Source organism: Canis lupus, chromosome X, assembly GCF_011100685.1.
Source record: "Canis lupus familiaris isolate Mischka breed German Shepherd chromosome X, alternate assembly UU_Cfam_GSD_1.0, whole genome shotgun sequence".
Lineage (NCBI taxonomy): Eukaryota > Metazoa > Chordata > Mammalia > Carnivora > Canidae > Canis > Canis lupus.
This window is the reverse complement of record NC_049260.1, coordinates 686,343-814,108: the sequence shown is the minus strand read 5'-3', so window position 1 is coordinate 814,108 and position 127,766 is coordinate 686,343. Positions and strand designations below refer to the sequence as shown.

At 49.9% G+C, this 127,766-nt stretch overlaps 3 protein-coding genes across 8 annotated transcripts; 1 reads left to right on the top strand and 2 right to left on the bottom strand.

Moving 5' to 3' along the window:
- Positions 1–8,277: 8,277 nt before the first annotated feature.
- On the bottom strand, positions 8,278–35,814 carry LOC100686341 (granulocyte-macrophage colony-stimulating factor receptor subunit alpha-like). 2 transcript variants are annotated; one of them, XM_038586463.1, is made up of 12 exons: positions 35,590–35,814; positions 31,548–31,641; positions 28,344–28,486; positions 19,985–20,111; positions 19,724–19,853; positions 17,775–17,959; positions 15,714–15,847; positions 12,973–12,996; positions 11,671–11,806; positions 10,278–10,374; positions 9,769–9,853; positions 8,278–8,830 (listed from the first exon to the last, which is right to left on the bottom strand). In XM_038586463.1, the coding sequence occupies exons 2-12, from the start codon at positions 31,618–31,620 to the stop codon at positions 8,753–8,755; spliced, it is 1,212 nt and encodes a 403-aa protein (XP_038442391.1). In that variant the 5' UTR covers positions 31,621–31,641; positions 35,590–35,814; the 3' UTR covers positions 8,278–8,752. The 2 variants fall into 2 exon arrangements, with proteins under 2 accessions (XP_038442391.1, XP_038442392.1); XM_038586464.1 differs by having other exon boundaries at positions 9,769–9,850.
- A 6,686-nt stretch (positions 35,815–42,500) lies between these two features.
- On the bottom strand, positions 42,501–65,917 carry CSF2RA (colony stimulating factor 2 receptor subunit alpha). 4 transcript variants are annotated; one of them, XM_038586705.1, is made up of 13 exons: positions 65,787–65,915; positions 60,326–60,427; positions 57,936–58,078; positions 56,669–56,792; positions 53,089–53,218; positions 52,818–52,990; positions 50,463–50,596; positions 49,160–49,189; positions 48,252–48,387; positions 46,478–46,574; positions 46,112–46,291; positions 44,443–44,524; positions 42,501–44,216 (listed from the first exon to the last, which is right to left on the bottom strand). In XM_038586705.1, the coding sequence occupies exons 1-13, from the start codon at positions 65,848–65,850 to the stop codon at positions 44,112–44,114; spliced, it is 1,500 nt and encodes a 499-aa protein (XP_038442633.1). In that variant the 5' UTR covers positions 65,851–65,915; the 3' UTR covers positions 42,501–44,111. The 4 variants fall into 4 exon arrangements, 3 of the variants coding, with proteins under 3 accessions (XP_038442633.1, XP_038442634.1, XP_038442635.1); XM_038586706.1 differs by lacking the exon at positions 60,326–60,427 and having other exon boundaries at positions 65,787–65,917; XM_038586707.1 differs by lacking the exon at positions 46,112–46,291.
- A 32,701-nt stretch (positions 65,918–98,618) lies between these two features.
- On the top strand, positions 98,619–119,663 carry CRLF2 (cytokine receptor like factor 2). 2 transcript variants are annotated; one of them, XM_038586703.1, is made up of 8 exons: positions 98,622–98,801; positions 107,063–107,165; positions 108,681–108,844; positions 110,437–110,570; positions 113,117–113,279; positions 114,156–114,261; positions 116,513–116,597; positions 118,684–119,663. In XM_038586703.1, exons 1-8 carry the CDS (start codon positions 98,720–98,722, stop codon positions 118,966–118,968), a joined length of 1,122 nt encoding a protein of 373 aa, XP_038442631.1. In that variant the 5' UTR covers positions 98,622–98,719; the 3' UTR covers positions 118,969–119,663. The 2 variants fall into 2 exon arrangements, with proteins under 2 accessions (XP_038442632.1, XP_038442631.1); XM_038586704.1 differs by lacking the exon at positions 107,063–107,165 and having other exon boundaries at positions 98,619–98,801.
- The last annotated feature ends 8,103 nt before the right edge of the window (positions 119,664–127,766 follow it).

Sequence of the window (127,766 nt, the reverse complement as noted above, 5' to 3'; positions counted from 1 at the left end):
CTACACACGTGTGCGTGTCTGCGTGTGCACACATACACCTAGCAAGTCTTGTGTGTGTGCACATATGCCTACATTGCACACATGCATGTAGTGTACACACTGCCGTGTGCATGTTTACATGCGTGCACGCGTGTGCAAGCCTGCATGTGCATACGTACATGTATGCACACATATGCCCACATTGCACACATGCATGTAGGGCACACACTGCTATGTGCGTGTTTACATGCGTGCACGTGCATGTGCATACATACACGTATGCATGTTTCGTGTGTGCTCGTGCGTGCATCCCTGTCCGTGTGTCCGCCCGCCTCTAGACTTCCACCCTGAGGTCTGCGCGTGCTCCCGGCCCCAGCCCCGTGCGGAAAGCAGGAGAGCCCACACGCGGCACGCGGGGCACCAGGAAACGGCGGCGTCACAAAGCCCTGGAAGGAAGTGTCATTAAAAATACGAAGTCAACCCAGATGCAGTTTCCTGTAAGTGGACGCGCGGGCTCCAGGGGCCCCGCCGGGAGCCTCCCAGGGCAGCCGCCTGCGCAGCTAGCTCTGGGCCCCCGCCCGGGCCCGTCTCCGGCACCCCCGGAACCATCAGCCGCGGGTCTCCCGTGGGACCCCCAATCCTCCCCACCCTGTCATCCTTGCACACACCACTCGCGGCCCGGGGCCAGCTCCGTCTGCCCCTCCGAATCGCCCTCAAAACGTGCCCCCTCCGGACCATCCCACCTGGAAAAATCTCAGCCGAGATCCAGGAGGGAGCGGGGACTCCCCGTACCTCGTCCTGAGCATTCACAGCCCCCAGCGCAGGACCCAACAGGGACCGCAGTTCAGCCTTGGGGCTCAGGGAGATTTCCGTGTGAGCAACGGGGCTGACGATGGTTTCCCGCAAGTGCCAGCTCTTACGCAATCAGATAGCAAAAGGGCTTCTTGTCAAACCGGGGAGCCCTCCCAGGGGCCCCTTCCCAGGAGAGGAGCCTGGCAGCATCCAGCACTGCCTGTGTGTGCGAGGTGCCCCGGGACAGGTGCCGTGTAGCGGGTGTGTAATCCAGGGGTTCGGGTGAGGCGCGACCCGCATTGGGCTCCGTTTCCGGGTGTGTGTGTGTGTGTGTGTGGTGCAAAGCTCACTTCACAATGATGAATCCATAACCATGAAGGGTCCGTGCAGGAGAATCACAATGACCGAAGATGAGAATGTGCAACAGAGGAGCCGCTTGAGGCGCGCCCTAGGTGCTGAAGTTGGGTGGCCCCGGGCGCCCGCGGCGGACACGGTGGGTGCCCACGTGCACCTGAGTGTGCAGGGGTGTGCACCCCCACTCACATGCAGCCTTCAGCCAGCCCAGAGGACGGGTCACGGGGTGCGCGCCCTAGGGCGGGTGGGGTGGGGGCTGCCCCAAACGCTGTCTGCGGCCTCTCTGGGGGGGCCCCACCCCATCACCTTTGGGACCTCGGTCCCCCCACGACCGGCTCAGGGCGAGTCCTGGAGTGACACCCGCCCTCTGCATTTTTCAAAACGTCTCTAGTCATCAACACGTTTATGAAAGTGAGACTCACACCCTGCAAACGTCACCCCTTCCAGATGTCACTCGGGGGACATCTGGTGCCTTCACCACGCCCGGTCCGGTTCCCGAACTTTCCATCCCGCTCAGAGACCCTCCGTGAGCATGAGCTCCCCTCCCCGTCCCCCTCCCCGGAGGCGGTACCGCTCACCCACTTTCCGCCACCCGGTGCATTTGACCGTTTCTGCACATTTTCCAAACAGCGGGATCCCGGAGCGGGGCGGAGCGTGCGCTCCGCTCCCTGCGCATCGCTCCCGAGGTGGGGCTGCGGGACTGCAGGTGCGGGGCTCGGTTTCCCTGGGGCCCTGGGGCCTCCTGGAGAGCTGGCGCGTTCTTCCAGGGAACACCCGGCCCAGGGCCGGCGAGGTGCAAGGGCGCGAGCATCCCTCCGTGCGCGGCTCAGCGCCTCGGCCGCTCACCTGGGGAGCCTGTGCCCCCGCCCCCTGCTGCTTGCGCCGACTCCCGCATCCTCCTCGTTTGCGGTGCGCGCTGCGATTCCCGGACGCAGTGCGCACGGGAGCGCGGGGGGCGCACCTTGGCTGCAATGGTCCCCACTGGAATGCGCGTCGTGGCTGCCCGGGGGTCAGGGGGGTCTTACCTGGGAGGCAGGGACAGCCCCGCGTGCGAACCGCAGCCGGCCTGCCCGGGGGGTGCAGGGGCGCACGGGGCGCGGAGGGCGCGGAGGGCGCGGGGCGGGACCCCAGACGCGTCCGCCTGTGCAGCCTTCGCAGCTGTGCCGGAGGAACCGTCCCCAAGGCGACAGCGAAGCCAGGTCCCCGTCCTCCGCCTTTTTATGGTCCCCGCGAGGGGCCCCACCCCGCAAACCGCGACCCAATGAGGCTCGGGCGCCGCCGTGACCCTGCGGGCGGGCGCCTCTCCCGGGTGACCGTCCCTGCCCGGCGAGCCCGGGTCAGCCGCGCCGCGAGTTCCCTGGAATGACTCCCCCTCTTTCTCTGAAAAGCCGTATTTTCCGGTTTTCATCCGGGCGGGTTCCTGTTTGCTGCGATCCTAATTGCTGCTCCCCATCCAGGGCCGCCTTGGGCAACTTCCTCCGGTGCCCAGCGCGGACTCTGCTTTGCAAAACGGCCTTCGCAGGTTGGTGAGGAAGCGCGAGGCTGCCGCGGGCGCGTCCTGCGGGGCTGGGGTCGCCGGGAGGGTTAGTGCCCGCGGGTCGCGCACCCGATGCTGCCGCCGCCCGGATGGCTGCTCCCGGCAGCAGCGCTCAGGTCGCCACCTGTCCCTGGAGGTGCCAGGCCTCTGCCCTAGGGGCCCCGGAACCCCTCCCTGGGCCCCGGAGCCGCTCCAGCCGGCTGCTCGCCCTGCGCTTCCCAACCGCCTGCAGGCCGCTCCCCTGGGGACACACAGCCCCGACCTTCGTTAGACCTGCGTGCGGGTCTCCCGGTGGGGAAGCGGGACCAGCCACTGGGTCCCGGGAGGGGTGCGGGCGCTTCCGGGCTGAGCACCCGGGGGTGGAGGGGGTCAGGCGGTGCACGGGGGGCGGGAGGGGAGCAGGCGATGCACCCGGTGCCCCGGGGTGGGTGGGTGGGGTGGGTGGGTCAGGCTGTGCACCCAGAGGTGGGGGGTGCAGGCGGTGCACCCTGGGGTGGGGGTGCAGGTGGTGCACTCAGAGGTGGGGGGTGCAGGTGGTGCACCCTGGGGTGGGGGTGCAGGTGGTGCACTCAGAGGCGGGACAGGGGGGTGCAGGCGGTGCATGGGGGTGGGGGGGAGGGGGGCACACGGGGGTGCAGAGAGGGGGCACCTGCTGCTGCACCCACGGACAGGGCCGGGTGCGGGCAGGCGGTGCACCCGGGGGATGGGGGGGCAGGCAGTGCACTCCGGGCGGAGGGGGTCAGACAGTGCACGGTGAGGGGCGGGTACTGAGGAGCAGAAGGGGAACCAGGAAGGGGTGACGCAGGACACACAGCTGCCAGGAGGGCAGGCCCCAGACACACCTCGCCCAGCCGGGGTGGGGCCGCCCTGCTCGCAGCCCCCCCACCCGGGGACAGACCTGCCCCAGGACAGACGTCGTCCCCCCGGGTGCTCTGAGCCCCACACCTGGACAGACCCCCAACCCCGCCGCCTGGAGCAGCCCCAGACCCTGATCCTAGGGACCCTGCGTGGGACTCCCTGGCAGTAGGAAGCATGTCCGGAGCCTGTTTTGGGGACACCGGACAGTTAGGTCCAGAGTTCCCTGCACATGAACCGCAGCCGCGGCCTCCTTTCTCTGCAACCCCTGCCTCCGAAGTAAGAAGTCCCGTGTCTTGGGGGCCGACAGCCTGGGCTGAGCAGGTGCGGGGTGCAGGACGGCACCGGGGGTCTCGGCCTCGTGGCTGCCGCCCCCTGCCCTGCACCCTCCGCATGCCCGCGTGGGTGACGCTCTGCAGGTCAGCATCCGGCACGTGCGGGCCGCCCTGGGGTGACGCAGCTGCAGCAGGCCTGCGGACCCGCATGAAGGAGTCCCTCCGTTACTGGGTGCCAGGTCAGGGCGCACCCCGGGGTGCTGCTGTGCCACAGCCCAGGGCGGGAGCAGAGGTGACAGGTGCGCCCGAGAGTGCCGGAGGGCTCTGCGGTCCAGCCCACATCCAGCCGCGTGGACCCATAGCCTTGCAGGGGGATCCGATGGGGCTGCTTGCACGACCCCAGTCCCCGTGTGCGGGATCCCCCGAGGTACGGGGCTTCCCTCGTGAACTTCCCCCCTCAAACACCACAACCGCCAAACTCTGTGCCCCTCGCCACGCAGGGGACGATGCTCCTTGCTCTGAGGTCACCAGCCGGTCGTCCCCCCATCACCGAGGGAGGCTTGTCCTCCGCTCCAGCCGGGGGCTCCCCCACAGACCCCGTTCTCCCCGAGACCTTCGGAGCATTTACTCACCAGCAGATGCTGTAGGGGGTGCACATCCCTCCTGCAATTATGTGCTTCCCAAGGAAAAGACACTCATTTAAAAAATTAATTGTTATTATTATTATTGTTATTATTATTATTTACAGGTGATGGAGCAAAGGGAGAGCGAGGGAGCGAGAGAGCGAGAGGGTCAGTGAGGCCCAGCGTGTGAGCCCGATGCGGGGCTCCATGTAAGGGTCCTGAGAGCGTGACCCGAGCTGAAACCCAGAGTGGGGTGCTTCACCGACCGAGCCACCCAGGCGCCCCGGGAAGTGACCAGCTCCGGTGACTGCGCCGCCTGAGTGGTGGGGACCCGAGCGTGTCCATGGCGCCTGCGCGGGGGCCTCCCGTGCACACAGGGTCTTAGCAGGTGACGTGGACGAGCTGGGACGAGCGCCCTGGATCCCGTGGCCCCAGATGCAATGACTGGGGTCCTTGTGAGAAGCCGGACCTCAGATCTCGGGTCCCCGGAGCTGGGGGATGGTGGATCCCTGCGGCCCTCACCCCGTAGCTGGTGGTTGCTTCTTAGGGCCGCCCCGGGATCCCCCCACATCATGTCATGCTTCCCTCCACACCCCAAGCACGGACACTGTGGCCCTCACTCTGGCTCCTGCAGGTCCAGGAACCCAGGCCTGGCCATCCCGTGGGCCCCGAGCCCACCGAGGTGCACCGGTGACCCGTCACCCTGAGCCTGCGGCCCCAAGGCCTAGGGCTGGGTTCCCAGGTCCCGGGTGTTAGGGGTGTCAGAGGCCCCGGGTCGTGCTCATCCCCTGATGGAGCAGGTGTTTGCAGCAGGACCTTCTCTCTTGGGGTCCCGAGCGCCCCCCACCCCGTGGTTGTGCGCTTATTGCACGCGGCACCTTGAGGGGGCGGCTCCCCCAGTGGTATCCGGGCCTCCTGACAGCTGGCCGCCGTGATAGCGGGGAGCCAGCGCGCGCTTCCTCCTCCGTGCGGCCCACCCGGTTTCCTCTTGAGGTGCACAGAAGTCTTTCGAAAGACGCCGACTCTCGGCTTCTGTGCATCTCCACGCCGCCCGACCCCGAACGTGGAAGTGGTTCGGCCCACGCCGTCCGTATCGGCCACCATCGCCTCTTGTGAAATGCGTTTCTTCACCGTGTAGACTGCTGAGCGCGCCGCCGGCCCGTGTCCTCGGAGCGGTCTACGTGAGCGCACACCCGGGCCGGCGTTTTCTTCCCTAGATGGTCACCGCCGAGCCCCAATGTTTTGTCTGTGGTCAGCGAGGAAGGTCCTGGAGGGGCACGGTCCCCAGAGCCCCTGTTGTGCGCCCACGAGCCCCGTGCCAACGTGTGTGTCACTCGTCCCACGTCCTGGGGGCCTGGCCTCAGCCTCCCCCGCAGGTGGGACACACGCGTGGCCCTCGTTCCCGATCCCTGTAGTCATCCAGAGAGCTCGGCAAGAGACGCAGACCGTGGGACGTCTGCACAGCACCCGTACCGCGTCCCCATCACTCTGGACACACATGTCCACCTCTCCCGCTGGAACCCCTGCCCTACCGGCATCGTGGGCCCATCTGCGCATCAGCCTCTGTTTCTTGGTTTTTGAGGTTTTTTTTTTATTTTTTGGTTATAGGTGCGTCACTATTTATGGGGTCGTCACTAAATATTGCTCCATCAATGCAGCTTGGTGGCTATTCGGTGGTCATGGTTCAAAAGACCCAGTTTGGGGACCAAGGTCCTCTCCAAATGCCCTCCCGGGTCGCGGTTGGGCTGTGGGTGTGAGTCCAGACCTTGCAGGGCAGTACGGGATTGGCCAAATCCTGTGTGCAGAGCCCGTGGGTCTGCAAACACAACGCTGGTGTAGACAGCCAGTGTAGACGGCGGATGGCCAGAGGGCTGGGGAGGAGGCCAGATGGGAAGCTTCTAGACAACAGATGGGAGAGGTGAGAGCCATGGGGGCAGCCCCCAGGGCCACCCTGTGACCCTGAGCCCTAATGAAGACGGGTCAAGAGGGGGGTCCCCTCACAACGCACGGTCCTCCCCGACCTGGCCACATGCCCTTCGCGAGATCTGAACAAAGCGCCCCACACTGCGGAACATCAGCATCCAGGAAACCCGGGGACAGAGACACCTGCTTGCTGGGGGCGGGGTCTCCCCTCCTCTGCCCAGAGGGACCCGCCGTGCACCTGCAAAGCTGTGCGGCGAGTGGGTACCTGGCACGCAGGCCCACCGCGCCATCCACGCCCTGGCGCCCACCCTGCACGGGTCCCCGTGTTCCGGGGACGCCCCCTCCCCCCCACTTTGCGTTTCCCAAAGTGACCTCCGCGCCCCTTTGCCGCCTGTGCAGACGGCGGACCGCGCAGGGCCCCTTTCAGGACCAAAATCCCCGTGAGTGACCTTTCTTCACCAGCCACGGGATTCCTCGCAAACCAGCCTTCCCGAGAGCAGAACGTGTTCATTCCTGGCAATTTGGAAAATCACGGGAGCCGCGAGAAGATGGTCATTTCACATCACAACGTGCTCCTAACACCTGACTTTTTTCTTCTTTACAGAAACGCACCCCGGCGTCACTATGAAATTAATTCCTGCCCATCCCCAGTCAGAAGTACAGATAAGCAGGAGATGAAAGTGCGTCCAGCCTGCAGATAACCACCCCTGCCGTGCGGCGCACAGGTCCCCGCGCGCACCCGCAGGGGCCTCGTCCCCGTCCCGCGCGCACCTGCAGGGGCCTCATCCCCGTCCCGCGCGCACCCGCAGGGGCCTCGTCCCCGTCCCGCGCGCACCCGCAGGGGCCTCGTCCCCGTCCCGCGCGCACCCGCAGGGGCCTCGTCCCCGTCCCGCGCGCACCCGCAGGGGCCTCGTCCCCGTCCCGCGCGCACCCGCAGGGGCCTCGTCCCCGTCCCGCGCGCACCCGCAGGGGCCTCGTCCCCGTCCCGCGCGCACCTGCAGGGGCCTCGTCCCCTCCCGCGCGCACCTGCAGGGGCCGCGTCCCCTCCCGCGCGCACCTGCAGGGGCCGCGTCCCCTCCCGCGCGCACCTGCAGGGGCCGCATCCCCTCCCGCCCGCACCTGCAACGGCCTCATCCCCTCCCGCGTGCACCTGCAGCGGCCTCATCCCCGTCCCGCGCGCACCTGCAGCGGCCGCATCCCCTCCCGCGCGCACCTGCAGCGGCCTCATCCCCTCCTGCGCGCACCTGCAGGGTCCTCATCCCCGTCCCGCGCGCACCTGCAGCGGCCTCATCCCCGGCCGCGCGCACCTGCAGCGGCCGCATCCCCTCCCGCGCGCACTTGCAGGGGCCGCATCCCCCTCCCGCCTGCATTTGGCTGCCGCGGGCGTGACCCGGGTTCTTGACCGCGAGCAATGCAAACCCGCGTCCGCGCTCGCGGGGCCTCCGCAGCCGGCACCATCATTTTTAGGGCAAATTTCTGGAAAACAGCTTTCAGCTGGCTTTCCACCCGCGTTAGAGATGACGAATCAGTTTCCACAGACACGTGAGCATCTCCACGGGCGCCGCGTGGGGGTGGCGGTGCGCAGCTCGGTCCGTGTCGGGCGTCAGGAAGCCGCGCGTGGGGAGGGGACATAGTTCACATCAGGCGGTGTGGTGAGGCGTCTCCCGCACTGACAGCTTTATTTCCTCTGTGTGTGTGTGTGTGTGTGTGTGTGTGTTTGCCTACGTGTTTTTTTGGGCTTTTGCAGGTGCTTTGGATGAATAGCCACGGGGCAGCAGTTCCGTGGGCGCGGGGGCGGCAGCTGGATTTGCGCCCTAACGCGCTTCACCTCCCGGGGGGACACAAGGTTAAGCGTCATCCAGACACGTGCAGATCCCCGAACGCGGAGGCACATCCGCAGAACACACGCACGCTCTTTCCTCCCAGGAGGTCCCCCGCCCCCCGCCACGTCCATCATTTGTCACATTGAAACATGTTAGCTGCATGTTGGGGACGGGCGGCCCTCCAAATCTCCGCGGGGATGGAGCAGCAGGTGCACAAACCGATGGGGACGCTCCCGCCCGCGTCCCGCTTGCTTCCCAGCCTGCGGGACCCACACGGGGGACCTGGGCGTGCGGACCGGCCTCTCTCTCCTTGTCCCCGAGTGGGCGCGTCGTGCGTCAGAGACACGGACACACAGACAGACAGCTAGCCTCCCTCCAGGGGGTGCCCCGCGGCGCACACCATCCCTCCCGGCCGGCCCGCGTGGACGCGCGCAGAAAGCCCAAAAGCCATGCTGCTGGGTGTCGGGGTGGCAGCGTTGCTGGTCAGCGAAGAAGACGACGCACACACGTGACATTTGCAGGGGTGGCGGGGAGGGCGGGGAGGGCGGGGGATGAGGCCAAAGCTGCGATGTCCGCTTGTCCCCGTGGTAGTCACCACGTTTCCTCCACCATGAGGACGTCCTCGGGTTCCTGGGAGCCCGGCGGCGGGTGGCCGTCATCCCAGGCGACCTGAGAAAGACAAGACGGGCAGCGTGGACACCACACACCTGCCACGCACCTGTGGTGCCACCAGGAAAGGATCCGTGAACAGAGTGGACGCAGCCCCCTCAGAGGCCGGATGCGCACACACGCATGTAGGGGACTAGGACACAGCGGGAGGCAGGAGCGCAGCTCTGACACCTGCTGCCCCAAGGGCGGACCCTAAACTTCGCTGGGAGGCCCTACTGGCCTCAAGGGCGCCCCAGGGAAAGGGGGAGGGGGGCTTCCCAGGGAAACAGCGTCAAGCCCAGAACCGGAGCCCCCCCATCCATGTTGGGGGAGATCCTCTGCTCATCACGGGGCAGCATCTGGGGCACATGCTCAGGGCAAGTCAGAAGAGTCATGGGTGCCCCCAGCTCCAGGGAGGGTCCCTCGCCACAGGGGACCGTGGTCAGGGGTCAAAGGGTCGCCCCCAAACCCCAGCTCCATCCACACCCAGTGGAGGCACCTCTATGTGCAAGTAGGGTCTGAACCCATGTAACGGACTCGGGGTGTCCTCATGAGGGTGCTGGTGTCCACGAGCCCCCCTAAGGGACAGAGACCAACCAACAGCTCCCTCCGCCCCCCCCAGGACCAGCGGGGGTTTCCAGCAGAGAAATAGGGTCACACCGCTTCCTGCGCTCCACAGCTGTTCCTCTGCCAGACCCCACATTTCCAGTTTTGTGGTGGGTGACCCCAGGACAGACTTTTGTGGTGAAGGCAGCTGGACGCTGCGGGGCCGGTGGGGGTGGGGGGGAGCGTCCACTTCCCTCTGTCCTCCATCTGTCCCCTGGGAAGTGCTCCTGGGTTGGGGAGCTCAGGACACCCCTCCTCTGTGACACCGTGCCCCAGGGCAGCGGTCACCTGCAAACACTGGGAGCCCCAGAGGGTCCGCGCCACCTCCCAGGGTGCGGGGGGCACGCGCTCACCTCCAGGGTCGGCATGAGGGCCCCCGTGATTTCCTTCTTGACCTGCGGGATGGGTGGAAACAGCTTGTGGCTCCTGTAGAACCTGCTGAGGACACGGCACCGTGGAGGGCGCCGCTCACGGTCAGCGCACCCCGGGCCGCGGGCTCCCTTCCCTCCCCAGAGAAAGCGCGCACCTCCGGAGCCAGGCCGCGGCTGCACGGACCCACCGCCCCTGCGCGGGGTGCGGAGGGCGTGTGGGCGCGCAGCAGGAGACCCTTACCCCATGGACAGTCCCTTCTCGACCCTCGCCAGCCCTCCTCGCCAGCCCTCCGCAGCCCGGGGTCCGCGCGCCCTGGACTCCGGATTCGCGCCCCCCTCCCCGCATTGCACACGCACGGGGTCCCACGCCCGGGGTCCTTGCCCCCTGGCCTCCGGATTCGCCCTCCCCGAGGCCATTCCGCACGCACCGGGTCCCGCGCCCCGCGCCCCGAGAAGCGTCCTGCGTGCTGGTGCCAGGACCCGGGCCTTACCGTTTGCAGAGGCACATGAGGAGCAGCGCGGGCACAGCCGCGGCCCACACCACCACGTCGAACATTGCGCCGCGGGGCTCGCGCTCCTCCGGGAGGCCTGGGCGGGGGTGGGGGTGGGGAGCCGGCGTCAGGAGCGCGGCGTCAGGGTGGCGCACACGGCGGCCCCCGCGCTGCTGTCCGACTCCCTCCCCGGGGCGGCGGGCGTGCGGGAGCGGAGCGGAGGAGCGGCGGAGGCGGGAGCGCTGGCCCTGCCGCGCGGACCCTCGCCGAGACCTATGCCCCCCCCTCGCCCCCGCCCCCCGTGTCCTCCACGCCCTGCTCCCTCCCGGCGGAGCTGCCCCGTAAGCGTTTGCGCACAGGCCCAACTAGAACCGCGCACGCATGTTCCTTCTCAGCCCACGTTCACTTTGAACACCCTGCGGCCCAGCCAAAGGAATGAACGCGTAATTGTGAAACTCCTGAGGGTGGGACACACTCGTGGTTTCTATCGCCCCGGACGCTCCCCTTTGGGTACCGCGGCTTGGCCTTGGGTGGTCTGCGCCGCTTCTGCGAGCGGAGACCCCGATCTCGGGACGGAAGGAGCCCACACGTGCACTGGGGGCTCCTCTGGGTGGGGGTGCGGGGCTCCAGCCTGCAGAGCTCTACGCATCCAGCTGGAGCATACTTGGAGCTCTAATCCCCAGAACGGAGGTGTGGGAGCCGCAGACGAGGCTGGGGGGGGACCCCGGCCTTGTGGGGTTTCGCCCCCCCCCCCCCCCCCCGCATAAAACGGTGCGTTTCCTGCCGCTTGCGCTTCTGCGTAATGGGAGCTGTCACCTTGCAGGCCACTGGCTTTGGGATAACCCTCCCTGCCCCCCTAAAGGACGGGGAGGTGATGGAGCGCCCAGGGGGATGGGCCGAGCACCCCTGAGCCCTGCGTGACCCCCACGGGAGGGGGACAGCGGCAACGAGGGCCTTGCAGACACCCCAGCGGGGCTGAGTGAACAGCAGCCCAGGGGGTTCCCTGTGCCCGTGCTGCTATCTGGGGGTGCGTCCTTGGAGGGTGACCCCAGGCCACGGGAGGGCGTGCGGGGCAGCAGGACACGCCCGCAGATGCTGCGTCGGGGCAGAGAGCGCGCTGGGAGCCGCTGCAGTGCACTCAACAGGCCCCCCGCCCCTCGTCTCCAAACAAAAGTTGCGTGCGCCCCAACCCCGACATCCCTGCGCGGGACCTGCTGGGAATAGGGTCATTCCAGGTGGGCGAGGTGAAGGGTCCCAGATGAGCTCCCCCCGGCCCCCGGGGCCAGCGGCAGGAGGCGGTGGAGGAAGGCGCGGGGAGGTGGGGGGAGCCCCGCGCGGATCCATCCATCCGTCCTCGTCCTCGGAGCGTGAGCGCGGGGCCTGGGGCGCTCACCGAATAGCACCGTCGGGCTCCACTCACTCCACAGGTCGTTATACACGTAGCGCACCCTCGCGCGGAACGTGCTTTCCACCCTGGCGGCGGAACTGGGCATCAGGTACACGTTCGGATCTTGTCCCCGCTGGAACACCTTCAGGAGAGGAGACAACCGGCTGTGACCGACGTGTGGCGGTCCCCTGGGGTCTGTGCTCCCCGCTTCGGAGCAGAGGCGACACCTGACACCCCGGCCAGGAGCATCCGTCCAGGCAGGAACCATCACTGGCTGTTCCATGGGACCCTGGACTCTGCACCTGTCCCCAGGGAAGGTGGACTCTGCACCTGTCCTCTGGGAAGGTGGACCATGCATCTGTCCCCTGGGATGTCCCCTGGGAAGCTGGACCTTGTGCCTGTCCCCTGGGAAGGGCTCCCTGAGCTGCGCCCACATCTTGGGCAGAGTCCCCAGACCCTCCAGGGTGGCTCCAGGTTATTCCGAATCTGCACACCGGTGGTGGTTGCAGGGGGTGGTTGGAGGGGCGGTCGGGGGGGCCCCCGTGGCCATCCGGTCCTGAGTCCGACATCACCAGCTGGGTGCCCGGGGACTGCTCCGCGCCCTCTTGCCCCTCCCCACGGCCAAAACGGAGGCCAGTTCTGGGGCAGGCCCCAGCGTCCCTGTGGACGGGGGCCACCACGTGTCCGGGGTCCACCGCACGGGACGGCGCACCCTGGTGTCCCGGGGCAGGCGGGTCTGGAGGGCCTGGCAGAGGGACACGGGACAGAAGACCTGGTGGTGAGCGGGGAAGCTAAGAAGGACCTGGAAGGGCCGTCAGGAGCAGGGCTGCGTTTCCTGAGACGGGGTGGCCCCTCCCGCTGCCCCCCCCCCCCCAATCTCATCCAAACATCCAAGCACGTCTGGGCCGGACCTGAGTGGGACACAGAGTCCCTGCCTGCCGGGTCATTCCGGAGGCCGTGGTGCTTCCCTGCAGCCTAGATATCAGGACGGACGCTGACCCCAGGTCGCACGACCCGGGACATGTCCCTGACGATCCCTGTGACCCCCAAGAACCCAGTTTCTTCTGCTCACATGTCCACGGCTGAGATATCTGGTCTTTACGAGCTCAAGTTGTTGTTTTAGACCCAGCAGACCCCACGCTACTGCCCCACCCCCTCAGCCGCAGTAGCCCGGGGGCAGGTAAGGGAGGGGCCGGCGTGGCCCCGGGCACCTGCCAGGTAGCCCACAGATGGACGGATCCCTTCCCCCGATCCCCTCGGGGACCCTCCTGGGCAGCAGGAATCGCTCAGAAAGGCAGAGAGACTTACGTGCTTTGTCTTGGAGGAGCTGCCCTGAAAAAAGGGAAAGATTGTTAAAATGTGTGTTTTCAGCATCACGTGCAAATGTGGGAACCCACGCAGAACCCCGGAGCGGGTAGGAAGAAGCCTCCTCAGAGCTTTTCCACCTGCCGGAGAGCAGAGGAGGGGGAAGGAGGGACTGCCGTGAACTCCCGGCTTGGGGACACCTCACTTCCGGGAGGGACCATGAATGTCTCCTCAATCGCACATCTGGGGGAGTTTCTCTTTTTTTTTTCTTTTTCTTTTTTTCTTTCTTTCTTTCTTTCTTTCTTTCTTTCTTTCTTTCTTTCTTTCTTTCTTCTTTTACTTTATTTATTTATTTATTTAATTTTAGTAATTTGCCAACATATGGTATGACACCCAGTGTTCATCCCATTTGGGGGAGTTTCGTGCCCACGCAAGAGACAAAAAAACGCCACTGACGTCTGCCTAAACAAACATCGTCACAGTCACAGTGGTTCTTATCTCCTATTTGTTCTACAAACCCATTTTTTTAAAACCCATTTTGTTCTTAAGGAAGCTTTTTCTAAAAAAAAAAAAAAAAAAAAAAAAAGGAAGCTTTTTCCTTCCCTTCCCTTCCTAACTTCACTTATTCAAGAGTCTCTTCTTCTGTGAGGTCCCATATGCATGTGAATAACATTTGCTCCCCCCTTCCCTTAACTGTCCTTTTATTTAATTTGCACCTCCCCGGCTCAGGACCTAAGAGGGTGGAGGAACAGCTTTCCCCCCTGGACACATAAAGGATCAATTTCCTTCTTGTGAATTTCTGTCTGGGTGGCGAGCATGCTCTGGGGATATTGATGAGGGGCGAGAAGGCAGCGTCTACAGGAGCGTTTTGTTCTGCGTCAGGGAATGTTCAAACGCCTCGTAAGGACTGACCACCTCCGAGACCCTCAGCGGGCTCCAGCATTTACTGGGTGAGTCCGTGAGGCTGTGTGGACGTCAGGTGGGACCTGATGATAAAAGGGTTGCTGCTGCTGGTGGTCCTGGCTCCTGGGGCGTGACATGCACAGGACACTCCAGGCTGCACAGCTGCCAGAGGTCACCTGAGTGGGACCACCTGTGTGAGGTCACCTGTGCATAGTTACCTGTGTAAGTTCACCTGTGTGAGGTCACATGCATGCGGTTACCTGTGACGTCACCAGTATGAGCTCACATGTGTGAGGTCATCGTGCCTAGTTGCCTCTGTAAGTTCACCTGTGTGAGGTCACCTGTGAGGTGACCACTGTATAGGTACCTGTGTGGGTGTCACTGTGTGACATCTTCTGTGTGAGGTCACGTGTGTGAGGTCACATGGATGCAGTCACCTGTGATGTCACCAGTGTGAGGTCACTTATGTGAGGTCACCTGTGCATAGTTACACCTGTGCACAAGCCCACCTGTTTGAGGTCACCTGTGTGACTTTGCCCACATGAGCACGGGGCAGGATGACACTGGAGGGCAGGGCCAGACACCGCAGACCCTGGGCACACACATCGGGGGCCTTGACTCTAATCCAAGATCCATACCCGACCTGGGGAGGGCTTTAGGGACGGAAGGGTCATGACCTCATTTCCATTCTGAACGGTGCCCGGGGCTGCGCGGTTCCACGGGGGCTGGGCCTGGGGGTCACCCCAGAACTCTCACGTGTGCCCCACACTGTGGTGTGCACAAGCTCTGTGGTCAGCGTAGGCACGATGACAGGGTCCCCGCACTCAGGGGACCTGCCTCCAGGAGGCAAGATGCACAAAGCAGAGGCACTAGAACATTTCAGGTCACGCCTGATTCCAGATCGCCCCTGGGAAGAAACCGGATCGGGGGCGTGGGGACGGCACAATGGAGAGAGACCAGTGGGACAGGAGGTGAGAACGGGCGTGGATATGGAGGACCCAGCACCTGAGGACGGAGGGAGGGCCTGCCAGCAGAAGCAGCAGGACGTGCAAAGGCCCTGGGGTCTCGGGTGCTCAGAACCGAATGCCCACAGCACGGCACCGGACTGTGTGTCTCCGATGAGGGCAAGAGAGGATGCATGAATTTGAGTTCCCCTCTGCCCCGGCTCCAGGCGTGGGGCCCAGGGTAAAGCCCCAGGCCACGGGGAAAACACAGATGCCGAGCGTCTGCCGGAAAGTCCCCAACTTCCAGGAGTCGGGGACAAGTCCAGATCTCAGGTGCAGAATCTCACTTACCAATGTGCAAACTGAAGATTCGGGGGGGGGGGCTCCCGTGTCTTTATCATGAGCCCCGCCATTCCCGACCCATTTTCACATTTTGTTTCCAAAAAACGTCCCAACAGGGGCTGCGTCCCATAAGGCCGCATTGTGAAAAATGTCGCTGATGGGACCAATGAAGACATCCAGAGTCATTACTTTATGAACCTAAAATGACTCTAAAAAATAAACACCATATTGGGATTCCTTGGCTGGCGATCGGTGGAGCATGCCACTCAGCTTGCAGGGTCCTGAGTTTGAGCCCCACACGGTGCATAGGGATTATTAAAAAAAATAAATGAGATTAGTGTTTTAAAATTTAAAAAAATTAAAATAAATAAGGGAATTTCATTAAAAAGTAATAAAGGAATCAATCACCCGTTTAGGGCAAAAACAGGGTACAGGAGTGCTCAGACATGTTTGGAGCAGAGGCGCGTGCTCATCAGCTGCCGGGATTGCGTTCCACGGGAAAATACCAGATTGCGGATGGTTCGTGGGTCGCGCACCAGGGTCGGGGCTTCTTACCGCTCTTTGGATGTCCAGCTCGTAGTACAGGACGTAACTCGAAAGGTCGTATCTGATCTCGGGATTGTCCCACTTGATAATGTGGTGCGATCTGTTGTAGGTGATCGTGATGTTCGTCGGCGGGTCATACTTCTCTGCGGAAAACGAAACAGAACCAAAATGACGACAAAACGCCCGCAAACGGCGCAGCGTGTTTTAAATGTGCAATGCGGGGGGGAAAAAGAAAGAAAAAAAATTAAATGTGCAATGTGGATGGGGTGAATTCAGGGTTGGGGGGTGTTAGGGGCTCCAGCTGGGTTGCTGTGTGATGTGCGCAAGGCGGATCGGAAGGCCACCCCCTGAACATGACACCTTGGCACATGAGTGACTTGGAACTGAAGGCAGCTGACAATCGCAGACCCAGAAAGAAGCTTTCCTGGAGCTTATGGGAGTGACTAAGACCGCACAGTTCTGAGAAACTATGACTGCCGTGAATCCCGACTCTGGGGAATTTTTATGTCCGCGAAGAGAATAGAAAGTCGGCAGCAAGCTGAGTCTGCACAAACAAACCTTACTAATATAGCCCTGTCTCCCATTACTTTCCCCGTACGTTTACCTTTCCTCAGTTTACCACCTCTAAAAGCACAAATCACTTTTTCTTTAACTCAGTAATCAGTTTTTTTTTAATTTTTATTTATTTATGATAGTCACAGAGAGAGAGAGAGAGAGAGAGGCAGAGACATAGGCAGAGGGAGAAGCAGGCTCCATGCACCAGGAGCCCAACGTGGGATTCGATCCCGGGTCTCCAGGATTTAGGTTTAGGCAGGCGCTAAACCGCTGCGCCACCCAGGGATTCCTAATCAGTTGTTTTTAATTAAAAGGACGTATGGATAAAAATATATAAAAGTAAATTTAAAAAATGAAGAATAGGGGGATCCCTGGGTGGCTCAGCGGTTTGGTGCCTGCCTTTGGCTCACGGCGCGATCCTGGAGTCCCCGGATCGAGTCCCACATCAGGCTCCCAGCATGGAGCCTGCTTCTCCCTCTGCCTGTGTCTCTGCCTCTCTCTCTCTCTCTATGTCTATCATAAAAAAATAAATAAATAAATAAATAAATAAATAAATAAATAAATAAATAATCTTTAAAAAAAATGAAAAATAAATGGTATGTAAGTTCCTGAGTCTAACCACTTCTTTGGGAGATGTTTGTTTCTTTTCTGTGAAGCTTTCCTCTGATGCATATAAAGCTTAAAAATTAAAATTGCATTTGTGTGCTTTTCTCCTGTTAATATAGCATTTGTCCATTTAATTTGCAAGGCCTGTGTACAGAACCTAAGAGGGTAGAGGAAGTTTTTTTTTTTTTTCTTCTTTTGCATTCGTATGCACAAGAAGGCCATGGTGTACGTCTTGGAGAAAGTACACATGTTAGATAAGCATTGTTCAGGGCTGTGGGTCTTGGATTCAACATTAATTTATCAACAATCTACACTATATGTCTTTTTTTTTAAAGATTTAATTATTCATTTATTTGTGATAGACTAGAGAGAGAGAGAGAGAGAGAGAGAGAGGCAGAGACACAGGAGGAGGGAGAAGCAGGCTCCATGCCGGGAGCCCGACATGGGACTCCATCCCAGGTCTCCAGGATCACACCCTGGGCCGAAGGCAGGGGTTAAACCACTGAGCCACCCAGGGATCCCTATAAGATGTCTTTAAACAGAAACAAACATAAAACAAGGCTATGTGCTGACCTATTGATGAACATGTGGTGACCAAAGACCAACCCCGTATTTCCACCCCATCAGCAATGATGAGACAGGATTCGTGAATTCAAGATTTGGGTAGAATTTACAAAAATCAACAAAAGTCTTATATGTGTCATGATCACAGGCCTCTCCTGCATCCCACCTACGGGGACCGTCCAGACCCCAAGTGCACAGCCCGGATCTTGCTCAGGCTGGTCGGGAGGGAACCCAGCAACGCGTCCCACGTGGCCCAGGTGTGAGCGGAGACGAGAGACGAGAGAAGCGAGAGAGAGATGGCTCACCCGGGCAGGGGTGTGGACCCAGGGCGAGGTCACCTCTTACCGATTTTGTAGGCTTGAAATGGAACGAAGTCCAAAAACGGAATTGCCGCCGTACGGCTGGTCCCGTTCACCAGGAAGAAGTAATTGTCCATGTTCTGGGGTTCGCCGAGTTGATCGAAATGGCAGCCCACGTGCATCCCCTCGGAGTTCATGATGTAGTGAGGGCACTCCACCTCGTCCTCGTGCCTGTCATTGGCAAAAGGGACCCAGGAAAAGCCCGATGACTGTGTGTCGTTCTGAGCAGATAGTATTAACAACAAAATATGCCCTCCCCCAGGTCAAAACCCAGAAAACCCTCTAAAAAAAATGATAAAATCCATCCCCGGATAAACGCAAAACCAGAACACGACATGCGTCCCACGCACTAGGCTGGGACGTGGCCCTCAGGGACAAATCCCGCCGTTTAGCGGGCGTAGGCGTTGCAACCCATTCCGTGCATGATAAAATCGCTAAACTGTGGATTTCCTCATCTCTTAAGGACGGGAGGGGAAGTTTGCATTTCGGAGCCAGGCCACGGCAAAGAGGAATGGTTGTCCTGCCCGGGTTCTGTGATGTTGTGACATTTCGGGGAGGCAACCCACCGTGGGGAGGAAGCCCTACAGCTCGCTCTACATTTTCTGTTAGCATCCACACAAAGATTCCCCCTTAGCATCCAAAGATCCCCCTGCTAGCATCCGCACAAAGATCCCCCCCCATTAGAATCCACACAAAGATCCTCCCGTTAGCATCTGCACAAAGATCCCCTGTTAGCATCTACACAAAGATCCCCCCGTTAGCATCTGCACAAAGATCCCCCATTAGCATCTGCACAAAGATCCCCCCTTAGCATCTGCACAAAGATCCCCCGTTAGCATCCACAGAAAGATCCCCCATTAGCATCCACAAAGATCCCCCATTAGCATCCACACAAAGTTCCCCCCCTTAGCATCGAACAAAGATCCCCCATTAGCATCTGCACAAAGATCCCCCATTAGTATCTGCACAAAGATCCCCTATTAGCATCCACACAAAGATCCCCCATTAGCATCTGCACAAAGATCCCCCATTAGCATCTGCACCAAGTTCCCCCCCTTAGCATCGAACAAAGATCCCCCATTAGCATCTGCACAAAGATCCCCCATTAGCATCTGCACCAAGATCCCCTATTAGCATCCACACAAAGATCCCCCATTAGCATCTGCACAAAGATCCCCCATTAGCATCCGCACAAAGTCCCCCCCCTTAGCATCGAACAAAGATCCCCCATTAGCATCCACACAAAGATCCCCCATTAGCTCTGCACAAAGATCCCCTATTAGCATCTGCACAAAGATCCCCTATTAGCATCCACACAAAGATCCCCTGTTAGCATCCACAAAGATCCCCCATTAGCATCCGCACAAAGTTTCCCCCCCTTAGCATCGAACAAAGATCCCCCATTAGCATCTGCACAAAGATCCCCCATTAGCATCCACACAAAGATCCCCCCTTTTAGCATCGAACAAAGATACCCCCTTAGCATCTGCACAAAGATCCCCTATTAGCATCTGCACAAAGTTACCCCCCTTAGCATCGAACAAAGATCCCCCATTAGCATCTGCACAAAGATCCCCCATTAGCATCTGCACAAAGATCCCCTATTAGCATCCACACAAAGATCCCCTGTTAGCATCCACACAAAGATCCCCATTAGCATCAACACAAAGATCACCCCCATTAGCATCGAACAAAGATCCCCCATTAGCATCCACACAAAGATCCCCCTCCATTAGCATCGAACAAAGATCCCCCTGCTAGCATCCACACAAAGATCCCCCATTAGCATCCACACAAAGATCCCCCATTAGCATCCACACAAAGATCCCTCATTAGCAACCCCACAGAGATCCCCCTGTTAGCATCCACACAATGATCCCCCATTAGGATCCGCACAAAGATCCCCGTTGCTTGGGAGACACGCGAGGCACTTACAAAGAAGCCCACCAGAAGAGCTGGTAGCAGACGTCGGCGGGGGCCCTGGAGCCAGGCGCCCAGCTGCAGTTCATGAAGCGGACATTGTAAATGAAGCAGGAGAAGTTCATGGCGCCGGAACCTTCCACGCCTGGCAAGACACCAACCGTCAAAACCCTCACCGGCTGCGCCGCCACCACCCACACCCAAGGGGTGGAGACCTCGGTGGCCCTCAGGTGGGTGAGGCGGGAGCTGGGAACTTCCCAGCACCGGGGACCTCACCTGGGTTAGCGAAAACCAGCAGCTCCTGGAACACATTACCGTCACACGTGACGTTCACGGTGAGGTTCGCCCCTCTGTGCAGCACATGGTTGCGGAAGATGCAGTAGTGCGTGTCGTCCTCTGTGACCTGGGAAGCGCACCATGGAAAACCTGTACATCACGTGCGCTTCGGGGCCCTTGGGGCCACTCAGTCCTCAGATCATTCCACGGTGGGATGTGCCCCCTTGGACCCCCCCTACTCAGTCACGTGACTGTAATAATAAGTGCACGCGTCCGGCCTCGTGAGGCCTGCGGGAGGCTGCTATCTGTGCAATAATCCCAGGAGCTCACAGCTGGCCCACCATGGCCAGGGCTTGAGTGACACTGACGACGTCCCTAACTCCGTTTCCCATGTCCAATGTGGCCTGAGCATTGTGCTGAGCTGGGAGCAACTGAGAACCCACAGATTCAGAAAGAAGCCGTCCTGTAATGATGTATTATGTGTTGGGCAGTTGAATTAAAGAAAAAAAAAAAAAAAAAAAAAAGAAGGGCAGCCAGGGCAGCACAGCGGTTTAGCACCTGCCTTCGGCCCAGGGCGTGATCCTGGAGACCCAGGATCGAGTGCCGCATCGGGCTCCCTGCATGGAACCTGCTTCTCCCTCGGCCTGGGTCTCTGCCTCTCTCCCTCTCTGTGCCTCTCATGAATAAATAAATAAAATCTTAAAAAAAAAAAAGAAAAAAGAAGAAAAGAAAAAAAGAAGTCAAAATGTAAAAACGACAAAGAAAGAGGGAAAAGAGAAAAAAGAAAGAAAGAAAGAAGAAAGAAAGAAAGAAAGAAAGAAAGAAAGAAAGAAAGAAAGAAAGAAAGAAAGAAAGAAAGAAAGAAAAAGAAAAAAAGACCTTCCTGGACTTTCCATTATCTAACTGCAGAAACTTCTAGAAACAAAGATGCTTCAGGTTCCCTCTCTCTGTGGGAACTTTTAGGACCACAAAAAAGGCAGAAATTTGGCACCAATATGGACCTGTACGAACAAATCTACCAAAATAAACCTTGTCTTCCCGCGGTGTCCTCCAAATATCGATCTTCCCGAGAGGCGCCGCCTTGAGCAGCCTCGCGCTCTTTTTCTGCCTCTTGTCACATCTGCACCCTGCATGGGATACAAGCTCTGGTCTAACTGCTTTTTGGGGGCATTTTTTTTTCTTTTTCATCAAGAAAACTCATGCCATGTAAAATTTTTAACAGCATATAGAGAGCGCATGCCTCTTCTCAGCTAACCTGTCTTTTTGTCACTCTAATTTGCAGAGCCCCGCACACAGAACTCAACAGTGTAGACAACCGTGGTTTTGCTCGCCTGCACCCCTAGAACGTTTTCTCACTCCTCTGCAGGACTCTGGGGGCTCTGACAAGGGTAAGATCTGGTGGCCGACACCCCGGGGAGAGTCTCACGTGTCCTCATTTGGGTGGTCCTGGTTTATGTGATTATTTACGAAATAATGTTATTCATGCTCATGTAGTAATTCAGCTGTTTTCTCTCTGTGGGGAGGCATGCTGCGTTGTGGGGGCGGATTTTGTGTTAAATAAATTTCGGGGATCCCCGGGTGGCTCAGCGGTGTGGCACCCACCTTCGGCCCAGAGTGTGATCCTGGGGTCCTGGGATCGAGTCCCGCATCGGGCTCCCCGCATGGAGCCTGCTTCTCCCTCTGCCTGTGTCTCTGCCTCTCTCCCTCTCTGTGCCTCTCATGAATAAATAAATAAAAAATCTTTAGAAGAGGGAGAAAGAAAGAAAAATAAAAAAATAAAATAAAATAAATTTCCCTAACAAGTGTCACCAGGGATGACGGAGTGAGCAGCCATAGAGCACTGTGGGAGGGGACAGTGGACTGACCTCGGGTGACCTCAGGGGGAAGGGAATCTGGAAACCGTGGGGTGGCCTAGGGGGAAACCACAGATCCACACACTCCATCTGTGGTACCTCTGAGGCCCGGGGTGGCTCCCCTTTTTTAAAGAAAAGCAAAGAGTCCCCAAAATTAGGAGTCTAGGGACTGATCCTGCCATAGGAGATAATTGGAGAATTTCTTTTTTTTTCTAGAGACGGAAACACCACATGTTCCATTTCTGAGTCTATAGAAACCCTTTTATCTGAAAAGGTTTTGCTCCAGACAAGAAAAAAAAAAAGTGTCTTGGGAATCCCAAAACCAAAGAAAATACGTATGTGGACGTGAGAATGATGGACAAAGACCTACAGGGAAGAGGGGTTGTTCTAGGAGGAGCAGCCTGGGCCTTACTGAGGTCACCAGAGTCCCTCGGAAGGAACGTCTGGGATTTACACAAAAGTCAGGTGATTGACAGCGTTAACACACCGCCCAGGATGCGGCCAGGGGGTGACTCATTCAGACGTTTTAGGGGAGAAAATGTTTGAATAGAAGTTTCCGTACAGCTGGGCCTGTCGGTGACCAGGATGAGGAGAAATGCACCTCCTACATCATCAGAGGCTCACAAACACGTCCCGGTTGTGCATCGTGAGGGTGCATCGAATCTCTAATAATAATAATGATAATGATAAAAATAATAATAATAATAAAATATAAAATAAGACGTGCTGTCTAGTTCCAAAACGACAGAGAGAGCCTCCTACCTCTTTGTCATGAGCATCCCCTTTAGAAAAGGTGCAGCAGCACCAGGGTCTCCCTGAGATGTGTGCAAAAGGGGGTCCTGCCTCCTGTGTTTGTGGGAACTTTGTTCCAAGAGACCATTTCTCGCTCATCTAAAAGATGGGATTTTTATGTTTCTTGGTGATTCAGGGAGCAGGGGCATCGGGGAGGGGGGAGGTCCCTCCCACGTGTGCCAGGTCCACACGGGCTGCCCGCCGGCACCTCGCGCCCGGGCTTCTCGCCCACTCTACCCGCGTCGGGCTTCCGAGTGCATAGGGCATTTCGTCTCATCCCTCGACGTAGTCATACCTTTATTTCTATTTTGCTCTGTGCTTTCCCTTTTTACACAATTGATTTTTTTTAATTATGATTTTTTTTTTTTTTTTATCGAGGTCACTTAGGCGTAAAGTGAACCACGCAATGGACCATGTGGATCCGTCTGAAGTGCGCACGTCAGGGGCATCGGGCAGCTTCGCTATGTTGTGCAAGCTCTACCTCTGGTTCCAGAACATTCTTCTTTTTTTATTTTTTAAGATTTATTTATTTATTTATTTATTTATTTATTTATTTATTTATTTATAATAGACAGAGAGAGAGAGAGGCAGAGAGAGAAGCAGGCTCCATGCCAGGAGCCCAATGCGGGCCTCGATCCCTGGACTCCAGGATCGCACCTTGAGCCAAAGGCAGGCACCAAACCGCTGAGCCGCCCAGGGATCCCCTGGTTCCAGAACATTCTTATCCTCCTCCCCGTAGGCCCCACCCCCATCCTCAGGCCCTGGCAAACACTAACCCACTTCTTTTAACAGGATTCATCTATTGTGGAAGCTTCCTATAAATCGGCTGACGCGCCGTGTAGCCTTTTCTATCTGCTTCTCCCTGAGCAACATAATTTGCAAAGTTCATGCACATCGTAGCAGGTGCACAGCTGATGCTCTTTCACAGCTGCAGGGAGAATTTAGTTTTCTTTTTTTTATTTTTTATTTTATTTTATTTTATTTTTTCAGAATTTAGTTTTAATCCTCCCCCCTGGCCCCCCCCAAAAAAAAGCATCGTCCATGGAGTGGGATGGAATGAGGGACTTGAAGACCATGCAGAGCAACGCTCGCTGGCAGGGGCAGCCACTGGCACCCAGCCCCACGCGGCGTCACGTGCTGAGCGTCAACACAGTGACCCACAGAGGACACGAGATTTAAGACAGTTTGGAAGGAAAAACATCACATGGAAAGAAAGGGGGAAAAGAAAGTCAGCACAGCAGCATCCTGTTTGTGAAACCACAGGCTTCCATGGGCACAGGGCGGCGGGGCAGGGGGTGGCTGGGGGGCAGTGGGAACAGAGGCACCGCCTCCCCTGACCGGTCAGCCCGAGTCCGACCCGACGGTAATTACATCCACTCAGATTCCCTCAAATTCAAAACAGAGGAAACTCAGAGCATCATTAACACCCGAGACACCTGTGCCAAACCTGTGCTCACAGTCGCAGGCAGGACCGGCTCCCTGGAGGTCCCCCAGCTGCAAAGAGCCCCTCCCCTCAATCCTGACCCCCCAGCCGGCTCTCGGGGGCGACGGGGCTGCTGCTAAAGACGGAATAAAACAGCATCCAGAGATGCCTTCAAGGTTCAAATCCCCCTCTTCTCTGCAGGCATCTCTGTTTGGCCTCACGGAAAATCCAAAACCCCAGTGAGAAATCCTGCAGCCCGTTTTTATTTTTATTTTTATTTTTATTTATTATTATCATTATATTATTTATTTGTTACTATTTTATTATTTATCAATTATTTTATTATTTATTTATTATTATTTTCTTATTATTATTTTATTAATTATTATTTCATTATTTATTCATCATTTTATTATTTATTATTTTATTATTAATCAATTATTTCATTATTTATTCATTATTTTATTATTTGTTTATTATTGTTTTATTATTTATTATTTTATTATTTATTTATTTATTTATTATTTTATTATTTTATTATTTATTTTTATTATTACTATTATTTACTTTTTATTTTATTTTTATTTATATTTTTATTTTTATTTTTGCGGCCTGTTTTCATTTAAAACACCAGGGCCTCTCTCTGCTAACCAGCTAGCAGTTCCCCCCTCCCCCTTTTTCCTGCAGGAGAAAACCCACAAAACAAATCTGTGCACAGCAGGCGGAAGGAAATGAACCAGAGATTTGCAACACATATAACACACACAGGCAAAAACGCATGGCCTTTGGGAACCTTGGGCGAGTAGACCTGATTTTACGTCGCTGGCCCCGCTCGGACCTATCCCGGGGATATTTTCAAAAGAACCTTTCATTTAAAAATATTTTTAAGAATTGAGGCACCTGGCTGGCTCCGTTCATGGAGTGTGCCAGTGTCGATTGTGGGGTTGTGAGTTCAAGCCTCACTTTGGATGTAGGGATTTACTCAAAAATCAATATTTTAGGGACACCTGGGGGGCTCAGTAGTTGAGCATCTGCCTTCAGTCCAGGGCATGATCCTGGAGTCCCGGGATCGAGTCCCACGTCGGGCTCCCTGCATCGAGCCTGCTTCTCCCTCTGCCTGTGTCTCTGCCTCTCTCTCTGTGTCTCTCATGAATAAATAAATAAAAACTTAAGAAAAAAGAAAAATAAAAAAATTTTTAAAGAAGAAAAAAATGAAAAAAAAAATTAAAAAAGAAGAAAAAAATGTAAAGCTATAAAAAATAGAAACCCCAAAATGTCATGCTCATGCACTGAATTCAACATTATTCAAAAAAACGTATCTATCATGATTGTGCACAATCTGTTTGAATAACATCAGTGGAGGTGGGACGGGAGGACTAAATAATCATAATCTCAGCAGAGGTTGGAACACAAGTTTTGCAGAGTATGCAAAAACCAGTTTTCGGAGACAAACAATGGTTAGATCAGCAGGAACCTAAATGAGTCTCTCTGACATGCGAAAAGAGGTTTTTGCTTTTGGGTTTTCTCTTTTACATCGACTGACACTACTGTAAGTCATATGGAAACACCACATTCATGAACGTTTTTCTGGAATTCGCAATGAAAAATGAGACGAAACAGAAAGCCGCCACGATGGCACGGAAGGAAGTCACGTTTGCCTTATTTCTGAACTAACAGGACAACATTCCGAGAACCAGATGCTCCCTGCAATGCATTGACTTTATAAAACAGATTAAGGAAACCCGTGGACAGGAAGGCCGTAAAATCAGTGACTTCCTTGCACCAACAGCAAACACTTAAAATCGAAAAAAAAAATTTTGTTTTTTTGAAGCAAGCGACAGAAAGCTATACCATGTGTAAACATGACCCACATGGAAAGGAAGGTCTGGGACCTGTTTATTTTTGTGTCATTAGCTTAAAATTTAATTTCAGTACTTTTAATTAATTTTTTTTAAAAAAATATTTTATTTATTTTACAGAGAGAGAGAGAGCATGATCAGGGGGAGGGGCAGAGGGAGAAGCAGACTCCTCTCTCCCTCCCGCTGAGCTGAGAGCCCGATCCTGGACTTGATCCCAAGACCCTGAGATCCCGACCTGATCTGACCTGAAGGCAGATGCATAAGCAGCTGAGCCACCGAGGTGCCCCTAATTTCACGACTTTTTAAAAGCACGGGTGCCTAAGGACACCTACTGCTGGATCTCCCGTGAGCCCCAATGTGCAACCTCCTCCCTGCCTCCTCCTCTCAGGGGCTCTGAAAACACAGTTCACCTAAGGTGTGACCAGTCGTAGAATATTTCACCCCAAAATAAGCCCACTTTGGCACAAGGATGATTTTTAAGACGATTGCAACAAGCAGATACAAGGAAACCCCGACGCAGGTCACTTGCCTAAAAGCCAGACATTTCTTTGCAAAGAATACCGCCTCCCCCCCACCCCAGGAGTTAATCTCTGGGGACACGGCAAGACCTTCATCAGCCTGGAGGTGGCGGCAGAGGAACCCACATAAGAAGTCCCTGTAACGGGCGCGAGGTGGTGCACTGGGTTAATCCTCAGACTGTTGGTTTCAGCTCAGGTCCTATCTCAGGGTCGTGAGATCCAGCCCAAAGTCGGGCTCCATGCTCAGCACAGAGTCTGCTTGGGCTTCTCCCTCTCCCTCTGTCTCTCTCCACCCCAGAATAAATAAATCTTCAAAAAAAAAATTGCTAAAACTAGCTATAAATGTGGGGAGGAGCCTCCCCCATCCCCAGCAATCGCAGAATTGGTATGAACATTATTATTATTTTTAAAGATTTTTAAAGATTTTTTTTTAATATATTTTTATTTATTTATTCACGAGAGACAGAGAGAGAGAGAGAGAGGCAGAGACACAGGCAGAGGGAGAAGCAGGCTCCATGCCGGGAGCCCAACGTGGGACTTGATCCCGGGACCCCAGGGTCACACTAAAACTGCTGAGCCACCCGGGCTGCCTGGTATGAACATTATTTTAAAGTGAAGACGTTTGGATTTAAGAGATGCACAAAGAAACGTTTTGGGGGGCGTTTCTCTTATCTAACTGAAGTCAGAAAGTCCTAGAAAATAAGGCTGCTATAAATTTTCTCTTTCAGGTGGATTTTAGGAAGGACAACGAGGGTAATGTTATCATAAATGCCCTCTCTGGGCCGTGACGAAGACTGAAAGACGTCTTACAGTTGTAGGAATTAGCTTCATCACAAACTTTCTTATCTCCCATTTTCTTCTGGAAAAATGCTTGTTCTTCCCATAAAGAGCTTTACTCTCTCCTTCCTTTTTCCTACTAGGTACATAAATCGTTAACTTTACCTATTTATTGGGCTATGTTTTAAAAGCCCCATATGAAAAATAATAATAATAAAAAAAATAAAAGCCCCATATGAGAAATAAAAAGAAGTTCCATACGCATGGGAATATACTTTTCTACCTCCTGTTCATCTATCTCTTGTTCATTCACGGGCCTCCAGACACAGCTTAAGAGGTTAGATGATAAGGTTTTTCCTCTCTAAGGTCCTTAGAATGCAACCAAGGGTGTGTGTGTACTAGGTGACGAGTGAGTGAAAGACACGGACTGAATCCGGGGGGCGCTGTTTCCATGGTGACATCCATTTAAGGGGCAAATCCACATCTTTCCCTGTAGTCCCTCATGGAAGGGGAGAGATCAAAATGAAAGCAGGTGCAGAAAAGACAGCTATTATAGATTCCTCCTCATACGTGAGACTCAGTGTGTAGATTTTACTCTCACTGTACAAAGCAGGGTGAAGGGCTCCTATAGTTGGGATTAATCCCAAATAGGCTATTTTGGAATAAGGATCATTTTGAGCATCTGGCACCTGAGAATGGACATGGGAATAACACATATGCTGATTCCATGGTCACGTCCCCGAAATTTATTGGCCTCAGAAGCTGAAATCCACATTTCTTTGTCGAGACGTCTCCTCAATTTTCCAGCCTTTTAGAAAAAATGGCACAAAAACTCCCTAGTCCATCCACTTCTTTGGGGGTTTACTTCTCTCCTGTGAATCTTCATTTAGGTAAAAAAAAAGTTGAACCGGGAACAAATCTGTAGATCTTTTCTTCTGAAAAATCTGACACTCGTCAGTTTAATTTGCACATCCCTACCCCTGAACCTGAGAGGGTAGAGGAAATGTTTTTTTTTTTCCCCGACAACAGCAATAGGAGTGGAACTCAAGAGGAGGCAGGAGACGTAAGAGTCATCTCACAGGACAATTCAAGGTTTGCAAGGAGCCAAGCCATAAGGCACGAGCCATGAACACTCACCTGTGGGGGTTGCGAGGTGGGAGAGCCGAGCGGGGTATATATTACGCATTCTTGCTCACTCACATTTCTTATGTAATTCCAGCTTAACATTTTCTTCCTTGAATCTAGCTGCATGTTTATAATAGGAGATACGTTTTCTTGTGCTGCAATTAAAAAAATATTAATAAACACTTAGTAGGAATTAGAACCTGCTCCCCTCCCCACCCCTTGCAAGTGATGTTATAGTTACAGGTGAGAGGGGAGACGTTCTGCAAACACCAGGTGGGGATTGTCATATCGGTTTACTGAGGCCAGATTCACATAACGTAAAATGAACGATTTCAAAGTGACATATACAAGCCCATGAAAGGATGCCCAGAAAAAAGAAAAAAAGGAAAAAAAGATGCTCAGAACCATCAGTTATCAGGGAAATGAACATCAAAACCACAACGAGATATCACTTCATACCCCTAAACTTAGCTTTAGTAATAATAATTTGAAAAATACAGAAAATAATCTGAAAAATACAAGTCAGCTATTGTAATCATGTGAAAAATACAGAAAATAATCTGAAAAATACAAGTTAGCTATTGTAATAATGTGAAAAATATAGAAAATAATTTTAAAAGTACACAAAAGAAAAAAGATAAAAAATAAAAATACACAAAAGTATAGCAAGAATCATTGCTTAGCTAAAGTGCAGGAAACTTAGCTATAGTAACAATAATTTGAAAAATACACAAAATTAAGTATAGTAATAGTTATTTGAAAAATACAAAAAATAATTTGAAAAACACAGACAACTTAGGTATAGCAATAATAATTAGAAAAATAGAAAAAATAATTTGAAAAGTACGGAAAAGTTAGCTATATTAACAGTAATTTTAAAAATGCAAAAAATAATTTGAAAAATACAGAAAAGTTAAGTATAATAATAATAGTTTGAAAAATACAGAAAAAGGGGCACCAGGGTGGGTCAGTCAGTTGAATGTCTACCTTCAGCTCAAGTCATGATGTCAGGGTCCTGGAATCCAGCTCCGTGTCAGGCTTCCTGCTCATAATAGAGTCTCATTCTCCCTCTCCCTCTTGTCCCTCCCCCTGCTTGTGCTTTCTCTCTTGCTCTCTCTCTCAAAATAAATAAATAAAAATCTTAAAAAAGGGAAAGGAAAGTACAGAAAATAATTAGAAAAATACAGACAAGTTAGGTATAGCAGTAATAATTTGAAAAATACACAAAATAATTTGAAAAAATACACAAAAGTTGAGTAATAATCATTTGGAAAACAGAAAAATACAGAAAAGTTAACTAGAGTAATAATAATTTGAAAAATATAGAAAATAATGTAAAAAATACAGACAAGTCAGATATAGGAATAATAACTTGAAAAATACAGAAAAGAAAGAAACTAATTTGAAAAATACAGAGAAGTTAGCTATAGTAATGATAATTTTAAAATTACAGAAACTGGGATCCCTGGGTGGCGCAGCGGTTTGGCGCCTGCCTTTGGCCCAGGGCACGGTCCTGGAGACCCAGGATCGAATCCCACGTCGGGCTCCCGGTGCATGGAGCCTGCTTCTCCCTCTGCCTGTGTCTCTGCCTCTCTCTCTCTCTGTGTGTGACTATCATAAATAAATAAAAATTAAAAAAAAATTACAGAAACTGATCCTTAAAATATAGAGAAATAAAAATATTTTAAAAATCTTAAAATACAGAGAAAAATTTAAATACAGGAAAAAATTTTAACATGGAAAAAATGTCTAGAAAAAATTTAAAATCACAAGGCAGGCTGTGCAGAAATTGGGGCCCTCTGTATCTTCCCAGAGGGAATGCAAAGTGGGGCTTCCCTCCCAGGCCTTCAGGATAGGTCAGGGGATGGGCTATGCCCTTTGGGGTGGGGCTGATGCAGCACCTTGACCAAGAAGAAAACTGCCATAGTGAGGACAAGTGCAAAATGACCATGAGGACTTTAATTTTCCCTATTAGGGGGAAAAAAAACAGAGAAGGACCAATTAATTTACAACAACAAAGCCAAGAATAGACAACAGGGGACAAACAGTCTCTCCAAAAAACGGTGTGGGAACAGCGGCAGCCACTTACAAAAAAGTGGAAGCAGACCACTAACCAGATCCGCAAAAAAATTAACTCCAACTGGATTAAAGACTCACAGGTACAACCCGAATCTACAAAACTCCTAGGCAAGAAAAAACCCCATAAAAACAAAAAGCCCAGGTTGCTGGGTACCTGGACATTGGTCTTGGCATGAAATTTTTTTTTTTTATTTGACACTGAAATCAAAGGCTACAAAAGTACAAAGAGATGCGTGGCTCTTCATAGAGGGGCTACATGAGCGTCAACAATGCGGAATAGCTAGCTGAGGGTCTGGGGCGTCTGTGAAATGTGATGATCAGAGAAGTGAACGCCCGTTTCCGGGGAGGAGAGGAGCCCAACTTCCCGGGCAGCTGGCTCCCAACACGGTGAGCTTTCTCTCCCTGTGTGTGCGCTCTCTTTGGTGGGTCGCCCTGCGGTAAGATTTCTATGTTCTCTAGCGTCTTTGGGGAGAGGTTTTGTGGGTTGGGAGGATATTTTTCTGTTTCTAAAATATTTTTTTAAAAGATTTTCTGTATTTATTTGAGAGAGAGGAAGAGAGAGAGAGCAGGGGTGGGGGACGGCGGGGGAGACTCCATGCTGAGGTCATGACCTGAGCCAAAATCAAGAGTCGGATGCTTAACCAACCGTGCCATCTCAGCAGGTCCGAGATTTTTGCTTTTTTTTAATTTTTTAAATTTATTTATGATAGTCACAGAGAGAGAGAGAGAGGCAGAGACACAGGCAGAGGGAGAAGCAGGCTCCATGCACCGGGAGCCTGACGTGGGATTCGATCCCGGGTCTCCAGGATCGCGCCCTGGGCCAAAGGCAGGCGCTAAACCGCTGCGCCACCCAGGGATCCCGAGATTTTTGCTTTTTAATAAGGTTTTCCCAGGACAGGCAGAAAAGCTGACACCCCAGCTGGGCTTGGGGTTTGGGGATAGGATTTTCTCCCTGATTGTGCCAGATGATGAACATCCGCTAACAGTTTGGTTTCCACAAGGACCCCTTCTCTTACCAGGGCAGGGGTAGAGGATGGGGAGATGCATAGATGCATCAGGTCTGGGGGAGGGCCTTTTGTCCTCTTCCAGCATTAGGGGGACCCTGCCCAGACGCCCCCACCACCTGCCAGCACCTACCCGGCTGTGGTTCTCTGCAGCACACTGAGCTCAGGAGGACCAGAAAGCTCACCAGATCCAGAGTAGTCACCATGGCCCAGCCCCAATGCTGCACCTGAAGAGGAGGAGACCTCAGGTCAGAGGGTCAGATTCCAGGTGGGGCAGGAACCCTCCATTCTCAGAACCCCTCCATGCCCCTGGGGCCGTCAGGTGTCAGGAGCAAGTTCTTGGGCGGGGGGGCATCCCGTGCCCTATGTGGTCAAACCACTGGGTGTGTCCACCATCCTATTTCCACATGCCTGGTCCCCCCTACAAAGTGACAGCCCCTCTGAAACCCTCCTGGAGCCCCCTTCAAGGCATCAGGACACTCAAGGTGCATTATCCACGATGACTACCAACGTGGGATCGAACCCACTTTTCCCACCAGACTGGACTTTTTCCTGCAACCCAGCATCACCATGGCCATTGCGGGTCTAGACCACATCCCCGCCCCTGGGCCGCTGTGTGGGGACCCACTCTGAACCCCGCCATGCATATTGGGGTTATTTGAGGTTGTGCCTCTTGCAGTAGGTGGTTCAGGGGCAGGGGAGGTGAGGCCTCCATGAAAAAGAAGGAATGTGTGATGAGGATACTGCTCCACGGCATCCACTTTGGGGTATGAGGCAGCTCTGTCTGGCTGAAGACAGAACACCTTTATTAATCATTATTATTATTATTACTATTATTATTGAGAAAGAAACAGAGATCAAAAGAGCCAGGAGTTAGGGGCGGAGAAAAAAGAATCTCAAGCAGACCCCACGCTGAGCACAGAGCAATGCAGGGCTCCATCTCATGACCTTGAGATCATGACCTGAGCTGAAACTGCGAGTCTAACTCTTAACCAACTGAGCCGCCCAAGTGCTCTCAGGATGGAATACGTTTGCAGAAAGAGCCAATAGGAGCCCAGAGGCCACCAGCGAGTCGGGGTGCACATCATTACAGTGTTTCCGGCCCTTTCCAGGGATGTGCGCCCACCTCCTGGGATGATGGAAGCCATTTATTTCCCTACCTGGGGGAAGCAGGTAAACTCCTTCCTGCTCTGTGTCTCATTACCAAGCGGGAGGTCTTCCTACATAAGACAGACCAAGGGAGGAGGCCGGGAAAAGAGAAAATCAGGGAGGAGAGGTTGAAGGGCAGGAAAAATCGTTTCCCTCTAACCTCTTAGATCTGCACCCGATGCCCACAAATTACGTGGATAAAAAGATTTAACAGAAAACCCAGCATTTACGCCATATATATATATACGCATGGGAGTCCAGCAAGGAAAATGCAGCTCAGGGAGGCAGCCAGATGGTCAGCGAGTTTAATAAACCTTTTTTTTTTTTTTTTTAAACCATTTTTGATTCAATGTCAGAAAATGGGTTTCTGGCTCCTGAATGGGGAAGGACAGTTATATGGAAAGGGGCAGCAGGAAACGTGTGGCACGTCCGGGGCGGTCTTGTTCATTAGCATCTCCGAGACCATAAGAAGTCTCTGAGCGTCATTGTCTTCTCAGTGTGGGGAGCATCTTTGTCCTTCTCTGTGTGTCTCGTGAACTCATAGATACAGTCTTAAAACAAAATATAAAATAAAATAAAATAAAATGATAAAATAAAATAAAATGATAAAATAAAATGAAATAATAAAATAAAATAAATGAAATGAAATAATAAAATAAAATAAAATAAATAAAATAATAAAATAAAATAAAATAAATAAAATAAATAAAATAAAATAAAATAAAATAAAATAAAATAAAATAAAATAAAATAAAATAAAATAAAGAAGGTCCGTGTATGGACGTACATTTCCTCCAGGAAGGGGAAATGAATCTCCTGTATTTTCTGGCAGCTAGGGAGGCATCCAGAACTATTTGTGCTCCTGCTGGTTCTCAGTGGCCTGTGGTCTGAAATCATCTGTATGGCCAAGAGGTACATTTTGGGGGGCCTGTGGTGATGCCCTTCAAGGCATGAAGTGTATATGAGCTCAGCGTGTGGAGGGGTGCTGTGCCCTGGCCCCCAGTGGAGGCCACTCCTTGTTCTTAGTGCACCTGCTATGGGTCAGGCCCTGGCGCCGGGGATGGTCTGCCTGACGGCGGTGGCTCTCAGACGCCTCCCTCCATCCCTTGCCATGCCCCCGATGGCCCTCACCTACTCTACAGTCGCCACCGAGACTTTTCCCCACGAGGAAGGAAGCACAGCGACACATGAGGGCTGCGGTGGGGACGTCTGAGGTCTGTCCCAGAGTCTCACACCCAGGGCAGGAAGAACCAACGTGCCGCGGCCCAGGGAAGTGAGCCCTTTGGGGCACAAGGTCTGCGCGGGGTCAGTCTCTGTGTCAATGTTGAGCACAGAACGGCCACGGAGAACCTCAGGGGCGGCTGCTCGAGAAGCTCTGAGGAGACAGACACGGGCAACCAGGCCCCGCCATTGTGTCCCAAAGGGGCATTATCACCCCCCGGAGCTGCCGTTGTGGCCGAGAGGCAGATGTGTCCCTTCTCCAAGAACGGGTGTCCTCGGGGGCTCTGTGGTGACCCACTGAAATGCACCTGTTGAAACCCTTACTCCATGACTTCAGGATGGGGCTGCATTGGGATATTCGGTCTTTAAAGAGGGGATTTAGGTGAGGTCTGTATGGTGCGCCCCGATCATAGGATCAGGGAACGATGTGCAGAGAGCGATGAACATGTGAGGACACAGGGAGAACACGGCGTCTACACGCCCGGGACAGAGGCCTCGGGGGGAACCAGCCTCGGCCTCCGTGGGGACCCACCCTGGGGACAGGTCAGCCTACAGACGCAGCCAGAGGAGCTGGGCACCCGGATGGGGCGTTTGCCTTTTAATGACTTTTTAAATTTTGCATTAAGTACAGCAGCTTTGCACATCGTCATCGCCCTTCTCATGGCGTTGACCCAACCACGTGCCCCGTCGTTCCTTCCGCGTGTCTTAGTAACCAACAGGCTTCCGACCCCAGTGTCCTCATCACATGGAACATATTAAAATGTAATTAGAAGGGATTCCTTTTATTTAGTCCTAAATGCAGCATTGGCCTCATTTCTCTCCCGCGTTCTCCAAGGATGTGTCCCCAGGCTTCAGGGCCCTAGGTCCGACCTCTGGCCACTGGCTGCAGGTGGCACCTTCTGCGAGCCTTCTGCGTTGGGAACAAGGGTGCTTGCCTCGGGGCATGACTCCCCCCACCCCGTTTCATACCAGGCTCATCTATGCCCTTTGGTTTGGGGTTCCAGCTCCCAGGTAGGAAGATCTGAGCTGTTGATCGGGGTGGCAGGGACACTCTGAGTGCTCACCCATCGCCGGGGGCTGCACATCACAGCCTCGTCCAGCTCAGGCTGGAGCTACTTGGCTTCTGCGCTATGCTTCTCAGGCCACAGCATTTCTGGGGACCCCCCCTCCCTCCACCACCCTGTCCCGCCTGCAGGTGCAAGGGGAAGGCAGGTTATGCACCCCGTGTAGACCCAGGGGCCAACTTAACCGTGCACCTGTCAGACCCGTCGGTATCAAAGACCAAGCCTTGGTCACTTGAATGCTTAAAAACCCCCAAAGTGGGCAGTCTGGGTGGCTCAGCGGTTTAGCGCTGCCTTCGGCCCAGGGCGTGACCCCGGGCCCACGTCGGGCTCCCGGCATGGAGCCTGCTTCTCCCTCTGCCTGTGTCTCTGCCTTTCTCTCTCTCTCTGTGCGTCTCATGAATGAGTAAATAAAATCTCTTAAAAAAATCCCAAAGGAATATTGGGTGCTTCCCCAGAAGGACGTACGCCCTGTAGACAGTGGGGAGACACCCCGAGCATTCGCTCGCAGACACCCACCAGACAGACCTCTTGTGAGTTTCGTAAAGTGATGCTCACACCGCTGGTTCTCATCTGGGCACCGTGGGGATGCTCATCCCCTCCACACGCCCTCCGTCTGCTCCATGAGTGATATACCCCCCTATACCCACCCACGGCGCTGGTTTCCCCTCCCATCCGGCGCCCATCCTGCTGTAGGATCTCACAAACCCCACAGCCCTAGAGATGCACAAAACATCAGCTTACTGGTCAGCGAGGTTTCTGGAACGTCCTCGGACCGCTCCGGCGCTTTCAGAAGGTGCTGTGGACAGGCGGCACCAGAAGGGGTGCTCGGGACGGCGGGACGGAACCGTGGTCCCCGCGGGGATGAGCTCAAGAAGCCTGGTCAAGAGCCTGCTCTCTATGGACTCCCACTCACAATTCATCCCCACGTCAGCGTTTGGAGAAGCGCCTTATCTGCCATCAGCCGTGTCCTCCTTCTCAATGAGTGGCTGGGCCGGGGTTATCTCCCCGGCGCGCAGGAAGTGCTCCAACCCCCAGCACCATCTTTCTCAAGCGCCAAGCTGGCCCTTTGCTTTTTTATCAGCATCTCGGGGTTCCTCTTTTTTGCAGCGGGGTGTCTCCAGCCGTCATCCCACCTGTTCCCTCTGGGATCATCAGGGGAACCAGGGTTTCCATGCTCTGTGTCACGTTCTGGAGTCTTCCAACCCCCGTGTCCATGGGCACATCCGCTCCCGTCCATTCACTGGGAGGGTGGCCCTATCCGTGGGCTGAGCTCTCCCAGACATTGTGCGTGATTCTGGTGCTGGTTTATGTCCTCGAGGCCCCTCCGGGAGGGGACGCCAGTGCTTCCATGCCTCCATGCCTGGAATATCTCCCCTTGGATGGGAGTAGTCCTTATCACTATGGGAGCATGAGTCCTTCTGTGACCACCCTACTTGCCGGTGCCTGGTTGGAGGGATCTGGCTGGAGAGCTTGGGAAATAGTTGTTTCTTCCTCATAGGATCACCATGACGCAAATGGGGATGACCGTTCCTTGTGTTTCTCCTCCTACAACTATGGTGCCCTTTGGATGTTATCTCATGAGATAGGCTCATCCCCTTCTTTGCTTTTGTCAAACACCATGTCATCCTGTGGTGTAGACGAGAGAGTTCCCAGACGCCACGTGAAGGGAATGCCTGGTTGCAAATACAGCTCTTGGGATGCAGAGGCTCTGGAACTGCTTGGCTTTGTTGCATCTCCCAGCTCCAAACGATGCCCGCCGTAGGCAATGGGTCACCATCGGATGGGCTACGTCTTCCCCACGAGTCAGACTCCTGCTGTTTATCTCAGGCGCAGGTGGCTCTTGCACACCCACATGCAAAAGTAGAAAAAAAAAGCAAAAGTAGGTTTCTAGAAAACCGACCATGCTGGTAGGAAGGCTCTGTCTCTGGTCCCATTTGGAAGAGGATGTGCTTCATGACTGTGGATTCTATGTGGCGCCTCCTGCAGCGAGCTCCACGCAGGGTGCTCCCTCTGCCTGTGTCTCTCACGCCGACAGCAGCGAAGGTGAACGGGCAGGCGGAAGGATGGGGCTCTGCTCATTTACAGCGAGTCCTCTGTTTTATAAATCACACCGATGTTGATCGCAGATCGACGCCTGTGCCGTATGTGGTGTCGTCCGAGTCACGGGCGATGGGGAGGGACAAAGGAATGAGAAAGTGCTTGCTGTCAGGGAGCTGATGCTCTAGGGCCAACGATGGGAACCTGGAGGAAAATTGTCAGGTGCGCTGGGGGTGCTGAGTGAACAGGAACAAGGCAGGAGCAGGGCACCCGCAGGAGCAGGGGTGTGAGGATGCTCCGACAAGGTCTGTTCCAGTGGGACATGGTCCAGGGCACACCTGGATGAATCAACGGAGCATGTGGAAGATTTTGGGGGGCAGAGGAGGCACAGGTGCAAAAGCCTTGAGGCAGTGGTGAGCTCGGGGTGGGTAGGCCCGTGAGGTTCTAGAACAGAGGGAGCCGTCAGGAGTGCAGAGCATGGCACACAGCGCAGGCTTGCGGGTCCTTCTGAGCTTCATGGCAGAGTCTGGGCAGCAGGTCACGTGGTCAAAGTTTCCCCACCCCCAACCCTGCAAATTCACCTGGTGGTGGGGCCTGCGGGGATGGGAGGAGCCATGCGCCCGCTGGGTGATTGATACGTGATCCCAGTTTGCAACCGTCTGGTCAGAGTGGATGCCAAGAGGTCGGACCCCTTGAACAACCCGTCTGATGCTCCCGACTGGAGTAGAGCTCACGAGACACCTTCCGTGGGGAGGTTTGCTGATCGATTTTCAGTATCTGCGTGTTTTCATCCTGAAAGGACACTTGTGATGGGGTCCACTTGTTAGGGCCACGCAGCTCTTGAGACTTTCTGATATTAAAAAAAAAAAAAAAAAAGATACAAAGGGAAATACACAGGGGTCTCCGGTGCCACGGCTGGGTGAGGAGGGGAAAACATGGTGGCTTGTCACCCAGCTTTCAGTGCATTTCGCTCCACTTTCTACAAAGAATGGGCAAACTAGAACATTATTCAAATTATCTAAGGATTCAGAATGACCCTAACCATTCTAGTAATCATTGGTCCCTCAAAGTCTGGGTGACGCCTTGCACCCCCTGGGTTCAAAATGTGTGCATCCAGCTACGCCCAGATTATTTTTCATGAACACACACGCGACAGTTCTGCTGGTGTATTTTGTTTTTAATTTGATGATCTCCATCCATTTGCTTTTCTCTGGCTTATTTAAAAAATTTTTTTTTTAAAGATTTTATTTATTTATTCATTCATGAGAGATACAGAGAGAAAGAGGCACAGACACAGGCAGAGGGAGAAGCAGGCTCCCTGAGGGGATCCTGATGTGGGACTCGATCCCAGGACCCTGGGGTCACAACCTGAGCTGAAGGCAGATGCTCACCTGCTGAGCCACCCAGGTGTCTCAGTTAATTAATTAATTAATTAATTAATTAATTAATTAATTAATTTTTTAAAGCAATCTCAACCTCTACTGTGGGGCTTGAACTCACAACTGTGACATTGAGCATCATGTGCCCTACTGACGGAGCCAGGCAGGTGCCCCCAAATCGGTCCCTTCATTAGAGATGGAGAAGCAGAGTTCCTAAGGTGGGGACCACCTGTTGTAGGTCTTAGACCTGATTTATGAAACTCAGGGGTGGGGACAGTCTAGGCCATCGTGGCGGTGACAGGTCTCCCTTGCAAGACTGTGAGTCCTGCCCCAGAAGAAGAACACGGGGTGGGGGGGCCAGGCTGGTTGAGTCACGGGGATGGTGAGTCACAGATTCCACATCCAGTGTCCCCTCTGCGTCTGTCCAGCCACCTCGGAGGGACCAGGGACCCCAGTGCGGCCCCCGAAGGCAGCAAATGTCACCAACTGTGGGGGGTTCTTGGTATCAGGAGGTCAGGGTAAGGGAGGGGCTCCCCAAGACCCTCATATTCAGGAGGTCAGGGTAAGGGAGGGGCTCCCCAAGACCCTCATATCCAACCGGTCAGCTGGCTCTGCCGCCCTCAAAGCAGCAGCAAGTGGTCTGTGGGTATCTAGAATCTTCCACTGTCTGCTGGGGACTCGTCACAGAGACATAGAGATACAAGAACCAGGAACATGTCTGTGCACGTTGGAAGTGACTCAATGTGTCCTGAGATCCACCCTCCAATGACACTTTCTGAGCTGACGTGTCTCTCCTACGTCCTCTGTGTCAAAACCTAAAAGAGAGAATCTTCACACAAACTTTCATTTCCAAAGACCGTAAGACCACACTTTATTTTCTGGTTTTTCACCTACCTTCTCCCTTGTTTTATTGTTATTATTATTGTTATTATTATTATTACTTATTATTAGACTCCTTTTTTTAGCAGTTTCAGGTTTACAGAAGCACAGAGCAGAAAATAGAGGGTTCCCATGACCTCCCCAGGCTTCCTTCCCAGATCTCTACAACCAACATCTCACTGGGTGGTACGGTGGTTACATTGGTTACATTTGTTTCATTTGTCACATTGGTTATATTCGTTACATTTGTCACATTGGTTACATTTGTCACATTGGCTACATTTGTTACATTTGTCACGTTGGTTACATTTGTTTCATTGGTTAAATTGGTTACATTTGTTGCAGGTAATGAGCTGACCTTGCTACAATGTCGTAAACTGAACCCTACCTTCCAGCCTATGATGCGCGGAGAACAAACCCACAAGGTCACGCACCCTCGCCCACAACGTCATGCAGAAACGCTTTCTCGTTCTCACTCATTGGCCTTTAAAGCAGTGCGTCCCAGTTTTCGATTTTTTTTTTAAATTTTTTTCTGAAGTTTGCAAACTATGAATCGGGAGGGAAAGGAGACCTCCCTCATCTCCGCAGCTCGTCATGTATGAAGACTCTGGATACAGCGTAAAAACAGTGCAAACCATGGCATCTTTCACGTGGAGGTTGTGCATGAGGGCAAGGGGGGTAGGTGCATCTGGAGACGGATTGGGGCCTCGAGGGCTCACGCAGAGGGGAAGAGCGTCTGCACTGGGAGGCTGTAGAGTGTGTAGGAGTTTGTCCCCCATGAAATATATGCTCATGTTGTGCTCTTGGTACCTGGGGAGGGGACCTAACAGATGGGATGACGTGAGGGACATGAGATGAGCTCATCCTGGACGAAGTGGCCCTACGTCCAATGGCAGGGGTCCTCGTAAGAGACAGAAGAGGAGACACAAACGCACGCAGAGGAGGTGAGGATGGAGGCGGAGACGGGAGGGACGAGGTCACCAGCCCGGGACGCCTGGGGCCCCAGACGCTGGAGGAGGCAGGAGGGACCGTCCCCAGAGCCTCTGGAGGGAGCGTGTCCCCTCCTGAACCTCACGTCATGTCCAGAGCTGGGACAGGATGCATGTGGGATGTTTTCTGTCCTCCCACCTCCTGCTTGGTGCTGCGTTGTCCTGCGCACCCTGGAAACTTCTCCTAACATCGCTGCCCCCACCCCACTCCCAGCTGCCCCGCCTGCCTATCTACACTCAGATTATCTTCCACAGCGTCTCCGTTTTTCCAACACGTGGCCAGCACTTCCCCTGCTCTGGTGGCCCGTCTCCCCCTGCCTGTGCAAGGGGAAGCACCCCGACTGGCCCCCCCAGCCTCCCGTGAACCCCGTGCATGCCCAGTTCTCAGGTTTCCTGCAGGAGAACGCTTCCCACCCCAGGCAGAGAGCTTGGTCTCGCATGCGGGACTTTTTCGTGCATCTGCAAGGACATGTCGTCTACCCAGGCTCAGTTCCCCTCACGGGGGTGGCTTCGCCTGACGATGTGAGCGCACGGAGGCTGAGGGTGACCTCAGACCGGTCGGATCAGGAGCACACACATGAGGAAGTGATCTTCTCATCAGAAGCGAGGGTCCTGACTGTCACCTCCGGTCTGCTCCACGTGACGCCCAGGCCACGGCTGGTCCTCACAGCCGACCCTGACCCTACAAGATGTGGGGCCTGAAGACGGTTGTCCTTGGCTCACCTGGTGGACACAATTCCTACCCAGGTGGTCCGCTGACCCTAGTCCTCTTGGGCACCCTTTGGGGTGAGATCAAGACGTGGGGTGAGACCCCATCACATCCAGAGAGCCATTTCCAGGACTCTAAATGCAGTGGGGTCTTGGGGTCCCTTTGTACCCAGAACTGCTTCTCCTGGGGGCATCATCCTCTCACCACACCTCACTCATCTCGTACTTGATGACCTCCTGGTGGGGGTTGGGGGAGAGTCTTTCCTATGGGGTCACACCATGGCCACTGATAATGTGCACTGAACAAAAGAAGTGTCTTTACCACCTCGTCCCTCTGAGTTTAGATCCCTTTAAACCCCATGAAACCATCAACCCTTACACCCTATGACGAAAAGCACCTGGCCTGGGAGGGAGGTGACAAATTCCTACTAATGTGTTGATAAGTGAGATCATCTGCTCACAAATGCAGGAAGTCGCTCTTTTGCAGAAGTTGAGGGTTAGCAGGGAAGGCGTCATGGAGGCCCAAGGGACGAGGAAAGGGGAACAGGGAGCCTGAAGGCAGACGCCTCTATTCCAGGGTGAGTCACATTCTCCGTACGCGCTGTCGGCCCCTGTCAGCCCCCGGGGAGTTGTTCCACGGGCCTCGTTTTGTGGTCGGTCTGTCTGGGTCTTTTTCCCTTTTACTTCTCTTTCTCTGGCTTAGGGAGGGGGGGAGGGAGGAGGAGGGAGGGAGGAGAGAGAGGGAGGGAGGGAGGGGGAGGAGGGAGGGAGGGAAGGGGGAGAGGGAGGGGGGGGAGGGGGGGGGAGGGAAGGGAGGGGGGAAGGAAGGAGGAAGAGGGCGGGAAGGAGGGAGGGAGAGGGAGGGAGGGAGGGAGGGAGGGGAGGGAGGGAGGGGAGGGAGAGGGAGGGGGAAGGGGGGGGGAGGGCGGGAAAAGGGAGGAGGGGAGGGAGGGGGAAAGGACGTGTGGGGCGGGAGGAGGGCGGGGGAGGGAGGGAACGAGAGAGGGGGGCGAGGAGGTAAGGAGTGAGTGCAGGGAGGGCAGAGGTAGGGATGGCGGCTTTTGTGCACTTTCTGTGGTGTTTCGTTGCTGCGGTGTTTGGTCTGGCTTCGATTATTTCGTGTTCGTTCTGTCCTTTTCTTATTTCTTCTTCTGTCTTTCTTCTTTCTGTTTTCTTTCTTTCTTTCTTTCTTTCTTTCTTTCTTTCTTTCTTCTTTCTATTTTATTTATTTATTCATGACAGACACAGAGAAAGAGGCAGAGACACAGGCAGAGAGAGAAGCAGGCTCCCTGAAGGGAGCCCAATGCGAGACTCGATCCCATGACCCCGAGATCACAACCTGAGCCAAAGGCAGATGTTCAATCACTGAGCCCCCCAGGAGTCCCCGATTTTTTGTTTTCTGTGCTTAGAATGTTTTGGTCCCATCTGGGCCTCTTGGGGGTAAAAGTTCAAAGTGCAAGGGGCACAGCTTTAGTGCTGTCCATGCTCACAGGAAGGGTCTATCAGAGCCTGCACGGTGGGGCCGAGCTAGAGCCCCCTAGTAAGCCCTTGGACGGCTGAACAACCAAGAATGTTCAGAGCTTCAGACCAGTCACCGGTAGCTCTAAGACGGCTGTGCTGGAGGATCTGCAGCACAGTAAACACAAAATGCTATAAATCGTGGCATTTTTGGCTTGTTTTTATTTTGTTTCACTTTTCATCTCCTGCTGAGCCGGTTGATGTGAGCCCCCGACACCTCTGAAGTCGGGATCAGCAGCTGTGGCATCACTTCAGGACCTGAGTGTACAATTTTGTTCCCTGGAACTCTGTTGGGAGCAAATTGCCGAGTAAAGATTGTAGGGTGCGTGCTAGGCATTCTTCCCACCAGGTGGACCCACCTGGGCACAGAGGAGCCCGTGGGAGGGGACAAGTGGGTGCAGGGGTGCAGGGTGTCACCTGGGACATGGACAGGGGACCCACGGCAAGGCTGGTCAACACGCATTCCCACTATAAGTGGTTCCATGATTGTCAGCTAGTGTGTCCACACGGACGTGTGACAGGCCCCCCTGTTATTCCATCAAACACTCCCCTAATTGTGTTTTCTAGGTAGCACACGAAAAACCCCACAAGCAAAAAAAAAAAATTTTTTTTCAAAAAAAATCGACAAGCAGCCAACGTTAAAAGATACGTCACATTGGGCGTGTGTCGCATCCAATCAGGTGATGATCTCAGGTGCAAACGGAGGTTTCCCAGAGAAACAGTTTGGGGTCAGGTGTGCACTGTCACCTTGTCACCTGTCACCTGCGTGTGCAGCTGGCCCACCTGCCCTGCAGGCTTCCTGCTGACCAGTCCCAGCACCTCATGAGCCAATTCCCTGAGCTCTCTCTGCAAATTGTCTTCATATGTATCTTTTTGCATATATTTCCTACATATTTTTCCAAATACGTACACATCTGTCTCCCTCTGTGTATGTATATTTTCCGCTCTCTTTTCTCCCTCTATTTCTATTTCTCTAACTACATATGGGTGGGGTGTCTGTATCTATGTGTATCTCAATTTCCAGATACATTTTATTCTCCCCGGGACCTGTGTCCTCATCCAGCCCTCTGAGGCCTAGATGCGCTGCGCTTCCTGTAGGACATGCTGTTGCTGGTGTCCAAGACTTTCTGTAGGTCTTGGTGGGACGCGCGCCCGCGGCTCCTCATGGCCGACTTCACTGCCCGCATGGGGCTTGCTTCCTGGCTCGAGAGGACCCGCCTTCAATGCTTCCCCGTTGGTTAACGTCATGGGGGTGGGCACGTGGCCTGCGGGGTTTCTGTAGTCGTTTGTCTCGAAGGTCAAGGTGCACAGAGGGTTTCAGGATCCCCGTGAGAAATCCCGTCCTGTCGTTGCTGGTGCCTGCGGATGGAGTTGTCCACATTCTGGTCCATGTGTCATGGTCTGGATAATATCCCCAAAGACATCTACATCCCGGTCCCCACGGGGTGCACAGAACAATGTCCACAAAGATGACAATACCCCATTCGGCCCCGCTTGAGCCACCGTAATGTAAGGAAGGGGTTCGTTGTTCTTTGGGGAGGGGGTGGCAGAGACGGCGAGAAGCGGGTGCATCCTGGGGTCAGGATCCACGGGCATCCCACGATCCCTCCCACGACAGGTATCTTTACAAAATATCACATTGTTCGAAAGTAAAAAAATAGAACACTATATAAATAAATGCTCAAAGCAATTAAAAAAAAAAGAACAACCACCCCGCAGGTTCTAGAATGTTCTGGGGAGGAAGCCTCTGTGTTCATACGCTGGCCGGGGCGGCTGTGACTGCTGTGACTTCTTCCACGGTCACGATCTCTTCGTTGTCAGCTTTTTGCGGGTCTGAGGCGAACTTCTCCCAGATGACCTGGGAAGGAGAAGGAGGATGGGGGTGTTGGGGTTTCAGGAACCCCGCGAGTGGGACCTGGCTGGCCACTGGGTATAGATGGGAACCGGGGCCCCGGTGGGCGCGGTATCTTAGTAGAGGGCATCTGCGGGCCTGCCCATGGGGACGCCCTCGGATGGACATGCAGGAGAGCCCAGGACGCCCCCTCCCCATCCCGGTCAGCTGCCCTGCCCCCACCCTTACCTACCTGGTGGTCAGACGGATGGTTGTCGTTCCATTTGTCTTTGACATGTGGAATCCGTGGGAAAAGCCTCCGAGATGCGAGGAACCTGGTAAGACAAGAAGCGTGTGAAGGAAAGACCCTGAGGACATGGGGATGCGGGACACGTCTCCCCCACCTCCCAGTGACACGCCTCTGGACCGCGTGCTGTAGGACAATTTCACGGAAGACTCACAGCAGGACAAACCAACTCTGGGATGAGTGAGCAAGTAGGAGAGGCTATAGGAGCACAGAGGGACGCCCGTGACAATCTTTCTAGAACCTTCACTTGGTCCCTCGGGTACAGAGACGGGGAAGGATGGGACTGGGGGTCGTGGCAGGTCATGGGCAGCCTCCAGAGTCCCTGAGGATCACAACGTGTGTGTCTCCTCCTGCGTCCATGCAACCACCGAGAGCATGCTTTCCGGTCTGGCAGGTTTTCTGTCAACATGCTGCATTTATCGTTTTTTTTCCTAACATTTTTACGTAAATACTAATTTTCACCTAGATTTTACTTAAAGCAGATGTCATGTTTGCCCAACATCAGAGTCTTCTTGCATTTTCAAAGGCACGTTTGCTTTTTTCTCTTATTTCAGGAGAAGCACCTCCCATTGCAGGACACCTGGAGTTACTTCTGCTCAGCTCAGTAGGGGCTTCCCGCCAAAAAATATAAATTCCAGTCCTGAGTCCCGGAATCTGGAAACAGGACCTCGTTTGGAAATAGGGTCTTTGCAGATGGAATCATGTTAACATGAGGTCGTCCTGGATGAGGGTGGCCCTACGTCCAATGACAGGGGTCCTTGGAAGAGACAGAAGAGGAGACGCAGACACAGAGGATGGAGGCAGAGACCAGAGGGATGCGGCCACCAGCCTGGGGACGCCTGGGGCCCCAGACGCTGGAAGAGGCAGGACGGACCCTCCCGGAGCCTCTGCCCTGGACCTTGATGGTCCTGCCCCTCTTGGAGCTCAGATGTCTGGGACAGATTGAATTTCTAATATTTCAAACCATTTGGTTTGTGGTCTTTTTTTTCCTGTGGCCGCAGGAAACTCAGACAGCTTCTCATTAAGATAACTGTCCCTGTGCAAGGCACGTGGTCTGTGCCCGTTCCGGCAGCAGGTCTCGAGGCTGCCCCTGTTCCCCTTTGGCCCCGCGGTTTCAGGGTCCCCTGAGAATGGGGTGGTGCCAAGCCGCCCGTGCATCCAGCAGCCTGGGCGCCATCCTCTCCTTGTGCTTATGCAGCATTCCCGTGCGGTTAGCCACACGCGTGTCCATCGTGAGGGAGATACACCCAGGATGCCCTACCAGGGTGCGAGGCCTCAGGGGTGAGCACAGGAGGACATCCAGGGGGTCCCCACATCATGCAGGAGGACCACCAGCTGCAAAAAGTGCTTTGCACAACATCATGCAATCTTCATGCAACGTGCATGCAAGTGGGAATTAATGATTTCATGGATGCACGTTCATTCAGAGGCATTTGCGAGACGCCCCGAGACCCTGCTTGGTGCAGAGATCACACATCGGAAACGACGTGGTAGCCGCCCAGGGAGGAGCCTGTGGAGAGGCTGGCGGTAAGCAGGTACACGGGAAGGTTCAGGCTGGGCTCCCTGGAGGCGTCCAGGAAGGGAGTGGGTCGGGAGCGGGGGGATCCCTGAGTACCTGGTGAGGCTTATCGGGTGGAAATGAACCGCCAGCAGAGGGGTTGGAGGGGAAAGCATTCCACAAAGAGGAAGCTCGCTGCCGTGAGGCTGAATGCAAGCCCTGTGTAAACACCGCTGAGCTCGGACGAAGTCCAGTGTGCAGCTGATGTGTGGGGGTCGGATGGGGTGGCTCGGGGGCCTGGAAGCATCCAAGAATGAGTGTCCAGGGCTGCCCATCATGGGTGAGGATGAGGCCCCCGTCGGCTGGCAGCTAGAACTCCCCAGACAGATGGCATGCCAGTGGGTGCCCTGAGCCCCATCCAGACATACACCCCGTCCGTCCTGCCCATTTGCAAGGAAGACCCCAACCCACCACGGGAGTTACCTTTTCAAAAGGCAACCGATGATCAGGGCGGAGACAAGGGTCCCCAGGACCACCAGCATGTAGATGTGCACGAGACTGGCCTCGGGGTCGTCGGAGCCTGTGGAGAGAGGGGGACACAACATGGACCCCTTCAGACGAGCCATCGAAGGACAGATGCTCAGAGCACGAGGGAAATCCTCAGGAAAGGGCTCATCCCGAAACCTTCCCCCAAAGCGCTCTCAGGAGCGCCCAAACCATAACGTGACAGCCTGCTTTAAAACTGGACCCTGAAAAAAAAATAATAAAAAAAATAAAATAATTAAAAAAAAAACTGGACCCTGAAAAATAAAAATAAAAAAGTAAAAAATAAAAATGGACCCTGCATACCCCAGGACACCTGGGTGGCTCAGTGGTTGAGCGTCTGCCTTTGGCCCAGGGCATGACCCCAGGATCCCGGATCGAGTCCCGCATCGGGCTCCCTGCATGGAGCCTGCTTCTCCCTCTGCCTGTGTCTCTGCCTCTCATGAATAAGTAAATAAAATACAAAATAAATAAAACCGGACCCCCCCCAAGTTTAATTAATTAATTTTTTAAGAGTTTAAAATTCATAAATGAATAAAAAAATGGACCCCTCCCTCAAAAACACACTTTTTCAGGCGCACAATTTGACCAAAGTTACCTCACAATTAGTGTTAGATCTTCAGTGTCATTTATCATCTGGATGAGCTCTTTTTACAATTCATTATTTTTGCAACACAGCACATTGTGGCTGTTACTATTAAAAAATCCAATTTTTAAAAAATCCAATTAAAAACTCCGGTTCCAGAAGGATGATCATAACCAAATTGAGAGTCCGGCGTTTTGAGAGTTTTCCATATTAACATATGAAATGTGCCCTCTTATAATAATAATTATAATAATAATACATTCACTGAAAAAGTGCTCTTTCCACGTGATACAGAAGTTGTTTTTAAATTTTTTTTAAAGATTTATTTTTATTTATTTATGATAGACACAGAGAGAGAGAGGCAGAGACACAGGCAGAGGGAGAAGCAGGCTCCATGCCGAGAGCCCGACGTGGGATTCGATCCCGGGACTCCAGGATCGCGCCCTGGGCCAAAGGCAGGCGCCAAACCGCTGCGCCACCCAGGGATCCCTTAATTTTTTTTAATTTTTATTTATTTATTTTTGATACAGAAGTTTTTAATTTCAATGAACACCAATTGACTTATTATTCAATTTTCTTGTTGCTCGCTTTGGATTCGTAGCTAAGAACCCGCTGTCCCATCCCAGTGGGTACATCGATTGCTTCTCCGTCTCTTTGAACTTATGTTTTACCTCTGGATAAACATTTCACGGGCATTTTATACCCGCCCTTATACAAGTCTTTGATTTAGGATCACGAAAAAGAAAATAGCATGCATCAAATGTTTGCTAAAACACTATGAAAATATCCAGGAGGGAGGAATAGTGCGGAAATGCAGATTTCATGAGCACCTGGTTGGCTTTTGGTCCAAACCATGCAATTCCTGCAAACTCATAAAGGTTTCAGGGAGGAAGCTGGTGAAAGGTGTAGGTCATTCAGTTCCTTGGAATGAATGGATTCCTCTTCATTAGGAGGAAAGACACCCAACTTTGATGCTTAGCAGGTGTTTCTTTGAAAAAAAAAAAAACAAAAACAAACAAAAACCCAGAGCATCGTGGAGACCCGTGCATGGAAACCCCTGTGAGCCTCTGGGGATGGGGCTGGGAAGAGGTCAGAGATGAATTCAGGGGATGCTCCGGGGACACGTACCAAACTCCACAGGCTGGCTCCAGGAACCCCACCTCTGGATCCGCGCGTCTGAGGTCCGTATTTTCACAGTATGCTTGGCTCTGGGCTCTGGACTCGGGAAGTTGTATTTATTTTCCCAATTACCAGACACCTCAATCTTTGGACAAAAGAGAAACTTTGAATGCGGGGTCCCCCGTGTTTGGAAAAGCGGGGATGGGGATGTCTCGTCAGAGGCGGCCGTCTCCCCACTCACCCGCCCCATCCCCACCCTGGGACGGACGATGGAAGCACGCTCTCGGAAAGCAGAACAGTGACCTCACGGCGTGGAACATCCTTGCCGTCTAGAAATACGTGGTTCATTAAATCAATGCATGTCCGGCATACGGAATAGTTTGCGGGAAAGCCTCAATGAATCAGCACATTGAGGGGGGCCTCTGATGACCATGGGACCCCGCGTGGGGTTCCCGTGCTCGTCAACATAGATGCAGAAATCATTCAGCAGGTACACGTGACACACGCAGAGCCGCCACCGGGAAATGTCCCAGCGAGGTCATTAATGGGGTAAAAGCTCACCATTGGACGGAGGAGGATACCCCATAAAGGACTTTGAGGATCGTCCTCTAGGAGGGTTGTGAAGGAAGACACAGTCTCCTTAAAGCTCAAACACGGTTACTCTTGACCAACATGGATGCATATGGCCGGAGTCACTTATTTGAACAAACGGGACCGAGCACGTGTGACCAGATGAGCCCTGTTCCCACAGCCGGACTGTTCCCACCCCTACCTCACTGACGGGGCGGTCCTCCCGGGAGCCGCCACCCTCTCATTCACAGCCCACCCCATCCTGGCCACCATGGCGGCCACGTGTGCATGGCAGTGTGTCCATGTTACCGTACGGGGTGATATTTTGGGTCAGAGTTCTAACTCACCAGTTGGTTCCCGCTGTGTTCCTTATTTTTCTGGAAAAAAAAAATAGAGTTAGGTTTACTTCTCTCTATTTCGAGAATTCTTACAGGATGCGTTCATCGTCCCCTCTGAGTGCAGTCAGGGGTAACCCACATCCCCCTTGTCCACACAGGGCCATGTGAAGGGCTGAGCTCCCTCTCTACTATTTTTGCCTCAAGTCTCCCAGACGGGGGTGGATGGACTCGAACACCAAGGGAGGATGTGCCCGGATCATGCCTTGTCCTGGAACACCACCTGCTGATGGGTCCAAATAAGAACAGACATGGAGCAGAGGATCTACAGTGGATCCAGGTGCAGTTGGAGCAGAGGACTCCCCCTTGTCTACACTGAGTCCATGTGGATGTGGAACAAAGTCCTCCTTGTCTACACTGGCTCCAGGTGAATATGGAGCAGAAGGTCTTCCTTGTCTATACTGGGTCCATGTGGATATGAATGACAGGGCTCCCCCTTGTCTACACTGAGTCCATGTGGATGTGGAACAGAGTCCTCCTTGTCTACACTGGCTCCAGGTGAATATGGAACAGAAGGTCTTCCTTATCTATACTGGATCCATGTGGATATGAATGACAGGGCTCCCCCTTGTCTACACTGAGTCCAGGTGGATGTGGAGGAGAGGGCTCCCCTTTGTCTATACTAGGTCTTGTAGAGGTGGAGCAGAGTGTCCTCCTTGCCTACACTGACTCCAGGTGATCATGAAGCAGAGAATCTCTCTTGTCTACACGGGGTCCATAGATGTAGAGAAGAGGATGCTCCTTGTGTACACCGAATCCGGGTAGAAGTGGAGGAGATGGCTCATCCTTGTCTACACTGGGTCTAAGCGGTCAAGGAACAAAGAGTACTCCTTGTCTACACTGGATCTAGGTGGATGTGGAGTTGAGAGTTCCCTTCTCTGTGCTGAATCCAGGTGGTCATGGTGCAGAGCGTTCTCCTTGTTTATACTGGGCCCAGGTGGGTGTGGAGGAGAGAATCCCTCTGGGATTCTTGGTGGGATCCAAGTGGACAAGTAGCAGAAGGTCCTATCTGTTCTGCATCTGCTTGTAGATCCTCTGAAGGCTTTCAGGATCCACCTGGGTGTGTGGCCACCTTTGTTGGGTTGGCCGTGGTGGTGACCCTCGCGCCCAGGGCATGTCCTGTCCAGCACAGCCGTCCCTGTGTTTGTCCCCGTGCATCACCCAGCCCCGCATGTCTCCACTGATCTGGGTCACAGGGAGGGCTCCCCATTCCTTGTGCGGCACAGTGTCCTGCCTGGGGGCAGAGTCTACTCACCAGTCTCTGGATGTCCAGCTGGTACTTGAACTCCCTGTTGGACAGGGTGTGTCGGGTCACAGGCTTTTCCCACTGGATCAGACAGTGCGACACGTTGCAGTGCACGCTGATATTGTTGGGCGGGCTGTATATTTCTGTAACGAGAACCCAGGATGCTCCCTGAGCCACCAGGCTGCCACCGGGCCTCAGAGGCCAGACCCAGTTCTGTGGGCTGCACATCGATGGTCAGCTCCCGGGGTCACCTGGAGGCACATGCCGTGGTTAGGAAGGAGTGTTGCGTCTTGAGGAAGGAAGAGGACCGCTGGCTTGTGTGCAGGTTCAGCGGTGTGCACACAGGACCATCTAGCAGGCTGCAGGGAGGGGCTGGCGAACCCAACATGTGGGAAGGATGGAAATATGCGGACTGGCCAGGGACAGGGCCACCATGGGGACAGCCGAGGCTGGTTTCCAATGGGGACAGAGGATGCATGTCTGAGAAGACCGGCGGAGCTCCAGGGTCCTTCAACAATGAACGGATATCCCATGTGACCCTCTACGGTGGGTTCCATCAATGGTCGGGATGGGCGTTATGGGCATCCTGTGTCTGATCCCACTTAACTAGCATGCATTCCGATCTCAACACCGAGAGTGGATCCCATTACCCAAACCCTTTGAGGGCAACTTGATTGTAAATCCACATCCCGTGTATCTGATCACAATGAACCTTGAAACTGAGTTGCATTTTCACTGGGAAGCACACTATGGATTTATTTTTTCCTCCCTTGCTCACAGTTGTGATGTGTATTTAGGATTCTGCACCTGGGTCTGATGGATAGATAGGGTCCCTCTTCCCACCACTATGCTATTCTCAGTCTACCTGTTGGGATGTCCTACACGTCAACTGAACCTATCTACCTGGACATGGTGTCAGATCCCACAGAGTAGAGGGTTCAACCCTACAAGGCTGCCCTTCAGGCCCTATATCAGACACCATTCAGAAATCCAGGTTTCTGACCCACCAGCTACAGATATGAGTACCCGACGACCTTCTCCTGGGATCTCATTAATCTTCCAGGGTGACTCACAGAGCCCAGGGAACAAGTCACTCGCTAGATCACGGGTTTATTGTCACAGGCTCTAACTCAGGAACAGCCTGGTGAATGGATGCGTGGGGCCAGTTGTAGGGATGGGCGTGGAGCTGCTTCTGTAGCTTCACCAGGTGAACCTCTCTGCCCAAACCTGCATGTTGTCTGCCAACCTATAAGATCTCCAAACCCTATCGTTTTGAGATTTTACAGAAACTTCATGATGTAAACCCAATTGATTAAATCATGGCCTGTTGGAGGTTGAGCTCAACCACCAGCCCCTTTTGGGTCACACACTGGACAGGAATGAAAGTTCCAATCCTCTAATCACAGGGTTTGTTCCCCTGGTAACCAGCCCCATCCTTAGGGGCTTTTCAGCGGTCACCTCCTCAACATAACAAAAGGCACATTTACTGCTCTCCACAGGGGAAATTCCCATTTTGGCGGCTGTGTGTCAGGAAGAAGAGACCAAATGTGCATTTGTAATTGCAAGTCACAACTGCAGAGGACTGAAGTTTGAAATAATATTGGGATTTCCTGGGTTAGATAAAAATGTTAGGAACATGGGGACGGAAAAAGAAAGGCAGGGATTCCCTCAGAAGGAGGGTGGTCGTGTCGGGGCCATGGGAGGTTTGTCCAGAAAGGTGGTGTCTCCTGAGCCTGCAGGAAATGCAGGCCCAGGGATGTGGGTGCCCCCCTGCCACCTAGCTGGGTACAGACACCTGGATCTCCCCCAACAGGTGAGCCTGGAGGTGGGAAATGAGGGTGGCCAATGGCCTGTGAAGCTTCACTGGAGAGTTGGCGTTTGTTTGTCAACAGGGTCTCCAAAACAGACAAGAGATGGCGATGCCTGCTACTACTTGGAGGTGCACAAATGGGCCAGAATTAACCTCCATCTCCTGGTCTGAACGTACTCTCTTTTGTCCCGAGAGGCTTCACTGCCCAGATGTGGGCAATACCCCTGCCCGTCTGGGCTGGGGTAGTGCCAGGGCCAGCGCTCGGGGACTATGGGCGCTTTGGAAGGGCCCTGGCTTCCTTGGTGGTGTGGAGGAGGATCCACCAACAGTGCAGGCACATCTTGTCACCCCGTTTAATTCAGAGTAAAAGGATGGGTTGCACCCTTTACTTGGCTTCCTTCCAAAAGGAAGCAACCATGCCAATACCTTGTCTCTGGGTCTCTGGCCTCCAGAACTTTGGGAGAATACATTTCTCTTCTTCCAAACCTACCGCAAATTCTGTTCAGTTCACCCGTTAAGCATCTCTTTACACCACAGGACGTCCTTGGTCTTACCTATTTTCTTCCAGTACAAAATCGAATCAAAGAACTGGATTCCTGTCCTTTGGCTGGTACCATTCACCAGGAAGTAATTGTAGTACGCTAATCCCGAGAGGTCTTCCAAGTGACATCCTACGTGGGTTCCTGAGTCTTCTAAGTAATGAGGACACTCTCTTTCCCTTCTGTATCTATAAAGTTCCAAAGTGTTTAGAGGATAACCAGGGCTCCCCCTCCACCGCCCAGTGTACTTCCCAGGGTTGTCTCCATGAGCGAGGTCAATACTTACTTCAAGTCTCGTATGTACAAAAAATATTGCACGTCATCAGGGGCAGCTTGACCCTTTGCCCAAGTGCAGTTCATGAAGTTTGCATTGTAGATAAAACAGGAGAAGTTTTGGGCAGCTGTGCCCTTCCCACCTGAGAAGCCACAAAAACAAAATAATTTGTGGAAGCGGATCATGTGGCTTCACGGTTGGAATCTCTACCAAACGTTCAGAGAATAATTAATTCCAATCCTTTTTTCTTTTATACGATGTTATTTATTTATTTGAGAAAAAGAGAGAGAGAGAGACAACGTGGGCAGAGGGAGATAGAGAAAGAGAGAATCCCAAGCAGACTCCCTACTGAGCAGGGAACCTGATTTGGGGCTTGAACCCAGGACCCTGAGATCAGGACCTGAGCAGAAACCAAGAGTTGGACATTCAACCAACTATGCTCCCCAGGTGCCCCACCAATCTTTCTTAAACTCTTCCAAAAAAATAGAAGAAGAGGGAATACTTTCAAATTCACTTTAGGAGGACAGGATCACCCCCATACCAAGCCCAGACAAAGACATGAGAAAAGAAAATCACATCCCAATATCCTAATAAACGTAGATGTGAAAATCATTAACAAAATTCTAGCAAGCAAATCCAACAGCATGTTAAAAGGATTGTGTGTCGTAACCAAGTGGAATTTATCCCCGGCATGCAAAGATGGTTCAACACACGCCAATCAATCAGTGTGCTTCATGACTTTAATAGAATGAAATAAAAAATCATGATTGTCTCAGTAGCTATAGAAAACATCTTTCACAAATTTCAGCATCCATTCATGATAAAAATTCTCAATAAAATAGGTATAGAAGGGCAGCCCGGGTGGCTCAGCAGTTTAGCACCTGCCTTCGGCCCCAGGCATGATCCTGGAGACCCAGGATCGAGTCCCACATTGGGCTCCCAGCATGGAGTCTGCTTCTCCCTCTGCCTCTGTCTCTCTCTCTCTGTCTCTGCCTCTCTCTCTCTCTCTCTCTCTCTGTGCGTCTTTCATGAATGGATGAATAAAATCTTTTAAAAAAATAGGTATAGAACAAATTTGTATCAACACAATAGTGGACAAATATGGAAAGGCCATAGCTAACATCACACTCAATGGAAAAAAACCTGAAAGCTTACCTTGTAGGGTAAGAAACAAGGCCAAGGTAGGCACTCTCACCGCTTCTATTTAACATATATGGGAAGTCCTAACCAGAGCAATTAGACAAGAAAAAGAAAGATATCCAAATTAAAAAAGAAGTAAGATTATCTTCGTTTGATGATAAAATGACCATACGTGTAGAAAAACCTAAAGACTAAACAAAGAAGAGACATTGTTACAGCTAATAAAGAATGTAATAAAGTTTCAGGATGCAAAATCAATGTACAGAAATCAGTGGTATTTGTCTACACTAACAATGACCTGTTCAAAAAAGGAATTAAAAAAATAATCCTGGGATACTTGCCTGACTCAGTCAGTAGAGCATGTGACTCTCGATCTTGGGGCTGTGAATTCAAGCCCCACATTAGGTGTACAGATTACTCAAAAATAAAAAATAGGGGGTCCCTGGGTGGCTCAGTGGCTTAGCACCTGCCTTCAGCCCAGGGCATGACCCTGGAGTCCCGGGATTGAGTCTCACATCGGGCTCCCTGCAAGGAGCCTACTTCTCTCTCTGCCTGTGTCTTTGCCTCTCTCTCTCTCTCTGTGTCTCTCATGAATAAATAAATAAAATATTAAAAATAAATAAAAATAATAAAATAAAATAAAATAAAATAAAATAAAAGAATAGTCTTTTTTTTTTATAGCACCAAAAATGAATAAAAAAGGAATAAACTTAAACCAAGGAGGTGAAAAACCTGTACACTGACTATTATAAAACATTGAGGAAGGAGATTTAAGAACATAAAGATAAATGGAAAGAGATCCCATGTTTGTGAACTGGAGTGATTAATAGCGTTAAAATATCCAACCTACCCAAAGTGATCTATAGATAAATGTAATCCCTATCAAAATCCCAATGGCATTCTTTACAGAAATAGGAAAAAGAATCTTAAAATCCATATGGAGCCATGAAAGACTCCAAATAGCCAAAGCAATCTTGAGCAAGAAGGACAAAGCTAGAACCATTACATTTCCTGATCCCAAAATACATTGTAAAGCCACAGTAACCAAAAGAGTATGGTCCTGGCATAAAGATAGACACCATAGATCAATGGGACATAAAAGAACCCAGAAATAAATCCACGGGCTTATGGTCAACAAGGTTGACCTTCCACAAGGATGCCAAGAACATACAATGGACAAAGGAGTCTCTCTTTTTGCTAAATGGTGATGGGAAAACTGGACAACCCTAAGCAGGAGAATGAAAGAGGATCCTTATCTCTCACTGGATATGGAAAGCAAGTCAAAATCGATTAAAGATCGAAACACAAAACCTGAAACTGCAAAACGAGTGGAAGAAAACATGGGGGAAAGACTTCTTGGCAATGCTTTTTTGGATATGACGCCAAAACCAGAGGCACCAAACCCAAAAATTGACAACTGGGATTACGTCAAACTATAAAGCCTCCACTGAGTGAAGGAAATAATCAACAGAGTGACAAGGTAGCCTATGGAATGGGAGAAAATATCTGCAATCCATATATATATATATATATATATATATATATATACCCAAAATATATAAGGACCTCAAAGAACTCAATAGCAAAAAAACCCAAAGGCCAAAAAAACTCCCCAAAACCCAAACCCAAAAAACTCCAAAGGGCTGAATAGTTTTGAATGTCTTCTAAAGAAGAAGTACAAATGGCCAACAGCTACAGGAAAAGTGGCTGGGCATCACTCATCGTCAAAGAGATGCAAATAGAAACCGCAGCAAGCTATTACCTCACACCTGTTAAATGACTGGTCGAAAAAAGTCAAGAGATAAATGCTGGTGAAGATGTGGATAAGAGGGAACTTGTGCGCTGTCTGTCATATAAGCTGGTGTGGCCACAGTGGAAAACAGGAGAAATTCCTTTAAATGTTCACATTAGAACCCCCGTGTCACCCGGCAATCCCATGTCTGGGCATATTTCCAAAGGAAATGGAATCTGGATCCCAAAAAGATATATGCACTCCCGCGGTCGTTGGAGTATTACTCACAATAGCTAACACGTGGCAAATGCAAAGACACAGAGAGTAAATCGTGGTTTCCAGGGGCTGGAAGGAGGGATAACAGCTTAATTGCAGTGATTATTTCTCAACATATATGTATATTAAGGCTTTAATTTAAATATCTTATAAATATACATTAATATTTTATATATAATAATTTTATATTCGTATATTAATACATTAATATATAACATCAGTATATATTAATACATTAATATATAATATCAGAATATATTAATACATTAATATATAATATCAGTATATATTAATACACTAATATATAATAATATATTTATATATTATAATTTAATATATTTAATACCTACATGCCAAGGAAATCTCAAAAAAGTTGAGAAAAACGGAAGGGATCTACCTTGGGGCTAGTGATGTGCAGAAGGATCACTGTGATATTTCCCCTACCTGAATTAGTGTAGACCAGTGTTTCTGGAATCGGTCTTTGGATGCTATTTACTTTAACCATGAACGTGACTCCCTCATGGAGAGAATAATCCGGAAACTTGCAGTGACATTCATTCTCCTTGAGCTAAAAAGACGCAACCGGCCAGGGCATTAGGAAACTTTTTTTTTTTCCTTTTCCTCTCCACACTGTTTGCTCTTCCACTGGTCCCGTGATGCCACCACCACCCACATACGTTGTCTGGGTGGATGTCGGCGTGCCCCCGTGAAGGTAGGACCTTGCCTCGGTGGTCTACAGCATTTAGGAGGCCAGAATAGAGGTCCCATTGCAGGGTGCCCTCAGTCTCCAGGGGTTTCGTTAAAATGCAGACTCCCGTGCAGCGAGTTCCAGGTGGGGCCAAGAAGATTCTACATTTGTAACAAAGCTCCCAGGTGATGCTGATGGATCACAACTCTGAGCAGCGAGACCTCTCAGCACTTGAGACATTACGGAGCTTACCGCACCCTCTTTTAGTTTATTCCGTTTTCTTGTCCTATTATTTTTCTCCCACAGAAATGTTTACATTGTATCCAGTCATTTGGTTACTTTGTTTCCGTCAAACACCTAGAACTCACACGATTTCTTTCTGGTGGGATTAAATCTGACCAGTGGCTGATTTTTGATGGATCAACCGATTTTTGATGGATCAACTGAGCAAAAGGCTACTGTTTCTGTTGGCAGGAGGGCGTTTTTCCTACGCAACATCCCCCGAAGGGACACAGAAGCTTGAAAGTCACAGAACAAGTTGCTCATCTTCCCCATGATGCCTGTTGTGGGAAATCCTGCCTCCCTGAAAGAGATCCCTGGAAATTCTGGGAGCATTCGGGTGCCAGATTGAAATCTACCTGTATTGCCCTGGATCCCCCGTCCCACCAGTCTACCCCATTTTTCCCTTCTTTAGGTGGTTGAGCATCCCCGAGGGTCCCACCCTACAATCTGTGCCGTGTCTGAACTCGTAGGAGCTTTGGGCTGTGGCTTCTTCCTCGGGAGCCCTGAACTCCTTTTCCTTTTGGGATAAGACATTTTCCTCAGTCCCCCAGAGAATCAGGCCATCAGGCATGTCTTGACCACGGGCCAGCGCTAACTTCCCTGGTTCACCCAGAAGCATGGCCTCTAGATGTGTCCCAGATGTCACACGCATGGTCTCCATTCCCGCCTACCGCTGCTTTGTTTCTACAGTGATGAAAGCTTTGTAAAGGATAACGATCGTCCGTATCAAATCCATCTTACCATTATTTCGATTGGCCCTTTCTCCTTGTGGATCATCACGCACTCGAGGTACGTAGTGTTTTCCTTGCAGTCCCAGCTCAATTCCATTCTCCTCGAGTCAAACTTCATGTTTAGACTGGGGAATCCTTCCACGGTTGTAAGATCTGAAGGACGGGACCACCAGATTAAAAGATTATCGCTTTCCCATCTCTACCCACTGCCTCTTGACCCATCCCATGTCTCATAAGCAAAATTCAAGGCTGGGACAGGCTTTCCCGTACCCCTGTCCCCCTAGGTGTTCCCTCTACGTGAGGATGTCTATCAGGCAAGTAATCCAAGACCGACCAAGTGAGAGCAAACGGAGGCTATTTATTCAGAGCTTGCTATGGTAAGGAAGTCGGCCATCACTGGCATTCGTCAGAGACTCAAGGGTGGACAAGGCAATGGGCAAGTCTCATAGTGGACAAAAGGTACCTTTTGGTTGTGCCCTGAGCAAAGGCTATGGGTGTGGGGACGATGCAGGATGGCTCACTACAAGTAGGGCATTCCATGGGATTGGTTAGGGGACCATGCCTGGCTCTCTGGTTGGTCCTATATAGGAAGTGGGGTCAAAACATAGGGAAGCCATTAGTTACTGATCAAGTCCAGTCCACTGGGGGCTGGTTGCTCCAGAAGTGATCTTTTAACTCCTTGGATTGTCATGGGGACGGACATCTGGCTCCTTGCATGACTGATTTGGAGACAGCAGGCTGGCTTTCTGGGCTGGTCCCCAAAGATGAGGCTGGTCCCCTGGGCAGCTCATGGGCTGGGTTCTGTTCTTAAAGATGCTCTGCCCATTGTCTATTTATATTTTAATTCTCTCAGCATGCACGGCCTTCTGTGCTGGGTGCCTCATACCCACATCCTCCTTTATTCCAGGTGCCACCCCACCTCCCCCAACACAGGGACCACCTCTCTCCAGGTCTCCAGGGCCTGCAAATAAGTCACTTATCTCCTGAGTTTCTTGACCCTCCTCCCTCCCTGGCATGTCCTTGGCTTCCTGCAGACTTCTACCTTCCCAGCCCAAGACAACAATGACTGTCCATCTACAACAGTTCTATGGATCTTGGTCTTAGCCTGTGGGTCCTACAAGAGTTTCATATGCCCCCAAGGTCATACCCAACCAAGGAAGTCTTCAAAGGTCAACAGAAATCTGATGACATTTATTCATCCAGGGCACATCCCCTCCCTGGACTGAGCCAGCTCTTGCACATCCCTGGACCCATGGACTCTTGAGTTAGGAGAGTCCATCAGTTCCATACACAACCCTCAGGAGAAAGGCCAAGCTGGACTGCATGGATTTTGTGAAAGTACATGAAGATTCCCACAGGCCTCCTGTGTGGAGGACAGAGAGACAGCCATCCCCACCGTTCCCTTATCTCCTTTCTTAGGGCAGCAAAGACGTTGTGTTGACACCATCCATACTTTAAAAACAGAGCCCCTTTTAGAAACACAGACGTGGGCCTGAGTCCCCGCTCTGTCTGTACCAGCGGTGTCACTTCCAGCATGTTGCCTAATGTCTCTGTTCCCTGGTTTCCATTCTCACCGAATTGAGCAATGACATCTCTGACCTCAAGAGGTTGGTTCAATGCAAAAGCAATTTGAGACTCAGCAGCTCTTGGGGCTCCTAGCCCTAGGGAATGGTCCCTGAGAACATCTCTTGGGGAAGAATGGGAGTTATAGGTGTCCTTACCCGGTCCCCCAGGAGCTCCCCTGACCTGTGTCTTCTGACACTGTACATTTCACCTGGAGAAGGGCAGCATTCTTTAACTTCTGACCATCCACCAGTGTCCCTATTCCTCAGCCCTCTGGCCAGCACCATTTTCTTACCGATGCCCCAGTGACCCCATATCCCTCCCAGTGATCCTCACCATATACACCTAAAACCTAAGTATGTTCACCTTTAATCCTTCCTAAAATGGTGATACGTGGCCTGATAATCAACATCCAGCTACCGCAGGCAGACAGCTACTAGTCAGTTGATGTTGATGTTGTCTTTGCCACCTGCTACGGCGGGGAGAGGGGGCTCACCTTGCTTCCTCTGTCCACCTGTTTAAGTCAGGATGTTACTACTCCCTGCAGAAAAGTCCCTGCCAGGGTGAGACCCCCCACAATGTCCCACTGTCCAGAATTAGGGTTGATGAGCCACATTTTGCAGCTCTGGTGTGTGACCATATCATAAGGCAGGATTAGGAAGGGCCTTTTAGAGCAGGGGCAAGAAAACACTTTAGCATCTGGCGTTGTGTCACTTGACTGACCAGCACATACGAGGGTGAGTTGAGGTTGGACTCGGCCATCAGGATGTATCCCAAGACACACAGGACGTAGAAATGAGACAGTCGGAGAAGGGTCAGACAGGTTCACACACTTACCCTGGTGCCCTAGAGTCTGGAGGATGACTGGGTCCAATAGCATGCAGAGCAGGACAGTTGTGGCCACTAGTCTCGTGGGACTGCCCGAGGGATGAGGAAGCCCTGTAGGTACAGTCACGTTTTAAAGAAATCAGCTCTCATGGGAGTTTTTGGGAGGGGGACTCAGCAAGGTTTCCTCGGGGAGATGCTCTGCAGGAAGACATAGGACCATCCCCAGCCTGATGGTCAGCCTGCTGGCCTGGCCAGCTCGGGGGTCACTGCTGGCTACAGAGGGTCTACAGGCTGCAACCAGCCTCGGGGCAGGGGGCAGGGACAGGACCAAGGGCACAAGCTCACCAAGCCCTTCCAATTCCAATTCCACCTGCAGAGAATGGCCGGGCCGTCCACCTCCTCCAGAGCCCACATAACACACAAAACAGGAACCCGCTCGCTGACTTCTCTTTTCTCCAGGATCAACTTCCTGAGAGAGGCGGTTGCAAAACCATCTCCCACATGTGTGGGGAAATACTACCACTGCCCCGTGAATCTACTCTACAGATCCACCCATCTGCTTTACATCAAGCTTGACTCATCATTCAGATGAGCCTCAAAGCCATGGCTGACATGTAATAGTGATTTTAAGATGCTTTTGGGGGAATATTACGCCCCCTTTCATAAGTTTCTCATTGTTCTGGCTTTCTCTTTTTTCTTGTTTGTATAATTTAAATTTTAAAATTCTTGTTTAAAATATTTTAATGTGAGGGGGACGCCTGGGTGGCTCAGCAGTTGAGCTTCTGCCTTTGGCTCAGGGCGTGATCCCGGAGTCCCGGGATCGAGTCTTACGTCGGGCTCCCTGCATGGAGCCTGCTTCTCCCTCTATGTCTCTGCCTCTCTCTGTGTGTCTCTCATGAATAAATAAATAAAATCTTTAAAAACATAAAAAAAATATTTTAATGTGAGGGATGCCCAGGCAGTTCAGCAGTTAAGCATCTGCCTTTGGCTCAGGGTGTGATTCTGGAGACCCAGGATCGAGTCCCACATCAGGCTCGCTGCGTGGACCCTGCTTCTCCCTCTGCCTGTGTCTCTGCCTCTTTCTGTGTGTGTCTCTCATGATTAAATAAATATAATATTTTACAAAATATATGAATAAATAAAATACTTTAATGTGAGTATAATTGACACATGCTCTGAGTGTTTTTAGAATGGATTTTTGGGTAGTAGAAAAAGAAATGATAGGTCAGGTTTCCATTATGACAATAACAGGGTTTTTTATTTTTTTTCGTTTTTTTCCTTTAATTAAAAGACTTGAGTTTCACAACAATCAAAAAGGGTATGTTTAAAAAAAAAAGAGGAAAAGGAAAAGGGGTAAGTGACAGAGGGACATGGAGGATGTTTAAATACGTTTACTAAATGAAAGAAGCTGGTCTGAAAATGCTACATCCTGTTTGATTCAAATATTACAACATTCTGACAGAGGGAAAACTATGGAGACAGAAAAAAATTCAGTAAAAAACCAGGGTTTGGGGAAGGGACAGGATGAGTAGGGAGGGCACAGGGGATTTTTAGGGCAGTGAAACTACTCTGTATCATACCATCATTCTGGATATATGTCATTATACATCTGTCCAAACCCATAGAATGTCCAACACCAAGAGTGACTGTAATGTAAACTGTGGGCTTTAATCAATAATAATGTATCAATATTGGTCCATCAATGATAATAGATGGCCCCACTGATGCCAAATATTCATAATAGTGTAGACTGGGTCAAAGGGGAAGTGCATACATAGGGATCCCCTGTACTTTCCACTTAAATTTGTCTGTAAATCTAAAACTGCTCTAAAAAAAAAACAAAGTCTATTAAAAACTTTTTAAACACATAAGTACAGAAGCGAAGGGCTGTGGTCCCACAAAGCTGCACTCAACAGAGAACACCTGATGCTCTGCTTGTGTTTGGGGTGGCATCCTGGGGGCTGCCCTCCACTGCCCTGGGGGCATTTTTGCTGGTGCTTGTTCTTTGGCTGATTGTAGTGGGGGTCCTACGTCTCTACGTAGTTCTCTCCCTCTCGGCCACTAACTACCTCTGCTGCTCTTCATCTCTGTGTTCCCTGTGACCTCATCCTTTTAGGGCCTTGTCTTTTCTTGGAGGTTCCTTTCTCTCTCTTTTACAGTGCACAATTGTACTTTCTGTAATTTTCTTGGGTTTATAGAGTCTGTCCGTCTAAACACTGCTTCTTTTTTTTTTAACAATTTTTTTAATTTTTATTTATTTATGATAGTCACACAGAGAGAGAGAGAGAGAGGCAGAGACATAGGCAGAGGGAGAAGCAGGCTCCATGCACCAGGAGCCTGACGTGGGATTCGATCCCGGGTCTCCAGGATCACGCCCTGGGCCAAAGGCAGGCGCTAAACCGCTGCGCCACCCAGGGATCCCTAAACACTGCTTCTTTTTTCTTGGTGTATTAGCTTCCTGGGGGCTGATGGAACAAATAACCACAAATTTCCTTCCTTCCTTCCTTCCTTCCTTCCTTCCTTCCTTCCTTCCTTCCTTCCTTCTTTCCTTCCTTCCCTCTTTCCTTTTTTCCTGTTTCTCTTCCCTCCTTCCTTCCCTCCTTCTACTTTCCTTCCCTTCTTCTCTCCTTCCTTCCCTTTCCCTCCTTCCTCCCCTCCTTCCTTCCTTCTCCTTTGTCTTCCCTCTCTCCTTCCCTACCTCCTCTCCTTCCTTCTTTTTTTCTTTCCTTTCTCTATTTTCCTTCCCTCCTTCTTTCCTTTTCAATTTCCTTCCTCCTTCTTCCTTCCTTCCTTCCTTCCTTCCTTCCTTCCTTCCTTCCTTCCTCCCTCCTCTCCTCCTCCCCTTCCTCTTCCTTCCCTCCTCCTTCTCAGACCTTTCTCTCACCAATTCCTCCCCTATTTCATCCTGTCCAGTGTCTGCTTCTTGGAGACCCAGTCATCACACTCCTGACATTACCCCCCTCAACCCCTGCCGCGACACCTGGACCTCCATGTCCTTGCCTCCCAGCTGGCACCTGTCTTCACAGACTGTCTTTTTCTCCCCTCAGACTCCTCTCCAGCCCAGCTCCTATCAGAGACACAGCATCTCCCTCCCACATGTGGCCAGTTCAGCACATTTGGGCTCCTCCTCTCCTTGAGGTGCAGCCCCACCCAGGGAGCTCCTCCGCCCTCTGTAGGATCCCTTACCTCACAGATCCCTGCCCCCACAGACATCTGAGCTGTGAGGCTCATTCTCTACATTCCCCAACCACCTGCCTCCTTTCCACCCACCCTGTGACGTTCATGGGTCACCTGTCTATTGATGGTCAACTGGCTTGTGTAGATGCCACAGCCTCTTTACCTCCTGCACCTGCACCAGCTTCTCAGCCTTCCCAACAATGCAGAGTCCAGCCAGCTCCCCAAGCCAGGTGTGCACATCTGTTTCTGAGTGCACCTGTAGAGCAGCTCCCAGCCTCAGGTCCTGTCTCCTAACCTCCTGGAGCGCACTCCCTCCTAGGGCACCACCCTTGCTATAAAAGAGGAAATAAGAACCTCAGACCAGACCTGTCCCAACTTCCCTGCCTACCACACACCTTTTACTCCAGCGCTATAGAGAAGTTCCCAGCTTCCTCTATCTACAAGCTGGACCCTGCTCAACCCAGCCCTTCTCTGTGTCGTGTCTGGGGTTCCTGGCCCTGGGGGGGGGGTGATGCTCTCCATAGTGAACCCAAGAGGCTCTCAGGGTGGACCCTTCCTTGGTCGTGGCTGACCCTACCATTGCCTTTTGCTATTCCTGCCTCATCTCTGCCCTGATTTTCACATCTGCAGTCTGTGTGAACACCCTGGCTTCGTTGAGCGGAGCTGTCCTTAATCAGGAAGGGGAGGTGCAGTGCAGCAGGGCATGGAGGGGTTTCATTCCACTCACCACCCCCACACCCCACCACAAGCTTCTTCAATCTGCTTTTCTCCTCATTTTTTCAAGCCTCCCATAGTACCTGCTTTGAGACTGTTACATGAAGCTGGTGCCTGTGCATGTACACCCCAACCCGCACCCCACAGGGAATCTGCATGGAAATACACCCTGAGCTGGACAGTTCCCCATTCCGCTTCCTCTAAACTGAACTCCTCTCTCTTCTCTTTGTTCTCTTTGCTCATCGTGATGGAGCAAAAGCAAACTTCTGTAAACTTGACTTTTTAAAAAACCCTCAAAAAACAAGCAACAACGTTATCACCTACCCAACGGTGATATGCAAGGTGATCTAGCAAGGGCTGCTGTTTTAATTAGCTGGTGAGTCATAACCTGGGGCTCTCGGCCAAGGGTGAGGACAAACCCTGCGGAGGATAATTCGGGGGCCGCGTGAAGTAACTGGCGCTGTGATTTCTCCATCGCCTGGGCATACCAAGCATAGGTATGTTCCACACGGCTCCTAGTTTCCCGCTCACACCCATCCTAGGGAGGATTTCCTAGTATCCTCATGCAAGTGGATGAGAAACTGAAGACCGTGGAGATCTCACACTTCATGTAATTAATTTCTGTGTTGATTTTTAAGACCGAGGGCAAAATCCACCCTTTTAAAGTGTACAACTCCCCAGCACTTAGCACTGGGGAGTGTTCAGCCATCACCTCTACCTGAGCCAGGACATTTTCATCCCTCCCAAAGGAGGACCCCAACCCCAAGAAACCAACACTCTGCAGTCTTCTCTCCTACTCTGCAGATTTGCTTGAGCCTCTTGTTTCATATGAATGAAAACTCAGACGTTACTTTGCTCTTTTTTTGTCCACTGACTACCCACTTTCCCTTCTTCTTTCGGTTTTCTCCAGACAGGGTTTTCTTCCCCTTTATCTCCTCCTAAGACCTCCACAGATACCGCCTCCATCTGTCAGATGGGGTCATATCAGAGACTGGGGCAGTGCATGTGCTCCCAGCCTGTGGCATCCCTGGGGTGAACCTGGATGTCTACTCCCTGTAGTCAGGGGCATGGGTGGTGGGTGGATGTAGCCCGTCACTGCGCGTGGGCAAGACAAGGAGTGAAATGCAGTGGTCCCCAAAGACACCTGTGGTCCAGGATGGCCAGCAGCTCTGCACTTGTTGCCGGGGGCTTTGACACAAGCCACTGCCAGCAAACTGCCTCCCCAGGATCCAGGGACCACCGCTTCCCCGTGTGGACGACCACCTGCATCCATGACTCTGGAGTAATCCATAGTGGCTTCTAACACTCACGCAGAGTTGCATGAGGGGCTTAGCCTGCTCCCAGTGCAAGTTGGTCGATCCCTGGCGCTAATTCAGACCTTCTAACACAGTGCCCATGTGCTGTTGGAGTTACCCCACCTCCCTGTTAGGCACCTTCATTTGGATATTCCCAGCTCCCACCCCTGGGTGCTCCCTGACTTCCCCAGGAGCTGCCAGCAGCAGCAACAGGAGGAGGAACAGGTACCCTAGTGACAGGTACGGTACGTTTGAGGGTCAGAGAAGAAAGGGAGCCACCTTACCCCACTGCACCAGGCTCCGCTCTGGCCACCTGTTTGCTTTCTCGGTTTCCTGGCGCTCCGACATCTGGTTGTTGTCTTGGACAGCTCTCTGCTGGGTCAGAAAGTGAGCACACTGATTGCATTGCAGAGACATTTCAACCCGAGACTTCCCCTTTCTCCTTAGCGCCCTCCCCCTTCCGGTGATGTTTTTTCGTTGTATATATATGATTAAGAAACCTGTGAACGGTGGGTAAGTTCATCAGTCTCTTAGGTCTCTGAAGACAGCTGATCAGGGGTGTGACGGCCACACAAGTGAGCAGGATATGCGTCCCTGGCTCCCCATTCCTCAAGGAGCCACGCCCCTTCAGCATTCATGTGCACAAGCATATCTTCCCAAGGTCAATCTGATGGGTCATTGACTCTGCCCAGGATGGCAGGAGTTGCTGGCTTTTGCCATGGACTGAGTTCTGTGCCATTCAATTCATCAGACGTTTATTGAGCGCCCTTATTGGTTAGAACCTAGGGGAGTGGGTAGGAAGCAGGTTTGCAGCTCGTGGCAGGACAAGGCTAAGCAGAAGGGCCATGGGGGCTGGTGACACAAAGACAGCATCGAATATCTCCAGTGTAGGGCCTTTGGGTGAGGAGATGAACAACAGTGGGATGAAGAGTGAGCAACGTTTCATCCGGACAAGGACACACTAACTCCTGGTGGGATGCAGATACAGGGCTGGTGATCATGGTCAGCTGAACGTCACAGGGAGTGGGTGACATCATGTCATGGATGGGGACCTCCATGTGAAGGTCACCTCTTGGCAGTCATGAGGTGCAATGGGCCAGCTCTCCTCAGGTGTATCTCTGTGGATGACACTGTGAATGTCTCTGCCAGAGAGCCCTTCCTCGTTTGTGGTCTTGGAAGCCGAGGAGCAGAAGAAGCAGCGGTTGAGAGACAACTGTGAGGAGCACAATGGCCAGAACAGAAACGAAAAACAAAACTGGAGGCACCCACATTCACTGCAGAAATGGCAGGAATGGTGATGCTGCATCTGAGTTGGGCAAATAGGAGGAGCTGGCAAAGGGTGTGGAGCCGGGGGAGGAGATGCCATGTTCAGTCTTGCCATGTTCAAGCGGCTTCTCCGTGGAGACAGGATGTGGACGCGTCTAGCAGGGAGTTGGATGCAGGGGTCAGAATCAAGGGAGAGATTTGAAGAACTCAGTGGAGGATGTTCCACTGAGTATCTTCCCTGGTGGGAGGAATGTTCCAGATTCTTACGCCACTTGAGTCCCTGAAGCTTGAAAAATCTCACAACATGCCTCCAAGGTAAAGAGTTAACTCAGCAGACCTGGATTGTCTACACTTGCCCCTTCCAAACTAAGTTCTAGCCATTGACCAGCTCCTGGAAGGAGGCTTGCATATGAGCCCGTGAAATGTCCTACCTGATAAGAGCGTCTTTGTTTGCCTGGAGCCATGGCATGTAGTTTATATGCTACAGTGTGATTTACGATGGAGCTTTGGGCCATGCCATACTTGGCCGTGTAGAAAGGCTAGTGAAGGAATAACTCAGGTCAGCCATGTGGACGCTCCATGCTAAGTGACTGACTCCAAGAAAACTCCTGGACGCCAAGGCTTGGTGAATGTTCCTGGTTGGCAATACGTCATGCATGTTGCCACACGCAGTCATTGAAGAGTTAAGTAGCATCCACAGGTCCATGGGGAGAGGACACCTGGAAACTCATGCCTCAATCTCTCTTGGACTCTGCCCTAAGCACCTTCAGATTTCACCTGTATCCTTTTTTTGTACTAAACCAAAGCCATGAGTGTAAGAGCTTTCTGGAGTTCTGTGAATCCTTCTACTGAATCGGTGAACCCCATGAGGGTGTCAGGGACCCAGACATGATACCCCTACACCGTCATGAAGGCCGCTGTCTCTGGCTGGGCATGACACACACAGAAGAAGCTTAACAAGTATTGGCGTGAAGGAGTGACAGCATGATGTTTCTTAGGACCCCTTTGTTCTACCTTTTCTTCAAGTGCTTTTGCCTTTTTAGATCTGCTCCAAGTTCCCACCAAGATGTGGAGAAGGAGAAGGAGAGTGAAGGGAACCTGTGTGGCTTACAAGGGTCCTGTGGGACCGTCTGGGGAGAGCATAGAGACCAAGCAGGGGGACTGGAGGTCAGGTCAATCAGAGAGACCACACACATACTAGGCTGCTGGCATTTGGATGTTCTGTAAGTATAACAAAATACACTACGGTATTCTTGTTTCCTCTTTCTCTATTTGGGACTTGGATTTTCAACTGACACAATAGGTTTTAACTTTTGTTAAAGGTTAAGTTTAAGCTTGGCTGTAGTTGCATTCTGAGAATTAAATGTGGAAGTAGGTTGGTACACCATGGTCTTCTAGGAACTCCCAAAGAAGAGAAGGTGAAGCGTTCCCTACAGATACAACCCTCCTCCACATTGTTACTCCAGACAGATGGATGTACTGGGCTGGATGTCCCCCAGGGCCCCCTGGCAGGTCACCATGGGTGGCATTGCTGGAAAGTCAGTGCCTGTCATTTACTCTGAGGAGCTCATTTGTGCCTGGAATGTGCAGGTGGAGACTTGGAGGCTGTGTTTGTCTCTGTAGTTGACAGTCAATGACTCATTTCTAGACTATCCATGGTCTTCATAGCCCCTTATTCCATCTGGGATGAATATGGGATGAAGTGTGCAGGAAAAGAAATTTATGGGGAAGAATTTATGGGGAATTTCCTTCTCCTGAAAGGAAAAATAAGATAGTTCATCAAGTAGACCTTGACGAACAATCCATCCATCCATCAGTGATAATGATAATGGTGATGTGGTGATGGTGATGATGATGGTGATGATGATGGTGAGGATGGAGATGATATGATGATGATCACAATGGTGGTGAAGATAATGGTGAAGATGATGGTGATGGCCATGATGATGGCGATAACGATGGTGATGATTGTGTTGATAAAGACGATGGTAATGGTGATGGTGATGATGGTGATGATGATGTAGCAACCTTGTTAACGACCAAACAAACAAAATCCTTACACAGTGACTCTCATGCACCATGCTCTGGGCCAAGTTCTAGGACTACAAGTTTAGTACACAATCTGTATCAGTCAGGGTTCTCCACAGAAACAGAACTCATAGGATGTGTGTGTGTGTGTGTGTTTAAAGAAAATATTTACTTTAAGGAATTGGCTCAGGGGACTGTGGAGGCTGAAAAGTCCAAAAATCTGTGGGTGTAGACCAGCAGGATGGAGATCCAGGGAAGAGTTGATGGCTCAGTTCTAGTCTGAAGACCATCTAGAAGGAGAATTCATTCTCGTAGTATTTGATTTGGAGTATGCAATGATGGTATTTTGTCTTCTCAGGTTGGCTTCCGTGGGAGCAGTGAAGGGGGTTTCCAGAAACCCTCAAGGCACCAGGCTCCCTTGGTTACATGAGCAAAGAAGAGAGAAAGAAGACAGGTGTGTCTTCCCATGATGGTGGCTCAGGGACGGAGGGCACACTGGCCAGTCAGTTGGAATCATCCTCAATGTCCGTCACACAGAGCCAATTGAACACAGAGAGCTCTGTTAGGGCCATAAAGTGAGGCAGGGACACTACCAGGTGTGTTTGTAGGGAAATTGACGACAGTGTGGTGTGTAATAATGGGAGCTACGTGAAATTCTCAAATTTGTGTGTGCACTGAGTCCCCAGGGAGCTTTGTTCACAGGTGCTGAGGTAGCAGGTCCAGGTGGGCCAAATTCAGACCCTCGCTGATGATCAAGTTCAGACGCCCTGCCACAGCCTCTCAGGGAGGAAGGACAAGGCTGCACTTCAGGCTGTGGTGGTGGGAGTCGGGGAAGGGAAAAGGTGAACCAATTGGGTCCCCATGAGAATGAGTGTCATGACTCAAGATAGGTGGATACTCAACTAGGGGCAGAGAGGGAAGCCTGAAGATGGGAGTTTGAGCCATAGATGGCAGGAACGTGATGCCCTGGGATACAGGGGAACGGAAGGAATGTCGGGAGAGAGTGTGTCCTCAAGAGCCCGGGGCTGATCTAGCAGTGAAACCAGGCAGACTGTGGCGCTTAGATTGACAAGGTCCTAGGTTTCTTGACCATCAGCACGACCTGGGGGCCTATTACAAATGCAGCCGCTGTTGAACACGACCTTGGAGGGAGCGCCATGGTCAAAGGCTGTCAGAGGGCGGACAACATAGGTTGTGCATGCACACGCACTCTCTTCTGCACACATATGTCCACCCACAAGCACACTCCTGTAGACACTCTCACGGAGACAAAGGCAAACCTGCCCACATGCACACACATGCACACCTACAGGTGAGTCCATACCTGCTTATACTCAGGCACACATTCAGATGCTCCCAAGTGCACTCACCTGGACACCCACACACACAAGTGCTGAGGGTCTCAGCTGAACAGCAGGAAACAATGGCCTGGGGCCTCCCCCAGGAGCACTGATTAATAATCAATCCAGGGACTCCCATCAAGGGAGGAACAGCAGCACCAAGGCCTGGTGGGAAAAGTCTCAGAGATTAGAATCAGGAAGTAAGATCTTTAAAGGAGAGTCCCGAGAAGCTGGCTTTGAAAATCCCCCCTTGCCCACAGGCTTCCCTCTGTCAGTGGTGTCAATGGGAGGTATTGAAATCCTAGTTCAGAATCCCGGGATTTCCATTTCTATGACTCAGTGAGGCACAGGGAGGGTGCGATCTGAGAAGTCACCTGGGAGGGAAGATTAGGGCCGAGGGAGGGGGTTATGCATGTAGCCTCAGGCCACCTGGTTAAGCCTCAGCCTCGCAATGTGACCTTCAGAAAGAGAGACCCACCGTGACTCTTAGTCTCTTCATTTATAATTTTTTTTTTAATTTTTATTTATTTTATGATAGTCACAGAGAGAGAGAGAGAGAGAGAGAGAGAGGCAGAGACACAGGCAGAGGGAGAAGCAGGCTCCATGCACCGGGAGCCCGACATGGGACCCGATCCCAGGTCTCCAGGATCGCGCCCTGGGCCAAAGGCAGGCGCTAAACCACTGCGCCACCCAGGGATCCCAGTCTCTTCATTTATAAATAAATGGGAGGACATGGCTCCTTTCTGCAGTGCGTGGTGAGGGTCCATTCAATCAAAGCGGCAAATTTTGTGATGTGCATCAGTAAACCACACACATGCAAAGTGAACAGTTGGACAAGTCGGGGTGTGTGTGTCTGCCTGTGGAGGCAGCTCCACTTTCCAGACTATGGGCATTTCCAGCAGATCCACACATTTCACTTCTCATTCCCCTCCTGTCCCCCAGGCCCTTGTCTCCCCTTCTTGTCCTCAGATCCTCTGCCATCCCAGCCTCCTGTCATTTCTGTTGAAAACTGCAGGGGTTCCCTCCTCAGATCTCTAGGTTCTCGCTCCTGTCTCCCTACTCTCCTGACCCACAATCTCACACTCCGTTGTACTCCTAGGCCACCAGTTCTCTCTTCCATATTCTCATATCAGGGGATCTGTCTGGTTCCCAACTGGGTCCCCCTCCCTAATCCATGCCTGGACATTCCCCCAAGCCTTCAAATAGGGCAGCCACAGAGCTCCCTTGCCTGCTTCCCATTTCTTGGGGTCATTGCCCTCTGTGACGTGAACTCCAATGACTTCAAAATCATCGTTTTATGTTGCATACAGTTGAATGATGTTTACCCCAAATCTGCAACCAACTGGAACCTTAGAATGGGACCTTGTTTTGAAATAGGGTCTTTGCAGTTGTGATGAAGTAAAGGATCTCAGATGACCTCGTCCTGGAGTAGGACGGGCCCTAAACACAATGACAGGGCTCCTCATAAGAGATAGAAGAGGAGACACAGACACAGAGGAGGAGCCACGTGAGGATGGAGGCGGAGATGGGAGGGATGTGCCCACCAGTCCGGGGCACCGGGAGCCCCAGATGCTGGAAGAGGCAGGAAGGACCCTCCCTGGAGCCTCTGGAGGGAGCACAGCCCTGCCTGGTCGGGATCTCAGCCCTATGTGGATCCTAGACTCTGGTTTCCAGAGGTAGGGGAGGATGAATTCCTGTTGTCTCAAGCCTCCCAGTTTGTCTACTTTCCTTCCTTCCTTTCTTTCTTTCTTTTTTTTTTTTTTTTTTGTACTGTATCCCTAAGAAACTCACAAATATATTTTCTTGTTTTTCCTCCTTTGCTTCAGAAGAGAGGGCCAGGCGGGTTCCCATGACCCTGTCTTGGCAGGCAGCCGACTTCTCTGGTTAAATTTCATCACCGCCCTTTGTAAGCAGGTCCTGTGGCCCCACACCTGAGGGCCTGCCCTTCATCATATCTTCCCCTCAGTTCATCACCCTCAGATGTTGAGTATTTATTCATTTATGGTCCTCACTGCCTAGAAAGCCAACGGAATCAATGCCACATGTTTCCTGAACCTCCAGCATGAAGCCCACAAGGAGACACAGAGTGGTTTGCTCAAAGGACTGAGCTCGATGATGACTGAGCTCCCAGCACGTGTAACCTGCTTCCCAATCCTGAAGGTGTCTGCCCCGGGGCCTGTGGACGTGCACGGGGAAGGTGACATATTTTCTTGACCTAAAGCATGGTTGGGAGGAGTGATGATTTGAGTGGTGTGAGCTTTCCCTGCTTTTGTCTCCTGATGCTGGCCAGGAAACTCAGCTTCCTCCTTTACATTGTGGACGTGAACATGTAGGGGGCTTTCCATTCTCCAGAAATATAGTTCCTCTGAGCTGACGGCAGCTGTGGTCCCTGACTCCCCCCTTCTGTTCCTTTTCTTAGACCCAGGAACAGGCGTCAGCAGTTGAGTGGGAAGGGGCCAGAAGCTTGGTGACAGAACAGAAGTGAGAAAGGTACCCCCAAACCACTGCCCATCTTGAGAGGAAGTTCATTTGATGTCATAGGTGACATCGGGATGTGCAAGACTCCAGAGAGAGAGAGAGAGGGTCATGGAGTGAGCCACCAGGCCACTTAACGGCCACTTAACAAGCGGACACCTTGCTGATACACTAAGCTATCGTCTGAAGACAGGTGTCTAGAAATCACTTCTGTCACTGTTTCGTAACACGATGGACACGTATTGTCAATGTCAGCTGAAGTAGGGTGAGGACTGAAATGGAGAGGATACTTTCTAAGATATAAGGTCTCCCTTTGCACATGGAGAACCTGATGTTAGTTTGGGTCAACCACAAATAAGGAACGTCCGGGTGGGAAAACAGTTGGGAGACAGCACTGCGAGCTATTCCTACAACTTGCAGGTGGTCCAAGGGAAGAGTGTTTTTTTTTTTTTTTTTTTAAATCAATGCTGTTCCCCAAATTATCTTTGAATGCTTTTCTTCCACAAGGTCTAGGATGGATGAGCAAAAGCTTTGGGAAATGTGGTGGGTCATGGGCATCCTCGCCATAGCAAAGCCAGGGGTTTAATGGCTTTGTCTGTTGAGTCTCTTTGTTTTGTAGACCTACCCAATGAGTAGCTTCCTGTCCTCATCCCAAGCTTCCAAAGCTCATGCTCCACCACCCAGAGATGGAAACCTACCCTAGTTCTCCAACCAGCAGACACCAGTGTCTCCAAGCAGCTTCCCAATATTTTGTAGAACCAAGACTGCCCTACAAGAATCCAAGGCCTTCTCTGGTGTGCCCAGGTCATGCATGACGAGAATCTGGACTTCAGGAATTTGGTTCTGTGTTGCTTTCTCTCATTTTCAAGAGGGAATAAGGAAAGTGTGTCCGGGAATTTGATTTTCAGCAAGCGATTTATAAGCCGACTCTTGGGCCGCTTGTTGAAGATGAGTCCGCCAGCCACCGTTGACCACCTGATGCTGAAATTCTAATTTCTTAGGAAGACAGCAGCTGTGTTATTTCAATAGTCTTCATATTCAAGATTTTTTTCAGAGTTCTGTGGAATACACTTTTTTTTCCCCTTAGAAAGCCAACAGATTAAAAAGGAGAAATAGATGACAGAAATGTTGCAGAGAAAGCAGGATTTTAAAAAAAAATCTGTTGAAAACCAATAGCAGTATAAATGATGATGTGCACAAGAAGGCTGGCGTGAGAACGCTCAGATGTTGGGTGGGAACATGTCAAGGTTGTCTGTTGTCCCCAGTGTTGTTCAGCATTGTGTCTGACGTCTTGGCCAGCACAAAAAATAAGTAGCAAAGACAAGGGAAAAAAACTCCTGTGTTTTTTTTTCATACCACAGGTGGTATGATTGTTTATGCGGAAAAATCCCTGACAGGAATGCCTAGCTGGCTCAGTGGGTAGCGCTCACAACTGCTGATCTCAGGGTTGTGAGTTCTCAACTCTCATGTTGGGTGCAGAGCCTACTAAAAACACTAAAAAAAAAAAAAAAAAAAAAAAAAAAAAAGAAAAGAAAAGAAAAGAAAGAGAAGTCCCAGATGAATTATAAGGCAAATTGGCCAACATGCCCGCTAGAAGATCAATATATAAAAATTAATAATGACTCATAAAAAATAAAGACTCTGGCACAAAAAAAAAAAAAAAGACTCTGGCACAGCTACTGCCTAACAAAGTAGGAGGAATTAAAAAGAAAACCATTTATTTCTAATCACACCCAAAGCTATATTTATAGCAAGGAATACACTGCAGAAAAAAAAATGCATGGATTTCATACAGAAAATCCTAAGAACATACTGAAGAGCATGAAAGAAGATGCAAATCTACGGAACATTATACTGAGTCACTGGATAGGAACATATACTATGAGAAGTTGATGGTTTTTCCCCAATAAATGCACACATTCGATATCATCTCAAAATCCCAACAAGGTTTTTCTTCAATTTTGGCAAGTTGATTGTAAAATTCTCATGGAAGAGTATAGGGTCAAGAAGAAAAAAAACCAGGAGCATGTCTTTCTATTATAGAGAACTATTTCTTTACCAAGATGCAAAAAAGAGTAGAAGTCACAATGTAAGGATAAATATATTTGACTCCACTTCAATATAAGATATTTGTTTTAGCAAAGACACTATCAATCATTGAAAAGAAAAAGCCAGTTAGTAGGAAAATGTTCTGGCATAGCGTAGGACGAAGGGTGGCCGCACACGCGTACATGAAAGAATAATATAAGTTGATATGAAGAAGACCAAGAACACCAAAGAAAAACATATGCGACTACAAATAGGCATACTTTATTTTTTGTGTATTTATTTACTTATTATATTACATTTTTATTTATTTATTTAAAAATTATTTTAAAGATTTTATTTATTTATTCATGAGAGACACAGAGAGAGAGAGAGGCAGAGACACAGGCAGAGGGAGAAGCAGGCTCCACGCAGGGAGCCCGATGTGGGACTCGATCCCGGAACTCCAGGACCACGCCCTGGGCCGAAGGTGGGCGCTAAACCGCTGAGCCACCCAGGGATCCCCTATATTACATTTTCAAAATTCAAATTCCCCTTTAATTAAAATACAGTGTTATATCAGTTTCAGGTGTAGGATTTAGTGATTCAACCAAATAGGCACATTTTAGAAGACTCACCCAAATAGACCATAAACATGAACGGTGTGACCCTTGATGGAGAAAGAGAAATTTAAATAAGCGGGAGATGCCTTTGATGATCTGTCAGATGGATGGCAATCAAAGTCTGATCATATTAACAAGGATGTGGAGAGGGCATAAGACTCTCACTGCTGAGAGTAAGGACAGTTAGACTCCCCCCACTTTTATTTATTTTATCTATTTATTTATTTTTTTAAACTCCCCCACTTTTAGAGAGGGATTTGGCAATGCAGAAACAATGCTCATCCCATTAAATTCAGCACCCACTTCTGCACATTTATTCCCGGGACTCAGTTATGAACACAGGGAGATGTGTTTAACAACTCACAGTGGTCTTAATAACAATTCTGAGATAAGTAAAATCCTGTGGTGTAGACACACTGAGAGGCACGGGAGGGCAGCTAACATGAATGAACTCCACTCACTTGGCCAGTGAAAAGCTAAATATTGTGTACATAGTATTTTCTAAAAATATAATCTCTAGTGAAAACATTGCAAAGGGGGAACATACGTTTTCATGTCACATACGCAAAAGTCACTATTAAAAACATTTTTCAACCATTTTCACCCACATTTTATTCGCATATAATCCCACGTGCAGAAAAATGCACAAACAGTAAGTGTCTAGTTCCATGAGTTTTTACCACAGTTTTGTGGTCAGGGCCCAGGGTCCAGAAGCAGAACATTAACAGCACCCCAGCTTCCAGTCACTGTCCCCACCAACTTGTTTTTAAATACCTTATTGAGGTTTAATTCACATGCCACAGCATTCACCCCATTAAAGTGTACAATTCCAAGGTTTTTAGTCTATTCATAGAATTATGAAACTATCACTACTTTTTTTTTTTTTTTTAAAGAGAGATCTTGGGGCATCTGAGTGGCTCAGTGGTTGACTGCCCGTCTTTGGTTCAGGGCGTGATCCCAGGATCCTGGGATCGAGTCCCGCATCCGGCTCCCCACATGAAGCCTGCTTCTCCCTCTGCCTGTGTCTCTGCCTCTCTGTCTGTGTCTCTCATGAATAAATAAATAAAACCTTTAAAAATAATTTTTAAAATCTTATTTTTAAGTAATGTATGCCCAGTAAGGAGCTCAAACTCACGACCCTGAGATCAACTTTTGCATGCTCCACGGACTGAGCCAGCCAGGCTCTCCGATACTTCCTAATTTTAGAATATTTTATCATTGCCCCAAAAACAAATAGCATCGGCAGCTGCTCCGCATCCCCGTCACCCAGCCCCCAGGAAACACGAATCCACTTCCTCTGTCCATGGATTTCCCTTGTTCTGCATGTTTCATATCCGCAGGATCACACGCTTTGCGACTTTTTGTATCCGGCTCGTCTCAGTGAACGTGTTGTACTCAAGACCCAGGCACAGAGTAGCAGGTGTCAGAGCTTCACTCCTTTTCATGGCTGAGTAATACTCCCCCATGTGCATGGACCTCATTTAATCCTTCCCTCTACCTGCTGATGGACCTCTGGCTTGTTTCTCCCCGTCGGCTCTCAGGAATGGTGCTGCTACTAACATCTACATTCAGGTTTTCCTGCTGGCGTGTGTTATCATTTCTCTGGGGGAGTATATCTAGCTGTGGGGCTGTTAAGTCATGTGATTCCCTCCACGTTCAGCCTTTTGACAAACTCCCAGACTATTTTCCAAAGAAACTGGACCATTTTTGCCTTCCTGCCATTAGTGCGTGAGGGCTCCAATTTCTCTGTATCCTCATCCATGATCGTTCTTTGCCAGTTTTTATTTTTTTTTATTTTTATTTTTTAAAGATGCATTTCCTTTTTTTAAAAAAATTTATTTATGATAGTCACACACAGAGAGAGAGAGAGAGAGAGGCAGAGACACAGGCAGAGGGAGAAGCAGGCTCCATGCACTGGGAGCCCGACGTGGGACTCGATCCCGGGACTCCAGGATCGCGCCCTGGGCCAAAGGCAGGCGCCAAACTGCTGCGCCACCCAGGGATCCCCATCTTTGCCTGTTTTTAAAAGAAATTGTAGCCATCGTTATGAAGAGGTAGCCCACTGTGGTTTCATTTTCCTAAAGATTTACATTTTCCTAAAGACTATTGATGTTGAGCATCTTTTTTTATATTTTTTTTATTAAAATTTTTTTTTAAGATTCTATTTATTTATTCATGAGAATACACAGAGAGGAGAGAGAGAGAGGCAGGGTCAGAGGCAGAGGGAGAAGCAGGCTCCATGCAGGGATCCTGATGTGGAACACGATCCTGGGTCTCCAGGATCACACCCTGGGCAGAAGGCGGGGCTAAACCGCTGAGCCACCGGGCTGCCCCATCTTTTTTTTTTTTTAATTAAAGTTTTATTTAAATTCCGGTCACTTAACATACAGTGTTATATTAGTTTCTGGTGTGCAAGTTGGTGATTCACCAATTCTTCTTTTTCTTTTTTTTTTTTTGTTTTGTTAAATTTTGTTTATTTATTTGATAGAAAGAGAGAGAGAGAGTGAGAGAGAGCATAAGCAGCGAGAAGGGCAGAGGGAGATGGAGAAGCAGACTCCCTGTGGAGCAGGGGCTCCATCCTAAGACCCTGAGGTCATGACCTGAGACAGCTAACCCTAAGACCCTGAGGTCATGGGGATCCCTGGGTGGCTCAACGGTTTAGCGCCTGCCTTTGGCCCAGGGCTCAGTCCTGGAGTCCCAAGATCCAGTCCCACATCGGGCTCCCTGCATGGAGCCTGCTTCACCCTCTGCCTGTGTCTCTGCCTCTCTCTCTCTCTCTCTCTCTATCATGAATAAATAAATAAAAATCTTTACAAAAAAAAAAAAAAAGACCCTGAGGTCATGACCTGAGACGTCTAACCAAAGTGCCCTGTGATTCTGCAATTCTACGGGTTACTCGGTGCTCATCATGACAGGTGCCCTACTGAATCCCCATTACCCGTGTCACCGATCCCCTGACCCACGTCCCGTCTGATCACTATCAGTTTGTTGTCTGTAGTTAAGAGTCTGTTTCTTGGTTTAACTCTCTCTCTCTTTTCTTTTGCTCCTTTGTCTTGTTGAAAAGACTTTTCCCAGAAAATGGCCTTGACACCCTCGTTGAACATCAACCAGCAGCCACAAGTCCTACGTAAGGTCTATTTCTGGCCTCACAATTGGATGCCCCTGATACGTCCACCATGACGTATCCGACAACAACCTTCTCATGCTGACGGCAGCCCTTGTGGAAAGTCTTGAAATCAGGAAGCGCAAGTCCTGCAGCCACCATTCTTCTTCTTCAAGATTGCGTTGGCTACCCTCCATCCATTGCATGTCCATGTGAATTTTAGCGTCGGTTTGTGAATTTCTGCAAAAAACAGGAAACGAAAAGCAAAATCCAAAAACCAAGGCAGCTGGGATTTTGATAGGCATTGCGCTTAATCTTGAAGAGCAATCTCAAGATTTGGGAGGCGCTGCTGTGTTAATAGAGTTTAGGTTTCCAGTCAAACACAGGACGTTTTTTTATCTACTTCGCTCTTCGGCAATGTCTGGTATTTTCCAGCGTGCACGTTTTGCACTCCCTTCATTAAACTATCCCTGACTATTAGACTCTTTTTTGAGGCTACTGAACTTTTTAAATATTAATTTCATCTCAGGGTTGCCCGCTGCACACGCGTGCTTCTGCACTGATCTCGTGTCTTTCTTTTTTTTTTTTTTAATGTATTTATGATAGTCACAGAGAGAGAGAGAGAGGCAGAGGGAGAAGCAGGCTCCACGCACCGGGAGCCCGACGTGGGATTCGATCCCGGGGTCTCCAGGATCGCGCCCTGAGCCAAAGGCAGGTGCCAAACCGCTGCACCACCCAGGGATCCCTGATCTCGTGTCTTTCAACCGGGTTGAATCCATTCATTAGTTTCAATCATTTGCTTGGTGTATTCTTAAGATTTCCTTATTTTTAGGGATCCCTGGGTGGCGCAGCGGTTTAGCGCCTGTCTTTGGCCCAGGGTGCGATCCTGGAGACCCAGGATCAAATCCCACGTCAGGCTCCCGGTGCATGGAGCCTGCTTCTCCCTCTGCCTGTGTCTCTGCCTCTCTCTCTCTCACTGTGTGCCTATCATAAATAAAAAAAAAATTAAAAAAAAAAAACCTTTAAAAAAAATTTCCTTATTTAAAAAAAAAATATTTTGTTTATTTATTCATGAGACACACAGAGAGAGGGAGAGACAAGGTAAAGGGAGGAACAAGCTCCCTGTGGGGAGCCCGATGCGGAACTCGATTCCAGGACCCCGAGGTCATGCCCTGAGCCCTGAGCCCTGAGCCTGCTTCTCCCTCTGCCTGTGTCTCTGCCTCTCTCTCTCTCACTGTGTGCCTATCATAAATAAAAAAAAAATTAAAAAAAAAAACCTTTAAAAAAAATTTCCTTATTTAAAAAAAAAATATTTTGTTTATTTATTCATGAGACACACAGAGAGAGGGAGAGACAAGGTAAAGGGAGGAACAAGCTCCCTGTGGGGAGCCCGATGCGGAACTCGATTCCAGGACCCCAAGGTCATGCCCTGAGCCCTGAGCCCTGAGCCGAAGGCAGATGCTCAACCACTGAGCCACCCAGGCGTCCCCCTTAAGATTTTCTATATATATAAGTCATCTGCATATATATAAAAATATATAAAATATATAAAATATTATATATAAATATTATAATAGTATTATATTTATTATTTATAAATATATTATAAATATTTATATTTATTATACTTAAATATTATTATATCTATTTATAATGATTTATTTTATAAACAAATTATTTGTGATTATTATTTATTATTATTTTTATGATTTATAATATTTATTATAATTATTATTAATATTATTATAAATAAATAAATAAAAAATATAAAATCATATAAAATATTTTTTTTTACTTTTGCCTAATTGCCTCCAGCTAGAACCACAATGTCCAATGTCTGTGGCCAGAACAGACGTCCTTGTCTCTTTCCTGATCTTACAGAGAAAGTGTTCAGTGTTCCACTGCTGGGTATGAGGTGAGCTACAGGTGTTCCACACATGGCATTTGCAAGAATGAGGAAGGTCCCCCTGCTTGCGGCTTGTTGACTGTTTTCACTCCGCACAGAGGTGTTGGGTTTGCGTTGACTGTTCCCCGTGCCCGCAGACTTCTCACTCAGCCCCCTTGGGTCTTTATATGTCTTTATTATTTTTTATTTCTTCATAGCAGAAATAAAAGCGATAGAAGTTTATTAAGCAGAGATACAGAAAAAGCTCTCAGAAGTGAGAGGGGTCCCGACAGGGTTCCTCTATTTTTTTATTTCTAAAAGATTTTTGTTTATTTATTTGAGAGAGAGAGAGTGCAAGAGAGTGCAACAACTTACAGTTGAGAAATCCTAGTAGGGGTGTTCGCATGATGTTTGCACTATTTTCCACAGCATTTTGGAAATTTGAAAACTTACATGTAAGCGAAAAAGAATGAAATACTGGGGCACCGGGGTAGCTCAGTGGTTGAGCGTCTGCCTTCAGCTCCGGGCATGAACTTGAAGTCCTGGGATTTAGTCCCTCATTGGGGCTCCCTGCAGGGAGCCTGCTTCTCCCTCTGTCTCTGTCTATGCCTCTTTCTGTGTGAATAAATAAATAAAATCTTTATAAAAAAAAGAGAAAAGAATGAAACATTGGCTTCCATTCCTTTTTTTCCTAATGAGAAAAAGTATTATGTGTTTCTCTGTGTGTCACATTGGGAGGAAAACAGGATGCACGTTTCTTTTCAAGGAAGTCCTGATTGGGGCGGCCAGGGCCTCCATCCATAAATCAAATAAAAGGCCATTGCAGAAAGCCAGTGGCAACATTTAGGAAATGCCAGTTCCCGTAAGATGAATAGGAACACGCATTGGCGCTCCTGGAACTCTTCTGAAAGAGCAGCTACCCTGACCCGTGTTTGGCATCGCATCCCTCAAAGTGAGGATATTCATGCAAATATTAAAAAGCTACGTGCCTGCCCACGTCCTGGAGGTGTTGTCCGGAAAAGCAGCTGTAGCAGCTCCCCTGATATCACTTGTAGAATAGGGAAGTGGGGCCCGTTCCTGGATGTGCAGCCCATAAAACGGAAGCAAAGGTTGACAGAGGGCTTGCTAGGCTCTCTGTGTCATCCTCTGTCCCCCTCCCCACACGCTCTGGAGAGGAGGCACAGAGCTACTCCACGGAAAGTCTCTGCACAGCAGGGACTCGTTGTGGCTTTCCCCTGAACAGATGCAGCTGCGGGACATTCTCATGGAAATCGTGCACGCCCACCCCTCCTGGGGAGTTCACACCCAGCCCTGAATGTCACGGGGACTGGCCTCCTTTCCCATGTAGAAAGACCACTGAGATATACACAGAGCTGGGGGCCCTCGTCATGACGGTGGATACCTCTTCCTGTGGCCTTTTCCACTATAGACAGACCTTCCTGTGTGATTAAACTGTGCTTTGTGCTGTTTCACACCAGACCCTCACACGGGGACCCCAGTGGTCCCCTGTCTCCATGGAACACTCCTTGTAGACTGTTGGCCAACAGGCCATAGACCAGGACTTCTCCCCTGGGGGAGATTTTGCTCTTGCTGACCCCTCACCTCCAGGGGACACCTGACAGTGTCTGGGGAGAGTTTTGGTTGTCATGGTAGAGTTGGGGGTGCTACCGGGATCCTGCGAGTGGACACCAGAGATGATGCTCAATATCCCAGGATGCTCAGGATGCCTCACATCAGAGAGTTGTCCAGCCCCAGATGTCAGCAGTGCTGAGGCTGAAACACCTTGGCCTAGACTGTGGGACTGTATGTCTGTCTATCTATCTATCTATCTATCTATCTATCTATCTATCTATCTATCCATGCACGCATCCATCATTTCTCTTAATCTATCTATCCATCCATCCATTATATCTATCCATCCATCCATCATCTATTCATCCATCCATCTCCATCCATCCATCCATCCATCCATCCATCCATCCATCCATCCATTCTGTCTACCCATTCATTCATCCATCCATCCATTATATCTATCTATCCATCCATCAATCCATCCATCTGTCCATCCACCCATCATATGCACCATATCCATCATATCTATCATATCTATCCATCCATCCGTCCATCCATTCATCATCCATCATATCATCTATTTATTTATCTGTCTATCATCCATCCATCCATCCATCCATCCATCCATTATATCTATCTATCCATCCATCACCATCCATCCATCCGTCTGTCCATCCACCCATCATATGCACCATATCCATCATATCTATCATATCTATCTATCCATCCATCCATTCATCATCCATCATATCATCTATTTATCTGTCTATCATCCATCCATCCATCCATCCATCCATCCATTCATCCATCCATCCATCCACCAAGCTATCATCCCTGTATCTGTCTACAGCGATCTTTCAAAACTGGTGATGAATTTGCTCCTAGGGGACATTGGACAATGTCTAGGACATTTTTGTTTGTTTGAACTGGGAACGGGATGCCTCTGACATCTGAGGGGTGGAGATCAGGGACTAGAGACGCTGCTCAACACCCTGTAGCACCCAGGATGCCCCACCTCAGAGAGTGGCCCAGCCTAGATGTCCATGGTGCTGAGGCTGAGACCTGTTCTGGGTGCTTGGTGATAGTCATTTGCCCGTCTGCCACCACAGGCTCCCTTCCCCTCCCCCATGGTCATTCAGACCCTCCCTTCCACTGTGTCCCTCCAGACAGGAAGGGGGGGTCAGTCCCCATCATTCTTCCAGAGTGGGGCAGAGGTGAGGTGGGCAGCTACTCACTCAGAAGCAGGACGTCAGCAAGCTTTCTGCGGAGGGTATAGCTCTGGCTACTTGTAACCTCTACTTTCCCAGAAATAGAAGCAGATTAGACACATGTTTCCAAATAGCCTCAGGCAGGATTTCTCAACTTCCTGACTGCCAGCAAGCAAGTGAGCAAGTGGGCCTCAGCACTTCCTGGAGAGGCATGCAGCAGCCCCGTCTCCTTGGGGTCAGGGAGCAGTGGGTTCAATGTTCTCTACGGGGGAACAAGAGTGCGGGGCTGGATTTCCACGTGCTGCTCCTGCACCTGAGAGCTTCCTCATCCCTCCTGTGAAGCTGAGGCTCCCCCTACCCTGGGAAGCCAGACGCAGGGACAGACTTGGAGGCTCCAAAAGTGTGCGGAGCAGAGCCTGCACCTTGTTGACTCTTTCCTGCTAAGGAAGATTTGCAGCCTCGCTCAGGACTTCCAGGGTGGACAGTGAGTGCTTGGACTGAATGTGTCCCCCAGAGTCACCTGTGGAGGCCTGACCCCCAAGGAGGTCACGAGACCGAGAGGGACCTCGGGGAGGAGATTAGGTGTAGATGAGCTCAGATTGGTGGGTCCCCGTGGTGCGATTCTTGTTCTGGTGGGTACAGGATTTGACTAAATATCAGAGCCACACTCTGTAGTGACCTGAATACACACATGCTGCCAAATACTTTCATGTCTCATACACATTACATTTATGAGTTATGAATATTACATATATTCATGCAATATATATAACATGTACATTATTGCCTTGTGTATTACAATATTTTCTATTTTACTTCATACATTATATATTTATAGTGTACAGAATAGATATTTTTTGTAATACATATATTTTATATATATTGCACATATATATATATTTTTAAGATTTTATTTATTTATTCATGAGAGACACAGAGAGAGGCAGAGACACAGGAAGAGGGAGAAGCAGGCTGCTTGCGGTGACCCCAACGTAGGACTCGATCCCAGGACCCCGGGATCATACACTGAGCTGAAGACAGATGCTCAACCAACCACTGAGCCACTCAGAGGCTCCCATATGTATTATATAATGTATACTTTTATGTGATAGATGTATCACACTTTATATATTACACATATTTACATATATTTATAGTATATGATGCATACTTTAATGTAATAATGTATCACACTTCATATACTATATATATTTATATTCTATAATGTATAGTTTTATGCCATAGATACATTACAATTTTACATTTATTTATATATCATATATAATAAAATACTTTAATGCAACATATAAATTACATTTTGTGTACAATACGTATATTATATACTTTTAGGTAACAGTTATATTATACTTTATATACTTTATATATATACTACATATATATACTTTATATAATATATATACTACATATATCCTTTTATGTACTATATACTACATTTTATATATTACATACACATATACTCATGTCTATGAATATGTAATAGAAGGCATAGACTTAGTATAATATTCATTACGTAATTTATATTTTATATCCAACATATATTATGTATTATATATTATGCACAAATTATAATGTACATGCTTGTATGCAATACGTGGTCTATTATAAATATATTTATTTAAAAATGTCATGTAGGGATCCCTGGGTGGCGCAGCGGTTCAGTGCCTGCCTTTGGCCCAGGGCGTGATACTGGAGACCCGGGATCGAATCCCACATCGGGCTCCCGGTGCATGGAGCCTGCTTTTCCCTCTGCCTATGTCCCTGCCTCTCTCTCTCTCTCTGTGTGACTATCATAAATAAATAAAAAAATTAAAAACAATAAAAATGTCATGTATACTCTTGTATATATGTTTTATAATTTGCATACATATATTTATATATTATATATGTAATACATATTACATTTTACATACATATATTCATATATATGCTTATGTAATAGAAAATACACTTTAATATTCATTATATAATACATATTATATTGTATATATCACATACATTATATATTATGTATATATTATATAAATTTTCACTTTTAAGAAACATAATCTATTATGTACTTATAGATTTATTTAATCAATCACATATGTACTTTTATTTATTTATTTTATATATATATATTTTTATATACTTTTATATACTATATTTTGTATATGATATATATGTATGCATTTTATGTAATAGATGGTTGGTTATATTTTATATTTTTTAACCCGAACTCAAGTGTCATTCCACTCAGATCTTTGTGACTTTGGCCGGTTTAATCCTTTAAGGAATCGCTACACACAGAGTGTCTGTTTTATACCCTCCCAGGTACACAAATGTCATTTTAGGGAGCAATTAACCACGAAGCCCATTGAATCTGCTTGGATAAAACGATTCCACGTGTCAGCCGTCTTCTTTGTTATTTTTTTAGATTTCTTTTTTTTGTCATGAAATTTGTTACTTTGACTTGGGCAAGGCTTGGGTGTTTCACAAGAGTTTATCTCGAACGCCGGTGCCTCAGTTCCTGCCCTGGCTGCGGAGATTTTGACGCGCTTGTTACCCAGAAGAGGACGCTCCGGCTTCTAAGTAATCATCAGCTGCTGATGGGGCTTCTCCGGAAGCCCCCCGCGGGCAGAGGAGGATGTTGGCACCAGGGCAGGTGCACCTCGATTTCTCAGGGCGTCTCCTTGGGCTGAGCAAGGTGATGCTCCCTGCTTCTAGAGAGCAGAGAAGGAACAGACGCTAGGGGTCCCTGGTCTCCGCCTCCAGGCCCCACCTTGAGTGATTCACGCAGGAGTGAATCTTGCACAAAAAGGCACGTGGCACTCTGATGTGCAGGTGAGGCCACGCTCCTGTGGCTCCAGCACATTGGGAGCATCTGCAGTATCCGGGGCCTACCAGGTGGCAGAAGGAAGAGCACGTGCTCGGGCATCTCGAGCCGGAGAATCTAGGGAGATGGCCTCTCTCGGTCTGTCTACTGAAAAGCATCAGGTGCAAACATTATCCATGTTACGTGGTTTTAACAAGAATCTTCTGCGTAGCCGCGGATGCAGGCACCCAGCTCGTGGGCTGTTTCTTTATCAGCGACTGAACCAACGGAAGATAGTCGCTCGGGTGTCCTGGTTAAAGACACGAGGTTCTCTGGAGGGGGGTGAAGAGCACCCCACCAAATTCATGTCGACCTGGGACCTCATCATGGGGCCTTATTTGGGGATACGTCTTTGCAGATGGAATTAAGCGAAGGATCTGAGATGAGCTCGTCCTGGATGAGGGAGGCCCGATGTCCAATGACAAGTGTCCTTGCAAGGGACAGAAGAGGAGACACAGACCCCGAGGAGGACGGAGGCGGAGACGGGAGGGACGCGGCCACCAGTTCAGGGACGTCTGGGGCCCCAAATGCTGGAAGAGGCAGGAGCGACCCTCCGCTGGATAATAATGGTAACAATAAAAAATCGGAAAAAAACGTTAAGGTCAGTGGATGTAAGTAGGATGTGTTCCGGAAAGTAGCAAGACCCTTCCTTGTCTTCTGCTGTATTTTAGAGAAACAACTCAAGAGTCTTACTACAAGTGAGAGGAGCACAGAAATAAATCCACAAATATGGGAAACTGGGGTTAAAGTGGTGGAGACGGTAGCCTGGTGGAGGCACAGCGCACACTCCCCGCTCAGCGCAGGGAAGAGGACGCGCCACCCCGCCGCCTGCCATCGGCAGCCAAGCAGGTTCCCTCGCTCCGGGCCCGGCGGTACCTCATCCAATAGGTGGTAGCGGTCCTTCAGCTGGAGGTTAAACCATGACCCCCGTTAACGTGGAGCTGGGTGAGGGGCTTCTAGAACTGTCCATATAGTGCAAGATGGAAAAACTCATCTCAGCCTGTCCATCCCCTGGACCCTCCGTGTATCCCTCCAGGAGGGACAAGGCTCCGGGGACCCAGGTCAGCCTGTCCTTCCCCTGGACCCTCCGTGTGGCCCTCCAGGAGGGACAAGGCCCCAGGGACCCAGCTCAACCTGTCCGTCCCCTGGACCCTGCATGTGGCCCTCCCTCCAGGAGATAGCCCTGGGAACACAGGTCAGCTTGTCCTGTCCTACTAGGGATTGTGACCCTCCTGGGGGTACAGCTGGGACCGTGCCCGGGTGCCCCTGGGGTGTCATCACCTGCTCCTCTGTCCCGTCCCCTCCGTTGCATTCACCGGGCCCAGCTCAGCCCCTGCATCTGCCCACTAGCAGGGCTCCGACCCGCCTCCCTGCGGGGTGTCCCGGAAGTGGGGGCAGGTGGGCCCCAGTCCCTGTGCCTTCCCTGCCCTCACTCACTTAAGCTCCTAACTTTTGCTTTGAGCCGAACGTCCCCAGATTTTCAGAGAGAGAGAGAGAGAGAGAGAGAGAGAGAGAGCGCGCGCGAGCGCTACTGACCCCTAGTGACCAAAACTTCCCCCCAACGGCAAAGACGGGGCTTGGTGGCGTCTGGGGATGAGGAAGCGGGCGCCTGGCACTGGGTGGGAAGGGGCTTTTCAGCCCCTGGGGACCCAGTCTCAGTGGCGGGAGCTCTAGGACCCCCGGCCGGCCGCACCCACGAGCGAAGCCTCTAGTCGCCGCCGGACAGCGGGTTTAGTAACAACCCCACTAAATTTAATACTGAAACCCTGAGGCCTGGTGCCTGGGATAGTGACCCTTTTTGGAAATAGGGTTGTTTTTTTTTTTTTTTTCTTTTTCTTTTTCTTTTCTTTTTTTTTTTTTTTTTTTTGCAGATTCCTAATTTGTGAGGAGACATTGGACACTTCCAGCCGTCCCCCCTCAAATTTTTCGAGGTCAAGTTCTGGGACAGGAGAACCTCAGCCCGCCTTCCTGAGACTCTGGGTTTGAAGTGCCCGCAGGTGAAAGGCGAGCCCGCGCGTGTCCCTTTCGGTATTTCCCTTATAAATACCTGCATTTAAGGCCAAATGCCCTCAGGACAAGTGATTTTTTTTTTTTTAATTATTTCTTTTCCGGGGGACTTTGCTGCCACCTGATGGCCGTACTTTGTGTTCTGGTCACTGAGAAGTTGACTCAGCACTTTGCGGGTTTTAATAGTTTTTAGGTAAGAACAATGGACCCTGGACTGAGGGGTTTAAAGAAGCGGGAATGCATCGTCCCCCAGCTCTGGGGACCTGAGTCTGAGGTCCAGGGGGGACACGCTCCCTCCGGAGGCTCCGGGGAGGGGCCCTCCCGCCTCTTCGGGCGTCCCCGGGCTGGTGGCCGCAGCCTTCCGGCCTCCATCTCCGTCCTCCTTAAATTGTCTCCAGTGCCCGGGGCCCTTCCAGCTTGTTTTCAGGGCTTTGCCTCGATTTGGAAGTTTTGGTCACTAGGGGTCAGTAGCTCGCTCTCTCTCTGTCTCCGAAAACCCGGTGGGCCCGGGCGAGCCGAGTGCTCTGCAGACCAACGATGGATGGGGGGTGGTCACCCCGGGAGGGGCATCCTCCCTGTCACGGGTGTGACGCCCCCTCGTTACCCGAGCGCACCCGGGAGGGGCTGGGGTGTTCTCACCACCCGAGGACACGGAGTTTCCCCCCACCTGTTACACGCAGAGCTGGTTCTGCAAGTTTGTGCTTTTTGTGTTTTCAATAAGAAATTAGCATCCTTATCTCCCCGGGTGTCTCCAGCGGAAATCACCCCCGGGCCCCACGCCTTCCCGCGTCTCTGCTCCTAGAAAAACCTTGGCAGAGCTCGGAGAAGTGGGATGCACCAGAGATGCCTGGGGCTTGGCTCCCCTTTGTCACTTATCTGAGGATCCCCAGACTCACCTCAAATGTCCATCACTCACCTTGAGGCCCCCAGAATCACCCCAGGTTTCCATCTGTACCCCAAGTCCCCCCCACTCATCCCGAATTTGCACCATTCCCCTGAGAACGCCTGCATCACCCCAAACGTGCACAACTCTCCCCAGAGACACACAGGTTCACCCCCAAATGTTCATTGTGCACCCACATCCCCGTTCCTGCCAAATTCCCACCACTCACCCTGAGACCCCGAGGGTCACCCCAGGTTTGCATCACCTACCCCCAAACCCTCAATTTGCCCCAAACTTGTGCTAGCAAAGGTTTTTGTAGCTGAAGAATCAAATAACACGTGCCTGTGGGAGAGACCCCAGAAGGACCACCCTCTCCCCCCTCCCCCGGATGTGACCAAGGTCACCGTGTTAGGGACAAAAGCAGAGGGTGGACGCGATGGGGGAGCAGGGAGGTCTGGGGGAGGTCCGCAAGCGGAGCCAAATCCAGGCAGCCCTCCCGGAGGAGAGCTACCAGGCTTCAGACCCCTCCCCCTGCTTCCTGTTCCCCACGGGGAGACCCTCCCCTTTCAAATGCAGATTTCCTTATCAGTGCAGACGCGCCTCGCCGCTGCCACCGCGGATGCCCGCTGCTGTGTCTGCACTTTCTTCAAAATAACGGACTCCAGATAGTCAATGTGGCAAAGATGCAGATCTCAGGGAGGAAAAGTTATCTCCCCTACGTTTCCGTTACTCATTACCCCACCCTCAGCTCCCTTCAGAAGCTTCCAGACTCACCCTCAATTTCCATCCCTCACCCCAGAGACCCCAGACTCACCCCGAATTAACATCCCTCAGCTCAGAGAGACCCCAGATGCACCCTGAATTCCATAGGTCACCTCAAAGACCTCAGACTCACCCCGTATCTCCATCCCCCCAGCCCAGGAAGCTCTAAGTCACCCCCAGTTTCCATTATTCACCCCACATACCCCCAGACTCACCCAAAATTTCCATACATCACCATAGAAAATTTCAACTATGAATTTCCATCACTCATCCCAGAGACACCCAGACTCACCCCAAATCTCCATCCCTCAGCCCAGAAACCCCCAGACTCACCCCAAATTTCCATCACTCCCCCCGCCAAGACCCCAGACACCCCCCTCCAGTTTCTACCAGTCACCCCAGAGACCCCAGACTACATGATCCCAAATCAGGGTCCGGTCCACAATTCCCTTCTTGCCGTTTCTTCCCTGATGTGCCTCTGAAAGCATTTTTTGGTTTCTACGGCTTTTGAAACCGGAGCGCAGAGGGGATTCCTGAGTCCTAGAAACTGTTGCTGTGCTGCTTCCGGACCCCGGCAGATTATTAACACGGGGTCATGATCCTCCGGGGCTACTCTGTGGGATTTCCAGATCCTGCCTCCGGGGGAGGGGAGGGCAGTGACGTCCCACTGAGCTGCATGACCAAAGGTTGGAGAATGTCCAAGTCTGCTTCTTCAGCACGTTAAAAATAATAATAAAAGCAGACAAAAACCCAATAAAATCCACGTCTCCCTTTGCCAGACACGCTCCTATAGGGTCTTCTGATGAACACAGGTCAACAGCCTCCAAACGCTTAAAATTACTTTCCACCCAGAGTCCTTAGATTTAAGTGAAATGGATAAATGAGTGGGCCACCCTCTGAGTGAAGCCACGTCGATATTGCTCTGGGGTCTAGGCATTTGGGGTGAGAGAGGAGCAATGCACGCCCAACAATGATCAGGATCATTGCTTCGAGGGCCCATTTCTTGTCGTCCTATAGTAGGTGCAAAATGTGCTTCCTTTTCAAGGCTGCATCATGTTCCAGCGTATGGACCGCGTCCTATTTACTCATGACCTCGTCAGAGGTCAATTCTCCCCTCCCCACGTGGTAAGAGGGGTGTGCAGATACTGACCCAAGTGGCCCTGCATGGGTCACGTCCACCGTGTCCTGTAGATATTTTGCTGATGGTGTAGCCTCATGGTGTCCTCCATGACCCTCCTGCATGAGTAGATCCGGTTGGCCAACCCCTTTGGTTTGCTAGCTTGGGGTATTGGTGTCTCCATTCCACGAGGGCATGTTACCCGCGGGCAAGACATCCTTGGGTGGTCAACTACTTGTCACCCAGCATGGGCAAGCGCCCTTGGATTTTACGATATCATTGGATTTATTGACCCAATCTCTCCTGATTGGCGGATGCTTTTGGTTCCCCAATGGATAGACACGAAATACTTAAAAGTCCCCCAAGGAAAGAAGCCATAGGTTTCTCTTACCTTCTTCCACAATGTTTCCGCAGCAAATCCTGTGGAATGGGGCAAAATTCATTTGCTGATGAGGGTCTCCAATTTAAGAGGGTCAGGATTTTATTTATTGTCCGAAAGCTCTACCCAAGACGGCTTGCCCCTCCATGGCCTCGGAAGTTCTCTAGAAGGAGGGAGAAGAACAGGGCAGCCTGGGTGGCTCAGTGGTTTAGCATCTGCCTTCGGCCCAGAGCTTGAGCCTGGAAACCCGGGATCGAGTCCCACGTCGGGCTCCTTGTATGGAGCCTGCTTCTCCCTCTGCCTGTGTCTCTGCCTCTCTCTCTCTCTCTCTATCTATCTCTGTGTCCCTCATGAATAAATAAATAAAATCTTAAAAAAAAAAGGAGGAAGGAGAACAAAACCAACAGCTAGCACTCATTAAGACATCTTCATGTGCTTGAAGCTAAGTGCTAACACGCCTGACATGTCAGCCCCCTGTCACTTCCACTGTTGAGTGAGAAGAAACTGGGGCAGATCCTGACAAAGTGGCTTGATCTATGTGACTCAGACACCAAGAGGAAAGCAGGCATCCAGAGAATCAACTGTGTGTACACACACATATATACATATTTATATACATTTACATAAATGTATATTTATACATACATATATAACTGTTTTAAGGAATTACTTCACGCACATGTCGACCTAGTAAGTCTGAAATCTGTAGGGTAAGCCAGCAGGCCGGAAACTCAGGCAGGATTTCTTTTTCGCAGCCTTGAGGCAGCATTAGTTTCTGCATCTGGAAACCTCCATTTTTTTTTAATTGAGACCGTGCCCTGATTGGATGAGACCCACCTACCATATGGAGGGTGATGGATCGAAACTCAACTGGTAGTAGATGTCAACCTCACTATGACCAATATGCTCCTCCAACCACTGGCCCCTGAGCTCTCTATGGGTGTCCTGCCCTGTGCCCATGTAGGCCAGCATCTTGCCCTCACATTATGGGACACTTTTCAATGTCTGGGGACATTTTTGTTGCCACAATTTTGGAGGGCTATTGGCAGCTGGTAGGTGGAGACCAGAAATGGTGCTCAGCACCCAACAGAGCACAGGATGCCCCACATCAGAGAGTCATCCAGCCCCAGATGTCAGCCATGCTGAGGCTAAGTCCTACCCTAGCACGAGAGACCTTATCTATCTATTTATCCATCCATCCATCCATCCATCCATCCATTCATTCATATCTATATCCATCCATCCATCCATCCATCCATCCATCCATCCATCTCTATATCTATCCATCCATCCATCCATCCATCCATCCATTCATATCTATATCCATCCATCCATCCATCCATCCATCCATCCATCCATCTCTATATCTATCTATCTATCTATCTATCTATCTATCTATCTATCTATCTATCATCTATCTATCATCTATCTATAGATGTTGATAGCAGCTCTATTCATAATTGCCAAAACTTGGAAGCAACCATGGTGTCCTTCAGCAGGTGGATGGATAAACAGACTGTGGCCCATCCCGGCAATGGAATTATTCCACACTAAAGAGAAATGACCTTTCGAGCCATGAAAAGATATGGAGGATCCTTAAATGCATGTGAATAAGTGAAAGAAGCCAGTCTGATAAGGCCCCATCCTGTATGATTCCAACTCTAGGACATTCTGGAAAACTCAAAATCATGGCGACAGAAAAAAAAACAAAAAAACAAAACAAAAAAAAAACAGTGGTCACCAGGGGAGCGGGGAGGGGAGGAATGAGTGGCTGGAGCACAGAGGATTCTTAGGACAGTGAAGACATCCTGTATGCTACTATGACAATGGGTCCATGTCATTGCACATTTGTCCAAACCCTTAGGATGGGCACTGCCAAGAGAGAAAGTTAATATAGACTATTATTAACTATTTAGTTAATAACAATGTATCAGTGTATTAACAACCTCACATCAAAACTTCATTGATAAAAGTCAATGTATTAATGATAATGTATCAATTACTGGCTCACCTGCTGTAACAAATGTCGCACACAAATGCAAGATCTTAACAACGGGGGAAATATGTGTGTGAGCACATGGAAACTCCCTGTACTTTCCGCTCAACTTTGCCATAAACCCAAAATCACTCTAAAAATAATTAAAAAAAAAGCCACTTCTGCAGGTTCCCTCCCCACTCCTTCCTCTTGTCTTCATGAATCTTCTGGAGTTGGCGGCTGCAGTTGTCTGCATAGTCCCCGTAGGAGTTTCTCCTGTGAGTTATAGCACCGGGAGCAGATTCTATGGGGAGAGCATGAGAGCATGTGACCAGAGAACGAGGAACATTGACTTATGATGATTCTGACTCATGTCTGTTGAGGGGTTTGCAGTTTTTTCTGGGACTTGAACTTTTGAAAAAGGTTGTGGGGTCAGCGCCCAGCCCACTGAGTGTTGGGATGAAATAGGAGATGGGGACGGGTTGCTGACCAGAGTGTGGTTCTTGACCTGGGTTCTGCCCACCATGGAAAAAGGCCATCGGGCAGCCCGGGTGGCTCAGTGGTTTAGCGCCGCCTCAGGCCCAGGGCCTTTCATGATTTCACCCAGCCACCCAACCATGCATCCATCAATTCATTTATTCATTCACGTATCCATCATCCATCTATCTATCCAGGCAGCCGTCTATCCATCCATTATCCATGTACTTATTATCCATCCATCCACTCATTCACCCTTCCATTCATCCTTTTATTCATCCATCCACGCATCCGTCCTCTCCTCCATCCATTCATCTGTCTACTCATCCACCTATTCATTCATCCACATACTCATTCATGCATCCATCTATTCCCTCTATCAACTTTTAGGGTCATACACTTTCTGTGTGTTGGACACAGGGTGGACACCATGTTCCTGGGAGGTGTAGACCCAGACTGACAGAGCCCTACTACATCAATCATCATCACACTCTATTTATTTAGGCCTCCGCCTAGCTAGTGGAGGCCTAAATTAACAAAATTAACTTGTAAGTTTGTGTATGAGACTTTATCACAATACAAATGGAAAAGTTTTCCTTAGTCCAATTGTATTTCCTTCATCTAGGAAAAGTCTGGAGAACTGGTTTAGTTCTCCCATAGTTACCCAGGACATTGGATGGCAACTTGACCCTGTCCTGGTACTTCTGTGAGAAGCAAGACTGGCTTGGGTTGGGGGTGAGTGGGATGGAACAGGGGAAGGCAGGATACTGGGATGGAGGTCAAGAGCAACAGCTCCTGTTCAATTCTCATTGGGAAGATCCTGTTGTTTGTTTAGGGAATGTTATTCAGCACAAGCATGATATTGTAATTATGTGGCCCAGAAAAAAACCATGCAGTTAAGGAGTCTCAGTTTTCTTTGATTTGTGATGTCAGCATTGTACGCAGGTCCGTGCTCCATGTGGATGGTCGGTGTTGGCCAGTCCTTGAAGAAGAAAGGGGAACAGACATAACCGTAACATAAGCACATGTGGACAAGGCTCCCTTCCCCCAGGTCAAGACATGTGTAGCCCCATGTCTCTTCATGCACCCTCCAAAGTCAACTCTCCCGCCACTCTAGAAGGTTCTGGATAGGACCTTGTGCCTCTGCCCATCTTCCAATCCCTACTAAAACAAGTGAAATACTAAGGGGACTTTTCACATGGTCCTGTAATATAAAAACCCTGCTGTCCAAATGCCTCTCTCCCAGTGCAGTCCCCTCACTGGGGTGGGGCCATGTTTCTCTTATGTAATATTAAGTAAACTTGGACAGGTTTCTGCTCAGAGATAAATCTGATAGCTAACCACATTGCTCACGATTTCCAGCTGCACCTATGCCTTTTCACGATTACATCTAGCGTGTTGGGCAGATTTAGAAATAAAGCCAGCCCGGGTCAAGATAAGAGATCATTTCATCGTGTACATTATGACACAGTTAAGTACAGAAGAAGCTTGACATGAAAGGCTAGTGGAGGCTTAACCATGTCTAGAGGCAATTGTCATTGCCATAAACAGTTGTTATCTTGAGACGATGTAAGAATTAAGTATCTCTTTTGGAAATAACACTAAACCTTATTAAAAACAGATGATGACCGTAGAACAATCAAAATGAGTGTGACTGCTTTACAGCAACTCTCAGAGAGAGGTGGAATCCAGTTCCTCTCCTCTTGAGTCTGGGCTGTCTCCTTGCCTGCTTTGGCCAATGGGAAGTGCTGGAAGTGACAGGTGTGCCATCCAGAACATTCCATCCAATCAAGTCTTCCAGTTGGTTGAAGGTCCCACTCAAGCTTTTGGCTGGTAGTCAGCTGAGCTGCCAGGGGTATGAATGGGCCATCCAGAACATTCCATCTAATCAAGTCTTCCACTTCGTGAAGGTCCCACTCAAGCTCTTGGCTGATAGCTGAGGTGCCAGGGGTATGAATGGGCCATCTAGAACATTCTATCCAATCAAGTCTTCCAGTTGCCTAGAGCTTCAGCCACCACCAAGTAGAGCAGTTGAGTCCTGTTAACGCTCAGAATCCAGAGACATAACAACAGCTGGGTGTTCATCTAGGCTACTACATTTTATTTATTTATTTATTTATTTATTTATTTATTTATTTATTTAATTTTATTATTTTTTTTTTTGCTACTACATTGTAGCATGATTTCTTCCATGTAGATAACCAAAATAAATAAGCAAAATACCACTTACATCAGGATGCGTGAAAACAAATACATGAAAGAAATAAGAGAAGCTTATTCTTCAGAGAAGTGGTGACATTTTTAGCTACATGCAAATCAATGGCTTACAACCCCATCTGTTGTTTTTTTTTTTCCCTTGGTTGCTGACTCATTGCACATGTCTGGCATTGTGAAATATGAACAACACAATATCGGTTTGCGGTTTTGAGTGGAGATGAAGAACAAAGGTAGTAGGAGGCATGGTTATATGTCATCCCCATGAGAGACGATGATAGCCCTCACAACTCACATGGGATGGCGTCCACATCCAATAGGGAGTACAGTGCTTACTGCCCATTTTCTCCCAAATTCCCCTGATTATTTTCTACCCAAGTGAAAGGGCAAGGCCAGAGAATACCAGAGATTCAGTGGCAGTTCATCAAGATGGCCCGACTCCAGTGATAACCCTTTTTCCACCCATCGACCTTCTCGGACCTGGTATTTTCACTGTGTGCAGCAGTAAAACATGGCGGGGGCTACCTCTTGGCTTACGAGGAAGTGGTGGAGAACGTCGTGTATTCCACATTGCTCCTTGTGCTTCTTCGGTGCATCCATCCAAAGGGCAAACATTGTTTTTCATGTCATAGACCTGATTAGCTGTGATAATCCGTTTTCGGTGAATCACACATGTTTCTTTCTCCATTAGATTCTAGTCTCACCAAATCATCACTCCCAAGTTACAGAAGAGCCAAACCGACACTTGGCCATCTTCTCAAATTGGCCTGCCCTGCCATTTCTTTTTTAGCTGTCGGCCCCGCATTTCTACCTTTTGTATGTAAACATCCTAAAATGAAGTTTCCACAGGGCAAGACTCTCTCTGGGAAAGGGCTAGAGCATCTAGCTTCCTTGAGGGCAGCAGGGAGGATGGGGTGGGTGGAGGGGAGTTAAGGGGATGACACTCCCCCTCCAAGGGGACACTTGTCTGGAGACATTTGGGTGTCATGATATGGTGGGAATGCTATTAGCCCCTGGCAGGTGGAGACCAGGGATGCTACTCAACACCCTACATCTTAGATTATCTATCATCTATCATCTATGTATCAATCATCTATGTATGTATGTTTGTATGTATATATCCATCTACCATGTTTCATATCCATCCATCCACCCATCCACCCATCCATCCATCCTGGTCTGTCCACCCATTCTATTATCTATCTATCTATCATCTATCTATCTATCTATCTATCTATCTATCTATCTATCTATCATCTACCTACCTACCTATCTATCATCTATCAGCTATCACACCAGGATATCCACATCCTAATCCCCATGTGATAAACAGAACAATGTTCCCCAAAGACATCCACTCCCTAATCCCTAGAACCTTTGAATATGTTACCTCACAAGGCAAAAGTGCTTCTCCAGATGTGGTGAAGGATCTGGAGATGTGGAGAATTCATCTGGATTATCCGGGTGGGCACAGGCTCCTCATTTATATGGGAGAGGCAGAGGGATCAGAATTGGAGAGAGAGCTGTGACTATGGAAGCTGAGGTTGGAGGGATGTGGGTCTGCCAGCCAAGGAATGCAGGCAGCTCGAGCACTGGGATGGCAAGAAATCCGATTCTGCTTCAGAAACCCCAGCAGGAATGCCGGCCTGCCAACACCATGATGTTAGCACAGGGAGACCCGTGTGGGACTCCTGGTCTTCAGGATGCTCAGGGTGGAAGGATCTGAGGTCAGGGGTCAGGGAGACTTGAGTCAGCCTGCATTTAATAAGTGATTGGAAGTCACTCTGTGCAAGCTCAGCTTCCCAGAAACACAGTTTTTCACTGTAAATTGAAGTTACTGCAAATTTTTCCTGTTCTTTTTTTTTGTGTGTGTGTGTGTGAGGGGGGGAGGGTTTTTTTTCCCCTATGTCCTTTTGCTCATGGATTCTTTGCTAATGAAAGTGCTTTGTCACCATGGCCTATTTTTATCCATACAGTAATCACTGTGAGTATTATTTAAGAAATTTAAAAAAATGTTATTAAATTTAAATTTAAAAAAGTTGTTTTAAGTAATCTCTACCCCCAAATGTGGGGCTTGAACTCACAGCCCTGAAACTAAGAGTCACATGCTTCCCAGACTGAGCTAGCCAGGCGCTCCCCTTCTATAATTTTACTTTATTTATTTATTTATTTACTTACTTACTTACTTACTTACTTATTTTTTCCCTTCTATAATTTTAGTATGAGCCCTGGGCAGCCATTCCAGGGAGCGCATTTGTTTTTTTTCCTTTATTTTTTTTAAAAAGATTTTATTTGTTTGAGAGAGAGAGCATGAGCAGAGGAAAAGGCAGAGGGAAAGGGAGAAGCAGGCTCCTTGCTGAGCACGGAGCCTGACTTGGTACTTGATCCCAGGACTCCTGGATCATGACCTGAACTGAAGGGAGATGCTTAACCCATGGAGTCACCCTGGTGGGTGTCCCCCAGGAGCACCTTTGAAGGCAGAAGCTATGGACAGAAATTGGCCACTGACAGGTGGCCAGTCTCAGGTTCGTGCTCTTGAGCAACACACACCAACCAGTCTCCCCATTAACACCCCACGAACGGTGATTCTTCGTTGGAGTTCTGAAAGTCCCTGAAGTATGAACCGTAAGAACACCAGGCTCACCTCCTTCCCTGCAGCTTGGCTGGAGCCACATGGGCGGAGGTGGGGAGTGCCAAACGTCCACACCTCTTGATGACCTGCCATGCTGGCCATCCACAGCATGGCTGCAGGACTTTACCAACCAGCCAGAACCCTTTCAAGCCGAGCTCATGGGCAGCGAGTATGCAAGAGTGATCTTACATTTTTGTCGTGGTTTTTTTTTTTTTTTTTTTTTTAAAGAGTCATCGTTTTAGGTCAAGATTGAATCCGCTTCCCGTTGTCATTTCCTTGTTTCTGTTCCACTCTTTAAACAGAGGGTAGCCTCTGTAGATGAGCCATGAAGTCACACGGACCTTGTGCTCGCTCTGTTGTGGGTCTCCCCAAGAATGAGGACGGTGCTTCTGCCTTGGGCGTCTGCCGCCGTCTTCCTGCTGGCCACTGTGACGGTTTCGGGGGACGAGGCACTGGGTAAGCCCTGCTTGGAGATGCGGCTGCTTGTGTGCCTAGAGTGTCCTTTACTTTAGCATGCCTTCCTTTGGTCTTTCCTTCCCTCCTTCTACTCTTTTTCTCTTTCTCTTTTGCAACTGTAGCATCTGTCGTCTTGTTTTTGTGTTTTTCTTTCTCTGCTTCTTAACAGTAGCAAGCAGCTGGCCCAGATTTCCCAGCCCCTGCAAACCCAAGTTTGCCTCTTTGCAAAGGGCTCATGTTGGATCGACTTCCAATGCATTCGGTTCTAATGTGCAAAAAAAAAAAAAAAAGGACGCCAATACAAACAGTCCAGGTCCATCTGTTGCATGCAGGCTCTGGGTGGCTTCCCTGTCCCCTTTGCTTTCCCAGAGAGCAAAGCCTTTATGTTTACTGAATATTGGTCTGTCCAAAATGAGCTCGTGTCACATCTGAGAAAAAGGTGAGGGCGAAAGAAGGCGGATGGAGGGATCAGCTGCCGTGGGGATTGTGGGGGCCGCTCTTGTGCCACACGGGATTTTCTAGCATGCGGGTGGCAGACACAGGAACTGGGGAAGGCGCTTCAGGGACCTCTCATCTGTGAAGGGTCACGTCGCGTCACTCCACGCTCGTCCCTGTGTGTCTGAGCTGCCCTCTTGCTTGCCTGGTTTGTAAGGCTCAATCCAGAGACACCCCATTGGCTACAGTCTCTTGATGGCACACTGGGGGTCCCACTGGCCCAGCACTGACTCCCAGAGAGTCTGAGTGCGGGTTTCCCCTAGACTGGGCTACAGCAGCACAAACACGATTCTCGAATTGCATGTATCAGATGCTCCACTCACATGCACCAGGCACACCCTCAAAACTCTTCTAGTAACTTCTTGGGGAACACCGGAGCTCGTTTTGTTCCTGAAAGCTATTTGTGGTTTGCTTGCTTTTCCTTCAATGGAGTTGACTTGTACCCGAGTCCTTATAGGCACAGAAGCCTTAGAAACTAAGTAGTCGAGGGAACGGGGTCTCACAGGGGTGCAGCCCTGGGAAAGCTCCCCGCACGGCTCCTGGGCTCCCTGGTGTCCCCGTCATTAATCCACTGGCACTTGCAATATGCATGGGTCATACGCACTGATGGGACCAGTCGGGATCCCACAGATGTATGGGGAGGCCACTGTCGTGCCGACCGTTTGAGACATGAGGACCCATTTTGGGCTTCACATTGCACGTGTATCAGGTGCGTCAGGACGATGTCCATTCGCCCAGAACGTGCCCAGGAACAGACAGGGGGCTCGTGCAGATTTAGGGACAGAGAGCTGTGTGCAGCTGAGTGCAGATGCTCAGCTCACATGCAGCAAGACTCAGGGGTGGGTGAGGGTGGAGGTGTGTGCAGGGGAGGAAGCTGAGTGCAGACGCAGAAGGGGTCCCATGTGCACCTGCTCCCTTAGAAGACAGGAGGGACACAGCCTGGGCATCGGGCTTCCTCTGCACCACGGATGTGTGCAGCTTTCACCCCTGCTGCCATGGTGCTGATGCTGGAGGAGCCTTGCAGGGCGTGCTGAGGTCAAGTGTTCCCACACTAGAATAGGACCAGACACATCCAGCCCCGCTATGAACACCCACTTACCCACCTTTCCTCGGCAACTGTGGAGCATCTTAGGAGCATCGAGGCCTATGATGATCGTTCCCATACCCTAGTGCGCCATGTGCCCTTGCTCCGTGGGCTCAGCTGCGACCCCTAAAATCATCAAGTCTGAGCCCCTACAACCTCCCCCTGGACTTTATTTGCAAAGAGGGTGTTTGTAGAGGTTCGGGCGGCCAGCTCTTAGCTGTGGGCGGGACCGACCTGTCAGCACAGAGCCCTGCATGCCGCATGTAGACCGCGCATCTGGGTGACAGAGCGGACCAGAAGAGGGAGGAGCGCCCAAGCGGGGTGGGCAGACGGGCTGACAGGTGTGAGCTTGGTTCCAGAAGGTGTCCACGTGGACGCGGCCCTGCAGGGTGGCACCGCTGTATGGCTGCCGTTGCATTTGCGTTGAGCAACCGTTGCTGGCACTTCGGCTGCCTGGTAAATAAAGTAGGTGGAGAGAAAGTAAGAGAGAGAGAGAGTCCAAATCACACGATTCACATTGCAGACCCTATCAGAACCATCACACGGGTTGACCGCTCGCCGCTGTGATGTCACGCGGACCCGCTCTGCCTCGGGGAGGGGTCCGTGAGGCTGCGTTTTCTGCCACCCTCCTTCCACCCGGGGAGCCCGCGAGCGCCCAGGAGGAGGGCATGGGGGCATCCCGATGTGACTTCATGGGTTCTGGAGCTCGGTGCCCTCGCTCTGGGGACACACAAGAACCATCCGGAGTTTCCTGCGTGACTAATGCTGTGAACCCTTGTGGTCTCTGCCCGCGTCTCTGCACTGGCAGCTGTGAACCCTGCTGTGAACCCAGAACTGCACCCCTGCCCACCCCCTCAATGGGGAGCGACCAAGGATTTTTACAGGACGCCGCCACCGTCCGACGGGTGCATCCGTGGTTTCCCCACTGGGCCTGCCACTGCTTTGGTGGCCCACTGGGTACTCACCCCAAAAATACCCAGTGCTGCATCCAGTGGTGGCAACACCCACACTTGTGGTAGCAGGTTCTCGTGCTGCTTCCATCATCTTCTCTGTTCCTCTGTCTGTGTGTCTTGAACTGGGACGTGGGTACCACACCCAGAAGGAGATTGTTGGTGTTCAAATGACGCACCCTCACCCACTATTGTCACTATTTGCAAATGCTCCGAAATCCGTCAGTTCCGGATTTCCCTGCAGCTTTCCGATCGGGTGTTACAGAAACAAATGCAATTTTGCTAAAGATCCACAGGGTCCTTGCAACTGGGGAGCTGGTGGTCCCAGCACGTTCCTATCGCAACATGTTTGTGGAGGGGACCCTGCTCATCACAATGGAGGGGGGTTAGCTCTCCCTCAATAGAGGAGAAGGCCACAGGCAGGGCAGGGCAAGAAGGTGAAATGGGACACGTCTTTCTGTTTTATTTTATTTTTTTATTTTTATTTTTATTTTTATTTATTTTTTATTTTTTTAAACATTTTTTTTTATTTATTTATGATAGGCACACAGTGAGAGAGAGAGAGGCAGAGACACAGGCAGAGGGAGAAGCAGGCTCCATGCACCGGGAGCCCGATGTGGGATTCGATCCCGGGTCTCCAGGATCGTGCCCTGGGCCAAAGGCAGGCGCCAAACCGCTGCGCCACCCAGGGATCCCCTATTTTTTTATTTTTTAATTGAATGATTTGAAAACAGCCTTATTGATATATAATTGGTCATTTAAAATGTAGATTTTAGTAGATTTTAGTAGATGCATAGAATATGTGCAACGAGTTTTAGAGCATTTCCGTCATCCCCAGAGGGAACTCTAAAACCCTGCTAATCTGTCATTCTGGGATCCCGATCCCGTACCCAGCTCCTGACAACCACTAATAGGCTCTCTGTGTCCCCGGATTTCCATATCTGGACACTTCCCATCCATGATATCACACACTCTGTGAGAATTTTTGTGGGTCCATTCACACGGCTGCTTATTTTCATATTTCAGCCACATTGTAGAAGTGTTTTTTTTTCTTAATTCCTTTTTATGAATGATGCGCCATCATATGGATGGATCGCAGTGTGTTTGTCCAAAGAAACGGTTTTCAGAATTTTGCCCAGGGGTGCCTGGGTGGCTCAGTCCATGGAGCATCCAACTCTCAGTTTTGGTTCAAGTTGTGTGACCTCAAGGTTGCGAGATTCAGTGTGAGGTTGCAGGGAGACTTCTTAAAGATTCTCCGTCCGCACACAGTCTCACTCTCACCCTTTAAAATAAGTCAATAAGTAAAATAAATAAATAAATAAATAAATAAATAAATAAATAAGGGAGACATAACGTAAAGACTGCTAACTCTGGGAAACGAACTAGGGGTGGTAGAAGGGGAGGAGGGCGGGGGGTGGGAGTGAATGCGTGACGGGCACTGGGGGTTATTCTGTATGTTAGTAAATTGTACACCAATAAAAAATAAATTAAAAAAATAAATAAATAAATTTAAAAAAGAAATAAAAAAGATTAAAAAAGAAATAAAAAAGAAAAAAGAAATTAAAAAAGAAATAAAAAAGAAATTAAAAAAAGAAATAAAAAAGAAATTAAAAAAGAAATTAAAAAAGAAAAGAAAAAAGAAATTTAAAAAAGGAAAAGCAAAAAGGAAATTAAAAAAAGAAATTAAAAAAAAGATTAAAAAAAAATGGTTTAGCCCCGAATGAAACAGGGTGGAATACCTGTCTCATTGGTATCAAAACAAGGCAGCAAAATTCATTTCAACCATTTCTTGGAGGCACACGCTCCCAAATCTAGAGCATGAGCGATTACTTCAAGAAGTATCATAAAATTATGTTGCCAAATGCAATTTTTGTACAAAATTAAGTTGCTTATTGGTTTTTTAAAAATGATGGTTAGCTATATATAGAATGTTCTGTCTATAAAGTGTACATTAAGTACATTCACATGGTTGTGTAACCACCTTCACCATTCATTTCTAGAACTTTCTCATCTTCCCAAACTGAAACTCTGTCTCCATTAAACACCGAGTCCCGTCTCCTCCCCATCCCATGGCGTCCACCATCTAGTGCATGTGGGGCTCTCCTGAAAAGTGGGGATTTTTGAATACAAGTGAACTATTGATGAAGTCTGGACATTGGTGTCCGAAGCATCGTTCTCTGCCTCTTCCTCTCTCTGTACAGACAACTTCTATCGCTAGGACTGCCTGCATTAAAGGGCGTCGGCTACCATGTGCAATTTTACGCCTTTGCGTCTTGACGCGGCCTAATAAGTTCACCACATCTCCTAAAGCCGACGCGTGCTTTCCGAGCAACAACTGGAGGGGGAAAGCACATTTCTGGCATCCGTGCATTCCTTTTTGTTGAGGAAAATCACTTTATTATAAAATAGGCATTGAAGCAGAATGCGACACACGTCTACCGCACACAGTGCACCAACGAGATCTACAAAGACGAGACATCTACAAACACAGAAACCCTTTACTAGAGCTCGTGGACACAACCCATGACACACGTAATCTGTGAATAAATAATGACTAGTCCTCGACCTGGTGACCCCTCAGCACCTTTTGTCAGACAAGGTTTTCCCTAACTTCACCTGGTAATTGGAGACACTGTCTGTGTTAGCTCATTGGATTTATCCCATGGGGGAAAAAAAACTCCTATCTTTACGACAAGATGTGTTCCAACGTGGAGCCAGACTTTCCCTCACACTACAAGTGGGAGGTGGAGCATCACATTCCCTGGTATTTGCATTTCAAAGAGTTGGTTTCCTTGAGAAAGATACCCCTGGGTCCTGAGTCTGGTAAAGATCTTATTAAGTTTTAAAAGGATTTGCATGGATGTCAAAGACATGGAGAAAGATCTGACAAGTTTCCTAAGTAAATTCTTAAGAAAATGGAGGGGGGAGGTCTCTCTTCCTTTATTTCATTTTATTTTATTTTATTTTATTTTATTTTATTTATTTATTTATTTTATTTTATTTTATTTTGTTTAATTTAATTTAATTTTACTTTTAATTCAATTTCATTTTCATTTTATTTTATTCTATTTTTCCTAAGATTTTACTTATTTGGGCAGCCTGGATGGTTCAGGGGTTTAGCGCCAACTTCAGCCCAGGGTATGATCCTGGAGACCCGGGATCAAGTCCCACGTCCGACTCCCTGCATGGAGCCTGCTTCTCCCTCTGCCTGTGTCTCTGCCTCTCTCTTTCCTTGTGTCTCTCATGAATAAATAAATAAAATATTTTAAAAATAGATTTTATTTATTTATTTGACTGAGAGTGAGCACAAGCAAGGGGAGGGGCAGAGGGAGAAGCAGACTCCCCACTGAGCAGGGAGCCCAACTGGGAGCTCAATCCCAGGACCCTGAGATCCTGACCTGAGCTGAAGGCAGGTGCTTAACCAACTGAGCAACACGGGTGCCCCAAGTCTTTTGTTTTTAAATTTTGATTTGCCCTTTCAAGGCACAGGCAGGGCAGGGGTAAAGACCAAACATGCAAAGCAAAAGTTCTCTTTCTATTTTGCAAACTGCACACAAGACCTCACAAATATCTTCCTAATCTTGGACCGGCTTTTATGCCCAGTGCTACCTGAAAGAGCAACCCTGTGCTACATGAAAACATTTTGTAGGATCAGCGGGAGACCTTCTGTGCTTTCCTTTCTCTTCTCAGAGAAGTCTCGCCCACACCCCAGTCAGGAGAACCCCAATCACGTCCCTCACCTACACTGGTTAGGAACATCTGAATCCGTTCTGAGAAGTTGACAAAGAAGTAACAGAGACAGGGTGACTTGCTTTTTTTCTCCCCTTTCCAAGTCTGATCTCGCTCCCTCCTGTCCCCGCAGCTGACTCATCCTGTGGGGGTGGCAGTGAAGTGCAGAACAGTTCTGCTTTCCTGCTTGTGCACGGGGCATCAGGCTTTATCCATTAGATGTGTTCCACAGACAGAGGTCCCAAGATCTGAAATAACGTTGACACCTCAGCTGTAAACTTCCCTCCCTTTCAGACCCAGGAGGTGTTCACTGTGAGGGATGGATACTGGTTCCTTTCCTGAAAGTCAGAGATTTCCAGAAGCCATGACGTCCTTCCTGACATCTCCTCTCTCTTTCTGGAACCAATGGATCAATAGGTCTGAGGTTACCTGTCTTGTGATCAGTCACATCAGGAACAATGGTCAGCACAGAACAGAAGTATTCCATACACCTCGGGCATCTGAAAGGCTTTCTTAAAAATTCAAAGAACATTTTCATCTCTCCTTCTACCTTTAATTGGACACCAAATGCACTTGATGGTGGTCCACTCCCTGGTACGGCAAGCTTTGAATAAACGTACTCTCCTTGTTCTTATTTGGGTGTCTTTTGTTCATTTCTACAATGTAGATGGTCACTGGCTGATCACACAAAAATATTGTTTTGGGAGGTCTTGAAAAACATCAGTGAAATAGCAGATTGAATTTGGATTGGTGAGAAGGTGTGATGGGAAAGCATGGCTAATTCTGGACCATGAAGTAGGATGCGACCCCTATGAATGTTCAGCAGGCCAAGTCTTCCAGCCCAGAGACCTTATGGGGTGTTGAGCAAACAGGTCCAAGGTCATGATGTACATTTGCCTCCTGCTTTAGGGGTGGGGTTGCTGAACCCAGGACTGAATGTGAAATGTGAGTCCCTGACCTGGAGACTTCGAGACCCTCTTTCTCAGCATTTGTGAACATGTATCTCTTCAGCTCATCATGTATCTCATCATACTCATGACCTGCTGGGTGCTAGAAATGTGTCCATTGACCATTTATCCATCCATCCATCCATCCATTATCTATCTATCTATCTATCTATCTATCCATCCATTCAACCATCTGTCATATCTATCATCTATTATCTATCTACCCATCCATTATCTATCTATTTACCTATCCATTCATCATCTACTATCTATCCATCATATCTACCATATATCATCTATCTATCTATCTATCTATCTATCTATCTATCTATCTATCATCTATCTATCTATCTATCCATCCTATTGTCTACATACATAACCTGATACTTCCACTTCTAACTCAACACCACCGGGTTCATTCTAGCCTTCCATATTCCCGAAATTGTCACTCCCTTCCCTGGCAGTTGGAAACTTGCCCTTTCTTATCCGCAGCATCACAGCATATTTACTTAATCCTAGAATACACCCATTAACTACTTTCACAATGACTAACCCAGGCATGTGTGAAAATAAAAACTGCCCAAGCCTAAGTCACTTTAAAAGCAAAGACAGAGGGTTCATTTGTCTGTGAACGTTTCCTCAAGTTGTCATGTGTGAGTTGTAAGTTTTCTGAGTGAGACCATGAGTTTGGTGGATGGGGCACAGTGTCTAATGCCCCCTGTGTGCCCACAAAAGAGGAGGTCATCAGACACAGAGTCAATACTCAATAGCTGCTCTTCATACTAATTAATGGTCATTACGTCTTGCAAACATATGAAGAAAAGCAGCCGTAATCTTGCTCCTGACTTATTCCTCTGTCCCCAGTAACCCTTTGTATATCCTGCAGCTCTTAACTGACATAATTAATGCCGGCTTGTTTGAGAAAAATCTTGATTTTATCCATCCCTATAAAGCATTCTATTATTCTTATGACTCAAGTGCTAATGTCCTTTTATAAATTTCCAACCAGTTTCAGCATTGCCTCAATGGATCCTCTATTTGTCTCTTTTTACCCAGAAGGAGTATTGCAGCTTCAGATGATCAACTTTAATTTTGAAGCTGTGCAGGTTACATGGAATGCAAGCCAATACTCGGGGACAAATTTGACTTTCCTCTACAAGTAAGTGCCCCTCAGGAAGGGAACACCATGTCTTGTGCTCAAATAGTTCTTCTCCTGAGATACCAGCAATTGCGTGTGAAGGGCCAGCTAGTGAAGGTGTGAAGAATCAAGAATGTGCAAGTGTCAATGTGTGTGCTCTGTTTCGCCCTGACCCCTCACCACAACCGCAACCACACCTCTTAACCAAGTGATGACTAAGTCACACTCTAAACCACCTAGATTCATCCAAGGACATCCACAAGGTGCTTATTCATCCAGGACCATTCACAATGTCTTGACAGATACCTTTGACGGGAACCCTGTTCCCTTGAAACAAGGTATGCAACCGTGGCAAAGGTTGACCTTCTGAGACGTTTCATGCCAGCTTTCCAGCAGCCACCTTCCAAAAGTGTGTCTCCCTATCATGGGCTTTTTTTTTTTTTTTTTTTTTTTTGGTCTCAGTATAAATGTAGGAGAGAAGCATTCTCCAATTAACTTAGCCTCAATTCTGTGAATGGGAGAGATGTGTGATTGATTCTTCACAGTTTGATAGCATAGGAGATGAATGGGAAAGTGTACACAGGAGGGACATTTTAAGGTGAATTGGTTGGGAAATAAACATTTAAAAAAATCTGCTGGGTCTCCTAGATGGTCACATAGGTAAGTCACTTGAGCGTCAGTTTCTTTATTATAAAGGACATAATTCTCGATCAAGTCACTGCTTGGATTTGAGGACCTCAGGACAGAGCCTAAACTGGTCCCAACTGGGCACCATATTTTTTTTCTTAATATTGTAGGAAGCCTCAGGGAGATCTCCAGTGTTGGTTCATCCTTATTAAAGTGCCTCCTCAAATCAAGGGCATGGTGACTCTGCAAGTCAAACTGTACTTTTATTAGTTTTCTGGGGCAGTCATAACACAGTACCACAAACTGAGCAGCTTAGAACAACACAAATTCATCGTCTCCCAGTTCTGGAGACCAGAAGTTTGAGATCCAGGGGAGGCAGGTGCTTCCAAGGAGGGTCCGTCCTGCCTCTTCCAGCATCTGGGGCTGCAGGCATCTCTGGGCTGGTGGCTGCATCCCTCCCATGTCTGCCTCCATCTTCACCTGGCTTCTCCTTTGTGTCTGTGTCTCGTCTTGTGTCTCTTATAGGGACAGTGTCATTGGATTTAGGACCCACTGTAATGCAAGATGACCTTATCTTGATATCTTTCCTTTAATCACACCTGTCAAGACCGTATTTCCAAATGAGGCCCCATTCACAGATTCCAAGGATTAATGCATGAACAGACCTTTTGGAGAACCACCATCCAACCCACTACAGGGGGCCTTCAGGGAGCATACTGTGTTGAGAGAGGGGGTATTTTTCTATTTGGACAGTTCTTGCTGTGCTTTAAGAAAGGGTTCTTGAAGCGAGTGAAGGGGAGTTCCCAATCTGTGGCAGAGATATGGAGCAGAGGAGTGAGCCAGGAGATGTGTGAAGATGCTATTTTCAAAGACTCTCTATGGCTGAATGGTTCTATGTTTTAACCACAGGTTAACCAGTGACGAGACTGATAGCCAATGCTCCAACTATATTCTTCAACAAAGTCGCACTGCTGGATGCCTCCTGGAGGCAAAAGAAGATGAAATTCTGTGCTTTTCCATCTGGAATGGAACACGTCTCCTTCTCAACAAATGTCAGTGGATCAGTGCTTACTGTAAGTACCAAAAATGAACTCGTTGCCAAGTGCCCCTTTCCTACTCCAACTTCGAAGAGACTGGCCTTCTAGAAAATTCGTCTTGATACACACATTGGACAAAGATGTGTCATGGCACTCTGTCCTCCAACAGAGAGAGAGAGAGAGAGAGAGAGAGAGAAAAGCCCCCCTTTCCCCTCGATACCACCCCCATTGGTTTTCTTAGGTGCATTCAGGGTTGGCTGTCAATCTAGGGTTATAAAACACTGCAAATAAAAAGACCACAAATCAGGCAGCTTAAAACAACAGAAATTAATCATCACTAAGCTCTGGAGACCAGACTCTGAGCTCCAGGTTGGGGAGAGTTGTGCATCCTCCAGAGGCTCCAGAGGAGGGTCCTTCCTGTCTCTTCCAGCGTTGGAGGCTTTAGGTGTCCCTGAGCTGGTGTCCGCATCCCTCCTGTCTCTGTCTCCATCCTCATGTGGCTCCTCCTGTGTCTGTGTCTCTCTTCTTCCATCTAGGGACACTTGTTCTTGGATTTAGGACCATCCTGCTCCAGGATGAACTCATCCTATCTTGATTAGATCTGCAAGGACCTTATTTCCTAATAAAGCCACATTCACGGTACCAGAGATCAGCTCATGAACGTACTTGTCGGGGGACACGGTTTAACTCATGAAAGCGTTCATTTCCCAAAGGACAGGCTGGTGGGGAAGGAGTCTCATGTGATGTTTTCCATGTTCTGTCTTCACTTTAGTTTGCTGAGGCTACTGCAACAAACTGCTACAAAGCAGGTGGCTTAAAACAACAGAAATTTGCCCTCCCACAGTTAAGAAGACCCCGGGCATCTGAAATCAAGGTGTGGGCAGAGCTGGTTCCTTCTGGAGGCTCTAGGGGATGACCTGTTCCATGTCTCTCTCTCTTGCCTTCTGGTGGCTGCTGTTCCTTAGCTTGTAGATGCATCAGCTCCATCTATACCTCTATCTTCACATGCCCGTTTCCCTCTGTGTGTCTGTGTCTCCTCTTATGAGGACACTAATTATATAGGACCAGAGCCCACTCTACTCCAGTAAACCCCATTTTATCTTTAATTATCATGCCTGCAATGATCCCAAATGCACATATTCTGAGATATGGGGGCTAGGACTCCAACATATCTTTCTTAGGGGGACACTATTTATCCCATAACAGACATTTTCACACAATTTCAAAGAGTTCATTTGACGATACACATTCAGGTCCTTGGAGCTATGCTATAGATGTAATGAGGATGAATAACACCCTCATCCTCAGTCTAATAAAGTATTTTTTAAGATTATTTATTTATTCATGAGAGAGAGAGAGAAGCAGAGACATAGGCAGAAGGAGAAACAGGGTCCCTGCAGGGAGCCCGATGTGGGACTTGAACCTGGGATGGCAGGATCACACCCTGAGCCAAAGGCAGATGCTCAACTGCTGAGCCACTCAGGCGTCCCAATCCAATAAAGTATTAAGGAAAAGATTAAGGCAGGCCAGAGAACGTGAGTCTAAGCAAACTTACCACTATAATTTTAGAGATGTGGAATCTTTATCTTTGTAGAGGTGGTGATCATTTTTTTGTCTCTCCTTCTCAGTGAAACCCAGCTCCCCAAAAGACTTGAACTTCCAGTGGCATCAGGAAGCCATTACAGTGACCTGTTCTGATCTGCCCTACAAGCGTCTCCTCTATGAAATCCAGTACAAGAGTATGTTCGACACTGAGTGGCAGGTGAGCATGGTAGCATCTTTTTCTCAGCCCAAGGGTGAGCGAGGATCCCCAAGAGGTAATCAAGAGAGACGTGGAGAGACACAGAGATAGATGTTGGCATTTGTTTTAAGGAATTGCTTATGGGATTATAGGGGCAGACACATCTCAGGCCAGAAGGCTGGAAACACAGACAGGTTTCCATTATGGTCTTTAGACTTCTCTGGGAAACTCCAGTCTATGTCCTCTCAGGGCCTTCAATGGATTGAGTAAGGCTCACCCACATTATAGAGTGACCTAAAGATGGCTGATTAAAAACATCAATCATTTCTATAAAATACCTTCACAGTAACACCTAGGGTATCATCTAAGTAAAAAACTAGACACCAACCTTGGCCAAGTTGACAAATAGAATTAACCATCACCATACCCTGTACCACCCACCCCTCTTTGCATACCTTTTGAACATGTGAGAACCCTTTCTGGTACTGACTATTTGGGCGTAATCAATGGAATAAATTAAAATGATGTAAATATCAATGACTCAAGGGCTCACAGTTGTCTTCCAATAATCACATGACCACCATATAAACAAAGGATTAACATCTTTGCAAAAGCAGAACTGGAGCCAATGGGCAAAATCATCTGTAGAAGGCAGATGGAATCACCTGGATCAGGTATAGTGAGGTGCCCACCCCCGGAGGTGCCCAAGGAGAGTCTTGAAGTTGGCTTGGACGGGATCTCGGAAAGACTGCCCTGGAAAAGTAGTTAAGCTACCTGGGCTATGAGCCGCCTGCCTATCCCAGAAGTCAATGATTCCACAAGTCTGCAAGGACACCTGTGTCCATCAAGGTTTGCAGACTTGGATGATGGGATCAACCAGAAGCATCATATCTCATGGGACCATCTAGGGAGGAGGGGGAGCTAAGGCAAGGTGAGTATAACTGAACATCTCAGACTAGGATAGTCGATGTCTGCTGTGTCTACAGGTATTGGGAGGGGATCCTTTCCACATTCACTCAAGATTTACTTACTGAGGATCTACTATGTCCCAAGCACTGAGGACATAATAATAGCACCTAGCCACAGCAACTTGGGGATGGATGTGATAACACGTGAAAAACATTGAGTAAGTTCACCCTTACTATGGTTACTCTAATTATTTTCACTACTAGGCTCACATCTACTACTCACTCCTACTACTCTTACTCACCCTTATTATATTTGCTGGTGTCTGCACCAGCAAGGAGACAGCGAGGAGATCTGTCAACAGATGGAAATCCCTATTCTTATGAAGAGGCAAATCCTAAGTGCCCATATAATACATCCCTAAATCTGGAAATGGTGCAATAAAACGCAGCAATAAGAATAAAAATGAGAATACCGTTGAAGGCCGTTGTATGTAACCCAAGCAGGAGGGGACCTATCAGAAAAGAGAAAAGCTGACCTAATGCTGGGTCTAGTAGAATACCGTCACTGAAATGAAATTTGATGAAACTCGTCAAAGAAATGCAAAGTAAAGCAATCGATGGGTACTGGAGAGCACCTAAAGAGTGTGGTAATAATAAGATGTGATACTGGTCAAGGATGTTGAGCATTAACAAACTTTAAGAGCTTATCAGTTGTCCTATTTCTGACCTATTGAGCCCCTTTTTAGAAATTGATCTGGGCACCTGGGGGGCTCAGTGGTCGACTTTCTGCCTTTGGATCAGGTCATGATCCTGGGGTTCTGGGATCGAGTCCCACATTGGGGTCCCTGCATGGAGCCTGCTTCTCCCTCTGCCTGTGTCTCTGCCTCGCTCTCTGTGTCTCATGAATAAATAAATAAAATCCTGAAAAAAAAAATAGAAATTGATCCTAAGGAAAGAATTAAAAATGCGGATGTGGTTTTATACACAGAGACATCTGTTGAGGCATTATCTAAAATAAATACAAAGCATTGGAGGCCACCTCTATGCCATACAATAGGGAGATGGTCAAATAAATAATGGTACATCTGTATGATAAAATATGTAAGTCACCAAAGGACACTATAGTGATAAATGATATTTAGTGATGAAAGCAATGTGTACAGTAAAACATCGCATTATATGAATACAATATCAATTGTTAATGGTGATTATATGATGGAACTGGAATAAAGGTTCCAAGGAAAGAAACAAGGAAAGAAACAATATCAATTTGTTAATGGTGATTATATGATGGAACTGGAATAAAGGTTTTTACCGTTTTTAATTGTGTGTTTGTATGTGCATATGTTTTCTAAAGTCTCCAAAGTAAGCATGAGTTACTGTTGTATTCATACAAAAAAAATTACTTTTTCTTTTTAAGGAGTAACTTTTCACTAAGTAATTCTTAAAAGCATCTGTAGTACTATCTGTTACGAAGGATTGTTTCTTCTTGGAGGGGAGCATAGAGATTGTTGGCTGCGTTTGTTTTCCTTAGGCAGACAGATGAAGTGCAACTGGAATGTGAATGCTGAAAAGTAGGTGCCTTATGTGACTCCCTAGTACAAAGACAAAGAGCTTAGGTCAAACCACTGATCCCGTGCTTGCTTTTTTTCCCTTCAGTCCAAGGAGGGAGAAACCTGCAATGTTACGACAGATGGCTTGGATGCTGAGAAATGTTATTTCTTCCGGGCCAGAGTGAAAACAATGGAGTCCAGCTATGGCCCCGACACATACCCAAGTGACTGGTCAGAGGTGATACACCAGCAAAAGGGGGAGCTGAGAGGTAATGCTTGCTACACAGCAGCGCTGCACCTGTACATGGGCCAGCGCCTCGTCTTTTGGGGGAGAGAGGATTGGAGGTTCCTAAAAATGAATGACCTCACCTCCTACTTCAGAGATCAATTTGAAAGCATTTGTTTTGTTTTCCAGACCCCCTACGTTATTGGGCTAGTTTTTCACTTTTATTTCTATTAACAGCAACAATGATAATAAGTACTATTTATGAATGCTGATTCATTGATATAGGCATAGATCATAGATATATAAAATAGATGATAGATGACATCGACATATAGATATGATAGATATGTAAGTGAATGATAGTTCATAGATAAGTAGATGGATAGATGAATATAAGTGGATGGACGGATATATAGGTAGATGATAGATATGATGGATGGTTAGGCAGACAGACAGATACAGATGGACAGATGGATGGATAGATAATAGATATGATGGATGGATGGGTGGATGGATGGATAGATATAGATGGACAGATGGATGGATATAGTATGAACGATGGATGGATGGATGGATGGATGGTTAGATAGATAATAGATAATAGATAGATAATAGATAGATAGATAGATAGATAGATAGATAGATAGATAGACAGACAGTAGCCTAAAGCAAGCCTCAGTTTCCTCAAACACCCCTGGCAACACAGGTACTTGAGAGCAGTGTGTTGAGTCTACACCACTTGTGCAGTGGCTACCCTGATGGGTGCCTGTCCAGAGACACCATCTCTCTTTCCAGGATATGTCCCACCGCAATCAAGATTTACTGTCATTGCTGTTTATAAAGGAAAGAAAGTGGGGGATTGGAGCCTGACCTACTATCATCTTGAAAACTGACAGCAACTCATTCTTTTTTGCTTTAGATTCGTGCCAGGAGAAAAAACTTTTCCCCAAATTTATTTTAGTTTCTGGCATGGTTGCGTTGCTGACAGTGTCCCTTCTTCTTCTGTCTTTATGGAAAGTACGGAGGTAAGGATGACTCTTGACAGCCTTGTCATACACACAGGACGGGAGGCTTTGTTTGCAATATGTCCACTAAGTAGAAAGGGAAAAAGAATCATCTGATAGGGTTATTCGTCCGATAGGTGAGCATCCCATTTCCCACAGTGCACGCTTCGCCAACAGCGTCTTTTAAGAAAATTGAGGGAAACAGTGCCGAAAATGCAGGGATACCTGGGGTATTTGTCTTGTAGAAACAGTAGAATATATGAATGTTAACTCCTACCAGAGGATTAGCTGGCTTCACACACACACCCCGCTGAGCCATTGTCCGCCTACCATATTGGAGCAACAGGTGCTTAAAACACCTCTCAATTATTATTGAGACTTATCAAACGGAACTGTTGGGTGAAGGGAGAAGAATCGCACGTAGAAGCTCGTCTCGTTTTCGAATCAAGTGACAGATGTAGCGAAACAGAGCCCGTAGACAGTTTTTCATGAATATCATATTAAATAGTTTTCTTTGCTCAGCTTTCTTACAACCACTTAACCACCGCCATGTCCATCCCTATGTAAACTGAGTCACGCTGCCCAGGCGTCTTGGCTGTACCTTGGCATGAAGGTACCGATGCCCAGGGTCGTGGGCACCATCTTGGGATGGTGGTTTCTTGGGATGAGGTTTTCATAGCAACTGCAGGGGGCCCGGGTAGAGAAAGATGGAGCAGCACTCGGGAACATTGAGCCTGGGTCTGCACCAGGGTGAGTTGGACAACTCCACAGGGTCCCCCACTGAGAGCCAGATTCAGCACCGAAGTGCCTCGTTTAATTCTTGCCCACGACCTTTCCAGCCTCGTCACCTCTCCTTTACTGACTCACATGCATGCCACCCAAACGGAGCTCTGCTAGGGTGGAGATGAAGCAATCAGATAAGGGTGCCTACCGGTGACAGGCCCGGTGTTTTCAATAGAGAGTTGAAAGCACCCCTAGGGGAAACTGAGCCCCATGATTCTTGGAAAACACTAACGCTTGCCCTGCTTCAAGGGAATCCCCTTTGCAATGACGGGTGAAAAGTCAACTATATTGGTTGGTGTCCTAGGGCGGCCATCACAAAGGACCAGACACACGGAGGCTCAAACCAGAGGCATTTATGAGATGTAGGTGTGGGCAGGTTGATTACCCGAGGCCTGTCTTCTTGGAGTGTAGACGCCATCTTGTCCCTGTGTGCCATCCCTCTGTGAGCACACACATCCCCGTAATCACTGTCTTTTTATAAAGACACCGGTCATGTTGAATTAGGACCATACTAGATCACAACCCTTTAAGTCCAAGACCCGGGGGCCTATGAACTAAAGTGGCCAAAGGCAGACCAACAGGAGAAAAGCCAACTGTTTCTCTATTGATGTTATCATATTACGAGCGGGGAGGACCCAAAGATAGGAACTGAAAACCCAAAGAGGTAGTTAGTCTGGGGAGCCTCGCATACCACTTGAACAAAGGGCAATGGTTGTAGAGACGTGAGTAGGTGGAGGAGAAAGGGTTCTGAAGCTGTGGTGGAGATAAATTCTGGGAAGGTGACTACAAAATGGAGACACAAAACAAATGACACAGAAAAGTTGTGTATGTGGAAAGATCTCAGCGAAAGAGAGATCTCAGCTGGGGCGGGGGTTGGCAGGGGGCGGGGAACCTTTACAAATGGAAATTTCTATTGCAAAATGGTAAAGTGACGCCTTGTGTTTAGGCAGCTGGAGAAGAACACAGAGCTCCTCCTATGTGTCCTGGATCATAATAGGCTTCAGCCTCAAATAATCAATCTTCGGGGGGGGGGAGCGTATTTTAGGGGGCAGCCCCATGAGGCGAGTCCCTTATGACTCGTTTACGCTCCATTGTTACCGCTTGAAAAGCACAATCTCCCCACACAAGTCCCAGAGAGGGTTACGGCTTTTGACCTATGATGTCAACCTCTATGACTGACACAGTTCGGCCCATTGCATCAAGCAAAGAGACGGGATGGTCCGTGGGTGGTGGGAATCGATATTGCGCATTAAGGTGCTCTGTGCCCCGGACATCACAGTGTCGGTGGGAGGTGTCAAGTGGGTGCTGGGAGACGAGTGTCTGCGGAGTTGAGGTGGGGGGAGCACATGCCTTGACACGACAGGTACAGTTCCCTGCAGGCACCACATCTCTGCGGTGCAGCTGTGTCCCCATCCTCGGCCCCTTGGAGGTCCCCAGCCCTGCTCGGGCATGCTCGCCTGCCTGACCAGACTCTCCGTGTCCATTTCAGAGTCAAGAAGCTCCTCATGCCCAGCGTGCCCGATCCCAAATTCACCTTCCCTGGGCTCTTTGAATCCCACCAGGGTAACTTCCAGGTAACTACCACCCCCCCAACCCCATGCATGTTCAACACGATTCCTTTATGTCTAATCCCTCCCCGTGCACCTTCGTTAGAACTGACATTTCTTCCAGCTATCTCCTTTACGTGCCCGCGAGCCTTTTCTGAAATGAGAGCCGTGGCTTCATCATTTTCTCCTGGTCGGAGAGATACCAGATCCAGAGAGGGGCTCAAGGGGCAGCTCGTCTTTAAACCAGCCCCACAGAGCTCTGCCCTCCCGGGATTTTCCAGCCCAATCGCCCTCTCATCTCAGCAGGAAGTTGTGTTCTTCGTGGGCTCACCCTGCACGGCTGAAAACAAACCCAAGACTTCCGCTTTTAAACGGTTTACAGGCATTGTTTCATTCACTTGATAAAGGCTTGCTTGTGGAGGGCTGGGCATGAGCAGCTAGGAACCGGGGAGAAGGGACCAGCCCCCCCTCCCCAGGAGCTCGCCAGGTGGGGTGTGCGTTTTCCAGGATAATGCATTAGAAGTTTCTCCGGAGATGTCACCAATCAGAGGCTTGAAACAACAGAAATTAATCATCTCCAAGCTCTGGAGACCATAGTCTGAGCTCCGGGGGGGCAGGACCCCTGAGGTCCAGGGCGGGGCCTCCGGGGAGGGTCCCTCCTGCCTCTTCCAGCGTCTGGGGCCCCAGGCATCCCCGGGCTGGTGGCCACATCCCTCCCATCTCTGTCTCCGTCCTCACGTGGCTCCTCCTCTGCGCCTGCATCTCCTCTTCTGTCTCTTCCGAGGACCCCTGTCGTTGGATGTAGGGCCACCCTCGTCCAGGACGAGCTCATCTCAGACTCTTCACTTATATTTGCAAACACCCTATTTCCAAATAAGTTTACATTTATAGGTTCTGGAGGTTAGGATGGACAAATCTTTATTTTGGGAAGGGGTGTGCACCATCCGACCTCCCACAGGGGCAAGTTTAATTTCCAACCTCCTTAGACATCAGGGACAAAACAAACAAACAAAAAAAACGGGGGAAAATTTTTTCCTACACCCTCTTAGTTTCTCTGTTCAGGGCCTGCAAATTAAGCAGATGAGGACAGATTGGCATAAGAAAAGGTTGACTTAAAAAAAAAAAAAAAAAGAAAAGGTTGATTTCATAGGCACCTGGGGGCGGAGGGGTGTTCACAGAAAAGAAGTGAAAACCCCAAAGAGGTAGTTAGAAGCCCGGGCTCCGGCGCCATTTTCACACAGCGTGACAAAACGGGGAGAAGTGACAGGACAGTTATAGGGCAGGGGAGGGTGGGACCTGTGGGTGGCAGGTGTCATGTGGGAAGGTGACTGGGGTGAAAGTGAGGTTTGTTATGCAGACTGCAACCCTCTGGGGTGACGGGGGCTCTCCCTGCCCCTGTAGTGACACCTTTACACATGGAAATCTTTACTAAATGGAAATTCTTGCCCAGACTTTTGTGCAGAAAAGGGGAAGGCAGACAGCTCCACCCGAGCTTGTTCTTTCTTAATCACCTTCAGCTCAAAATAATCTTTTGTCCAAAGTGCCTTCTATGGGGTGGGGGTTTCCGGAGGGAGGGGCACGTCCTGATCCTCTTCTGGGGGAGATCCTAGGGAGAGAGGAGGGGGTTAGAAGAGCATTTTCAGGACAAAAGACATGAAGGAGAGGAGGGAGGCTGGGCAGGGGAGAGCAGACATAGGGCCGGAGCAAGGACACCCCCACCCGGTTGGCATAGCGTCCCGTGGAGACCCCTCCCCTGCCAGTATCAAGAACGTCCCCCCACCTAGGTGTGCGTTAGAATGGCAGCGTCCAGAACCCGCCTGGACCCGCTGGGGGATAATCCCGCTCACGAGAGTCCGGGCAACTCACAAACACAATTCAGTCGTGTTCCTTGTCGTTGCCCTCGTTCAAAGGGCCGCGGAGGTATTTGCAGATACAGCGTTTTGAGGGTGACGGTAAATGCAGGTGTAAGAAGAACCACGGGGTGGGCTCAGGGATGCTGGAGCTTTCTGTTCCCAGGGGATTGCTGTTCCTGCCCAGGGATGCTGGCTCGGGGGCCTGGCACCTGCCAACGGGCGTCTCCCTGAGTCCGAAATGCTCTGTGTCATCCCCGCAGGAGTGGATCAAGGACACCCAGAACGTGGTCCCCTTGAATAAGATGGAGGGTGCGGAGCATGATTGCGGCCCGGAAGAGGCTCTCATCGTCCACCTGGCCACGGCTGAGGCCGAGATGCCCATCCTGACGACCGGCCCGTCGTGTCCGCAGACCGAGGAGGAAGAGGCCTCTGGGGACCCCAGCCAGCTTCCTGGCCAGCCCCTGCAAGGCGGCGGTGGCGGCGAGAGGGTCTCTCTTGGTGGCTTCACGTTCGTGATGAGTGACAACTCATACGTCATGTTATGAGGGCTCAGAAGCCAACATTGGGGTTTACGTTGACGTTACAGCATCTCGGGGGCTCAGCACCACCGACAATGCCGTGTTCAGGGTGGGGGGTCAGGGTCACGGAAGACCCCCAACGCCCAACCGGTGCGCTCCTTGTGTCCGCTTCCATCCCACGCATGTCTACTCACGGGCTGCAAGGCAGACTCCCCGGAGATGGGGCCCGCGGCGTGTTGGAGCGTTTCTTGCTTTCAGCTCACGTCTCCTCGTGGCTGATGTTTTCATGTAAATTGTATGGCAAGATGGCCCGGGTGCCCGGAGGCCTTCTTCCTCTGTGCGTGTCACCCACGCCCCGCCCTTACAACGTCTTCACTCGAGCACTTTCTCCGCGCTTTCGAGATGCGGCCCACAGACCCAGCAAGAGGAGCACTGGGCCGGAAACGAATCCTGCCTTAGAGACGCCAACCAGACACCCAGCTATTAACTGCGCGCGCCGGAAAAACACCCACTTTTCAACAACGGCGGGGAGGGGAGCGCTTATCTTCCGGAGACTCTGTTTTTGTTGGCCTCTTTGCTCACGACATTCATCGATGAGGCAGGTGAATGCAAACGTGCCAAGTGCGGTCGCCCGGAGCGTCTTCCCCTTGGGTGGGGCCTATCACACTGTATTTTGCAAAATGGAAATAACGAGACAAAAGAATTAGGCGTTTGTAGGTTTTCAAGGTCGTGGTTCTTCGCTCCAGCAGGGAGGGTACCTGCTGCGTCTCTGTGGGCTGCAAATAGGATAAATTGGGAGCCCTTGTGGGGGAGTTTGTGTGTCATCACGTGGTCGTCCCTCTGTGAGTGTCTGCGTCCCCATTCTCTCTTCTTATAAGCACCCCAGTCCTATGCAATCAAGGCTCATCCTACTGACCTCATTGTACCTTAATTACCTGTTTAATGACCCAATTCTCTATTATAGCCACATTCTGAGTTCCTGGGTTAGGGTCTCAATTTACGGGTTTTGGGGGATGCAATTCAGCACCCCCATTTAATCAGAAAGAAGAGGTGAAATTAAGAAATGCAAGCCGTGCACCATGAGGGCAACCCGCCCACAGGTGAGGTGCCAGGGAGCCCTTGCACGTGCATCCCCACACACCCCCCATTTCCCGATCCTGTAAACATCACCATTTTGTGATGGAGAGAAGCTCACAAGAGCTGCACCGGCCAAAGCAAGAAACGCGAGGGATGCGTCTCTGTCACCCGCGGGACAGTCTTGGAGAAGCAAGTGTGTTCTTCGCTTATGCGTTCAGTGCTCATCCTCAGCGGGAGGATGGATTCCTCAGACGCCACTGTCAGCACCTGCTCAGGTGGGAAGGGAAATAGGCGGAAACACAGCCCAGACGAGGGGAACCGTGCGTTCTCCAGCGATGCCGAACGCCTGTTTATGTCACACAGAAAGCAGGTTTTGCACCTGCCCAGGAACATCCCCCTGTTTCACGGGCTGGCGATGCCCTAGCGCACGTTGGCCTGGGGCTCGGGGGCTCACACCGTCCTGTGTGAAGCATCACTCTGGCGTGTGTGTTTTACTGCTGGTCCCAGGCAGGTGGGCAAGTGGGCGGAGCTGGGGGCAAACACCACCTCCAGGCGGACGTGAATCAGCACTATTAGGGAAAATGAGCTTTGTGCAACTGATTATGAACCGTGCGGGCCTGGGCAGGGGGTGCGGGTGGTGGCGTCCACAGAGCAGGACAAGCCTGGCTTCTGGGTTAGGAGAGGCCCCCCTCCTTGGAACATGAATGCCAAAGAGGGCATGGGCTTCCTGCACGTGAGTGCTGGGTCTGCACACACGCACACACACACACATGCTCACATCCCTGCACAGAGGCACGGTCAAGCGCTTGCCGTGTGGTCAATATCAATAGCCTCCAGCGGCAGGAGGAAGACCCCAGCTCAGCCCTGCTCCCACCGGCTCCTCCACAGTAAAGCCCGCGTCCAGTTCTCAAACCCCATTCGGCCCCATTTGCAGGCGTGCATGGTGCCAGGCACCCCCGCACGATGAGTTGTGTGCTTTCAGTGACATGTGTTAAAAAAGAAAAAAAAAAGGAGAGGAAGAGAGAGAATAGGACGGTAGTTACAGAGGGAAGAACAGATTTCATTCAGGGACGTTGCAACAGAGGAAAGGAGACCCCGGTGGAGAGCTGGCTTGGCTCTGAATACACTGTGAGAAAGTGGGGTTTACAGCCAAGGAGCAGGTGCGTTCATGGATGGACAATTACCAGTGAGCAGATCTGCAGTTGATCAGGTATCCAGGTGACCAGGTATCCAGGTGAACAGATATTGAGGGTGGTGGAAGATGAGGAACCCAATCAGACATCCAGGTGACCAGATATCCAGGTGAGCAGATATTGAGGGTGACCAGATATAGGGGATGGTAGGCAGTGAGGAAACCTATCACATCTGTAGGTGAGCACATCTCCAGGTGGCCAGGTAGCCACGTGAGCAGATAACCAGGTGAGCAAGTACCCATGGGAACAGATATCCAGGTGACCAAGTATCCAGGTGAGCAGATAGCCAAGTGACCCAGTATCCATGTGAGCAGATATTCAGGTGACCAAGTTCCAGGTGAGCAGATCACCAGGTGACCAAGTATCCAGGTGAGCATTGACATGACCAGAAATCCATGTAAGCAGATATCTAGGAGACTGGGTATGCAGGTGACCAGGTATCCAGGTGACCAGTTATTGAGGGTGGTGGGAGATGAGGAACCCAATCAGACATCCAGGTGACCAGATCTCCAGGTGGCCAGGCATCCAGGTGGCCAGGCCACCTGGTCCATTGACCAGATATTGAGAGTCAAGGGTTCCCATGAAATGGAGTGAGTTGCATTTTTGGTAAAACTGGGTGATGCAGAGATGAACCCAGAAGCCCAAGAGTCAGGCCTAGTTGAGAAGGAGCTCAGCAGAGGCTGGTGGAGTCTGGTGGGGGAGACAATCTGTAGAGTGCTAGCCCCATCTTTGTCAATGCCCTGCATGGGTTTCCTGTGGCCACAGTAACAAACTACCCCAAACAGGTGACTCAGACAGTGGCTACAACAGAGGCCGGGAGCTGAGAAAGGGTCCTCCCCGGAAGCCAACGCCATCAGTGTCTGTTGTCCCAGCCCCGGTTTGTGGGCATTTGGCAGTCCCCCCGGAGACAGACAGTTGTATGGACAAAGCTGAGTCTGTGTTTGGGGTCACCAGGCCACACTCAGGATTGGCCCCGGGGGCCGGATGTTAATTCTCATAGTGCTGACTTCTCCCAGGGACATCTGTCTAGTGTCAGGAGTGCCCTGCAGGTGCACACCGCCCCAGGGGACCCCGTGTCCTGCCCTTTGGTGGGTTCTGGTTTGGGGGGACATGGCCGTTCTCTGCCAGGAGGTGTACATGGGGGCCCTGGAGCCTGGGGTCGGGGGCTCTTCAATGTGAGTGTTTGAGCTTCAGCCACATGCCACTCAACTAACTGCACAGGTGATCCCAGGGACAGACCCTGGGCTCCCTCCCTTCACGGCTAGCCTCCCTGCCCCACAGAACGCCTCCCCAAACCCAGGATCTATGAACCATCACTGGGTTCCGAGGACATGCATTCGGAAACGGGACCCCCCCCACACACCCCCCACCCTGTAACGCGCACACCAAGCCCTCGGGTTTGCACACATCATGCATTCTTCTTCAGCCTTGGCGAATCTCCGGGCACATAGCTGGGGGCTGGCCTGACACTGGGTCTTGCGTGCATCCTGAGAACCTGTAGGACAAACAGGCGGATGTTCAACAGAATCGTCGTGAGTCATAGATGCTATCTGTGCCCTGTGTTGGCATCCCGTTTCCCACCACGGCCCCGTCACCCCCACCGCAAGCTGTCCCCACCTCCACACCCTGCTTATCGTGATCAATGGCACAGATTACAGTTAAGAACTGAGGATGGTTCCCCAGCTGCTAACAAACCCAAGTCCCCCATCTCCCCGGCGACCACCCTAAAAAGGAGAGGGGACGTTGCCACGTGCAAAGCCCTTTCCACTTGGGCCGAGGGACACCTGTATTCAGCCTAAGACAAGTGTAGCTACCGCACACCCGCAGGAGCGAATCCTTTGCTACCATTCGCGATATACAATCTATGGCAGAAAATCTGCATGCAGACCTACGCATCCAGGCTCATAAAAGAAAATATTTGCACTTTGTTGCAAGGATGTTGCTGAGTTAATCAAAAACCCGACCCTCTTGGTGCTAGGAAGCATGTGGAGCTCACTGCATGGACGCGTTGTAGCAACATTCATACGCATCAAGCGCTTTGTATCCTATGCATGATATTATGTATCACGCACAGGCTACAATATGCGCACAAGACGTTTTCCTGCAACATAGTCTCTATAGCAGCTCGGAGTCCGTGCAAAATCATCCCAAGTCGACCAGAATTTTCCAGAAACAGAGAGCTCCATTTTCTTTCTTTTCTTTTCTTTTCTTTTTTTTTTTAAACTCCATTTTTTAAAGGAGTTTAGAATGATCGACGCAGATCCTCCTGGAAGAACGTGGAATTGCAACGCCTCAAAAACCCCATAAAAAACGCTCACTTCTCCTTAGATGCGATGGCATCAAGTGGGAGCTGTCACGCTGCGGTCTGCGTGGGAGCCCCCGGAAGGCTTGTGGCCATCCCACCAGGGCTTCTGATTGTGCAGGTGCCTCTGCAGGTGTGTCCCAGGCAGGTCCAGCCCCGCTCCGCACCTCAGGTGAGGTCTTGGATTTGGACGAGAGAACGTCGGTTCACTTTGGATGATGGCGCTCCAGCAGCCCGGGGTGTAAAACCCGGGGTGTAAAACCCGCGCTTTGCTGACCATCATGGAGAAAACCCACAAGGTGATGCTGTCTTGTGAAATAATAAGAAAACAGCGTACCATCCGACAATGCGACCGCTCAGTGTTTATCTGAAGGAAACAAAATCCCTAATTCAAGACGACACCTGCACCTGCACGTTCACAGCTCCCGGATTCACAGCAGCCAAGACATGGAAGCAACCTAAGTGCATGGATGGGTAGATGGTTTTGATGCTTCTGGCGCCTTCTGCCCCCATTTTCAATCCAGTGCACACCCCAGAAGGATGGAGAAATGCAGGAATGTGGGCTTCATCACCTCATAGCCGGGTGGGAAACCCGCAAAAGTCCCTGTGGTCAACTCCCCCAACAATGACCCTGGTCACCAGTGTCCACTCCCAACCCCAACGACACAAATCCCCACACTCACACGAGGAAACTGCAAAGCAACCCCTACATCCACTTTTCTACTGGGATGGCTCATACCCTTCACGAGTATGTCCACCACCCAGTGACCCCAAACATACCTCCTAAAAACCCTACTGATGAGAGACTCTAGGCACACACCTCAGAGCTTCAGAAAGACACGTGAGTTAACTGTTGTAATCAAATATTGGAAGAAGTTCACTGCTTATCAGCTGAGCAGGTATGTATAGGGTTTGTACTCAATGTGAGGGTGTAGTGAGTGGGATGGTGTCCCCCCAAATTCACGTCTACCCGAGAACAGGACCTTATATGGAAATGGGGACTTTGCAGATATGATGAAGTGAAGGCTGTGAGATAAGCTTGTCTTGGATGAGGTGGCCCTACATCCAATGATGGGGGTCCTCGTAAGAGACAGAAGAGGAGCCGCAGACGCAGAGGAGGAGCCCCGTGAAGATGAAGGAGGAGACAGGAGGGACGCAGCCACCAGCCGGGGGATGCCTGCGGCCCCAGATGCTGGAAGAGGCAGGAGGGACCCTCCCCAGAGCCTCTGGATCTCAGGGGTCCTGCCCCCCTCCATCCCCAGAGTTCAGACATCTGGTCTCCAGGGCAGGATACATATCTGTGGTTTGGGGGCCCCCTGGTTTATATTGTTTTTCTATGGTCGCCCTTGGGTGACTCACACACTGATAACATCCCAACCCCCAGTCAAGTCCTCTGGGTTCATGCCCCCGTCCATCTTTCCATCTGCCCAAGTCTGTCCCGGAGGGTGAGAAATATGACTCTCATGATCCCCATTAAACCCGTTCTTCCGCCCGAGCCCAGAATGCACAGGACGCGGTTTCAGGACACACACACCGAGCTTGAATGATCCTCGTTCAGCGTTTCTGTATGTTCAGCATTTAGCCTTAAAAACATCTGCTCAGAAATCCCTGCAGACAAGGTGGCCCTCGTTTTAATGAAAGGCTCCGTCCCGTATCCCCCGTGAGAGCAAGGCTGACAGATGCTTTCGGTGGGCGCTCAGGTTACACAGGAGAAGCAATTAGGATGCTAACAGGAAAAAAAAGAAGAAGAAAAAAGTCGAGACATTTGCCAGGCATCGCCAGATGCCTCCTCTGGTTATTTTGGAAAAATACGTCGTAAAAACGTCCGTTGCGTGAGCATCGCAGCTCACTACATTTTCACCATTTTTTTCAATTAAGAAAAATCCCTGACGATGAATCTTTGAAGGCGACACGTTGCATCTCTGCATGCCTGCCAAGAAAACATGAATTTAAGAGGTGCCGAGCTCCGCGGCTTGGGACCCTCCAAGTCTTAAGTCAAAAATCGCTTTTTACGAAGTTCTTCCAACGTCTTATGTCAAAAGCAAGTGAAACGCGCACAGACACTCCAATCATTCACGTCCTAAGAACCCAGACCTGCGAGCGCCTGCTCTTGCAAATAGTTAAATTTTATAACGCGCAGGCCAGCGATTTCCTATTTTGCCTCTTTTTCCCTCTCGGCTCAGCGTTGGCCACGCCAGGGTTGATGAGATCAAGACATCCGTAAAGACGGCATTTCCAATTTTCCTCTGGCTTCCTGCCTGGATCTCACATCTGGGTGGTCACCGGCCTGTCACGCTGGAAATCCCGGGATTCAGGGAAACGCGTGGTAGCAAAACGTTGAGGACTTTAAAAAAAAATTTTTTTTTTAACGTTGGCATCATTTGCATTAACGTTTGTATCTTTCGCGCATGCCTTTGCATCCGATACCCCTTGGAGGGAAAGGCTCGTAAATATATCGTAGGACGACCACACGTGTCACGTGGAGGCAGCCGCGTGATCGCCCACGGCTGAGAAACTCTGGCCGGCCACAGACTTCTCTGGATTCCTTCAAACATAAAACCTGGATGGCGTTGACTGATGACCTACACTGACAACCGTGCACTCGCTCGGGTGTAAAAGAATATTTTTTAACAAACTCACTCAGCTTCTCTAGAGGGCTGTCTGGGATCCGAATTCCCCAAATCTGCCGAGGCGATGACTCGGACCTGGATTCCTTTCTGTTACGGATCGCACTATATCCCGCGCGCCGTCAATAGACCGTCTTATTCTTTCATACACATCCTCTTCCCTGCAAGTTATAAGAATTCTCTATTTATACGTAGGTGCTTACTCCAGGACACAGCGGTGTATGTAAATGCCGAGTTAGAGGTTGTATTAGTCAGCTCTGCTGTGTAACAAAACAAACCTGGCAGCCTCACACAGCATCTACGTTGTAGCCAGCTTTGTAGCTAACGTTTCTTTTTTTTCATTGCTTTTTTATTTGTTTCATAAATTTATTTTTTATTGGTGTTCAATTTGCCGACATATAGAATAACACCCAGTGCTCATCCCGTCAAGTGCCCCCCTCAGTGCCCGTCACCCAGTCACCCCCACCCCCCCGCCCTCCTCCCCTTCCACCGCCCCTAGTTCGTTTCCCAGAGTTAGGAGTCTCTCATGGTCTGTCTCCCTTTCTGATATTTCCCACTCATTTTTTCTCCTTTCTCCTTTATTCCCTTTCACTATCCTTCATATTCCCCAAATGAATGAGACCATATAATGTTTATCCTTCTCTGATTTATTTATCTCACTCTGTAGCTAACATTTCGTGGCACCACCTCGACGCTGCCACATGGGGTTTTCAGCTCAGAGTCTGTTCCTACACCTGGAATCAAGGTGTCGGCACAGATATGTGGCTTCCTGGAGGCTCCAGGTAAGAATCCACTTTGGAGGGGGGCACCTGGGTGGCTCTGTGGTTGAGCGTCTGCCTTCGGCTCAAGGTGTGATCCCAGGGCCCTGGGATCGAGTCCAGCACTGGGCTTCCCACAGGGAGCCTGCTTCTCCCTCTGCCTGTGTTTGTTGTGAATAAATAAATAAAATCTTAAAAAAACTAATTCACTTCATTCTCATGGTTTTTTCCGGCTCACTTTCAAGGGCTCATGTGATTGATCATATTGGGTAAATAAATCTCCCCGTCTTCTATGCAGTTGAGTAGGAGCCTTAATGATATCTTCAGTCTACCTGACGAGCATTGCGATATATGCATGGGGGTGGCAGCAGCGTGAGACAGTCCTAGGGGCCCAGGTCATGCTCATCACAAAGATTTAACCTAATTTGCTTTTTTTAAATTTTTAAATCTTAATTTTTTTAATGGATAGCTGGTTCTACACCACCTACCCAAGCATCCATCCTTCCTGCCACCCTGTTGCATGGTGATGCTGTCTCTGTCACCAACGGAGTTGCCAATTACATACAGATATGTGTCTGTTCTTTTTTTTTTAATATTTTATTTATTTATTTGAGAGCAACAGCATGAGGATGAGGAGCAGCACAGAGAAAGGGAGAAGCAGACTCTCTGCTGAGCATGGAACCCAATGCAGGACTCGATCTCAAGACCCCGAGATCATGACCTGAGCCAAAGGCAGGTGCTTCACTCACAGAACCACCCAGGTGCCCTGACATGTGTCTGTTGTGTTACCCTATCGATTCTCGGTCCAATCCTTCACGCTTAAAATCACTTTTTTTTTCAAGTTTATTTATTTATTTTTTTTGTAAGT

Bases quoted from the DNA above. Each gene is read 5' to 3' on its own strand.
- LOC100686341 (XM_038586463.1), bottom strand. From the start codon at position 31,620: ATGGTGACTACTCTGGATCTGGTGAGCTTTCTGGTCCTCCTGAGCTCA. The intron at 11,807-12,972 runs GTAAGTCTCTCT...CCTCTCCTGAAG, and splicing joins GCTCCTCCAAGACAAAGCAC to GTGTTCCAGCGGGGACAAGA. The intron at 10,375-11,670 runs GTGAGCGCCCCA...ACCCCCGCCCAG, and splicing joins GAGCCCGACGGTGCTATTCG to GCCTCCCGGAGGAGCGCGAG.
- CSF2RA (XM_038586705.1), bottom strand. From the start codon at position 65,850: ATGTCGGAGCGCCAGGAAACCGAGAAAGCAAACAGGTGGCCAGAGCGG. The intron at 52,991-53,088 runs GTAAGTATTGAC...GGAACTTTATAG, and splicing joins TTGTACATACGAGACTTGAA to ATACAGAAGGGAAAGAGAGT. The intron at 46,575-48,251 runs GTACGTGTCCCC...CTCTCTCCACAG, and splicing joins GAGCCAGCCTGTGGAGTTTG to GCTCCGACGACCCCGAGGCC.
- CRLF2 (XM_038586703.1), top strand. From the start codon at position 98,720: ATGAGGACGGTGCTTCTGCCTTGGGCGTCTGCCGCCGTCTTCCTGCTG. The intron at 107,166-108,680 runs GTAAGTGCCCCT...TTTTAACCACAG, and splicing joins AATTTGACTTTCCTCTACAA to GTTAACCAGTGACGAGACTG. The intron at 110,571-113,116 runs GTGAGCATGGTA...TTTTCCCTTCAG, and splicing joins TGTTCGACACTGAGTGGCAG to TCCAAGGAGGGAGAAACCTG.